The 111,903-nt window shown below is 45.8% G+C and overlaps 2 protein-coding genes and 1 pseudogene across 6 annotated transcripts; 1 reads left to right on the top strand and 2 right to left on the bottom strand.

Annotated features, from left to right (window-relative positions):
* Nucleotides 1-10,777: 10,777 nt before the first annotated feature.
* EDC3 (enhancer of mRNA decapping 3) lies at nucleotides 10,778-81,265 on the top strand. 4 transcript variants are annotated; one of them, XM_076004551.1, is made up of 8 exons: nucleotides 10,778-10,835; nucleotides 21,601-21,673; nucleotides 31,313-31,510; nucleotides 34,649-34,968; nucleotides 54,169-54,504; nucleotides 70,032-70,185; nucleotides 75,187-75,404; nucleotides 78,891-81,265. In XM_076004551.1, exons 3-8 carry the CDS (start codon nucleotides 31,347-31,349, stop codon nucleotides 79,223-79,225), a joined length of 1,527 nt encoding a protein of 508 aa, XP_075860666.1. In that variant the 5' UTR covers nucleotides 10,778-10,835; nucleotides 21,601-21,673; nucleotides 31,313-31,346; the 3' UTR covers nucleotides 79,226-81,265. The 4 variants fall into 4 exon arrangements, with proteins under 4 accessions (XP_075860666.1, XP_075860664.1, XP_075860665.1 ...); XM_076004549.1 differs by having other exon boundaries at nucleotides 10,784-10,928; XM_076004550.1 differs by lacking the exon at nucleotides 10,778-10,835 and adding an exon at nucleotides 10,935-11,435.
* LOC105854868 (small ribosomal subunit protein uS2-like) lies at nucleotides 41,837-42,739 on the bottom strand (annotated as a pseudogene).
* A 493-nt stretch (nucleotides 81,266-81,758) lies between the features above and the next one.
* On the bottom strand, nucleotides 81,759-96,856 carry CLK3 (CDC like kinase 3). Of its 2 annotated transcripts, none has more exons than XM_012735482.3 (13): nucleotides 96,398-96,856; nucleotides 92,271-92,422; nucleotides 91,449-91,665; nucleotides 89,435-89,531; nucleotides 89,091-89,157; nucleotides 86,598-86,714; nucleotides 85,674-85,840; nucleotides 84,391-84,485; nucleotides 84,170-84,299; nucleotides 83,798-83,880; nucleotides 83,207-83,286; nucleotides 82,833-82,923; nucleotides 81,759-82,170 (listed from the first exon to the last, which is right to left on the bottom strand). In XM_012735482.3, exons 1-13 carry the CDS (start codon nucleotides 96,839-96,841, stop codon nucleotides 81,994-81,996), a joined length of 1,917 nt encoding a protein of 638 aa, XP_012590936.2. In that variant the 5' UTR covers nucleotides 96,842-96,856; the 3' UTR covers nucleotides 81,759-81,993. The 2 variants fall into 2 exon arrangements, with proteins under 2 accessions (XP_012590936.2, XP_012590934.2); XM_012735480.3 differs by having other exon boundaries at nucleotides 96,362-96,465.
* Nucleotides 96,857-111,903: the final 15,047 nt, after the last annotated feature.

The raw sequence follows: 111,903 nt of genomic DNA, 5'->3' as shown, positions 1-111,903 counted from the left end.
CCAAAAGCTTGGTCTACTGGTCATCCGAATTCCCCAAAGAGCTTGTTAAAATGCAGATCCCTGGATCCTACCCCAGACATTGTGAATCAGAATTTCTGGCAGCAAGGCCTAGAATCTATATTTTTAACAATCTTTGCAGAATGCCACTAGTTTACGGTTTCTGAAAGAACTCAACTAGAGCCACTCAGGTTAGGATGAAAATTCCATTTCCAGTGGGAATTGTTGAGATTCTCAGAGTGATCAGCCCTAGTGAAAGACGAATGGAGACATAGTTAAAAGAAAAGAATCTTCCCCTTCTCAATTTTGAATATATTTGCCATATCCTGTAGGCCAAATGAAAAACTCAATAATGCTTAAAAGCATTAAAAGACTGGGTGATTTATCCTTACATGACATCAAAGTTCAAACACCAGCATACTAATAGCATAATCCTCTAAGCAGAGCAATTCTCTAGGACTGACCAGAGTGGAATCAAGGTGGCTATTGATCTCTTTCTCCAGGATTAATGGCTATGTGGGACTTGAGATCTGACTAGGTCTTCCCAGGAAAGTCTTTGCTGGAGGTCTTGGGACAATTCATTCAACAGACACTTATGTTAGCACCTCCTGTGTGGCAGGCACTGTGTGACATGATAGGGATGTGAGAGTGGGCATAATATCCAGCTGACTTCTATGGCTATAGTTGTGGTTCTCATGTGAATTCAAAAAACCATTTGGAATGTACTACTGAATCCTAACCAAAGGAAGGCACAAGAGAATTAACCACCTTTTTAGGGATATCAACCATGGTCATATGCACATTATCTTGTTTATTTTCACAGCCTCTTTGTTGGCTATTATTTCCAGTTTATCTCTAGAGTTGTACAGCTCCAGTTTTAAAAAAAATAGTACAGTCAGGATTCAACCCTGAATCTCATACACCAATGGTATTCAAACCTGTGGTGTGCACAGAAGTGGTTGGAAAGTATATTTTAAAATGTGTATGTGACTTTCAACATATGAATTCTGGGGACCCAAAAAGAAAGAAGGAAAATTTTTTTAAAAGATAAAATATTATATTATTAATTAAAAAAATATGTATGTGACGACCAGGCATAGTGGCTCACGCTTGTAATCCTAGCACTCTGGGAGGCTGAGGTGGGATGATTCCTCAAGGTCAGGAGTTCAAGACTAGCCTGAGCAAGAGTGAGACTCCATCTCTACTAAAAATAGAAAGAAATTAGCTGGACAACTAAAAATATATAGAAAAAATTAGCTGGGCATGGTGGCGCATGCCTGTAGTCCCAGTTACTTGGGAGGCTGAGGCAGTAGGATTGCTTGAGCCCAGGAGTTTGAAGTTGCTGTGAGCTAGGCTGACGCCACAGCACTCTAGTCTAGGCAACAGAGTGAGACTCTGTCTCAAAAAAATATATATACGTATGTGACTTCTGATTCCCAGTTCAACATGTAAGGAATCTCCACTCTGTCCTAGCAACAAGTAAAAAGCTGAACAATTTGAAAAATCTAAAACACTTCTTAGATTCATCAGAGAAGTGAGGTCACAGAGCAAATTGTCAAAACTGGATCATCTGACAGATACAGAAAATCACAACTTACTAGAGTAGAAACCCCAGTAGGAACCAGAGCCAGGGTAGGAAAACCTGAATTATAATTGCTGGAGGCTGAGTGCAGACAAGTCAGAGAGTTAAAGACTCCAGGGGACCCAGCAGGGGTTGGAGCCTCACACTTCTGTGAGTTTTACCTCAGAATCCTGACCTGATTTCTACAGTGAATATCCCCTCATGCTTCCCGCAGGGGGAGGAGAAAAGGAATCATTTTGAAATACATCAGAGCATTCTGTCTTCTTAACAAGATCTGCTCTCAGGAGAAACTATTTTACCAGATCCTAACTTGCTGGCGTTTCACTAGAGCCTAACCTAGCTGGGGGAAAGGAAACCCCCAACTCTAGCCCTCTGTAGACATCTTGTTCTACCTAAAGGGGGAACAACTGAGAAGCACTGGTGAAGTTCACATATATATTCATACATATATATTTATGCTTATGTATAAGTAAAATGAATACATGATAGAAGGGACAAGAGGGAGGAACTCAGGATATTTTGTTTCTAAAAGGTATTAGCACTACCCATGAAGTGGCACGGTGTTATCTGAAAGTGGAATTGGATTAGTTGAAATTATATATTGCAAATTCTTGTGTAACCACTAAAAAAGTAAAGAAAGAAGGATAATTGATATGCTAAGAAAGGAGAGAAAATGGAACCATATAAAATGCTCGATTAGGCTGGTGGCTAATCGATTAGGCTGGTGGCTCACACCTATAATTCCAGCACTTTGGGAGGACTAGGCATGGGGATTACCTGAGGCCAGGAGTTTAAGGCCAGCCTGGGCAACATTGCAAGACCCTGTCTCTATAAAAAACAAAAAAAATTAGCTGGGCATGGTGGCACATACCTGTAGTCCCCATTACTTAGGAAGCTGAGGCAGGATTGCTTGAGTTCAGGAATTCAAGGCTGCAGGGAGCTATGATCCAGCCACTGCACTCCAGCCTGGGTGACAGTGTGAGACTCTATCTCTAAAGTAATAAATAAACAAATAATAAAATAAAATGCTCAATTAAAACCAGAAAAGGCAGGAAAAGTGTGGAAGACAAAAATAGGGAAAGAATAAGGGCAAAAAATAAAAAAGTGACCAATATCATAGATATTAATCCAACTATATCAATAATCACTTTAAATGTCAATGGTCTAACCATATCTATTAAAAGACAGATTCACGCCTGTAATCCTAGCTCTCTGGGAGGCTGAGGCAGGTGTATCGTTTGAGCTCAGGAGTTCAAGACCAGCCTGAGCAAGAGTGAGACCCCGTCTCTGCTAAAAATATACAAAGAAATTAGTTGGACAACTAAAAATATATAGAGAAAAAATTAGCCAGGCATGGTAGCACATGCCTGCAGTCCTAGCTACTCTGGAGGCTGAGGCAGGAGGATTGCTTGAACCCAGGAGTTTGAGGTTGCAGTGAGCTAGGCTGATGCCATGGCACTCTACTCAGGGTGGCGGAGTGAGATTCTGTCTGGAAAAAAAAAAAAGGACAGAGATTGTCAGAGTGCATTAAAAAAATAAGACCTTGTCAGAAAGATTGAACACTATTTGATAGTACACCATTTGAACGCTATTTGATAGTATATTGTTGATATAATCAACAATAAGTTGCGGTATACTTTAAAATAACTAAAAGAGTGGGATTGGAATGTTTCTAACACAAAGAAATGATAAATACCAGAGGATATGGATATTGCAATTACCCTGATTTGATTAATTCACATCACATTGTATGCCTGTATCAAAATATCACATGTACTGTATAAATACATACAACTATTATGTACTCATAATAATTAAAAATAAAAAATTAAAAAAATCTAAAAAACAAAACCCAGCTACATGATATCTACAAGAAACCAATTTTAAATATAAAGACATATGTAGATTAAAAGTAAAGTGATACAGAAAGATATACCATGCTAACTTTTACAAAAGGCAGGAATAGCTATACTAATTTCAGAAAGAGTAGACATCAGATCAATGAAAGTTATCAGGGATAAAGAGGACATTACATAATGATAAATGAATCAATATTCCAAGAAGACAGAAAAATTTAACATGTATACCCAGAACAGTAGAGCATCAAAATATGTGAGATAAAAATGGATGGAACCTCAAAGACAAATAGATGAATCCACTATTACAGTTAGAGACTTTAATACCTCTTTATCAGAAATGGACAGATCCAGCAGGTAGAAAATCAGTACCTCAACAGCACCATGAATCAACAGAATATAATTTTATTTTTTTTTTTTGAGGCAGAGTCTCACTCTGTTGTCCACACTAGAGTGCCATGGCATCAGCTTAGCTCACAGCAACCTCAAACTCCTGGGCTCAAGTGATCCTTCTGCTTCAGCCTCCTGGGTGGCTGTCCAGCTAATTTTTTCTATATATTTTTAGTTGGCTAATTAATTTCTTTCTATTTGTAGTAGGGACAGGGTCTCGCTCTTGCTCAGGCTGGGTTTTTTTTGTTTTGTTTGTTTGTTTTTTTGAGACAGAGTCTCACTCTGTTGCCCCAGCTAGAGTGCTATGGCATCAGCCTAGCTCACAGCAACCTCAAACTCCTGGGCTCAAGTGATCCTTCTGCCTCAGCCTCCGAGTAACTGGGACTACAGGCATGTGCCACCATGCCCGGCTAATTTTTTTTCTATATGTTTTTAGTTGGGCAATTAATTTCTTTCTATTTTTAGTAGAGACAGGGTCTTGCTCTTGCTCAGGCTGATTTTGAACTCCTGACCTTGAGAGATCCTCCTGCCTCCGCCTCCCAGAGAACTAGGATTACAGGTGTGAGCCAGCACGTGAGGCCAACAGAATATAATTGACATCCATATGCTATTTCACTCAATAGCAGCAGATCACACATTCTTTTCAAGCTCTATGGAACATTCATTAAGATAGACCACATTCTGGGCATAAAACACACCTTAACAAATTTAAAAGGAATCATACAATGTCTGCTCTCAGACCACAATGGAATTAAACTAGAATTTGATAACAGAAAGATAGCCTGAAATCCCAAAATTGGCAATACATTTCTAAATAGTACATTGGTCAAAGACATACCTCAAGACAAATTTTAAATTATTTTGAACTAAAAGAAAATGAAAATGCAACTTATTTAAGTTTGTGGGATGCAGAAAAAGCAGTGGTTAGAGGGAAATTTATAGCATTGAATGCATATATTAGAAAAGAAAAAAGATTTAAAATCATTAATTTAAGTTTCCATCTTAGGAGACTAGAAAAAGAGCAAATTAAGTTCAGAGTAGGTGGAAGAAGATAAATTTAAAAAATTAGAGCAGAAATCAATGAAATTGAAAATAAGAAATCAATTGAGAAAATCAACAAAACCAAAATTAGTTCTTTTAAAAGATCAATAAAATAATATGCCTCTAGCCAGGGTAAGTAAAAAAAAGAGAAGACATAAATTACTAATATAAAAAATGAAAGAGTAGACATTACTACAGATATCACAGATATTAAAAAGATAATAAAGAAATACTATGAATAACCCCATGCCCTCAAATTTGATAACCTAGATGAAATGGATCAATTCCTTGAAAGATACAATCTGCCAAAACTCAACAAAGAAGGGACAGACAATCTAATAGAACTATTTCTATTAAAGAAATTAAATCAATAATTAATAGCCTTCCAAAACAGCACCAGACCTGAACATGTTCACTGGAGAATTCTATCAAACATTTGAGGAAGAAATCATAATAATTCTCTACTATCTTTTCCAGAAGTTAGAAGCTGAGGAAATATTTCAAAACTGATTTTATGAGGCCATCATTACTCTGATATACAAACCAGAGAAAGATATTACAAGAAAACTACAGACCAATATTGCTCATGAACATAGATGCAAGAAATTCTCAACAAAATATAAGCAAGTCAAATACAATAGTGTTTAAAAAGAATCATATACCATGACCAGGTAAGATTTATCCCAAGTGTGTATACCTAGTCCCACATTTGAAAATCAATTAATGTAATCCATCACATCAGCAGGCTAAAGAAGAAAAATCACATAATAATGTCAATAGATGCAAAAAAAAGCATTTGACAAAACCCAACATCCATTTATGATAAAAACTCTCAGCAGATTAGGAATAGAGGCGACTTTCCTCAGCTTGATAAAGAACAGATACAAATATCCTACAGCCTAATGATGAAAAACTTGAGGTTTTTCTCACTAAGATCAGGAACAAGGCAAGGATATCCCCTCTCACCACTTCTCAACATCATTCTGGAAGTCCTAGCTAATGTGATAAGACAAGAATAGAAAATAAAAAGTATTCAGACTGGGAAGGAAGAAATCAAACCATTTTTGTTTGCAGATGACATCTTGTTTATGCAGAAAATATAAAACAATTGACAAAAAACTCCTTTTTATAGGAGGTTACAGGATATATACCAGCTATGAACAATTTGAAATTAAATACCCAACAGCACAAGTTCCTGGATTCAATCCCCAGCACCTCCACCAAAAAAATTAAAAAAATAAAAATAAATACCCATCAACATTTAAATTAGCACCTTTCATAATGAAATATTTCGGTATAAATCTAACAAAATATGTACAAAATCTATACTATAGTTTGGTTTGTTTGACCCCTCCAAATCTCATGTTGAAATTTGATCCCCACTATTGGAGGTGGGGCCTAATGGAAGGTATTTGCTTCATAGGGGTGGATCTCTCATGAATAGATTAATCTCCTACTTGGGCAGGGGCTGGCAGTAGATAAGTTCTTGTTCTATTAGTTTCCACAAGAGTTCCCTAAACAACTTGTTGTTGGCCTGGCGTGGTGGCTCACGCCTGTAATCCTGGCACTCTGGGAGGCTGAGTCTGGAAGATCATTTGAGCTCAGGAGTTTGAGACCAGCCTGAGCAAGAGTGAGACCCTGTCTCTACTAAAAATAGAAACAAATTAGCTGGACAACTAAAAATATATAGAGAAAAAATCAGCCGGGCATGGTGGCACATGCCTGTAGTCCCAGCTACTCAGGAAGCTGAGGCAGTAGAATTGCTTCAGCCCAGGAGTTTGAGGTTTCTGTGAGCTAGGCTGATGCCATGGCACTCTAGCTGGGGCAACAGAATGAGACTCTGTCTCAAAAAAAAAAAAAAAAAAAAAGAACTGGTTGTTTAAAACAGACTGGCACCTCCCTCTTCCCTTGCTTCCTCTCTTTTCTTGTGATCTCTGCACAGGCCAGCTCAGCTTTGCCTTCTGCCATGAGTGGAAGCAGCTTGAAGCTTGCACTAGAATCAGATGCTTCTGTCACACTTCTTGTACAGACTGCAGAACTGGGAGCCAAATAAACTTCTTTTCTTTATAAATTACCCAGCTTCAGGTATTCCTTTATAACAACAGTAAATGGACTAATGTAATCTATATGAGGAAAACTATAAAACTCTGATCAAAGAAGAGCTAAATATATTGAGAGATATATTTCATGTTCATGTATTGGAAGACTCAATATTGTCAAAACATCAGTTCTTCCCAACTTTATCTGTAGATTCTACACAATCCCAATTGAAGTCCCTTCATGTTATTTTCGCAACTATCAACAAATTGATTCTAAAATTTATAAGGAGAGACAAAAGATGCATAATAGTCACCTCAATATTGAAGGAGAAGAACAAAGTTGGAGGACTGACTCTACCCAACTTCAAGACTTGCTATAAACTACAGTAATCAAGACGGTGTGGGCCGGGCACGGTGGCTCACACCTGTAATCCTAGCACTCTGGGAGGCCGAGGCGGGCGGATTGCTCGAGGTCAGGAGTTCGAAACCAGCCTGAGCAAGAGCGAGACCCCTGTCTCTACTATAAATAGAAAGAAATTAATTGGCCAACTAATATATATAGAAAAAATTAGCCGGGCATGGTGGTGCATGCTGGTAGTCCCAGCTACTTGAGAGGCTGAGGCAGCAGGATCGCTTGAGCCCAGGAGTTTGAGGTTGCTATGAGCTAGTCTGACGCCAAGGCACTCACTCTAGCCTGGGCAACAAAGCGAGACTTTGTCTCAAAAAAAAAAAAAAAAAAAAAAAGACAGTGTGGTATTGGTGAAAGAACAAATAGATCAATGGAACGGAATAGGCAATCTGGAAATAGACCCACATAAATATAGTCAACTGATCTTTGTCAAAGGAGTAAAAGCAATACAATGAGCCAAAGATCATTTTTTCAAAAATGGTATTGGAACAAGTGGACTTACACATGCAAAATAGTTCATCTAGACAAACACCTTACACCCTTCAAAAAATTAACTCAAAACAGATTGTAGACCGAAATCTAAAACTACAAAGACTATAAAACTCATAGAAGATAACATAGGAGAAAATCTAACTGACCTTGGGCACCACTGATTTTTTAGGTACAGCACCAAAGGCATGAACCAAGAAAAAAATAATTGATAATCTGGACTTCATTAAAATTGAAAACTTCTGCACTGTGAAAGATCATATTAAGAGAATAAGAAGACAAGCTACACATTGAGAGAAAATATTTGCAAAAGACATATCTAATAAAGAACCATTACCCAAAATATACCAAGAACTCTTAAAACTCAACAATAAGAAAACAAATAACAACAACAAAAAAAGAAAACAAATAACCTGATTAAAAAATAGGCAAAATACTTGAACAAGCACTTCACCAAAGAAGACATACCCATAGCAAGTAAACATATAAAAAGATATTCGACATCACATATAATTAGGGAATTACATATTAAAACAACAAAGAGCTACTACAACAACTGTAAGAATGGCTAAAATCCCTAACACTGACACCACAAAATGCTAATGAGAATGTTGAGCAACAGAAACTCTCATTCACTACTGGTGGAAATGCAAAATGATATAGCCACTTTCAGATGGGTGCGGTGGCTCACACCTGTAATCCTAGCAGTCTGGGAGGTTGAGGCGGGTGGATTGCTCGAGGTCAGGAGTTTGAAACCAGCCTGAGCAAGGGCGAGACCCCGTCTCTACTATAAATAGAAAGAAATTAATTGGCCAAGTAATATATATAGAAAAAATCAGCTGGGCATGGTGGTGCATGTCTGTAGTCCCAGGTACTCGGGAGGCTGAGGCAGTAGGATCACTTGAGTCCAGGAGTTTGAGGTTGCTGTGAACTAGGCTGACACCAAGGCACTCACTCTAGCCTGGGCAACAAAGCGAGACTCTGTCTCAAAGAAAAAAAAAAAAAAGAAAAAAGAAAATGATATAGCCACTTTCAAAGACAGTTTGGCAGTTTCTTATAAAACTAAACATACCATATGATCTAAAAACTGCACTCGTTGTTATTTACCCAGATGAATTGGAAACTTAAGTACACACAAAAATCTGCACATGGATGTAAACAGCAGCTTTACTTATAATTACCAAAACTTGGAAGCAACCGAGATGTCCTTCAGTAGGTGAATGGATAAATAAACTGTGGTACATATAGACAATGGAATATTATTCAGCACTAAAAAGAAATGAGCTATCAGGCCAGCAGGGTGGCTCACGCCTGTAATACTAGCAGTCTGGGAGGCCGAGGCGGGCGGATAATTTGAGCTCAGGAGTTCGAGCCCAGCCTGAGCAAGAGTGAGTCCCCATCTCTACTAAAAAATATAGAAAGAAATTAGCTGGACAACTAAAAATATATATAGAAAAAATTAGCTGGGCATGGTGGCATACGCCTGTTGTCCCAGGTATTTGGGAGGCTGAGGCAGAAGAATAGCTTGAGCCCAGGAGTTTGAGGTTGCCATGAGATAGGCTGATGCCACGGCACTCTGTCCTGGACAACAGAGTGAGATTCTGTCTCAAAAAAAAAAAAAAAAAAAAAAAAAAAAAAAAATCAGCTATCAAGCCATGAAATGACATGTAAGAATCTTAAATGCATATTACTAACTAAAAGAAGCCAATCTGAAAAGGCTAGATACTGTATGGTTCCAACTATATGACATTCTGGAAAAGGTAAAACTATGAAGACAGTAACAGGAATAGTGGTTGCCAGGGATTGGCAGAGGGAAGGATGAATAGGCGGAGCATAGAGTGTTTTTAGGACAGTGCAAGTATTCTGCATGGTATTGTAATGGTGGATACATGTCATTATAGGCTTGTCAAAACCCATAGAAAGCGTGAACACCAATGTAAACTATGGACTCTGGTTTATAATGATGGTTCATCAATTGTTAACAAATATATCACTGTGGCTGAGGGTGTCCGTAGGGAGAGAGGTTTTGTGTGTGTGTATGTACAGGGGATATATGGAAGCTCTCTGTACTTTCTTCTCAATTTTGCCCTGAACCTAAAGCTGCTCTAAAAAATAAAGTTTATTATAATAATAATATAAAGACTAGGGTCCTCTGCAACCACAACCTAGGGAATCTCTGGTGTTGGGGGAGTGGGGGAAGGAGTGAAGTAGATCCCTAGAAAGTAGAAATTTAGTAAAATTCCTTAACTAATTTTGTAGAGCCAGATTTGGAACTACTACCCTACTGTATGCTGCCTGCCCAAGCAGGGGTTACCAAATGAGGTGTCAGGCTGGTTCCAGTAAGGCCGTGCAAATTTTAAACTCTAAAATTCCTTATTATATCCGGTCTTGGCTCTAAATGTATGCTTTCCCCGCCCTCCAAAATCAAGACTCTAAAATGCCATGGGGAAGAGGTGGCCTTTTCCCATGTGCTGAGTACTAGGGAGAGGGGAGCAGTCAAGCACAGACTGGCTGATTCTAACCTCCAACACGGGCTGAAGCTGACAAACTTCGAAGATCAAACACGGAGGACGTTTCTGGTTTCCTCCAATCCGTCAAGGGGTTGGCCTACTTATTGAGTCCCCCTGCTGCAATTTAGCAAGGACGAGGTCCCGCATCACCAGGCCCCCGCTAGGAGTCCGCTCGCTCTAGTTTAGCGATTGGCGCTGGGGTACAAGAGGGAAAGTGGCTGCTTTTCATCGAGCCTGAAAGCTGGTGGAGGCAAGCAGCTAGGCTGGGGAGTTAGGGGTGGGACCCTGATTACAGTCAAAACTCCATCGGATGTATTAATAAGTAAACGGGGCGCGCAAAATGGCGGCCCAAGCGCTTTTCTGAAAGACCGGCCTTCGCGGGTTTCTCCCAGTCCTTCAAATTTCCCGGGCGCCCCGCCCCTCAACCTCCTGCCTTCAGGATTGCAAAGCGTCGCGCCGGAAGTGACCTCACCACGGTGGCGTGGAGACGTGGGGGCGCTTCCAGCGGCCGCGGTTGTTGGGGTGGGTGTGGAGGAGGCCCTCCGTGGGTCCCCTGCTGTTGCGTGGTCGGCTTGGTGTGGTGTGCGGCGGAGGCGCAGGCCAGACGGCGCGGAGGTGGGAGCGAGGGGAGGTGGCTCGTTTGTGCGCACTCGTGGGAGGGGGCTTCCGGGGTTGGCAACGGGCATTGCTTTTAGGCTCTGGAGTTCCAGGCCTTGTGCACTTGTTTAGAGGCGGGCTGGAGCTGGGGCTGCTTCGGGTGCGCTGGGGCCAGGTAGTAGTGGTGCCGCCAGGAGTTTGGTTTGAGGTGGGAGGCTGAGGACAGCGGGATTCTAATTAGTCCGGATTGTGTGGGGTGAGGAGCATTAGCGGCCTGGGCTCTTAGTCCAGCCGTGTTGGGGACTGCTGCAGTTCACTCACTCATTGCTTCATGCCTCAGTTTCCTTTTCCACAGTGAGGTAGGGTGGCAGGGAAGAACGCGAGTGCCACATCTATGACTGACAGCTTGAGGACAGAAGTGAATTGGGGTGTAGGAGAAGAGGATGCCTGAGAAATTGGTACCTATCAGGGCACACTTTTCCTGAATCCCAGGAACTTCTCCCTTGATTTATTTCTGCCCTTGGTGTAAGTCTGTGGTTCTTATTATCAGTACCCTTTGTGTTATATTGAATGTATTTATCAACAGTTGACTTGTTGAATAGTTGAACTGTTTCGGTGTCTGTGTGGGGGGCATAGTTCTTGTCGGCTGGATCAGTTAATTTTCAATTAATCTCTTAATTGCAGAGCTAAGAGGAGTCTTAACAGTCCTCTCCTGTGGTTACAGATGAGGAACTCGCAACCCAGAATGGTTTTTCTTCTCTAGTTACAGACCAAATTGATTTCGGACTGCTGTCTGTCAAATAGAGGTTTTATTTCCACACAAAAAGAAATGACTGTCCCCAAGCAGTTTAGTATTTAACTGGAAACCTCAGATGCATTCTGATCTTTTTAAAAATGAATGGCATATTAGGTGTATTGAGCACAAAATCCTATTCATTTCTCTGTATGAAGTGAAAGTGGTTGCAAAGAATGTGATTTTTTGATTACTAAGAATTTTTTGGTGGAGTCTTGTCATTTGTTTTTGTAGGGCTGTGGGACTAGAAAAGTGTCTCAAATTGTTTTTGACATTTTACAACATGACTCAATATGCCTCTGCCTACTGTGTGTAGACACATGCACACACACACAGCTTATCCTTTACAGATGATGCCCTCTGACATTTTTCCATTTCATTAAAGGCAAAAAATAAGTTGGTTGAAACTCACTAAACTGGACCTATAGTTTGAAAAATATTAGACTAGAAACGTTTTAAGGTCTTTGCCAGGCCGGGCACAGTGGCTCACGCCTGTAATCCTAGTGGGAGGCAGAGGCAGGAGGATGGCTCAAGGTCACGAGTTCAAAACCAGCCTGAGCAAGAGCGAGACCCTGTCTCTATTAAAAATAGAAAGATTAACCACAGTAGCCTAGAAAAAAAGAAAAAAAAAAAAGAAACAAAAATAGAAAGAAATTAATTGGTCAACTAAAAATATATAGAAAAAATTAGCCTGGCATGGTGGTGCATGCCTGTAGTCCCAGCTACTTGGAAGGCTGAGGAAGGAGGATCACTTGAGCCCAGGAGTTTGAGGTTGCTGTGAGCTAGGCTGATGCCACGGCACTCTAGCCCAGGCAAGAGAGTTGTCTCAAAAAAAAAAAAAAAAAAAATTCTTTGCCAGGCCAGGCCCAGTGGCTCACGCCTTTAATCTTAACACTCTGGAAGGCAGAGGCGGGAGGATCACTTGAGGTCAGGGGTTGGAGACCAGCCTGAGCAAGAGCGGACACCCTGTCTCTACTGAAAATAGAAAAATTAGCCAGGCATCATAACACATGCCTGTAGTTCCAGCTACTTGGGAGGCTAAGGCAGGAAGATCGCTTGAGCCTAGGAGTTTGAGGTCGCAGTGATCTATAATGACACCCTGACACTGTGGCCCAGGTTGACAGAGCGAGACTCTGTCTCCAGAAAAAAAAAAATCTTTGCCATTCCTGAGATTCTGTAACTAATACAAAATGGAACATGTGTCATTTTTCTGGTCTTATCAGCCAGAGAAAAAGGGTTACTGTAGTTTTTCTAAATTCAGACAGACAACCCGGTGCGGTGGCTCACACCTGTAATCCCAGCACTCTGAGAGGGTCAGTTGGTAGGATTGTTTGAGACCAGGAATTGGAGACCATCCTGACTGTCTCTACAAAAAATAGAAAAATTAGGCTGGGCATGTTGGCTCACGCCTGTAATCCTAGCACTCCGAGGTGGGCGGATCGCTCAAGGTCAGGAGTTCAAAACCAGCTTGAACAAGAGTGAGACCCCAGCTCTACTGAAAAAATAGAAATTAGCTGGACAACTTAAAAAAAAAAATATATATATATATATATTAGCCGGGCATGGTGGCACATGCCTGTAGTCCCAGCTATTTGGGAGGCTGAGGCGGAAGGATTGCTTGAGCCCAGGAGTTTGAGGTTGCTGTGAGCTAGGCTGATGCACTCTAGCCTGAGGAACAGAGTGAGACTCAGTCTCAAAAAAAAAAAAAAAATTAGCTGGGCATGGTGGCTCAAGCGTCTGTTCCAGCTGCTTGGGAAGCTGAGGCAGGAATTTGAGGTTGCAGTGAGCAATCATGACACCATTGCACTCTAGCCTGGGGAATGAATGAGAGACCCTGTCTTGCAAAAAAGAAAAAAATTCAGGCAAAACTACAGGACATCCAAATTGGTATCTCAGAGGCGTACAGTAACCATAGTGGTAAGTGTCAAAATTTTAGCAAGGCATTTTTTAAATCCTTTATGATAACCTAGTGAGTGAGTTGGTGGAATGTGCCAGATTGTGATAGAATTAGATGGAATCATGAGTTTGAGCGTCTGTCTGGAGAAATTTAATTTGTGGACACTACTTACAGCTGGAATTCTGGTGATCTGAGCTGGAAATTTCTTTGTACACAGTATATGTTTGAAATGTATCCAGAAGGTGTGCTTATCAAATTTATTGCCTTTATGAAGAGAACAGAGAAAGTGTCATCTTTTTGATGACTGCAAGAATGCTAAAAGGTCTCAAGATTTGCCCAGTACTATTTAATAAAATGGAGAAACATAAGAGTGAGAAATTTCACTTGGGTCCAAGAAAAATCAACTGTACCAGTTATGAGAGTGGAGATGTGACCTTGCAGGAATTCCTGCAATAAAAATATGTGGACTTTCAATCACTGTCTCAATCAGTGGTGTGGTTAGGCTGTGAAAAAAACTTATGTGATCTGCATTAGATTGTATTAGGAAAATACAAAATCTGGAATGAGAAAGTTTGCATCACTTCACCCTAGCATTGCTAGGCTCACACCTGGAATGTTGGGTTTAGGTCTGAGTGTGCTGAGAGTAAATTTATGGGTAGAAGTCTAAAGGAGTTGGAATTTGTTAATTTTTAAAAAGTTTTGTTTTATTGGCTGCCTGATGATACAGTGGAGTTGGTTTGGTGTGAATGATTCTTTTTCTCCTTGTCATTTCAGGCGTTCAGGTATAGACTAGGTCATTGACCTTAAAACATTTTTGAGAGGCCAAGCATGGTGGCTCACACCTATAATCCTAGTACTATGGGAGGCTGAGATGGGAGGATTGCTTGAGGTCAGGAATTCAAGACCAACCTGAACAAGAGCAAGACCCCATCTCTACCAGAAGTAGATAAAATTTAGACAGGTGTGGTGGTGCAAGCCTGTAGTCCCTGCTACTGGGGAGGCTGAGGCAGGAGATTGCTTAAGCCCAGGAGTTGGAGGTTGCGGTGAGCTAGGCTGATGCCGTGACACTCTAGCCTGGGCAACAGAGCAAGATTCTGTCTCCAAAAAAATTTTTTTTTGCTCGAGTGTTCTAAAAGACTGAGAACTATGTGTATCTTATGTATTTCATAAATGTTTAAGTTGACATCTGAAACTTTTCATCATAGATTTAATGAGTTTAAATGTTTAATTTCAAGTAGTTCAGGTGTAATTTCTGACATGTATTACAAATATTGACTTTAAAAAAATAGGCCGGGCGCTGTGGCTCACGCCTGTAATCCTAGCTCTTGGGAGGCCGAGGCGGGCGGATTGCTCAAGGTCAGGAGTTCAAAACCAGCCTGAGCAAGAGCGAGACCCCGTCTCTACTATAAACAGAAAGAAATTAATTGGCCAACTGATATATATATAAAAAATTAGCCGGGCATAGTGGCACATGCCTGTAGTCCCAGCTACTTGGGAGGCTGAGGCAGAAGGATCACTCGAGCCCAGGAGTTTGAGGTTGCTGTGAGCTAGGCTGACGCCACGGCACTCACTCTAGCCTGGACAACAAAGTGAGACTCTGTCTCAAAAAAAAAAAAAAAAATAGAAATTATCTAAATACAATAGCAATTTGATGGTTTAAAAATATACAAATAACCTTTTTTTAAAAGACTATAAAATATATATAACAGTATATTACATTACTTGATTTGTAGATGTTAAGCCAATCTTGCATTCCTGGTATGAACCCCACTTAGTTATGTGTATAAATTTTTTTTTTTTTGAGACAGAGTCTCTCTCTGTTCTCCAGGCTAGAGTGTCATGGCATCAGCCTAGCTCACAGCAACCTCAAACTCCTGGGCTCAAGCAGTCCTTATGCCTCAGCCTCCCGAGTAGCTGGGACTACAGGCATGCGCCACCATGCCCGGCTAATTTTTTCTATATATATTAGTTGGCCAATTAATTTCTTTCTATTTATAGTAGAGACAGGGTCTTGCTCTTGCTCAGGCTGGTTTCGAACTCCTGACCTTGAGCAATCCGCCCGCTTCGGCTTCCCAGAGTACAAGGATTACAGGCGTGAGCCACCGCGCCCGGCCTTATGATTAAATATTTTTTTGATTGCCCAATTAAGATCAAATTTATGAAAGAGTAGTGTGGAAGTTGATTCCCTTGCTTGCATATCTTTATCCCCTGGATATGTGTTTTGCAGTTTGAAGAGCAGGACTGCGTTTCTAAGATGTTATAGAGGGAATTCATGCATTTTTGTAGTTTTGTTTGGGTGAGAAGGGAGGTGCCCCTCAAGGTATAATTTTCCAAGGCCATAATTTAAGTCTCCTATGTGACCAGTATTCTTTCTGCCAAAAGGAGATATTTGAACTAAAATTTGTTATATGGTAGACACTATGTAGATTATGTAATTTAATCTTAACGGTGATTCTGTGAGATAGTGGTATAATTGGTATAATTCGCATTTTGTAGATGAGGCAGTTGAGACTTAGATCAGGTAATTTGCCCAGGTCATAATGCTGGTAAGGACAGAAGTACAGATGTGAACCAGGGGCTGTGATGTCTCAGAATTTTATTTTCTTTCCACCATGCTGTCTTTTGTAGAAGGTATGGATTTAGTACTAGGATTATATTGGATGTTTTCTTTTAAGGTCTCTGCTATTTCTAGAATTTTTTTTTTTTAATTTTTTTTTTTTTTTTTGAGACAGAGTCTCGCTTTGTTGTCCAGGCTAGAGTGAGTGCCGTGGCGTCAGCCTAGCTCACAGCAACCTCAAACTCCTGGGCTAGAGTGATCCTTCTGCCTCAGCCTCCCGAGTAGCTGGGACTACAGGCATGCACCACTATGCCCGGCTAATTTTATATATATATATCAGTTGGCCAATTAATTTCTTTCTATTTATAGTAGAGACGGGGTCTCGCTCTTGCTCAGGCTGGTTTTGAACTCCTGACCTTGAGCAATCCGCCCGCCTCGGCCTCCCAAGAGCTAGGATTACAGGCGTGAGCCACAGCGCCCGGCCTATTTCTATAATTTTGATTCATTAAATACTTTACTAGTGTGTGGAAAAAATACGTAGTTTTCCAGAAAATTTGTAACTAACCACTCACTCATCCACAGCTGTTAATTATAATTATCCAGGCCAAGGCCTGGTAGGATCTGAATGCTGTGAGTTCTAATGTGGCAGATGAGATGGAATTAGCTAGTTCTGTAATTGGCAAGTTGTTTATTTGTAATTTATGTATCATTTGGACAACTGCCTCAGTTTCGTAATAGATGGAAGACCATTTAGGGGTACCTGACCTTGTTATCTAAAGGCTTCTTATGAGAGAAATGATACAGTAAAGTCCTGTGCTTAGTTTGGCATTCAGTAGTCTGGAAATCTTGATAGTTCAAGATTTGAGCAAAATAGCCGCATAATTAAAAGTAATCTGGAATGTCCTGATGATTTGACATCTGGGGCTCCCTTACTGATTCCACAAACAGATTGTTAACATAGATTTTAATAGCAAATTGACAAAATAAGTGTTGGCTAGCTAGTTGCACCAAATTTGCATTTTTTGGAAGCATCTTGTTAGTTAACGCTGTTGAATCCTATACAAAAGAATTAGTTCTTTTTGGAAATGAAATTGTTTGAAGGATTCACTATCATGAATAGGCTTTTCAAGGAAAATATACATGTTTTTTTCTACATGCACATCAAATCCTGTCACCAAACTTATGTAAGTATATAACTTATATAAGCATTGAGGTGAAGGATATTACAATGGTATTAGGACAAAATGATAAATGAACCAAAGTGTCCTTACTTGGAGATGCTTAAGAAATGGAAGCAGAAGGAAAACAACTAAGAGAAAGTGGACTTTATAGCAAGTTATTGACTAAATAATACTTCACAGTGTTTCTGAGTTTAACAGTCACTACAGTGCTTTAGAAATGATGGAATAATTAGGAGAAAACAGTATCAGTGAAGCAAGAGTATATGTAAGAAAGTATATGAAGCAAAAGTATATGAAGCAAGAGTATGTGTAAGAAAATATCAAAACCATTGCACCCCCACCTGAATGAGTCAAGTTAAAGATAATGACAATACCAAGTGATGAAGATTCGAAGCAACAGGAATGTGCATGTGGTGGGTTGTCTGAATGCAGGTGGGAGTGTGAAATGGTACAACCATTTTGAAAAACTATTTGGCAACCACTGATTTGTACACTTAAAAATTATATATGCATATTTTACCTCAAAAATTTTAACATGGGGAGAAAAGAGAACTATATGGCAGTCCTAAGAAAGCCAAATGTAATGTGACTTCCTGTGTAATATGCCTAGCAGAAGTGGGTACACTTGTCCACCACAAACATTTACTGTATAGAGTATAAGAATCTTAATTATTCATAATAGCCCAGAACTGGAAATAACTCAACTGTATCAACAGTCGAATGGATAACTACCTTGAGGCATACTTATGTAATAGAATATAGCAGCCCTGAGAAAGAATGAACTTCTGATACCTGCAGCAGTGGGGATGAATCTCATGGATGTACTCTTGAGCAAAAGAAGCTGAACACTCTAAACGAGAACCTTTATGATTTCATTTATAGGATGTTCAAATACAAGCTAAACTAATCTTTTATGATGAATGTCAGAATAATGACTATCTTTGGGGGATACATTGCAGCCTTTTGGGGTATTGGAAATATTCTGTATCTTGATTGGAAATGCTGGTCACATGGGTGAATTAATATGTAAAATTTCATGGAGCTGTATACGTAGAATATATAGACTTACTAGATATGTCATCCTGTGGTAGCTAATGCAGGTCTTGTATCTCCTGCCTCAGCTATAGGTCTTTTGACTTGGCAATATTAGCCCTATAATTGATGAAGCCCCTTAGTGTAGTCATCCGATTAGCAAGCCAATTGATACTCTACTTCTTTTAGATTCTGTAAATAACAGAATTTTTTTTTTTTTTTTTTTGAGACAGAATCTCACTCTGTTGCCTGGGCTAGAGTGCTGTGGCATCAGCCTAGTTCACAGCAACCTCAACTTCCTGAGCCCAAGCAATCCTACTGCCTCAGCCTTCCGGGTACCTGGGACTATAGGCATGTGCCACCATGCCCAGCTAATTTTTCCTATATATTTTTAGTTGGCCAATTAATTTCTTTCTATTTTTAGTAGAGACTGGGTCTCACTCTTGCTCAGGCTAGTTTTGAACTCCTGACCTTGAGCGATCCACGCGCTTGGCCTCCCAGAGAGCTAGGATTACAGGCATGAGCAACCACCCCCGGCCAGCAGAATTTTAAAAATAGAATAAACCTCTTTGATGAGTTTTGAACAATGCATTAATGTGTTTTACAGAGAGAAGTTTCTGATAAAATGGAAGGGCTGTTTGTTACACTTTTAGTGATTTTTAAAAAGTTTTTGTTGATAGAGAATTAAATAGAAAATACATACTTGTCAACTATCATTCACATTTTCAAACTATTAAAAATTCTATTCAGGCCTGGTGTGGTGGCTCACATCTGTAATCCTAGCACTCTGGGAGGCCAAGGCGGGAGGATTGTTTGAGCTAAGGAGTTTGAGACCAGCCTGAGCAAGAGTCAGACCCCATCTGTACCAAAAAATAGAAAGAATAGCTGGACAACTAAAACTACATAGAAAAAATTAGCCAGGCGTGTGCCACTATGTCCCAGCTACTCGGGAGGCTGAGGCAGAAGGCTTGCTTGAGCCCAAGACTGAGGTTGCTGTGAGCTAGGCTGACACCGCAGCACTCTAGCCCAGGCAACAGAGCGAAACTCTGTCTCAAAAAAAAAAAAAATTCTATTCAGTTTGAGACCAGCTTCAGCAAGAGTGAAACCCCATCTCTACTAAAAACAGAAAGAAATTAGCTGGACAACTAAAAATATATATATAGGCCGGGCGCGGAGGCTCACACCTGTAATCCTAGCACTCTGGGAGGCCGAGGCAGGCGGATTGCTCGAGGTCAGGAGTTCGAAACCAGCCTGAGCAAGAGCGAGACCAGTCTCTACTATAAATAGAAAGAAATTAATTGGCCAATTAATATACATAGAAAAAATTAGCCAGGCATGGTGGCACATGCCTGTAGTCCCAGCTACTCAGGAGGCTGAGGTAGGAGGATCACTTGAGCCCAGGAGTTCGAGGTTGCTGTGAGCTAGGCTGCTGCCACAGCACTCACTCTAGCCTAGGCAACAAAGCGAGACTCTGTCTCAAAAAAAAAAAAAAAATGTGTGTGTATATATATATATATATATATATATATATATATATATATATATAAATAAAAATTAGCCGGGCATGGTGGCTCATGCCTGTAGTCCCAGCTACTCAGGAGGTTGAGGCAGAAGGATTGCTTAAGCCCAGGAGTTTGAGGTTGCTGTGAGCTAGGCTGATGCCATGGCTCTCTAGCCCAGGCAATAAAGTGAGGAAGGTCTCAAGGAAAAAAAAAATTCTCTTCAGTTATTAACATCATATAAACTTGATACAGCATGGGTGTCTTAAAGATATATGTTGAATGGAGAAGTAAAAGGCTTTTCATATCTGGTTAATTTCTGGTATTTCAAAATTCTGTTATTATAGCTTTTTACTCTGCATCTAAAACAAGCATCAGAGTAGAATTATGATGGAATATAAATGATAAAAAAGGAAAATTGTACTTTTGTGACATTAAGTAGGCAAAACTGCTTAGGAAGGAGATATAAACCTAAAGTATGTATATTTTATGCCTTTTTACTGTCATCATTATTGAAATTGTGTTGCATTGGAAATTGATCTGATCTCTTAAATTCTTATAGATATGTTGATAATTGTTGCAACTTAGTGATGATATGTGGGGGTTCATTGTGCTTTTCTCTCTACATTTGTATATGTTTGAAATTTTTTATAATAAGACATTTAAAAAGGCCTTATGAATGAGCCCGCTAATGCATTATTTATTTTCTGTTCCATCAGTATGGTTTTGTGATACTTTCTTAGTTAAATCACTGGAGAACTGTCTAGAGTTTGATTAATCCCTAGAGCTAGACTCTTTCATGCTTTGTATCTGATGGGACATACTCTTTTTATCAGGAGAGTGCTTATTTATATGCTTTTTTCCCCTTTTTCTTCCTTTAGACTCTACATTTTATGTAGGTATATACCTGAAATTAATATTTGAAAACAGTGTGAAATGCTTTCTTTTTTTTCTGTGAGAAAATACTGAGCCAGTGTTTCACTTTGTGCTTAACATGTTTGTTATGTTTATATTTATCTGCTAGCTATTTCCCGACTTCCTTCTGTGAGTAGGAAAATGTTAGATTTTATATCTTGTATAGGATTTGGCATAGAGTATGCTTTAAAGATACTGTATTTTTAGAACCATTTTCAAGAAGAGCCAACACATTTAGATATAAATATTTAGATACTCTATCAGGGTGGCGAACCTGCAGTCTTAAGGCCACATGTGGCCTTCTAGATCCTTAAGTGTGGCCTTTTGACTGAATCCAAATTTTACAGAATTGCTCTCTAGATCTTGCATAATTGTTTTTCGTTTTTTTTTGAGACAGAGTCTCACTTTGTTGCCCAGGCTAGAGTGAGTGCCATGGTGTCAGCCTAGCTCACAGCAACCTCAAACTCCTGGGCTCAAGCAATCCTGCTGCCTCAGCCTCCTGAGTCGCTGGGACTACAGGCATGCACCACCATGCCCGACTAATTTTTTCTATATATATTAGGTGGCCAATTAATTTCTTTCTATTTATTGTAGAGACGGGGTCTTGCTCTTTCTCAGGCTGGTTTCGAACTCCTGACCTCCTGCAATCTGCCTGCCTCAAGCAATCCGCCTGCCTCGGCCTCCCAGAGTGCTAGAATTACAGGCGTGAGCCACCGCTCCCGGCTAATCTTGCATAATTGACTTCTGTCATATCTGTTGTGTCTAATTCATTCATTGATTGAATCAATACTTAATTGAATTTTTCTTCTATTCTAGGTACTCTTACTGGCTGAACAAGACAAAGTCCTTTGCCCTATTCTAGTGGGTTGACACAATACAAACAAATAAGGTAATTCATATGGTGATCCATTTTGAGATCATAATAGAAAGTGAGGTATAAGAGAGTAATGAGTAGCCACGTTAGAATGGGTAGCCAGGGAAGGCCTATCTGATGTGTTGATATTTTTACCAGATACCAGAAAGACAAAATGGAACAGGCCATCCATAGAGCTGGGGAAAGAGTGTTCTAGGAATACCTGGTGCAGATTTCTTGGGGAACAAGCTTGATGTGTTTAAGGAACAGTAATAAGGCCATTGTGTGTGGAAAATAGTGGGAGGGAAGTGTCTTGATTTCTTTGAAACATGATAGTGTAAAAAATCTTTGTTTTTCTTTTTCACAGTTGTATTGGCTATTATAAGTACTGTGCATTTCCATATATATTTTGGAATCAGTTTTTCAGTTTCTCCAAAAAGGGCCAGCTGGAGTTTGTGGTTTTTTTTTTTTTTGAGACAGAGTCTCACTCTTGTTGCTCAGGCTAGAGTGAGTGCCATGGCATCAGCCTAGTTCACAGCAACCTCAAACTCCTGGGCTCAAGCAATCCTACTGCCTCAGCCTCCCGGGTAGCTGGGATTACAGGCATGCGCCACCATGCCCGGCTAATTTTTTCTATATATTTTTAGTTGGCCAATTAATTTCTTTCTGTTTTTAGTAGAGACGGGGTCTCACTCTTTTCTCAGGCTGGTTTCAAACTCCTGACCTTGAGCGATCAGCCTTATTGGCCTCCCAGAGAGTTAGGCTTACAGGCATGAGCCACCATGCCTGGCCTAGCTGGATTTTCGATTGATATGTGTATTTGACCCATAAATCAATTTGGGAGAATTGACCATATTAAATTCTTCAATCTGTAAACATAATACATCTTTCTATTTATTGAGATCTTTAATTTTTCTCAGCAGTCTTTCATAGTTTTCATTGTACAGTGCCTGTGACTTTTTCATTGTATTTATTCCTAAGTATTTTGTTTTTTAATACTATTATAAATGGTATTTTTAAATTTTATTTTAAGATATTTATTGCTACTATATAGAATGTGGTTGGTTTTTCTACATGAGTGTATATCCTGTGACCTTGCTAAACGTTTATTAGTTCTAGGACTTTTATTGTGTGCGTTCTTTAGGATATTATACATGCACAATCATGTCATTGCAAATAAAGACAGTTTTATTTCTTCCTTTCCAATATTTATGCTTTTTATTTCTTTTTCTTGTTTTATTGCACTGGTTAGGACTTGCTGTATAATGTTGAATGGAAGTACAAGTGGTAACAGTAGATATCTTTGCCTTGTCCTCAGTCTTAGGGGAAAAGCATTCATCATTTTACCATTAAGTATAATGTTAGCTGTAGTTGTTTTCTAGATGCCAGCTCCCCCACCTTTTTTATTTCTTTTTTTTTTTCCTCTTTCAGGGAATACACAGAGGTACCTACCTTTTTTTTTTTTGAGACAAGAGTCTTGCTTTGTTGCCCAGGCTAGAGTGAGTGCCGTGGCGTCAGCCTAGCTCACAGCAACCTCAAACTCCTGGGCTCAAGCGATCCCCCTGCCTCAACTTCCTGAGTAGCTGGGACTACAGGCATGTGCCACCACGCCCGGTTAATTTATATATATATATATATATTAGTTGGCCAATTAATTTCTTTCTATTTATAGTATAGATGGGGTCTCGCTCTTGCTCAGGTTGATTTCGAACTCCTGAGCTCAAACGATCCGCCCGCCACGGCCTCCCAGAGAGCTAGGATTACAGGCGTGAGTCACCGCGCCCGGCCCTACCTTTTTTAAATATCATTAATGGGTGTTGAATTTTGTCAAATTATCTTTCTGCATTTATTCATGTGATATACATGATTTTGTCATTGATATTGTTAATGTCATGGAAGATACTGATTTTTTTTAATTAAACTTTTTATTTTGAGATAGTTGTAGATTCACGTGCAATTGTAAGAAATAATATGGAGAGATTCCCTATACCCTACCTAGTTTCCCTCTTTGGTAACATCTTGCAAAACTATAATACAGTATCACTATTAGGATATCGACACTGATGTAGTGAATATGCAGAACATTTCCATTACCACAAGGATCCATCATGTCGTCCTTTAAAGCCATGTCTGCTTGTCTCCTGTCCCTACCCTTTCCTTAACCCCTGGAGGTGCTAATCCGTTCTCCATTGCTATAGCTTGTCATTTCAAGAATGTTACATAAATTGAATCATGCAGAATATAACCTTTTGCAGTTTGCTTTTTTCACTTTTTTATCTGTTGCATGGATGTACCACAAGTTTAACTATTCACCCATTGAAGATCATCTGGGTTGTTTCTAGCTTGCAGCTATTATGAGTAAACCTGATAAAAACATCTGTGTACAGGTTTTTGTGGGAATTTAGGTCTTTCTTTCTGTGGGATAAATGACCAGGAGTGCAATTGCTGGATCATACAGTAGTTGCATTTTTATAGATTTTTTATAAACTGCCACATTTTTTTCCAGAATAACTATACCATTTAATAGTCCCACTAGCAATGTATGACTGATCCAGTTTTCCCACATCCTTGCTGGCAGTTTGTTGTCACTATTTTTTATTTTAACCATTTTAAAAGGTATGTAGTCACATCTCACTGTGGTTTCAATTTGCATTTCCCTAATTGTTAATGATGTTGAACATCTTTTTATGTGCTTATTTGCCATCTGCATATTCCTTTTGGTGAAATATCTTTTCATGTCTTTTGTCCATTTTCTGTTAAATTTTGAGAGTTCATTCTGTATTTTAGATATTAGTTCTTTGTCAGATATGTGGTTTGCAGATGTTTTCTCCTAGTCTGTATCCTTTTTGTCCTTTTAACAAGTCTTTTGGAGAATAAACATTTTTAATTTTGGGGAAGTCTAATCAGTTTCTTTTTATAGGTTGTGCTTTTGTTGTCAAGTCTAGGAACTCTTTGCCTAGCCCTAGATCCTCAAGGTTTTTCTCTTGTGCTTTTTCTAAAAGTTTTAGAGTTTGATGTTTTGCATTTAAAGTCATGATCCATTTTGAGTAAATTTTTGTATAAGATAGACTTAGGTTGAGATTCATTTTTTTGCTGATGGATGTCTATTTGCTCCAGCACCATTTGTTGTAAAAGCTATATAGCCCCCATTGAATTGTTTTTGCATTTTGTCAAAAATCTGTTGGTCTTATCTGTATGAATCTGTTTCTGGGTTCTCTATTTTATTGATTTTTATGTCTATCTCATCACCAATGCCATATAGTCTTGATTACCATAGCTATATATTAAGTCTTGAAATCAAGTAGACTGATTGCCTCCACTTTCTTGTAAAAGTTGATTTAGCTATTTTACTTCCTTTGCCTTTCCTATAAATTTTAGAATAATCTTGTCTATATCTACAAATCCTGCTGGGACTTTGATGGGAATTTCATTAATCCTTTATATCAGTTTGGGGAGACTTGACATACTATGTTGAGTCTTTTAACCTATGAAATATGTTATGTCTTCTTTAGCATTTTGATTTTTCCCCTCAATATTGCATAGTTTTCAGCATGCAAATCCTGTACATGTATGTTTATTTATTTATTTATTTATTTTTAAAATTAATTTATTTTAAGACAGGGTCTTGCTCTGTTTCCCAGGCGACAGGACAGTGGCATCTTCATAGGTCATTGCAACCTCATACTCTGGGGCTTAAGGGATCCTTCTGCCTCAGCCTCCAGTGTAGCTAGGCATGAGCCACCATGCCTGGCCCTGTACATATTTCTTTAGACTGACACCTAGTATTTCATTGTTTTTGAGCAATTGTAAATGGTTTTATATTTTTAATTTTGGTGTCCATGTGTTCATTGCTAGTATCTTGAAATAACGTTGACTTTTGTACGTTTATATATCCTGTGATCTTGCTGAACTGATGTATTGAGTTCTAAGACTTTTTGTGTAGGTCTTTGGGATTTTCTATATAGACAGTCATGGCATCCGAAATGTGAACAGTTTTGTTTTTTCCTTTCCAATTTATGCATGCCTTTTATTTCTTTTTCTTGCCTTATTGCCAGAACTTCTAGTGCTATGTTGAATAAAAGTGGTGAGAGTGGATATCCTTGCCTTGTTCCTGATCTTGGGGGAAAGCATTTAGTCTTTCACCATTAATTATAATATTAACTGTAGGGGTGTTTTGGATGCTTTTTATCAAATTGAGAGAGTTCTTCTGTGTTGCCATTTTTCTGAGATTTATGTGTGTGTGTGTTTTGGTTGTTGTTTGGTCTCTTTCTTTATTTAGAGATGAGGTTTTGCTTGGTCACTGATAGGCTGGAGTGCAATGGCATGATCATAGTTCATTGCAGTCTCAAACTCCTGGGCTCAAGGGATCCTCCTGCCTCAGCCTCCCAAGTAGCCAGGACTACAGGTGTGCATCACCATGCCCAACTAATTTTTTAAAAAGTTTTTTGTAGAGACAAGATCTGGCTTTGTTGCCCAGACTGGTCTCAAACTCCTGGGCTCAAGCAGTCCTCCAACCTCAGGCTCTCAAAGTACTGGGATTACAAGCATGAGCCACTTTGCCCCACCTGACTTTTTTTTAAAGTCATAAATGGGTGTTGAATTTTGTCAGATACCTTTTCTGCATCAGTTATTATGATCATGTGTTTTTTTCTTCTTTAACCTGTTAATATGGTAGATTACCTTGATTAGCTTTCTAATGCTGAGCCAACATTGCATCCTTGGAATCAGTTCTACCTGGTCATAGTGTATAATTCTTTTTATTTATCATTGAATTCTGTTGGGTTATATTTTGATAAAGAATTTTATGTCTATATTTATGAGTAATACTGTTCTGTGGTTTTGTTTATGTACTATCTTTGTCAGGTTTTGTCATCAAGATAATTTTCCTACATTTATTGATGTGAAAAAATTATATAATTTTCTCATTTATTCTGTTAAAATAAAATGATTTTAAAATTGATTGATTTTTAAAATCTCAAACCAACTTTGCATTCCAGGAGTAAATACCTAAATCATCGTGATGTATATAGACTTTTACAATTTATTGCTGGTTTTATTTGTTAACATCTTGTGGAGGGTTTGAGGTCTATATTTGTGCAGGATGTTTATTTTTTCTTCCTGTAATTCCTTTGTGGAGAGGCTCTCCCATTAGGGTTGTGCTGGCCTTGTTGAACAGGTTTGGAAGTATTTCATTCTCCTGTATTTTCTGAAAGTTTATTTTCTTCCCTCTTTTTAACATTTAATAAACAACCACAAAAATTTAACTTTGTTTTTTTTTTTTTTTTGGAGACAGAGTCTCACACTTGTCCTGGCTAGAGTGCCGTGGCGTTAGCCTAGCTTACAGCAACCTCAAACTCCTGAGCTCAAGCAATCCTTCTGCCTCAGCCTCCTAAGTAGTTGGTACTACAGGCATGTGCCACCATGCCCGGCTGATTTTTTTCCATATATTTTTAGTTGGCCAATTAATTTCTTTCTATTTTTAGTAGAGACAGGGTCTCACTCTTGCTCAGGCTGGTCTTGAACTCCTGAGCTCAAATGATCTACCCACCTTGGCCTCCCAGAGTGCTAGGATTATAGGCGTGAGCCACCATGCCTGGCCTAACATTATTAAATATAACATTTGGGGGGAAGATAATGCTTGCTAGCAGTCTACATTGATATAATTAAAAAAAACCAAACAGGCTAGGTGCGGTGGCTCATGTCTATAATCCTAGCACTTTGGGAGGCCAAGATGGGAGGATTGCTTGAGGACAGAAGTGCAAGATCAGCATGAGCAACATGAGACACGGTTTCTACAAAAATAGGAAAAAAATCATCCAGGTGCGGTGGTGGCTGCCTATAGTTCCAGCTACTTGGGAGAAGGATGAGGCAGGAGGATCAATTGAGCCTAGGAGTTTGAGGTTGCTGTGAGCTAGACTGACACCATGACACTCTAGCCAGGGCAACAGAGTGAGACTCTGTCTCAAAAAAGTAAAGAAAAGAAATAGCCATGTTCTTCTTAAAATTAACTTACGTGAAATGAAATTCCTATTCATATTCCGTCTTATTCTTAATATATGTCTGATTATTTTTGTTTGGGCTAATCTACATCAAGATTTTAGCTGCCCCTTCCTCAAGGATGAGTACTGAATCCTTTTAATCTGCTTGGGTAAGGCCTCTATCCCTATGAAAATTGAGAAATGTTTTTTGGTTGTACTTGAAGCATTATTAAAGTATTTGGGTGAAAACAAAATCTAATAAGTTATCAATTATAATCCACATAATAAATTATAACCTACATAGTATGTGTGTTGACTGTTCCCAGCCTTCTTTGCCCCATGTCTTTATGGGGGACCAAGAACAGGAAGTAGAAGTGACGAAATCGTTGAGTATGTCAAGGAATCAAAGCCAAGAGAATTTTCAAGAATAGAGTGCAAGAAACATCCAGCCATGATTCAAGGATAGAAGTTAAGTTTAAATACAAAAAGGACCTTGCCTCACAGATCAAGTGTCAAATTGGCTGTCAGCATCTACACGATTCCAGCCTGGATATAGTGGATACTCTTTTCTAAAAGTTTTTATAAAATTGTCATTATTTCTGCCTAAAATGTTTTATAAAATTAATTAGTAAAGCCATCTGGGCCTGAAGTTTTCTTTGTTGGAAGGTGTTAAGCTATGTGATCAACATGTTTTTCTTCTAAATAGGCCTTGTTTCCTAGAGCAGTTTTACATTCAGGTTAAAATTGAGGCTGGGTGTGGTGGTTCACTTCTGTAATCCTAGCACTCTGGGAGGCCAAGGTGGGAGGATTGCTTGAGCCCAGGAATCCAAGACCAGCCTGAGCAAGAGCAAGACCCCATCTGTACTAAAAATAGAAAAATTAACCGGGTGTCATGGTGCATGCCTATATTCCCAGCTACTCAGGAGGCTGAGGCAGGAGGATCACTTGAGCCCAGGAGTTCGAGGCTGCAGTGAGCTACGATAATGCCACTGCACTCTACCCGGGTGACAAAGCAAGACTCTGTCTCAAAAAAAAAAAAAAGAAAAGAAAAGAAAATTGAACAGAAAGTACAGAAAATTTCTATATATCTCCCCCCACAGCCCCTTAAAATACGTGTTTCTACAGGGCTCCTCCATTCTTAACATCCCACACCAGACTGGTACGTTGTTATAAGTGATGAACCTATGTTGACACGTCATATCACCCAGAGTCCATAGTTTACATCAGGGTTCACTCTTGGTATTTGTACATTCTGTAGGTTTTGAAGTGACATGTATACACCATTGTATTAATAGTATCGTACAGAATAGTTTCACTGCCCTGAAATCCTGTGTTTTTCCTGTTCATCCGTCCCTTCCCCCAACCGCTGACTCCTTTTACCGTCTTCATAGTTTTACCTTTTCCAGAATGTCATATAGTTGGAATCATACAGTATCAAACCTTTTCAGATTGGTTTGTTTCACTTAGTAATTATACATTTAACGTTTCTCCATGTCTTTTCATGGCTTGATAGCTCTTTTCAGGGCTGAATAGCATTCCATTGTCTAGATGTAGCACAATTTATCCATCCACCTACTGAAGGACATCTCAGTTGCTTCGAAGTTTTGGCAGTCATGAATAAGCTGCTATAAACATTTGTATGCAGATTTTTGTGTAGACTTAAGTTTTCAGTTTATTTGGGAGAATATCAAAGAGTGTGATTGCTGGATCATGTAGTATGTTTAGTTTTGTAAGAAACTGCCAAACTGTCTTTCAGAGTAGCTGGGCCATTTTGCATTTCCACCAGCAGTGAATGGGGGGTTCCTGTTGTTCTGTGTCCTTTGGTCGTGTCAGTGTTTTGGATTTTGGCCATTCTAATAGGTGTGTAATTGCATCTCATTGTTTTAATTTGCATTTCCCTAATGAGATATGATGTGGAGCATCTTTTCAAATGCTTCCTTTCTGCATGGTGAAGTGTCTGTTGCCCATTTTTTAAGCAGGTTATTTTCTTATTGATGAGTTTTAAGACTTCTTGGTATATTTTGGATAACAGTCATTAATCAGATATGTCTTTAGCAAATATTTCCTTTTGATCTGTGGCTTGTCTCATGTTGACAAATTCAGTTTTTAAAATAGATATAAAGCTATTCAGATTTTCTATTTCTTGTATGAGTTTTGTAAATTTTGTCTTTCAAGGAATTTCCTCATTTTACCTAAGTTGTCAAATTTACTGGCATAAAATTATCTTTTTAGATTGGGTGCGGTGGCTCACGCCTATAATCCTAGCACTCTGAGAGGCCGAGGTGGGTGAATCGTCCAAGGTCAGGAGTTCAAAACCAGCCTGAGCAAGAGCGAGACCCCATCTCTACTAAAAAAAATAGAAATAAATTAATTGGTCAACTAAAAATATATAGAAAAAATTAGTCGGGCGTGGTGGTCCCTGCTACTCGGGAGGCTGAGGGAGGAGGAGTTTGAGGTTGCTGTGAGCTAGGCTGACAACACGGCACTCTAGCCCAGGCAACAAAGTGAGACTCTGTCTCAAAAAAAAAAAAAAAAAATTATCTTTTTAATGTCTGTGATGTTTACTTGTTCATTCTTGATATTGGTAATATGTGTTTCATCTTTTTTTTAATATTATTCTTATTCATGGACAAGGTTCTGGGGCCCCAAGAGAGGGGAGCCCCAGAAGTCACCCTATCTTTTTTTTCTTGATCAGTCTAGTGAGGGGTTTATCAACTTTGTTAATATTTTCAAAGCTAATTTTTGTTGTATTTTTCTTGTTTATTTTATTGATTTCTGCTTGATTTCGTTTCTGTTAACTTCAGATTAATTTGCTCCTTTTTTTCCCTACTAATTCTTAAGATGGAAGCTTCGAGTATTGGTTTTAAACCTTTCTTTTCTAATATGAACTTTTAAACCTATAAATTTCCCCTTTGCATACTGTATTAAGCCTATGCTACTACAAATATTGATATGTTGTGTTTTCATGTTGTCATTGAGTTTGAACTATTTTCCAACTTCCCTTCTGATTTCTTCTTTTACTGATAAGTTATTTGGGAATGTCTTGCTTAATTTCCAAATATCTAAGAATATTATAAATATCTAATATCAATTTCAAATTTAATTCTATTTTGGGCAGAGAATTGACTCTGTGATTTTAGTCCTTTGAAATTTATTCATACTTCTTTAAGACCAAGTATATGTTGGTGAACATTCCATGTGGACTTGAATGTATATTCTGTAGTTGTTAGATGTGGTGTTCTGTGGTGCCTTCAGTTGGCTTTGTTAAAAAAAAATTGTCCAGAATTTATCATTATCATCAGCAAAAGAGTCTGGTATGAGCTACTCTGGTATTACCAGTATTTTTTGGTAATATATATTATTTCTTACCAATATATACTCTATGAAAGCATTTTGATGGCAGATTTATTAACATACAATATAAATGAGTTATAGTTTGTGTGATTTGATGTCTGGTAAATATTATCTTTATCCAGTGCATGTGTTTTAAAACAATTACCAAATCTTTATATGTATTAATAAAGTTGTTTATTCATTAGTATTCAAACTCTTACTGAAAAAGTTTTAGTTTGACTTCTTTTTGTAGTTTAGTACCTCAGGTAAAGATGTAGCAGAATATGTCTTGTTAACCAACACTTGGTACAGAGCATGACATAATATTTGCTGAATTTAATTAAAGATTTGTCCATTCCTCAAGGTACCTATCTTCACGGTGGTCTCACTTCTGAAATATGGCTACAGATTGGCTCGGCAGTATTGTGTCCATCAACTGTGGAGAAAGCTTGGGTGTCTATCAGGGAAGAGTGTCAGCAGTAGATCAGGTCAGCCAGACCATTTCTCTCACCCGGCCTTTCCACAATGGAGTGAAGTGTCTTGTTCCAGAAGTCACCTTCAGGTGAGTGTCCTGACTCATTCTTCCAAATCCATCCTGGTGGTCTGTGGAGCTTGATTGGAGGTCTGATTGCCAGTATTCTCTTTCATCGGGCTGCTTTTGAGTAGAGTCTTGCCAGGTGTGAGGTTTTGCAGTCTTAGGCCTTAACTGTCCAGCTACTGTTCTCAGCAGAGACTTTGTGTTGTAATTAGCTTTCAGCCAGAGATTAAGATCTGGGAAACTTTTTTCTTATCTCTGTCTTGCATGCAATATTATATTATTTAAGTAGGTCAAATCAGAATAACCTTTGTTTAGTGGTTTTAGATTTTCTTCCTCAGTTTTATTTGTGCTTTCTCACATCTAAGTTCCTTATTAATTTTTTCCCCTGCATAAATATGTCTCTCTTTTTAGATTTGTATTATGATTTATCCCCAGAAACACATTGTAGCCAGTAGCTAAAGTCCTTAGTTATAGGAAAGTTTTTTTCTTAGTATTTGCCAACAGATCTCAAGTTCACTTGTGTCTGCATACCGCTCTTTTCATGAGATTGGCAGATAGCCTTCCATTCTTAGCTACCAAAAAAAAAAAAAAAAAAAGGCTGTCAAGTAAGAGCTTCCTTGATTTTTGGAGCAATTCAGTTCTTATACATACCCACACAGGACCTTTTTTGTGGGTATACCCATTCATTCTTACTGCTTACCTACTCTACAGTCTCAAGAAAAGAAGTATCATCATTTGAGCTCAGGAGCTCGAGACCTCGTCTCTACCAAAAATAGAAAAAATTAGCTGGGCATGGTGGCGCGTGCCTGTAGTCCTAGCAACCCAGGAGGCTGAGGCAAGAGGATCACTTGAGCCCAGTAGTTTGAGGTTGCTGTGAGCTAGACTGACACCATGGCACTATAGCCCAGGCAACAGAGTGAGACTCTGTCTCAAAAAAAAAAAAAAAAGAAAAAGAAAAGAAGGATCTCTTGTGTTCAAGACTAACCTTATGGCGTAGGCTTTAGGTGTTATCCTTTTGTACTTCCTTTCAGACCTTACTTCATCTCTTTTGTGTTTGCAGTTTCAATCTTTATACTGCTTTTCTCTTTGCATTTTAACATTCCCAGGCCTCCCACATGTTAAAAATAACCCTCTCCACTCGACCTTGCATTTGCCACTAAGTATTGCCCTTTCGTTTCTCTTCCCTTTACACCTACAGTGCTTTTCAGAACAAAATAGTCTGCCTTCACTCCCTTTTGTAGCTTCATTCTCTAGTCCCTTTTTACCCCACCATTATCTTTTTTATCTTTTTCTAACTTTATCATCTTGCTGAATTAGCTCTTATCAGGGTTACAGATGACCTTGTTCCCAAATTCAATGTCAGTGTCTCAATTCTAATCTTACTTGAATGCTTCCTGACTCTTAAAGTACTCTCTTCTCTTAGTACTCTTAGTTTCTCTGTTACCTCTTTGGGTTTTCTTTGCATATATTCCACATATTTCTCCATTCTTTTTTTTTTTTTTTTCCTACTCACCTGTTAAGATTGAATTAGGGTTCTTAGTTTGTATTCTCTAGACAATCTCATATGTACCATCTTACACATTAATGATACCTAAAATTTTTATCTTTAATTTAGACCCATTGTCTGAGCTCCAGTCATTTTAGTTATCTACTGGTCATTTCCAGTTGGATACCCCACAGGATATCTTTTTTTTTTTTTTTTTTTTTAAGACACAGGATCTCACTCTGTTTCCCAGGCTCGAATACAAGAGTTTGATTATAACTCACTGTAGCCTCAAGTACCTGGGCTCAAGGGATCCTCCCACCTCAGCCTCCTGTGCCTATGGGCATGTGCCACCATGCCTGGCTAATTAAAAAAATTTTTTTTGTGGAGACAAGAGTCTTGCTATGTTGCCCAGGTTGGTCTTCAGTGCTTAGCCTCAAGTGATCCTCCTGCCATGGCCTCCCAAAGTGCTGGGATTACAGGTGTGAGCCACTGCACCCAGCTGCCCACAAGATATCTTAAATTCAAAATTTTTGGAGCTGATCTTATTATGTGTATCTGCAGATTTCTTTCTGCAAAGGTCTACCAATTATTGATGACTAATACACCTTTCCCCCTAAATTAGAAACTTAGGAATCATAATAAACTCTTCTTTTTCTTTAATCCTCCTATTCAGTTAGTCACCAAATCCTATGGATTCTAAATATCTTTTGGTCCATTCTCCCTTCTTCCTTTTTGTTGTTACTTGCCCAGTCAGCCCCTCTTATTTCTTGCTTGGTCTCTTAACTGGTAACCCTGCCTCTGGTTTCTCCACTTTTCTTACAGCCACCAGAAAAATCCATTGTGCTCACGATCTGGCTCCTAGTTACCTCTGTAGCCTTACTTTCTTTTTTTGTTATTTTTTAAAATTTTAATGTCTACATGCAGACAGGCTGAGGCCAAGATAGCATCATCTGCAGTCTTACTTTCTGATGGCCCTCCACAAGCATCCTTTCCTTTAGTAACATTGTAACATCTGCAATTCCTCACATGGGCCACATTTTCCACATTTTCTCAATCTGAACCTCTGCCTGAGATGCCTTTCTCCCTATTCTTCTCCGCTTGGCCGACTCTTAGCCCCCTACCCCTGGCCAGACTTAGCTTAAGTATTGTATCCACCTCCACCAAACTAACTTAAATATTTTGTTTTGTTCTTTCTGATCCCTTGTGTATACCTCTGTCATAGCATTTAACTCTTTTAGTTGATTGTGTACTTTTCCACTCACCAGACTGAATTCTTTGTGGGTACATGTTGGTTTTCATTTCTGTATTCCCTATCCTAGCATAGGGCTTACTATATAGTAAGTAAGTATTATATGTTTGCCTATTGAATGGATGAGTGAAAAAGTGAAAAAAAAGCCATTAAATGTTCTAGAAATCTAAGATGGCAATATATCCCACAATCTATCTTAAATTCAAGATATCTTTTGTTTTGTTGTTAACAATAGTCTCTTTTTAAAGGTATTGGTCAATTGGATATTGGTGGCCTAGCCTTGTCTTTAAGTGCACAGCTGCCTTTCCTAGTTTTTGCCTCTCATGAAATGCAGTCCTGCAAAGGAGTAGCTGTTTGCTATTGATCCCATTTGGTTGTTTCTATCACTATTATAATTTTGAGACTTGGACTCATTTGTGTATTTCAGGGCAGGTGACATTACAGAATTAAAAATTCTGGAGATACCAGGTCCTGGAGACAACCAACATTTTGGAGACCTTCATCAGACAGAATTAGGCCCCTCTGGTGTTGGATACCAAATGGGTATCAATCAGAACGGCACGGGCAAGTTGGTGAAGAAGCCAGCCTCTTCCAGCAGTGCCCCTCAGAACATTCCTAAGAGGACAGATGTGAAGAATCAAGATGTTGCCATTTCCCCCCAGCAACAACAGTGCTCAAAGAGCTATGTGGACAGACATGTGGAATCCTTGGGTCAGTCCAAAGGTTTCCGCCGTCGGCACAACTCCTGTAAGTAGGGTCCAGTTGATATTTCTTCTTAAGCTCATTTTTCGGGGCTGTAAGCTCTTATCTACTACTGTTCTTTAAACAGTTCCTTTATTACTCTAATAAAAAAGGATGCTGGCAGAGCTTCACAAAAATATGGCATGGTTCTCTTATTCTAGGGCTAGTCCTTCAAGATGTTAAGGGAAAGGAAATAAGTTATTAGAGGTGCACATGAGCCTCCTGCCCTCCGCCACCACTTCACATCTTTCAGGAAAAGTCTGCACAGTTTGTTGAGACCAATAGTGATGTTTTAAATTCAGTCACTGATGATAGTAGTGATGTCTGAGTTGAACCCGAATTTGGGCTGTTCCGGGAATTCTTGTGTAACTTTCTTCCTTATGATTTGACTCTCCTCCTCAGTTAGAGAGGAGGACACTGGCTTTGTGATCTTTTATTTTCTGACAGACCAACAATTTAAAATTTGCTGTATTTACTGTGCCTACTGGCACAACATATTCACTAGAATAATGTTATAGCTCTGTTGTGTTCCTTAAATGAATACAAATGTTCTTTTAAAAAATTGCTTCTAAATGACAGATTATTGACAAAAATTTTTACTTAGATGGTTTTATATTCAGATAATGGCAGAATATTAGGAATTTTAAGTGAGCATTCATTAAGTCATATTAACTTATCAGCTAGAGTAATGCTATGGCATTACCTTCTAAAAAGCAGCATTTAAAGTGAGCTAGGTCTCTCTAAAACCCACATTCAGGGAGTTTATTACAAAAATTCCAGATACTGATTGCTGCCATTGTTACATCTCAAACTGTAGTCCCGGTGACATTGTAGTGAGGTTTTTGTGTGCCTTGTGAATTCTAGTTTGTGGTGTAACATCTGTGTCAGGCACTAACATTTTAAGGTTTGCAAATGCCTGATTCAAGTGAATAAATAATTGAAATTAAAGGTTTCTTTAAAAACTATTTCAAGGCCATTTTTATCAGTGCATGAGAAGCCACTATCAGAATTGTTGGTGACTAAAAACTTGAGACTGAAATTCAGCTGTTACTTGTTTTATGTCCTTAGAAAAACTGATAGAATGCTTGAATATAGAAAATGACTCTTTCTGTTTATACTTTAACCTTATCTGTTTTGCTTTATTCTCTTTAAAAAAAGTCATTTTTCTTTGCCAAAAGTTAACTTGTTAGAAGTGCAAATATTTAAGCAGTTTATAATCTTGCGTGCATTTGAAGATGACCCTTATTATCAGTTTATATTTTATTTGTCTTGCATGTTTTTTTACCTATTATTAACATCTTATGTTGTCCTGGTACGTTTGTTATAATTAGTGAATCAACATTGATACGTTGTTATAAAATAAAGTTCATATTTTATTCAGATTGCCATACTCTTTACCTGATGTCCTTGTTCTAGGGTCCATCCAGCATACCATGTTACATTTAGTATCACATCTCTGGTTGGCTCCCACAGTTTCTCAGACTTTCTTTGGTTTTGATGACCTAGATAATTTTGATGGGTACTGTTATTTTATAGAATGCTCCTCAGTTGGTATTGTCTGATATTTTTCTCATGATTAGACTGGGGTCATGTGTTTTTGAAAGGAAGACCACAGAGGTAAAGTATCATTTTTATCACATTGTATCAAAGGTATGTGCCATCACCATGGTTTATTTTTTTATTTTTTGAGATAGTCTCACTGTAGCATGCCCGGCTAATTTTTTCTATATATTTTTAGTTGGCCAATTAATTTCTTTCTATTTATAGTAGAGACGGGGTCTCACTCTTGCTCAGGCTGGTTTCGAACTTCTGACCTTGAGCAATCCACCCGCCTCAGCCTCCCAGAGTGCTAGGATTACAGGTGTGAGCCACTGCGGCCCATCACCATGGTTTATGACCTTGATCACTTGGCTGAGGTAGCATCAGATATTTCCTCAATAAAGTGACTGTTTCTTCTTCCTTTACATACTGTACTGTTTGGAAGGATGTCACTGTGTGCAGCTCATATCCAAGGAGTGAGGAATTATGTTCCCTTTCTCCTTGAGGGCACAGCATCAACATAAATTATTTAGAATTCTCCTGCACCAGAAAGTTATCTCTTCTCCCCTGTTTATTTATTTATTCATTTGTTTATTTATATTGGTGTGGACTTAGGGTTTAGGGTATTTATTTTATACTTTGGCTTATAATTCAATATTACTTTATTTTGGTACCCAAATTTTCTCAGCTTTGGTCTTTCATTGGGAGCTCTTTCTTTTGGCTCCATGTGCCAGGCTAGAATGCAGTAGTGTCATCATAGCTCACTGCAACCTCAAACTCCTGGACTCAGTTGATCCTCCTGCCTCAGCCTCCCGAGTAGCTGGGGCTACAGGCATGCACCACTGTGCTTGGCTAATTTTTTAATTTTTTTGTAGAGATGAAGTCTTGCTATGTTACTCAGGCTGGTCTCAAACTCCTGGCCTCAAGCAGTATTCCTGCTTTGGCCTCCTGAGTAGTTGGGACTACAGGTTGTACTTGAGTCCTTTTTTTTTGAGGCAGAATCTGGCTCTGTTGCCTAGACTAGAGTGCTGTGGTGTTAGCCTAGCTCACAGCAACCTTAAACTCCCGGGCTCAAGTGATCCTTCTGCCTCAGCCTCCCAACTAGCTGGGACTACAGGTGCTCACTACCACATCCAGCTACTTTTTTGTTTCTATTTTTAGTTGCCCAGCTAATTTTTTCTAGTTTTTAGTAGAGATGAGGTCTTGCTCGTAGTCAGGCTGGTCTTGAATTCCTGACCTCAAGTGATCCTCCCACCTCAGCCTCCCAGAGTGCTAGGATTACAGGCTTGGGCCACTATGCCTGGCTTGTACTTGAGTCTTATCTTGTATATTTTCTGCCCTAGCCCTAAAATCAGCCATGTCTCCAAGGAGCCCTGTTTCCTTTTATTGGAGATTGGTATTAGAAACCCAGATCTGGGCACACTTGGTGTGCTGATTGCTACTGGGTGTCACCCTTATAGCTGACAGCAAGAAAATATATGTGTGTATCCTTTTTTTTTTTTTTTTTTGAGACAGAGTCTCCCTTTGTTGCCCAGGCTAGAGTGAGTGCCGTAGCATCAGCCTAGCTCACAGCAACCTCAGACTCAGACTCCTGGGCTCAAGTGCTGGGACTACAGGCAAGAGCCACCATGCTTGGCTTTTTTCTATATATATTAGTTGGCCAATTAATTTCTTTCTATTTATAGTAGAGATGGGGTCTCGCTCTTGCTCAGGCTGGTTTCGAACTCTTGACCTTGAGCAATCCACCCGCCTCAGCCTCCCAGAGTGCTAGGATTACAGGCGTGAGCCACCACACCCAGCCTATGTGTGTATACTTAACCAGTATATATACACATATCTGTAAATATTTCTGTATGTAACCATGTATACTGTACTATACTAAATATGAGTTCATACTAATATCTCGAACTTTAATCCATTACCACATGGATCATTTTAGCTTTCTCCTTTTGCTTATCTGTAACCTCCCACTCCAACAGTGAGAAACCTGTCTCCCACCATCTGTCATCCATTTTTTAAAAGTTTTTTTAAGAGACAGGTTCTTGCTCTGTCACCCAGACTGGAGTGCAATGGTATGATCATAGCTCACTTCAGCCTCAGACACCTGTGCTCAAGGGATCCTCCTATCTCAGTCTCCTGAGTAGCTGGGACCACAGGCATATACCACCATGCCTGGCTAATTATTTTATTGTTTATAGAGATGGGGTCTTACTGTGTTGCCCAGGCTGTCTCAAGCAATCATCCTACCTTGGCATCCCAAAGTGCTGGGATTCCAAGTGTGAGCCATCATGCCTGGCCTGTCATCCATTTATATAATTATTCAGTTCCAGTATACATATGTAGTGATATCAGAATTATTTACCTATATCCCCCACCCCCATGGTAGACTATCAAACAGCATACAATGCTTATGCACAGTTCCTTTGGCCTTTCATCTTATAGACTCCATTTCCAGAGTTACTTAGGTCTCCCACCCACTTCAGTGACTTGTTTCATATATTTGTAATACAGTTAAATTGTTTTGCCATATTCTGTATCCATCGTGCAATTCCCCTAACTTCCTAAATGATTTTTTAAAATTCACATACATTAAGGTTCACTCTTTGTGCTGTTAAGTTCAGTGAGTTTTGACAAATATGTAGTGTCATGTATCTGTCATTACAATATTATTCAGAACAGTTTCACTGTCCGAAATATCTTCTGTGCTTTACCTGTTCAACTCTCTCTCTCTGTCCCGGCCCGCGGGACCTTCTGTTACTCGCGGGGGCGAGGGGGACCGTGCCTGAAAGAGATGGGCGAGAGAAAGAAACGAGACCAAGCAAATGGTTGTCAAGGTCTACTTTACTTGGATTTTTAGTAGGTTTTATAAGCATACAGAAACAAGGAAGTAGAAACAAAAAAATAGAGTGGCGACGATGAGGCTTGGGTCTGGGTTAATCAGCCCCAATCATCGTCTTATCGGTATCCTGTTTTTGACTGGTTACTCATCTCCAACCTGGCAGGTGGTCGGGAACAATTGCAGTTAGCACTCCTTGGAGCATCCCGTGGTCAGCACGTCATGGACTGCATTCTTCTCGGAGCTATAGCTGGAATTTTCCAGGGCGAAGTCCGTGCGTAGGACGAGTCATAGGGGAGTTGAGGGTCTTTGAGGGTCCTTGCCTCTAACATCTCTCTCCTCGAGGACTCCCTACTCCCTCCTGGCAACTGCTGATCTTTTAATCATCTGTGTAGTTTTGCCCTTTCCTGAATGTCACATAATTAAAATCATACTATAGTATATATCCTTTTCAGACTGACTTCTTTCACTTAGATATATACGCTTAAGATTCTTTCATGTCTTTTGTGGCTTCATAGCTCCTTTCTTTTTATTGTTGGATAGTATTCCATTGTATGAGTGTATCAGTTTGTTTATTTATCTATTAAAGGATATCTTAGTTGCTTCTAGCTTTTGGTGATTATGAATAAAGCTGCTATAAACATTTGTGTGCAGGTTTTTGTGTAACATAATTTTCAGATCAGTTGTGAAAGTACCAAGGAGAGCAATTGCTGGATGTTTTGGTAAGACTATTAGTTTGTTTCTGTTTTTTTGTTCTCATTAACCAGTTATAGTAACTCTTTTGAAAGAAGGCAGGTAACTTCAAAATGAGTAATTTATTATACTTGACCTTTAACAAGTCATTCTGATATGTTAAAAAGTGGGTTTATTCTCATTCTGCAAAATACACCCTATGTGGTACTTACTCTGCTTTTGCTGTTTGGTCAATTTCCGTTTCCTAGATTGTTAACTGTACATAAATAAGGTAAAGGGATCATGGGGTAGTAAAATGTTATTCTCTTTTAGGGAATTTCTTTTGATTCCATGTCATTGTGGAAAATGTCTGTGACCTGGGAATTTGATGATGAGATGTGGCTTAGAATTGGTTTCTGATAGATGGTAGAATTACATTCATTTATCTGCTCAATGAGTCCTGTAAGATAAGTAGAAAGGTCTGCCTTAGAATTTTCTCTGATACATACACATTAATGTTAAGACTGGTAGATAGAGGGAACTGTAGGAATATAATCTCTTTTCAGTTCTGGCTGTTCAGTGTCCTTTCAAGATTGGCAGTGAGGAGTTGAGGGATTTGTTGGTTCTAGTTATTTAATCCAACATTGATGAGAGATTTAGCTCAAGCAGATTTTAATCTCTTCACTTGGCTTGGAGGTGGGAGTGGGTTTAAAGTATAGTTTGTATTACTACTCATTTGTCAAGTAGATGAATGGAACATCAGTCCCCGGGAGCAGATGGAAAGCAATTAAGTCTTGTTAAGAATACAGGTCTTTGTTTGGGTACAATTCATATTGGTGAAATCTCATGTCAGAGCTAAAAATGGTGACCATGAGGGGCAGATGAAATCTACCCTTCTCTGAAATTTCAGTGTATAAACTTGAGTGTAATCACTGGCTACAAGGAGTTAAATAAAAATTTAATGTTGAGTTAAGGCTCTTTTGCCTATAGATCATGAAAGTATATAGCTGGCCTTTAGCTCATTTATATATAGGTAGTGGTGGTCTCATAGGCAAGACATTGCTTCTGGTAGGTACTGATTTTCCTTTGTTTCTAGAGGTGGAGAGAAATGAGGAAGTGGAATTGAACTTTTTTAATTGAAAAATGTTGGGTATTATCTTGTTACAGTATGGTTGGGCTTTAATAGTCCAGTGTAACAATGATCCTACCATCTGAGGTCAAAAGTTATTTATAGGCCGGGCGCTGTGGCTCACGCCTGTAATCCTAGCTCTTGGGAGGCCGAGGCGGGCGGATTGCTCAAGGTCAGGAGTTCAAAACCAGCCTGAGCAAGAGTGAGACCCCGTCTCTACTATAAATAGAAAGAAATTAATTGGCCAACTAATATATATATATAAAAAAAAAATTAGCCGGGCATGGTGGCTCATGCCTGTAGTCCCAGCTACTCGGGAGGCTGAGGCAGAAGGATCACTCGAGCCCAGGAGTTTGAGGTTGCTGTGAGCTAGGCTGACGCCACGGCACTCACTCTAGCCTGGGCAACAAAGCGAGACTCTGTCTCAAAAAAAAAAAAAAAAAAAAAAAAAAAAAAGTTATTTATTTATTTAGAGACAGAGTCTTGCTCTATTGCCTGGGCTAGAGTGCTGTGGCGTCAGCCTAGCTCACAGCAACCTCAAACTCCTGGGCTCAAGCAATCCTACTGCCTCAGCCTCCCAAGTAGCTGGGACTACAGACGTGTGCCACCATGCCTCGCTAATTTTTTCTCTTTTTTAAAATTTTTTTATTTTTAGAAACTCATGTTTATTTTCCATCAACCTTATTTCCATTTTTAAGAATTTGTAGAAGAACTTAAGACCACTCAGGGGTTGTTCCCACCCATTCAGTGGCCTGAGCAGTGGGAGCTGCAGACCAGTCGTCCGTGGCAGGCTGAGCGCTCCAGTCTTCAGTGGGGAACTGCCGAATAGGCACAGAGGGCAGCTGCACACCTTCAGACCAGTATGCAGCCTCGGGCTGAGTAGCAGTAAACTCAGGAGCCGGAGCTGTCCATTCACCCTGAAATTCCTCTTTGGTCACAGCTTTCTCGGTGGCAGCTTGCTCTTCCTTTTCAATCTCTTCAGGATCTCTGTAGAAGTAGAGGTCAGACATGACCTCCTACGGGTATTCACGGGAGATGGTACCACGCATGCGGAGAACTTTCCAGGCCAGCATCCACCACATCAGACCCACAGAGTGAGCCCCGTTGTTGTTGCATGGGATGGCAATGTCCACGTAACGCAGAGGAGAATCTGTGTTACACAGAACAGTGGTGGGCAGGTTAACATAAGACGCCTCTGTGAGAGGCCGGTGGTCAGCCCTGGGGTCAGTAACCACCAGAAGACGCGGCTCCCGGAACGCTGCCTGGATCTGGCCAGTGAAGGTTCCAGGAGTGAAGCGGCCAGCAATAGGAGTGGCTCCAGTGGCAGCAGCAAACTTCAGCACAGCTCGCTGGCCAGTGTTCCTGGAGGATGTGGCACTGACATCAGCAGGGTTTTCAATGGCAACAGTGGCACGAGCTGCCAACAGAAGCTTCTCCCAGGTCCTCTTCAGATTTATGATGTAGATGCCATCAGTTTTCCTTTTGTAGATGTACTGTTCCATTTGGAAGTCAAGGTTGGTGCCACCTAAGTGGGTTCCTGCTGCAAGGAATTTGAGGACATCCTCCTTCTTCATTTGCAGGACATCAAGGGCTCTGGACATTGTGAAAGTTTCCGTTTAAGTTACGACGGGAATCCAGAACAATGCCATATGGGCCCCTTCCGTGGGTAGCGTGGAAAAAGCAATTTTTTCTCTTTTTTAGTTGTCTGGCTAGTTTCTTTTTATATTTAGTAGAGGCAGGGTTTCGCTTTTGTTCAGGCTGGTCTCAAACTCCTGAGCTCAGGCTATCCTCTTGCCTTGACCTCCCAGATTGCTAGGATTACAGGTGTGAGCCACCACTTCCAGCCCAGAAGTTATATTTTGGCAAGTTTTTTGGGAGCACTGAGGTCCTTTTGACTTCTTTTTTATTTTATTTTTTTATTTTTAGTAGAGACAGGGTCTCACTTTTGCTCAGGCTGGTTTCGAACTCCTGACCCTGAGTGATCCTCCCACTTTGGCCTCCCTTTTGACTTCTTAACCTCCTTGAATGTGCTTCATATATCTTAACAGACTTTAAAACCCAGGGCCTAGAATTTAGGAGTTGAAAAGAAGATCCCAGATATTCTCAGGCACCTTCTCATGAGGCCCATTGAATCTGTCACTAAAACATTTGCAATTTGACCTTCACGTACCCTTTAGCATGTTAAGTGCAGGACAAAGTTCCCCTTTACAGTCTGTGTGTGACAAAAACTAATAAATAGTGGCACTGAGGATTACACAATGGGTTTGTTACAAATTATCCTGGCCAAAGGGCCTTCGTGCTAAAGGCTGGCAAAAAAATGGCACAGGAAGGCGGCCAACCTCTAGTCTTAACACATACTTGGCCCCTGTAGTTGAAAGATAAAGAAATCTGGGAAAGACTGTTTATCTCTTCCTAGGGAAGTACTTTTCTCTCCCAGGGGCCAAAGGCCTATTTAATGCAGAGCTAAGGCCCTTTGGGCTAAGTAAGCCAAGTATTGCAACAGCTTATTCACCCAGAACTTACTAATATTTGTGTTAAAGTATGACAAAAGGGAAGAATAAGAGACAACTGAGCATATTAGCCTGCCTTTCATTTATTTTGTATTCTCTTGCTAATCTGTGGTGTCAGTACTTTGTCTTAGAAATGTTTCTCACTCTCTGCTTTCCTGAGTGTTTGGAACATAGCTAATCCTTAGTGTATATTTCTCAAATGAATGAATAGAAGATCCTGTGTTCAGAAGAACACCAGAAAATACCTGAGACCTTCTAAAAACACAGCTCTGTTTTTGGTTGCAAGTTATATTTGTAGAGTCATACAGCAGAGCCAACAGTGGCAATGACCAGTGCCCAGCATCATAAGGGCAGATTTAGAGCATCTCCCTCTGTGAATCCTGTTAGTCTTTATAGTGGGGTACTTTGTCAGAGTGCTGAGAAAGAGCTTTACAGTTCTTTTTCTTTGCTTTTTTACTTTGTTTTTCATTATCTGGCATAATATGAAATGGGTACCATTTATTAGCCATTTCTTTAAAAAATCTGAGCCGAAAGTTTTGTTTCCACACTGTACTCTATCCCCCCAAATACAGGTTGAGTATCCCTTATCCAGAATGCTTGGGACCAGGAGTGTCTTGATTTTGGAATTTTTCAGATTTTGGAATATTTGCAGAATACATACTGGTTTGAGCATCCCTAATCTGAAAATCTGAAATCCAAAATGCTCCAGTGAACATTTTTTTGAGCATCATGTCAGCACTCAAAAATTTTTGAATTTTAGAGCTTTTTGGATTAGGTATGCTGAACCTGTGCTTCTGAACACTTTCATAGTAATATTTTAATATTTTGATATGATATTTAATATTTTAATATGAAAGTATTCAGAAGCACAGGTTCAGCATGGTTTAGGTTTAGTGATAATAAACACTGGGCTAGTTGTTAGAGAAGCAACTGATGATTTTTGCATAAAGCAGACTTTAGCACTAGATTACTGGCCTTATACCAGTGTCTTTGGGATTTCTGAACTATCTATAGAGTTTTGGGATCTTTGAAGTCTTGGTTCTTTTCTATTTTCTTCTACAACTTTTTCTGTGCCTCTGCCTGTTCCTCTTTAACAATGTCTATATCCCTTTTCCTCTGAGCTTTATTGTTGGTCTGTTGTCTGGTTTCTGGAGCTCAGGGTTTCATCTGAACCGGAATGATTTCCCATTTTGTTTCTTTTACCCTGTCTTCTCTTTCAGTGATCAGTTGCTTATCTTCATCTGTCATCATGATAGTTCCCGGATAGTTCATTGTTGGTTTACATTGGACATGACTGAACTTTTTTCCTCTGAAGCCCTTGCCTCATACTCCCCCTCATTTTATTGTCAACAACTTCATCTTCCTGTTGTGTTTCAGTCACGCAACAAACTGGCATAATTTTTGATGACTCCCTTTCTGTCTTGTAGTTAATCTCAAATTGCCCTTTCTGTTACAACCTCTTTTTAAACTTTTAACTTTCATTTGTCTAGTGTTTATTTTTTGTTTTGTTTTGCTTATTTTATTTGGCTATTTTTATTTATTGAGAGATTTGTGTATTTATGCTTGCCAGGCATACTATTGGGTGACAGGTATGAATGATGTCATTCCTGCCCTCTGTTGTCTTATAAGCTCCTTGGGGAGTTAGAATGAGAACATAGATTAACTACAGAATGAAGTAGATAGCATAGCGTAAGTGCTACGTCATTGGTACTCACATTGTCATAAGTAGTCAGATGGGAGTGATTTTTCAGCAGCAGTAGGCAAAGAGTATGTTTCGGCTGAGTCTGTAACAGCAAAAATGAGAAATAGCTTAAAAGTTCATCAGTAGGGATAATCTTTTGTATGGTATAATTTATACAGCCATAAAAAAGTAAGATACAGTATTTGCAGAATTCTTTTATGAAATGGGAAGAATCTCCTAAACAAGAAAGTAGGATATAAAACTTCATAAGATGGATGCAAAATTTTTACCAAAAGGAAATACATAAAATGTCATGTGAATATTTGTACTTTTCTATATATTTTGTGCATTGTCTATTATGAACATCTTTTAAAAGTTATTTTTTAAAAGGAATACTTATTTTCTATTGCCTTTGAATTTCTTCTTTTACTGTTGTGCTATACTGAATGTCATTTGATTTTTGCCTTGTGTGCTCATTTTCTAGACATGATACTCTCTGTACTTTTAACTTTGCCTAGGTCTATCAGAGCTACATGGTTTTCCTACTCTTATTTCCATGTGTTTTTTTTTTTTTTTTTTTTTTGAGACAGAGTCTCGCTTTGTTGCCCAGGCTAGAGTGAGTGCCGTGGCGTCAGCCTAGCTCACAGCAACCTCAAACTCCTGGGCTCGAGTGATCCTTCTGCCTCAGCCTCCCGGGTAGCTGGGACTACAGGCATGCGCCACCATGCCCGGCTAATTTTTTTTTTATATATATATCAGTTGGCCAATTAATTTCTTTCTATTTATAGTAGAGACGGGGTCTCGCTCTTGCTCAGGCTGGTTTTGAACTCCTGACCTTGAGCAATCCGCCCGCCTCGGCCTCCCAAGAGCTAGGATTACAGGCGTGAGCCACAGCGCCCGGCCTATTTCCATGTTTTTATATGTGGAAACAGTATAGAATTTGGAAATTTACAGATTAAAGTTCAGATCCTAACTCGGTATAAATCTGGAGCAAGCTACTTCACCTTTCACTCTTAGTTTCCTCATTTGTAGAAGGGTAATTTTAATCAGGTTGTTCAGAAGAAAAATCGAAATAATATGTATATCAAAGCCTAAGATGGTGTTAGCTACATAGGTTCTGCAGGATTACAAATGATGGGAATCTTGACTATCTTTCTTCTTTTCTTCCTAAACTAGTAAATGACTCTAGACAATAATAACCATCTTAAAGTATCTTCATGCTTCCCTAATACCTTATAATACCACAAGGTATTATAAGAATTAAGTAATCTTTGTGGAAAAGCTCATGGTAATTATTAAAAGTACAATTGTATACTAGCTAGATTATATCAGGATGCTCTGGCTGTGAATTAATAGAAAATCCTACTCAGTGGCTTAAATAATAAAGAAATTACAGCACAGTAAGTCCAGAGGTTATCATTTGTAAATATAGTATAATCAGGCCTTTGACCTTATTTCTCTGAAACTCTCTTTTGTGTGTTGACTACATCCTCCGTTGATACTAGCTGGCTCTAGCAGTTCCATGTGTCTCATCTAGACATAACATTCTTCAGAAGGAGAAAAAAGATCATGTCTTTCAGTGTATCATCTTTAGCAGAGTTTCTCAAGCTCAGAACTATTAACGTTTGGGGCTGCGTAATTTTTTGTTGTGGGGGACTGCCCTGTGCATTATAGGATATTTAGCAGCATCCCTGTATTCTGGTTTTTTGTTTGTTTGTTTGTTTTGAGACAGAGTCTTGCACTGTTGCCTGGGCTAGAATGTAATGGCATTAGCCTAGCTCACAGCAACCTCAAGCTTCTGGGCTCAAGCGATCCTTCTGCCTCACCCTCTCAAGTAGTTGGGACTACAGGCATGTACCACCATATCCAGCTAATTTCTTTTCTTTCTATTTTTAGTCACCTGGCTAATTTTTTCTATTTTTAGTGGAGACAGGGTCTTGCTCTTGCTTGGGCTGGTCTTAAACTCCTGACCTCAAGCAATCCTCCTGCCTCGGCTTCCCAGAGTACTAGGATTACAGGTGTGAGCCACCCGCCCTGCCAGCATCCCTGTAGTCTACCTAATAGATGCCAGTAGCAGCACCCTCACCACTACCACCACCAATTGTAACAAACAAAAATGTCTCCAGACATTATCATATGTCCCACTGGGGGCAGAATTGTCCCCAATTGAGAATCAGGAGTTCTTCAGGATTGAGGAAACCTTTATCAGAAACTATTATAAGATATCCCTTCCCCAACCCCCGTCCCATCATGTCTTCTTGACTAATACTGCTTCACATGCCCATGCTTAAATAAGTTGTCACGAACACCACCATGATTGATTTAGGAATCAATCAGTTCCCTCACCTGAGAGGAAAGTATCTGAAAAAATAGAGTTTTGTTCTTAGGATAGAGGAGTCTGAATGTTGAGTAGGCAACAACAGGATCTGCTATAGGGAAAAAACATTTCACACTAAAATTGCTTACCTATGGCAAGGGGTGTTGAAAGAACTATGTTGGACACATGCAGGCAGTTTGACAATTAGGTCCACAGAAGTGATTTTCGAATGATGATGGGTGAGTGTAATCTTAAATAAGGACTGGGCTTATGTTTATACTGTTTACCATTGAATCTCTAGCACCTAGCACAGATCCCAGTACATAATAGATGCTTAATGACTATTTTTTGAATGGATGAATGAATATGAGAAAATGCTTATGATACACTCTCATGGGTGAAATGGTGTTTTAGACTCAGGACCAGTTTTGGTGTGGTTATTAATACAGTTAGTTGAAATGAGGAAACTCATTTAGACTATGCTCATTCTTTTCTTCCAAATAAACTATATTCAGCTTCAAAGGAATTATGCTTTGAACTAAATAATGCCTTAAAATAAGAATTAAATATTTGACTCATAATATTGATGCCATTTCATTAAGTTTCTCATACTGCCTCCTTTAGAATTAAACATTTCTATGTGATAAGAACTCTTGATTAGCCACTAATTTGTGGATTTCTGTTATACTTACATTTCATATATATTAGATAGGAGATATAAAAGTACAAATTAAAGGATTAAACAAAAATTTTTATAGTAATAAAATATAGTTAATGGTTCAAAATATTTTTTGCTTATTAAAAAGTAATAGAGGCCGGGCGTGGTGGCTCACGCCTGTAATCCTAGCACTCTGGGAGGCCAAGGCAGACAGATTGCTCGAGGTCAGGAGTTCAAAACCAGCCTGAGCAAGAGCGAGACCCCGTCTCTACTGTAAATAGAAAGAAAATTAATTGGCCAACTAATATATATAGAAAAAATTAGCCGGGCATGGTGGCACATGCCTGTAGTCCCAGCTACTCGGAGGCTGAGGCAGGAGTATTGCTTGAGCCCAGGAGTTTGAGGTTGCTGTGAGCTAGGCTGATGCCACGGCACTCACTCTAGCCTGGGCAACAAAGTGAGACTCTGTCTCAAAACAAACAAACAAACAAACAAACAAAAAAGAGTAATAGAGTGATTAACTATGAGTCATTGATTTCTAAAATGTTGGTATACCACTGAGGAAAATGGTAACCACATCAGTTATTTCAGAGAGAATTTAATGTAGGGAATTGGTTAAGTAGGTGCTATAAGACTGATACAACATAAAGGGACATTGAGGAAGGGGAAACAAAGGGAAGAGATTAGGATTCTTAGAACCTCGAAGTTTGCAGAGGAGCTTTACAGAGCTGGTGCCAGTACTTCTGAGGAGTTGCAATGAAAATGGTTGAAGACTGGAACCAACTGGGCAACGCTGGAGAGAATAGCAAGGAAAAAAAGAGAAAGTCTCTTCTCCTTCCTTCCTTCTAGTCTCTTCCAGTACCCACTACTGGTGATGGAACCTAATAGGAAGTCGCTAACTGAAGAGAAATATAATTTGTAGAGTTCCAGCCTCAGTACCACAAACAAAGGGTGAGCGAGGAGTTGAAAAGCAGTAGCTTAGTAAGTGACACACTTAACTCTGAATGAAAAAGACTCAGGCTGGGTGCAGTGGCTCAGCCTGTAATCCCAGCACTCTGGGAGACAGCAGAAGGATTGCTTGAGTTCAGGAGTTTGAGACCAGCCTGAGCAAGACCAACATTTCTATTCCTAAAAATAGTAAAAAATTTAGCCAGGCAACTGAAAATAGAAAAAATTAGCCGGGCATGGTGGCGCATGCCTGTAGTCCCAGCTACTTGGGAGGCTGAGGAAGGAGGATCACTTGAGCTCAGGAGTTTGAGGTTGCTGTGAGCTAGACTGACACCATGGCATTCTAGCCTGGGGAACAGAGTGAGACTCTGTCTTAAAAAAAAAAAGAAGAAAAAGACTCAGAGAACTGGTCCTGGATTCAGTTAATTTTGGTTGGTTAGTTTTTTTGGTTTTGTTTTTTTTTTTCTGTATTTTTTTTCCCGGCATATTATGGGGGTACAGATTTTAGGTTGGTTAGTTTTTTTTTGTTTTTTTTTGAGACAGAGTCTCACTTTGTTGCCCAGGCTAGAGTGAGTGCCATGGCGTCAGCCTAGCTCACAGCAACCTCAAACTCCTGGGCTCAAGTGATCCTTCTGCCTCAGCCTCCTGAGTAGCTGGGACTACAGGCATGCACCACCATGCCCGGCTAATATTTTTTTTATATATATATATTAGTTGGCCAATTAATTTCTTTCTATTTATAGTAGAGACGGGGTCTTGCTCTTGCTCAGGCTGGTTTCGAACTCCTGACCTCGAGCAATCCACCCGCCTTGGCCTCCCAGAGTGCTAGGATTACAGGCTTGAGCCACTGCGCCCGGCCAGGTTGGTTAGTTTTTAATGATAGTCATAGCTGGAAAGAATACTTCTGAAAGGCATGGTGTGGAACAGGGTCAGCAAACCTTTTCTGTAAAGGGTTAAGTGGCAAATGTTTTAGGCTTTGCAGGCCACAGGGCCTCCATCCCAAATACTTAACTTTGCCTTTGTAGCACAAAAACAAGCCTTAAACAATATGTAAACAAATAAGTGTGTGTTCTGATAAAATTTTATTTATAGAAACAGGGAGTGAGTTGGATTTGGCCTGTGGACTATAGTTTGCAGACTTTTAATGTAGAATATATACATTTAGTGTAAAGTTAATTAGCGATAGTCAGTGTGGATTCATGGCCGGGCGCGGTGGCTTACGCCTGTACTCCTAGCTCTCTGGGAGGCCAAGACGGGCGGATTGCTCCAGGTCAGGAGTTCGAAACCAGCCTGAGCAAGAGTGAGACCCCGTCTCTACTATAAATAGAAACAAATTAATTGGCCAACTAATATATATAGAAAATATTAGCTGGGCATGGCGGTGCATGCCTGTAGTCCCAGCTGCTTGGGAGGCTGAGGCAGGAAGATCGCTTGAGCCCAGGAGATTGAGGTTGCTGTGAGCTAGTCTGGCACTCACTCTAGCCTGGACAACAAAGTGAGACTCTGTCTCAAAAAAAAAAAAAAAATGTGGATTCATGTTTAGAATAACCTTCTTGATACTTTTTAAATCAGGGGAACCATCTTCATAAATCTGATTGATTTTTTAAAAATCTGGCTAAAGAATGCCTCTAAGGGGAATTCTTTATTTATTTTTTTTAATTTTTTTATTTTTTGAGACAGAGTCTCCCTTTGTTGCCCAGGCTAGAGTGCCGTGGCATCAGCCTAGCGCACAGCAACCTCAAACTCCTGGGCTCAAGCAATCCTTTTGCCTCAGCCTCCAAAGTAGCTGGGACTACAGGCATGCACCACCATGCCTAGCTAATTTTTTCTATATATTTTTAATTGTCCAATTAATTTCTCTTTATTTTTAGTAGAGACAGCATCTCGCTTTTGCTCAGGCTGGTTTCAAACTCCTGACCTTGAGTGATTCTCCCGCTTGGATTACAGGCGTGAGCCAGAGTGCTAGGATTACAGGTGTGAGCCACCGCTTTCAGCCTAAGCAGAATTCTTTATAAGAATTTTTTAAAGCCACATATTCAGTTTTGTTTGCTTTAGTTAAAAATTGGCACAGTTGTACAATGTGAAGTACTTAATGCCACTGAACTGTGTGCTTAAAAATGGTTAAGATGGTAAACTGTATGTTACATATATTTTACCACAGTTTAAAAAAAAATGTAAATCCACTTGCATGGATACACTTCTTGTTATGGAATGTCACATTTTCCTCAGATATCTTGAATACTAGCAACATTTGGCTGGCATGAAACTTTATAAGGGTGCCAGTTTCTATGAATACATTAAATTCATAAAGTTTTCTTTTTATTTTTGTATTTTTTTAATTTTTTTGAGACAGTTTCGCTTTGTTGCCCAGGCTAGAGTGAGTGCCGTGGCATCAGCCTAGCTCACAGCAACCTCAAACTCCTGGGCTCAAGCAGTTCTTCTGCCTCAGCCTCCCAAGTAGCTGGGACCACAGGCATGCGCCACCATGCCTGGCTAATTTTTTCTATATATATTAGTTGGCCAATTAATTTGTTTCTATTTATAGTAGAGACGGGGTCTCGCTCTTTCTTAGGCTGGTTTCGAACTCCTGACGTGGAGCAATCTTCCTGCCTCGGCCTCCCAGAGTGCTAGGATTACAGGCGTGAGCCACCGCCCCCGGCGATTTTTTATTATTTTTAGTTAAAGGAAAAAGTAAATAGAATATTCAATATCTTCTTCTTGCATTCCAGTGGATCATTCTGTATACCTCTGGGGTTGCACACATCCACTAAAGAGAGACCACTGGGCGAGAGACCTATTTCCTAATAGGATGGTTTGATTTAATAGTGGGATAGTACATTGATAATCCTTATTCTTTTGTTATTCCCTTGCCTATATTGCTAATGGTGTTATCCTGATCTTGTGTTTTCATACCCATTCTCCCTTCCTAATCTATCTCTGCTTTCTTATCCATATTTCTATGGCACTTTACATAAACTTCTTTTATAATGCTAATCATATTGTATTTTCATCATGTGTTCCTAGCACCTAGCTGTAGCATACAGTAGGTTCTCACTGAAATGGTTTTTCTCTGTTGCTGGGGTTAGAGTGCAGTGGTGTCATTATAGCTCACAGCAACCACAAACTCTAGGCTCAAACGATCCTCCTGCTTCAGCCTCCCAAGTAGCTAGGACTACAGGCATGCACCACCATGCCTGGCTAATTTTTTTTTTAAGAAACAGGCTCTCGGTTGTGTTCAGGCTGGTCTTGAACTCCTGTCCTCAAATGATCCTCACGCCTTGGCCTCCCAAGGTGCTAGTATTACAGGCCTGAGCCACCATCACACCTGGCCTTTCACTGAATATTTTATCAAATTATGAGAACTAGAACTTAACCTAAAGTCTGACTAGCTTCTTATTGGATCATAATCTGAGCTGTTTATGGTGTCTCAAGCACTCTTCCTCACCTTCATAATTTTGGTCAGCCTTGGTTTTTTTTTCAGAGTCTTAAATGGTATCTTCACTACCATTGCAGCCTTTTTCCATACCAGTACTTGGCATTAGGAAGACTTGGACATAAATTACATTTGCATAGTACACACATTTCAGAATAATTCATGTATTTGATCTTGCTGATATTACTTTGTTAAACAAATATTTATTGACTGTCTGCTATATGCTAGAAACTCTACTGGGGGTACCAGTATGTATGAACATTTTAGATACAAGGAAATTGAGAAGTTAGATGATGGATATGACATTATATAACGTTTTAATGATGGAACTGCAACTAGATCCTAGGTCTCCTGACTCTTGGTCCATTGGATTGTAGGGGTTGCTATGAGAAGAGTTAGAGCAGTATAGTTGGTATGGCATATGTGAGGGCATTTGCTTGTGGTATTCTTGTGCTACTTGAGTGTTTTCAGTAGTTGAGGGGCTCAGTCTTTCAAAAGGAAGTGCAGTACATTTATTTAGACTGTGATACAGGTTCAGTTTGGCATACCAGTTACCTTACCTAGTCCACCCTTTCAGGGTAGTCAGATGGGAATCAGCATATAAATTTAATTGAAGATTCTCTGGAAATGGATGGTTTGGAGAATTCTATGAGGCCTTCTGCCCTGGCTGCTAGAGTAGTTGTTGACTCATGTGTGGTAGCCAAGTAGGGTCTCAGAGGGTAGCTGGCTACTCTGGTGTTTACGTGCATCTTGGTGTGGCCTCTATAGGATCAGCTTAGTATGGACCTTATCATTATTTGATGGTTCAGAAACTGCTTACTCAGAAGAGATAAAATTTTGAGAAAAAGAGATCACATTAACCAAAAGGTCAAAGACGTGTTTGTAAGTCAGAAGAATACCAGTGGTAGCTATGTATCTGGCTGAAGATATGGAATCTCTTATATAAATCAAAGATTCTCTCCTACTAGAGTCTAGCCTGAGATCAAATTAAAAGTCAGAAGGTTGCTTGCTGAGTAAGCATAGAATTAAGAGCAAGTTAATTAATATCTTCCTTTAGGCTTCAGGTTGTGAGGCCTTGGCCTTGTACTTCAGGGGTATTTCTTTCTTCAATAACTGCTGGACTTTTAGACTCAAACCACCCTGGCCTGTGGGGAGAGAGACTGTCCCTCCACTTTTCTTGAGATTAAGTTGTCAGAAAAGCTTCAGTTATTACCAGTTTCCTTACAGAGGACAGAAGTGGTTAAGATTTCCAGGAGTGCTGCTTACTTCATATTCATTAACTAGTTGCTTGGATAATTAAAAGCTGTTATCCACATGAGATGTGTGGTTTGTGCTCTCTAATATGATTTAGAAATAGCTTGCCTTTACCATCTTCACTTTGGTTCCTGGAACATTCTCTGCAGACAACTCATGTACTATATTGTCCACTTCCACTGAGCACTTTCTGTGGGCACACTGACTTTAGTCCCTGTTTTTTCTCCAGGGTCATCTAGTAGCAGGCACCCAAATCAGGCAACTCCAAAGAAAAGTGGTTTAAAGAATGGTCAAATGAAGAATAAAGATGATGAGTGCTTCGGGGATGATATTGAGGAGATCCCAGACACAGATTTTGATTTTGAAGGGAACCTGGCCCTCTTTGACAAGGCAGCTGTGTTTGAGGAGATTGATACCTATGAGAGGAGAAGTGGGTCCCGTTCCCGGGGCATCCCAAGTGAAAGGCCTACTCGGTACCGCCACGATGAGAACATCCTGGAGTCGGAGCCCATTGTCTACCGACGGATCACAGTGCCCCACAACGTGAGCAAGGAGTTCTGCACAGGTGAGTTGCACCAGGTCCCACGTCCCCCTGGCTGCTCTTTGCTTTCTTTTTTTTTTTTGAAACAGAGTCTCACTTTGTTGCCCAGGCTAGAGTGAGTGCCATGGCGTCAGCCTCGCTCACAGCAACCTCAATCTCCTGGGCTCAAGCGATCCTCCTGCCTCAGCCTTCCGAGTAGCTGGCACTACAGGCATGTGCCACCATGCCGGGCCAATTTTTTGTATATATATTTTTAGTTGGTCAATTAATTTATTTCTATTTTTGGTAGAGACGGGGTCTCGCTCAGGCTGGTTTCGAACTCCTGACCTTGAGCAATCCACCCACCTCGGCCTCCCAAAGTGCTAGGATGCTCTTTGCTTTCTATTATGCTTGAAACAAAAAGACTCTGTTTCTGAGTCAGAATCATACATTAGGAATTAAGTGGCTTGATGGTTGGCCCAGTATTAGTGTCTCTTGGGAATTGTGGCCAATATAGCAGTCTGTCGCCGTAGGGGGGAATTTCTCTATGTGTCTGTTTATATCCTTTATCTGGCAGGGTGTGGTCTGCTTTATTTAGTACTAGTTTTATGAGAAGCAAATAAAGGCCTTTGGTACTATCTAGATTCAAATCATCAGATCCGTTTGCACTTTGGCTTCCCTGTTACTACTGCCTATACCTTTCATCAGAAGTTCAACTCTGTTATACTAACTATTTGCTGGTGCAAAACCAGCTGAAGATGGATAATTAAAATCATTGGCTAAAATTAGGGATTCATTAAATTACAATTGTTTACCATGCTGTCCTCATTTCTTGTTAACCTTGGTTATTTAATTTGGCTAGCTATAATTTTTATGTAATAAAGTAGTGCTTGGTAGTTACCTTACCTTACCTTAGTGATGTTTAAGTTTTCTTTTCTTTTCTTTTCTTTTCTTTCTTTTCTTTTCTTTTCTTTTCTTTTCTTTTCTTTTCTTTTCTTTTCTTTTCTTTTCTTTTCTCTTTCTTCTTTCTTTCCCTTTTCTTCAAATGTACAGCATATGAAGCAGATAAAAGCAGCTGTGGGAGAGGCAGTTCACCTCCTCCCTGTCCCCACCCTACCACCAAACCACATTATTAACTGGACTTCTTGGATCACAGTTTGAAAACCATTGTCATTGAATGATCCTAATAGCTAAAGGGGAAATCATAATAAATCATAATCATTTTATTAGCAAAGGAACTGAGTATAATATTTTCATTTTGATTTGAAGTTTGGAATATATGGAATATAAATATTGAATGCTGGTAGCTGTTATAGGAAAAATTATAGAGACAGCTTAATTGCATTTGGAGGAAAATCAAATGTGGCTCTTTTATAGACAACAGTAGGGCTCTGTTGTATTTGGTTTTGCCGAGTATAGCAGCTTGTGCTAAAAAAGGCTGTCAGGCTAAAAAAGACTGCTAAATGGTTTCCAGTCTTTCACTAGCAGACTCTGGTAGGTATGCTTCTTTATTAAGGTAGTTTCCGTAAGTGGCAGTAATGGTGTGACTTGACAAACTCCTTTGATTTTTACTACATGTGTAAAGGCAAACAGCCTAGCTCAGAATCAGGCTTAAAAATTGCTGGTTTTAGGCCTTTCAAAGGTAGTTATCATCTTTAGGTCTGGTGATATTCCCAGATCTGCTGACTATCCACCTCTCACAACTCCCTTTTTTATTGCTCTCATTTGTAAAATAAGCAAGTGCTACTGGTAGCTGTCCATATTATGGTCCGGATGATGCTGCTGAGGTTGTTGGATTTTGCAGTATGTACTGTCCCTGAAATTATTTACACTGCAGGAAAATTCCTAAATTGGTGAAGATTATGGTCTGCCTTGGAGTGAAGTGGCTAAAAGTATGAGAATAACAGTGAGAATAAGGAAGGATTCTCAAATCTAAAAGAACCTGAGAAAACATTTGCTAAAGTAGACAAAAGGAAGGTGGAAATTTCTTTCTTCTACACACTCCAACTTGACCTTCACACCTCTTTTGTTTTTAATGACAGAAGTGAAAAGTTCTCTACTTTCCTTTAAGTTACTATCAGCAAACATGCTACAAACCACACATGCTGGTCCTTGGCCAAGAACTCAGGTATGGCGGCTTATGTGTAGCAATAGTTGCACTCCACTGGTTCTTGACAGTGAGGGGACAAGAAGCCCAGCAGCTTCATGCCATCTGGTTTTTGTTCTTAACAGTGACAAGGAGTGGAAATGTAGTCCCTTTGCCAAGCAGGGCCTGAGCTAGCAAACAGTTGTCTTGCTGAGCAGCTTCTCCTGCAGGTGATTTTTATCTGTGTTCCAGCTCCAAGGCACAAGCCTCAAGCAGGTTTTTACTGAGTGGTAGTCAGATAGTGCAGAGCTGGGACACTTTTCCAATTGGATCTGCTATCCAAATGTTAGAATCAGAATAAGGCAAACTATCTAAAATATTTGGAGAAACAATCTAGGACCATAAAATGTTAGTGTTAGGTTGCTTGATCACCTAGCATAATTTTCTCATTTTATAGATGGACATGAGGCCCAGAGAGGTAGAGGCTCTTTTAAACCTTACCCCTCACATCTCCTTTTCTCTTCTGAATTTCAATAAAGAGGAGCAAGAATACAGTGTAAGAAGAGAATGGCAATTTAATGGCAAAATAGACTATAGATAGGTCTCTAATGTATGATGGTTTGACTTACAGTGTTTTGACTTCAGGTTGATGTGAAAGCAATTCTCATTCAGTAGAAACTGTAGTTCAAATTTTGAATTTTGACCTTTTCCCAGGCTGGCAATATGCTGTAGGATACTCTCTCTGTTGCTGGACACTCACAAGAGCTGCAGCTCTCAGTCAGCCACACAGTCACTAGAGTAAACAGCTAAAACTCTATAGTGGACTGTGTTGCCAGATGATTTTGTCCAACTGTGGGCTAATGTAAATGTTCTCAGCATGTTTAACATAGGGTAAACTATGATGTTTAGTAGGTTAGGTGTATTAAATACATTTTCACCTTATAAGATTTTCAGCTTACATTGGATTTATGGGGATGTAGCCCCATTTGTAAGTTGAGGAGTATCTCTATAGTCTTTTCTCTTTAGTACTGTACTCTGTCAGAAATGGACCAATTTAGATCAGCAGTTTACCGGAGTGGCCTGAATAGCTCCCCCAGTCTGGCCTTGTGCCATTTATATCCCAGAATACCAAATACCTTATTTTCTGCTGATTCCCAGAGTAGCAAAACGAGAACAACATGTTTATTACCCATTGGTTATGGCTTGGGATTTAGGATTCTGACAGCTTGCTGCTGGTGTCTACATACTGACTTCATGCTAGGTGGTGTCAATAGTATATAATAAGCCATTATTCACCAAGTACTCATATTCCTCCTGGCAGTACTCCTTGCCAGCTATGGTGGGCTGGAGGGCAGGCAGTATTATGATAGGTTTGTTGATTGGAAAACACATTCAGGAAGCAGCTAAATCTAGCTCTTTGTTTAACCCAAATCTTTTTTTTTTTTTTTTTTTTTTGAGACAGAGTCTCACTCTGTTACCTGGGCTAGAGTGCCATGGCGTCCCCTAGCTCACAGCAACGACAAACTCCTGGGCTCAAGCAATCATTCTGTCTCAGCCTCTAAAGTAGCTGGGACTACAGGCATGCGCCACCATGCCCGCCTAATTTTTTCTATATATTTTTAGTTGGCCAATTAATTTCTTTTATTTTTTAGTAGAGATGAGGTCTTGCTCTTGCTCAGGCTAGTCTCGAACTCCTGAGTTCAAACGATCTGCCTGCCTCGGCCTCCCAGAGTGCTAGGATTACAGGCGTGAGCCACCGTGCCTGGCCCCAAATCTTTTCTCTGTGGAGAGTCCTTTGAGTCCTTTGGCAGGGTTGCTGTGTCTCCAACAGCCATGGACTGTCAGACATTTCTCTAGCTTTGGCCCACCCTGCTAAATAATGGTGTCCAGTGGTCACCACCTGGATTGATCAAGATCTCTCTGGATCCAGACTTATAATTTGAAATTCTTTAAAGATTCCATATGTATATGCACATGCACATGTGTGCTCATTTTAAATATAAACTCCTTAGTGTGTGTGAGCACCCTTCTGTTCAGTGGAGAGAACTCACAAAAAACACTGCTTAGGAAAGTGGTAAGGTTTCAGAGAATATTTGCTCAACACTCATAATATTCTGAAAGAAAGGCCGGGCACAGTGGCTCACGCCTGTAATCCTAGCACTCTGGGAAGCTGAGGCGGGCAGATCGTTTGAGCTCAGGAGTTTGAGACCAGCCTGAGCAAGAGCGAGACCCTGTCTCTACTAAAAATAGAAAGAAATTAATTGGCCAACTAAAAATATATACAAAAAATTGTCCAGACATGATGGCGCATGCCTGTAGTCCCAGCTACTCGGGATGCCGAGGCAGGAGGATCGCTTGAGCCTAAGAGTTTGAGGTTGCTGTGAGCTAGGCTGATGCCATGGCACTCTAGCCCAGGCAACAGAGTGAGGCTCTGTCTCAAAAAAAAAAAAAAAAAAAAATTCTGAAAGAAATATTTAAGACAGTTTGAGTCAGTGTAAACACTGCTTCTTTGGTGTAAGTCACTATAAGTCCTTGCCTTCAAGTTATTAAGCTGTAATAGGAGGCCAGGCGCGGTGGTTCACGCCTGTAATCCTAGCACTCTGGGAGGCCGAGGCGGGCAAATCATTCGAGGTCGGGAGTTCGAAACCAGCCTGAGAAAGAGCGAGACCCCGTCTCTACTATAAATAGAAAGAAATTAATTGGCCAACTAATATATATGGAAAAAATTAGCCGGGCATGGTGGCACATGCCTGTAGTCCCAGCTACTTGGGAGGCTGAGGCAGGAGGATCGCTTGAGCCTAGGAGTCTGAGGTTGCTGTGAGCTAGGCTGACGCCACGGCACTCACTCTAGCCTGGGCAACAAAGCGAGACTCTGTCTCCAAAAAAAAAAAAAAAAAAGTGACTCAAATTCTTCGTTCCCTAGGTTCCAATAAATTCTTTTCTAATCATGAGGACTTCCTTTTGGGTAGACTTCCTATTTAACCTCCACCATTGGTTTTCTACCAGGTAGCCCTCTTCTGTCCTCTGTTATGTAGAAGCCCAGAAGAGAGGCAGTGGGGTGCTTATTATGCAGGCACTGAATCTCTCCACTTGTTCCATCAGATTTGTCACCTTCACACTGTGTCTACTGAGATTTAGGGAACAGCAAATGTGTGAAGATGACCCGAACTAGAGTTACTGTTTACTGTCTTGCAAAGGATCCAGTCAGAGCTTGGGTGAAGTCCTCTAGTCTGAGCTCCCGCACTACTTACCCATCTCTCTCTGTAAAAGCAGTTCTGGTTCCTACTCGGCAGGGGAGCAGCCAGTGAATACACAGTTGGTTTGTTCCTGCTGCTTCTTGGCTCTGCTCTTCCTACGGTGCTAGCTAAGTCTTTGAGCCTCAGTGGGGATGTATCTTGCTCTCAGGACAAGTTTGGCTTTTACCATTCCAGGCCGGCATTTGTCTTCCATGGCTGGCTTTTTTTTTTTTTTTTCCATAGCTGGCATTCTATCTGCCTCTGAGCCTTGGCTATCTTCTTCTGCTTCTTGTCACCAGGAGACCTTCTAGAAGCATTCTAAGGCTTTGAAAACCAGCAGTGTTATTTATGAATGAATGAATGAATAAATGAATGAATGATAGGATCTCACTCTGTTGCCGGGCTGAGTGCCATGATGTGACACAGCTCACTGCAACCTCAAACTCCTGGACTCAGGCAGAACTCCTGGGCTCAGTGAGGTCTCCTGCCTCAGCCTTCCAAGTACCTGGGACCACAGGCTTGTGCCACCACACCCAGCTAATTATTTTTTGTAGAGGCAGGATCTTGTTTTGTTGCTCAGGCTAGTCTCAAAGACCAGGCGCCAAGCGATCCTCATGCCTTGGTATCCCAGAGTGCTGGGATTACAGGCATGAGCCACCATGCTCAGCTGACCAGCAGTGTTTTTATCTCAAAACAGGTGGTCAGGAAATCTGTGTTGATTTTGTGTGTGTGTGTGTTTAAAAGGAATTCAGGAAGAAATAAATCTTGGAGTTTAGAAGTGCTACTGAAGAATTTTATCCTGAAGGTTGCGAGGTATCCTTCAGCAGCTGTTGTACTCCTGAAAAGAATTCTTCTCAGAGAATCTGCTGCAGTGATGCCTGGTCATCATCTCATTGCCTCCTCATACCGTAGACCCAACCCATACAGGTTCCTGCCTTAGTCTCCCACCCCCACCCATCCTATGTTTACAGGTTAGATCCAGTGCTACAGGGATGTCATTCTGAGAGAGATCTAGAGGGAGATACCAGGAAGCACATTCTAGGAGGTGTTCTGCTCTGATAAACCTGTGCTCCTGCACCAAGTGTCACAGTTTTTTATTTTTTATGTTTATTTTTGGGTGGGGACAGAGTCTTGCTTTGTTGCCCAGGTTAGAGTGAGTGCCGTGGTGTCAGCCTAGCTCACAGCAACCTCAAGCTCCTGGGCTCAAGCAATCCTGCTGCCTCAGCCTCCCGAGTAGCTGGGACTACAGGCATGCACCACCATGCCTGGCCAATTTTTTCTATATATTAGTTGGCCAATTAATTTCTTTCTATTTATAGTAGAGACGGGGTCTCGCTCTTGCTCAGGCTGGTTTCAAACTCCTGCCCTCGAGCAATCCACCTGCCTCGGCCTCCCAGAGTGCTAGGATTACAGGCGTGAGCCACAGTGCCTGGCCCACATTTTTTTATTGAGCAGAGCAAAGGAGCCTAGTTTCTGAAATTGTTTCTCAGCAGGCAGACGTCCTTGACGGTGACTTGGTTGATTTGGGGAACCTTGGGTTCTAGCAGATCCTCCAGTGCCAGGAGTGGAAGAAGTAATCAGTCTCTTTAACTTGGAATCCTTCAGAGTTCCTGGGCCTGAATAATCAGGTGGATGGTTGTCATAGATCTCAAGGGCTTGGTTGTGGTCATTGGTGATATGAGTTTTTTGAGCAGTACTATTAAGACAGGTGTCTTGGCTGGACTCTTACCCCACCAGAAAAGGCCTCTTGGCAACTTGTTGCCAGTATTTTAAGAGTATAAGCTCTAACTAAGGGCTGGAGGATTATGGCCTGACACCTGAGTTTTTGATGAAACTGCCAGTTGGTCATTCCAGAACTGCATTAGTTTGTGCTAATGTGACTCCTTTGCTATTATGTGCCTCTTGCCATTTCAGAGCCACAAGTATCTAGACAGAGTGAGAAGGTTTGATTTCAGTGTATCTATCATCCTCCTCAAATTGAACACACCAAAGCTTGGTTGTTCACACCCACCCATATCCTTGACTCCTTGGCATTCCCATTTGTTTCAGTGGACTCACAATTCTTTATGTGTCCAGCGTGAAACTCTGGGACTACCTTTCCCTATTCCTTTTCATGAAAATTCAAGTCTGGAAAGGACTTAGGAGGCCATTTTCTAAAATTTAATAGCAGACACTGGAGATTTGTTCTGTAGCAGCCCTGGCAGAAAATTTTCCTTTATCCTCAGTATTCATTCTGGTTCCAGATTCTCATCTTCCTTTGGATTTCCCCCTGAAATTCTCATGACCTTTTAGTTTCTTGTGCTACCCCATAGGTTCCCCATGCCCCCTGAAATCAATTCTTCCTGGTCTTTCTAGCCTCATTTTCTACACCTGTCAATTTCATATTGCTTAAGACAACTTGCATAAAACAACTCAGTTTTTAAAGCCTTGTGAAGTCTGGCACTGCCCCACTACTCTAAGCTGAGCTTTCACACCAGCCGCTGGGCTCTAGGTAGGGATGTTTTCATCTGCGTGTGTCACACCCTTTCTGGCCTCTGGAACTTTGTTCATGGTTCCTCCCAGCTCTACCTGGAGTCCCTCTTCTGTTCATTATGACTACAATCCTGCCTGACTTTCAAGACATAGTTCAAATTAAGAACTTAAAATCCACACTTTGCACTTGTGCTCAGGATAACACAGTTTAGGACTGTTGTGTATGCTCTGATGTTTGCACATACGCATTTTTTTCCCCCGGCTAGATGGTAAGACTCTGGGTACAGGGTCTGTTTTCATACTCTTTTTATCTTTTCTACCCCGTGACATTCTCCATTTCACCACTGGACTTGGTGTGTTGTTACTCTGCAAACATTGTTGATCATATGTGGAAGCACTTTGTGTTTCTCTTTTTTCTCTCCAACTTTTTATGCTAAAAAAAATTTTGGGCTGGGCGCAGTGGCTCATGCCTGTATTCGTAGCACTCTGGGAGGCCGAGGTGGGCAGATGGTTTGAGCTCAGGAGTTCGAGACCAGCCTGAGCAAGAGCAAGACCCTGTTTCTACTAAAAATAAGAAAGAGATTAGCTGGACAACTAAAAATATACGGAAAAATTTAGCCAGGCATAGTGGCGTGTGCTTGTAGTCCCAGCTACACGGGAGGCTGAGGCAGGAGGATCACTTGAGCCCTGGAGTTTAAGATTGCCGTGAGCTAGGCTGACGCCACGGCACTCTAGCCTGTGCAGTAGAGTGAGACTCTGTCTCAAAAAAAAAAATTTGGCCAGGCATGGTGGCTCACGCCTATAATCCTAGCATTCTGATAGGCCAAGGTGGGAGGATCTCTTGAGCTCAGGAGTTCAAGACCAGCCTGAGTGTAAGTGAGACCCTGTTTCTCCTGAAAATAGAAAAAATTAGCCAAGTATTTTAGCATGCACCTGTAGTCCCAGCTACTTGGGTGGCTGAGGCAGGAGGATTGCTTGACCCCAGGAGTTTGAGGTTGCTGTGAGGTAGGCTAATGCCACTGCACTCTACCCAGGGCTACAGAGCAAGACTCTATCTTTAAAAAAAAAAAAAGGAAATTGAACCTCTGTCTTCACTTACCTCCTTCATATTAAAAAATAAAAAAATCATACAGATAATAAAAGATTTCAAACTTTCAGAAAAGTTGCTAGGATAGTATAATAAAAATACCATATACTCTTCATTTAGCGTCATCCGTCAACATTTTGACACATTTGCTTTATATAAAATAAATACAGGCTGGGCATGGTGGCTCACGCCTGTAATCCTAGCACTCTGGGAGGCCGAAGTGAGAGGATCGCTCAAGGTCAGGCGTTCAAGACCAGACTGAGCAAGAGCGAGACCCTGTCTCTATTAAAAATAGAAATTAATTGGACAACTAAATATATGTAGAAAAAATTAGCCAGGAATGGTGGCGGATGCCTGTAATCCAAGGTACTCAGGAGGCTGAGGTAGAAGAATTGCTTGAGCTCAGGAGTTTGAGGTTGCTGTGAACTAGGCTGATGCCATGGCAACCTGGCAGGACCAGGTTGGGACCAGGATCAGTTCTAGTCCAGGCTACAGAGTGAGACTCTGTCTCAAAAATACATACATACATACATATGCACGCACAGACATATTTCTGACCCATTTGGTTTCACTCATCATTGCATTGCCCCCCTAAATAACTTCCACAGCACATATATTCAGTGGAATATTTATTACATGACAGGATTGCTCTCAAGAAATTTTAAAGTAATATAAAACTGTTATCTAATATATGCTCCATATGTAAAACTTTCCAGTTATTCCAATAATGTCCTTTATAGCTGCATTTTTAATCAGCCATTGCACATTACATTCAGTTGTCATATCATCTGTGTTGTTTCTTTTAATCTAGAACAGTTCCCACAACTTTTGTTATCTTTGTGAGATTGATATTTGTGAAGAGTCTAGGCCAGTTGATTTGCAGAATGTCCCTTAGTTTTGATTTACTGATTGTTTCCTTTTGATTTGATCCATGTTAAACATGTTTTCCAGGATTTTAGTGGGGTTTTGTCTTTCTCAATGTGTCACATCAGTTTGTCCCATCACTGGGGCTAAGTTCGATTACTTGGTAAGGTGTCATATGCCAGATTTCTTCATTGTAAAGATAATTTTTCCCTTCACAATTAGTAAGTTATCTTGTTGAGAAGTTCTTTACCTCTTGAGTCCACAGCTTGTTCCAGTGGAGTATTAGCCTGGAGGAATATAGTCCAGTGTGGATGGGGGGTTGGTCTAGTTGTTGTAAATGGGGGAGGGGAGTAGTAGGGAAATAGTGGCATGCTGGCCCTGAAGAATGAATGAAGCCAGCTGTGTGTAGGGGTGGTGTTGGAAGAGAGAAGCGAATGCCAGGAGAGGGAAAGCATGTGAAGGGACCTGTTTCTTGAGGCAAGAAAAGGAACCAAAAGGCAGCCAAAATGCACGTTGGGTGCCAGGTGAAGGTGGTAAGTAGACAGGCCCAGATGGTGAGAGGTCTTGGGGACATAATGAAGAGTATTGGGAGTATGTATGTAGGCTTCTCATAACAGATCCTTCCTTCAGACATACACTTGACGTCAAATTGCCTTGCCAGCAAACTGTGGTCACTTTAATGTAGATCTAGAGGGGTTGTATGTACATTGCTCTGACGGTATAAATTTACCAATGGCTTTATATCTCAAAAGGAATCAGTGTGACATCACCACCCAATTTTGTGACCACCACAGAATGGAGTCAGAATTCGTAGTCCTGGAGAAATCTCATGCCTGCTAATGAGCTGTGTTCCTCACTGATAAGACATGAGACACACGGCCTTTCCAGTTGAAGGGCCACGTCAGTGAGAGGATTGAGTTGATCTGAGATGGCACTTTGTTGGGGGCTGTTGGAAGGAGAGAGAAAGCTTGGACATGACATGGTGCTAAAGGGTGTCTGAGGGTGGGAAGTGTGATGGAAGGTGTAAGAGCATGCATATGTGTCCGTAAGGGAGAGAAAGCCCTAAAATAGGTGTGTGGAATGAGCAGCGCAAAAATGAGGACATGACAAGGGGCAGACTGCAGCAGGCACATGTGGCGCTAGGCAACTGGGTTCCATGGCCTGAAGAGACCACCACAGCCTCATGCGGTGGAGGCCAGTTTTGCAGGGAGGACTCTTCTTTCCTGGCCCGTGGTGAGTGTGCTTGAGTCATTTTCCTTGATACTCTAAGGTTAAGTCAGATCATAAGAAGTACTTGGGCCGGGCGTTGTGGCTCACGCCTGTAATCCTAGCACTTTGGGAGGCCGAGGAGGGCGGATTGCTCAAGGTCAGGAGTTCGAAACCAGCCTGAGCGAGACCCCATCTCTACCAAAAATAGAAATAAATTAATTGACCAACTAAAAATATATATACAAAAAATTAGCCGGGCATGGTGGCGCATGCCTGTAGTCCCAGCTACTCGGGAGGCTGAGGCAGTAGGATCGCTGAGCCCCGGAGATTGAGGTTGCTGTGAGCCAGGCTGACACCACGGCACGCACTCTAGCCTGGGCAACAAAGTGAGACTGTCTCAAAAAAAAAAAAAAAGAAGTACTCGGCATGTCACAAACTGGTTATAATTATGTCTCCCTTGTTTTACCAACAGCTGTAAAATACATATTAATATTCAAAGAAACCCTAACTGATTTTACTGTCTTGATTCTGAACAATAAAGATTCACCTTCCAACCCAAACATAATTAGGCTTGGCCCATGTTCAGGCTTTTGCAATGTTATTGTTTGTCATTTACACGCAATGTTCTTGGTTCCCTTCCTTTGGAGTTTATTTTATTCCCTCTGCCTGTTTCTGATAAGCCAGTCTAACTGGTTGGACTTTGTGTATAAATGTTTAAAAGGAATATTTTATGGTGCTTGCATGTTCCTTTCAGAGAAGCAATCAGGGTAGAGTACAGTGGAGTCCTAGACCCTGCAACTGCCAGACTCTGAGCAGACAGGGTCTTGGCCTTGTCTTTCACTAGACTACAGAAATATGCCAGTTGATCAATGGTGCCCTGTCCCCCAACACAGATCAGTGAGGGGATGGTAAGAGCCATACTATTTTCAGCTGAAGCATCTAGCCAGCCAGGACGGGGTGATCTCTCCTCTCCCTATACCATGAGTTTTGTACCCCTAAGGACTTTGAGGGGAAAGCTAGCAGAAAATGCTTCTGCCTGCTCCGAGAGAGCCCTCAGAACCAGAGGGAGCTGTCTGCCTGTATACATAGCACAAGAGTCAGACCCAAAAAGCAAACTTGATTTGTGGAGTAGCAGGCCCAAGACTCACTGCCCTGATGCATTTCAAATCCAACAGAAAGAATACTGATAAATAGGTGAAAAAATGCATAGACTTGAGTGAAAGCTTTCCCTTGCGTGACTTTGCAGGTAAAGAGGGTGTTTGAAATAAGCAGGTGCGTGACTTGTTTGACGGGTTTGGGGTTGTTAGTGGCATGGAACTCTTGAGAACTGTTCAGCTTAATTAGTTCTGATAATATGTGTGTCTGAAGCAGGCCATAAAAATGGCTGTTTTAATCAGCTGTTGACATGCAAGGTCAGGCAGTAGCCTACAGCATTGGCACCTGGGACATCAATGACTGGCATTTCAGAAAGAGGTGGAAGAGAGACTGAGTGCATCTAGTGGCTCTGTTTGTTGTCTCTGCCCAAGACAGGAATAGGACTTGGGCAAGTAAAGGGGCTCTGTTAACCCACAGGATACTGTTTATTTTGATATGTTAAACATTTTTTATCGTCATCAATCTTCCCTTGAGAGGATATAGACCTGTGTGCTATAGGTTCAGTCTTTTTACTTGATTTCCTATTGTTGAAACATAAAGCTGTAGCCATATTCTGTGTGGTTTTAAGAATCTATGCAGGCAAGACTGGATGCTTGATAGACTCTCAAGAGATTTCTCATGAATACCAGTGAGGAAGAAAGTTTTTTTCACTGTAGGACACTAGAATAATGGAATGATGATGAATTTACTGAAAACTTCTATCTTACAGTTAGGCCAGGCCAGAAATAGCACTAGATTTATACCATTTATATATTTGATTACCTGATGAGAACTCACCTGTGTTGATAATTGTAGCTGGAACAAGTTGAGCAAGCAAGAGCTAAAGAAATACAAGATGTGTGACCGGGCATGGTGGCTCATGCCTGTAATCCTAGCACTCTGGGAGGCCGAGGAGGAAGGATTGCTTGAGCTCAGGAGTTTGAGACCAGCCTGAGCAAGACGGAGACCCCATCTCTACTAAAAATAGAAAAAAATAGCTGGGTGTGGTGGTGTGAGCCTGTAGTCTCAGATACTTGGGAAGCTGAAGCAGAAGGATGGCTTGAGGCCAGGAGTTTGAGGTTGCTGTGAGCTAGGATGATGCCACGGCACTCTATGCAGGGCAGCAGTAAGACTCTGCCTCAAAAAAGAAAAAAAGAAATACAAGATGTATTTCCCTGTCTCAAGGAATTTATAGTCCAGTAGAGTTGAGGACACAGGATCTAAAAGGGCATCTGATCCAGCCAGACAGAACTAGTTACATGCAATCCCATAATGGCTTTGTGTTTGTTGGTCCATCACCCAGTGAAGCTAGATGGGGCTCTTTGACAAAGGGTATGCTCCCCTGTGGCCAGCCCAGTGGCCTGGGCATTTGTAAGGTGGCATTGGCATCTTGAAGGGAGGAAGACCTTGTCAAGGCAAGAGTAGTCCATTGCAGATCACAATTTTTGAGTTTGCTGTTTCTTTCTTGTCTTGTTTTTAAGTACAGTACAACAATCTACATTTATTCGAATGTAGTTAAGTCGTCTTCTCCTGGAACATCATCATAACTCTCCAAACCCCAAATTCCATCCTGAATTTCTTGCGACTCTATTTCCTTTAGAACCATTGGCCCCAATCTCTCATGTCGAGCAATAGAGCTTTCATTAAATGAGCAGGGCTGGCTTATTTATCAGAGATCCAGTGAGCACTGGGTCTAGTCTGCACAGAAGCAGATTGGTGGAGCAGAAATGATCTCTCTGGGCTCAGTAGGAGACTGCTTGCTGAAGCTTTTCCTCTATCCCCTGGTGTCTGTGGGGAGTGAGAGAGGCCCACGGCACTGAGTAAAATGGCAGCCACAGCTTTCCTCCTTCTCCCTGGGGACACACAGTACCTAAAGCGGAGCGTCCAGCTCCTCACTTCACTGAGGAGACTTTCCCCTCAAAGCCTCAGCTTGCGGCACGCACAGGATGGCCAGGACCTGACAGGGGGAGCTGACCTTGTTGGTGGGGCTGCCCGCACCTTTCTGGTCACTTCTGGGATAGTAGCTGTCACGATAAGGCAGATGAGAAGGGCTGCTTATCGTCTTTACTGCTCCACAATGAAATGCACGGGTTGTGCAGATGCGCTGCGTAGCCACGCCCATCACTAGGTCTTATTTTCGGGGTAGGGCTTATATTGCGCAAATGCTTAGAAATCCTGCTAGGGCTTATTTTATGGGTGGTCTTATTTTCGAGGAAGCACAGTACTATAGACTTCTTCAAGTATACCAGCCACAGCAGACTTTGGCTTTGAGTTTAAAAAACCAGGTACTTTCCATGGTGTACTTTTTTTGTTGTTTTGTCTTTCTTTTTTGTTGTTATTTTTGTTTTTCTTTGTTATTTTTTTCCACGATGTACTTTTTTTTTTTTGAGACAGAGTCTCACTTTGTTGCCCAGGCTAGAGTGAGTGCCATGGCATCAGCCTAGCTCACAGCAACCTCAAACTCCTGGGCTCAGGCGATCCTCCTGTCTCAGCCTCCCAAGTAGCTGGGACTACAGGCATGCGCCACCATGCCCGACTAATTTTTTGTATATATATTTTTAGTTGTCCAGTTAACTTCTTTTTATTTTTAGTAGAGACAGGGTCTTGCTCAGGCTGGTTTTGAACTACTGACCTCGAGCAATCTGCCCGTCTCGGCCTCCCAGAGAGCTAGGATTACAGGCGTGAGCCACCTCGCCCGCCTGATGTACTTTTAGTGACAGTAATTCTCCCCAGCCTTTATAGAGTTGTCTTTTTTTGTGGTGAATAAAAAATGTTCTAGATTCTGAGTAGTTTAAAGCCATAGGTTACTTTCCATATGCTCTTTCCCTGTGGTGTATTGGGTTATACCCACCTCAAATGGGGAGAAATTATTTGAGAAAACAAGTTGCTAGCTGAATTTCTCAAGCAAAGAGGAAGATATAAATAGAAGAGAGAAGGAAGAGAAAGTAGGGAGCAGATGCAACCAGCAAGTCATCCTGCCCTGAGTTTGACCAGAACAGCAGGGGCCAGGGGGTCAGAGGGTTAGCTGGTGTCTGTTCCGCTTTTCAGGAAGGATGAGGAGCCTGCTCATGAGGAAAGCCCACTGCCCAGATCTGCACTTCTCCACGTGGGGAAAGCACGCACTCTTCTAACATAGTGTATGAGTTGCTGTTATGTGCTGCGTGCAGGCCGTTTCTCCATAGTTCGTGATGGATGTATCATGGTGGATTTGGCCTTTATAGTCTAAAGCTAAACTGCTGAGGGAGCTTAAGTTCGTCTCTGCTCTGTGGTGACCTGGAACAAGTTGTTATTCAGTTCACCACTTACTACTTGAGCTCTGGAGGGCTGCAGAGCATGCCTTAGCCACACAAGACAAAGAGGATAGGCCAGGGGAGGATCAGTCTTAAAATGTGGGCATTCACACAATTCTGGATTGAGTACACTCATTTTTAACCTTGTTTCCCATAATCACTTTCCCTTTCTTTCTCCACCTTTTGAACCACAGACTCTGGCCTGGTTGTCCCAAGTGTTTCCTATGAGCTGCATAAAAAGCTGCTATCCGTGGCTGAGAAGCACGGACTGACCCTGGAGCGGAGACTGGAGATGACAGGTGTGTGTGCCAGTCAGATGGCACTGACCCTCCTTGGAGGACCCAACAGGTAAATGCCTTTAACTGGCAGGGGCTGAGTGTAGAGTGAGGATGCTCTGCCTAGGCGCTACCTCCATGCCTTGCATACACACGGGAGACTTCATTAGACAGTCGCTACTCGTCTAATTTTTTTTTTTTGAGACAGAGCCTCGCTTTGTTGCCCAGGCTAGAGTGAGTGCCGTGGCGTCAGCCTAGCTCACAGCAACCTCAAACTCCTGGGCTCAAGCAATCCTACTGCCTCAGCCTCCCAAGTAGTTGGGACTACAGGCATGCGCCACCATGCCCGGCTAATTTTTTCTTTATATATTAATTGGTCAATTAATTTCTTTCTATTTATAGTAGAGACGAGGTCTTGCTCATGCTTAGGCTGGTTTCAAACTCCTGACCTCGAGCCCTGGCCTCCCAGAGTGCTAGGGCTACTCATCTAATTTGAGGGTCTCTCTGAAGTCACTTTCCTGGACGTCTTTGTTTGCCCCTCCTTATTCATCTCCTGGAAGTCCTCATTCTTCTCCCAACAAGCCACCCTTTGACCCTTTCTTTCCTAACAGCAGCTGCCTGGCTTTGAGACTCTTGTTAACTATCAGAGGCCTTCCATCTAGGAGCCTTCAGAGACCTGGCCTTTGGCACTTGTCATTTACTTTAGGTGGCTAGGATGCAAATGAATCCTGAGCTTCATACCTAAGAACTTCTAGAACCACCCTGATAACTAGGTAGGGGAGCTGGGGTTTGGCACCTTCCCACCTGCCCCTTGGGCTCATACATCAGGAGTAGTGCTTTATTTTATTTGTAGACATTTATTGATACCTTGTACCAAACCGTATGTTAGACACTGAGGGTACAAAGAAGAATAAAATACTGTTCCTGCCTTTTAGCAGCCTCATGGGGGTCACCAGATAGCACACTGCTATTGCAGAGGAAACAGGAAATTCTCTAGGAAGCCATATGTCTACCCCAGTCCCCTTCCTAGAGCAGCAGTGGCATCCAATTAGAGTCCTGAAGAACACGGGGCAATTAACAGGGGCAGGGAAGAAAACGGAAAAGTATTCTGGGTATAGGGAGTGGCAGGTGCCCAGGGCAAAGAGAATGAAAGACCACGGAACTGCTGGGAATCTGTAAGTCATTCTTCATGGCTAGAAAGTAGGGCCTTGGTACAGCTGAGCAGCAGGGAGCTGCTGCAGGGATTTCTGTCAGGCTGCGACATGACTGGTCTTGTACTTAAAAAGATGACTTCAGCTAAAGTGTGGACAGTTGACTGAATGGAGGCAAGACTGAAGGCAGTGGGACTAGTTAGAAAACTGCAACAGTTAGAAAATCGAGCCAGGGCCCAGATGATGGTAGCCCACCCAGCTGAGTAGGGATCGGAAAAGTGGACATATGAGGGTTGTTTTGTTTTGTTTTGTTTTTTAAGGTAAATTCAGCAGGGCAAGGTAATCAAATGGGTGTTGGAGGTGATGGAAAGTGGAATGTCGGTGATCACTGACCTTCAAGCTTTCCAGCTTGGACACCTGGTTGGATGGTGATAACATTCACTGTGATAGGGAAGGTGGCAGTTTTGGATGCGTTGAGTTTAGAATCCCTGTGAGATATCCAAATAGACTGTTAGCTATATAGATTTGAAGTTCAGGAAAGGGTCTGAGCTAAAGCTAGGTATTTGGGCATTGTCTCCTTGTAGATGGTGTAAGAATAGATGAGATCTTCAAAGGAGAAAGATGTGAAAGGACCTAGGGTGCGCTTCTGGGGAACACCAGCATTTAAGGCACAGTTATGAGGATGAGGAAGAGAGCTAGAGAGATGAGAAAAGCAAGAGAGTAGTGTGTAGGAACCAAGGAAATAGTATTCACAGAAAAAAGGAATGATTAGCAGTGGTACTTCAGAGAGATTGAGATAAAGCAAAATTAGAATTGACAGGTATCTGTTGGATTTGTGAATAAAAAGGAAGAGGACATGGGTAACCTTAGGGGAGAGTGGTGTCTTGAGGGATGAGGTGGCTACCAAGGAGCAGGGTGGACCTCGGTTTAGCATAGCAAGGAAAGCTTCATTTCCCTGAGCAGCACTTACAGATCTGGAGCCTCACACGACAGGATGTTGCTTCCTACAGAGCCCTTTTCCTTTTTGGGAAATGGAAGCCTATCCTTGGCTTGTGTTTCCAGCCATGGCATTTGGGGGTCCTTGCCAGAATACTGATATTGTGGATAAGCCTCACAGCTCCTCACTCTAGTCTCTTTCCATTCTTGGGGCCTGGGGATGCTGTGTTTGCATGGGAGGCAGCGCCTGATTCCGAAGTGATATTGATTAAAGCATGTTTGATCCAAGCTGGGTGTGAGATCTCCCCTCCCTGCTCCTCTACCTCCCTTTCCCATTTGAGCTGGGGGGTGTTGTTCACTCGCCCTTGGCCCTTGATTTAAGCCTGCTTCCCAGCTGTGTGGGATCCCTGGCCTCTGCCATGCCAGGGAAGAGCCAGTGGAGATGCCTAAAGGAGGGAGTGGGGTGAGGTGCCCTCTGAAGGGGCATCAGGCCCTTGGGGATGGCATCTGCTGCCCTCCTCCTGGAGCAGCTGTGGGAGCAGCTCCTGGAATGAGCCCCTCTGTGGGTATTAGAGCCATTAAGTGGCTCTCCGAAACAGTAATTTTGGGGCAAGGGGGCTGAATGTTCTCACCAAGTCACTTTCCCCTCTAGCCAGCTCCTTGGTTTTGGCCGTACATGTGACTGTCTTTTCTCTTAGCATCTGATCTCCTGTCCTTTGCAGCAGTAGCTAGTTTTGCTTTGAGAAATCAAACCTATAGTTAGTAACCTTGAAGTTTAACGTATGTCAAGTGGCATGCCATTTTTCACATGGCTTTCACAAACAGAATTTAATGTGATCCTCAAAGCTTCACCTCAAAGATAAACAGGGCCGGGCGTGGTGGCTCATGCCTGTAATCCTAGCACCCTGGGAGGCCGAGGCGGGAGGATCGCTCAAGGTCAGGAGTTTGAAACCAGCCTGAGCAAGAGCAAGACCCCGTCTCTACTAAAAATAGAAAGAAATTAATTGGCCAACTAATATATATAGAAAAAATTAGCCGGGCATGGTGGTGCATGCCTGTAGTCCCAGCTACAAGGGAGGCTGAGGCAGAAGGATTGCTTGAGCCCAGGAGTTTGAGGTTGCTGTGAGCTAGGCTGATGCCATGGCACTCACTCTAGCCTGGGCAACAAAGCGAGACTCTGTCTCAAAAATAAATACATACATACATACATACATACATACAGATAAATAACAGCTCCATGTTTTAAGATGAGCATTGGAGCCTGTTGTCCTAGCACTCTGGGAGGCCGAGGCAGGAGGATCGCTTGAGGTGAGACCCTGTCTCTACTATAAATAGAAAGAAATTAGCCAAACAACTAAAAATATATAGAAAAAATTAGCCGGATGTGGTGGCTTGCACCTGTAGTCCCAGCTGCTCAGGAGGCTGAGGCAGGAGGATCACTTGAGCCCAGGAGTTTGAGGTTGCTGTGAGCTAGGCTGATGCCACAGCACTCGCTGTAGCCTGTGTAACAAAGCGAGACTCTGTCTCGAAGAAAAAAAAGAAAAGATGAGCATTTGATGCTGCTTTCCCATTTGACACTGCTAGAACATGGTAAAGCTGGGTCTCTACTCTGGAGAGGTCTGTTTCCTGTACTCTGCCTGTTGCTGCTGGGGTGTGCATGCTGTGCTCTGCTTTGATTGTTCTGATGGAGTGGGTGGTGTTCCTCCGTGAGAGGGAGAGCCCACTTAGGAAACAGGGTAAGTCAGATGCCAGAACCACAGCATCTGTTGAAGGGCGAAGTACCTACCATATTTCTTTTAGATGTAAAAGTAGTGGGGAAAATGAATGGTTTGGTGTCTGTGTGTAGAGTACATTGCTAATTCCCCAAAATTTGTTTGGGAAGGAGGCAGTTATGAAGCTCCTCTTTGGCTTGACAGTATCTGTCTTCTTTGTTTCTTTGTGAAATCAGTGACTGTCATTGCTCTGCCCCTAAGCAGGGACCTACAGCCTTGCTGTCTGTCTCTTCTCTATACTGCTGCCTTGTGAGCCAACTGTGTTGCCTGTGAGTTGGGCAGAGCTCCAGGGCTAATCCTCCACACCACCGTACTTTGTGGCTTCTCTGAGGCCATAAGAGTCTCAGCTTTGAAAACTGGAAATGACTTCATCTAAGGCAGTTGCCAGCCTAGGAGAGTGGGTAGCCCCTAGCCTCTGCTTCCTCGATGTTTGGGATCGATTGAACGCTTCCTACATGGTGGGCACTACTGTCTCTCCAGTAATTCACATGGCATCCTATGAAATAGGTACTATTAATATCTATAACACTGCTTATTAGTATTAGTAAGCCAATAAGCTCAGTAAAGAGTTGGCAACTGATTGAGGAAAATTGAGAATGAGCCTGAACTGGTACTTGCTGTGAGTTTATTAGGAGTTGAGAAAAGGTAAGAATGGGAGCTAGAGTAATCGCAGAAGACGGAAGCCTGAAACTGGACCTCCAAGAAAAGGCAAGTCAGAGTTTGGAAAATGAAGGGCTTCTGGGCAGGGGCCCTAGTCTGAGCATAAGCAGGGAAAAAGCCTTACAAGTACAGGAGAGGATGAGGCCAGCCTTGCTGGGTAGAGCAGACGTGTTGGGGAAGAAGAGCCAAAAAGGCTGCAGAGGTGGCAAAACCTCTTTGCCAAACAGAATTTGGACCTAATAGGTCACACAGGGAGGAACCATTATATGTTTATGGGTCAGGAAACAGTGTTCTGGCAAGTGTTGTATGGAACAAGATCTGGCTTGTTCTGAACTGCCTAGCGAGAGGACCCGGCAATGAAGTGATGCAGACAGTGGGCATGCCACTCTGCAGACCTGGCCTGCAGTGTATTTTGGCCCCTTCTGGAGCCTGGGACCTGGTGAGCAGGGGAAGAGAGCTCTGAGAGCAGCAGGTACCTACAGGCAGTTGTCTGGTAGGGGGTGCCAGGGATTGAAAAGTCTGTAGCTGATAATGCTGCTTTACCTTCTGCTCTAGGTTGAATCCCAAAAATGTTCACCAGAGACCTACAGTAGCCCTACTATGTGGGCCCCATGTGAAGGGAGCTCAGGGCATCAGCTGTGGAAGGCACCTAGCCAACCATGATGTCCAGGTCATCCTCTTCCTGCCCAACTTTGTCAAGATGCTGGAGTCCATCACCAATGAGCTGTCACTCTTCAGCAAGACCCAAGGCCAACAAGTGTCTAGCCTCAAAGGTGAGCATTTAACAAAGAGGGAGGCTGAAGGTTTCTTCCCTTCTTGGTAGTTTGATGGTTTGGTGGTGCCACCCAATGGTGACATGTGGAAAGGCACCACGTGTATAAGGATAATAATCTGCCTCTTGTGATATACTTGGTGTTGATGTGCCTACTTCCCATCTCCTTCCCCTTCTCCCTCTCCCATTACTCAGATGAAGAGCTGGAGACCCGTTTATTCATTTTACAAACATTTATGGAACAAGCACTGTTCCTGATGCTTGGGATATGGCAATGGATTTTTTTTCAAATCCATTCTTCCATAGAGTGTATATTCTGGTTAGGAGAGATGAACACACAAATAAGGAACTTATTACATCAGACGGTAGTAAGTGTTATGAAGAAAAATAAAGCAGAGAAGGGAGATAGAAGGGGGTTGGGCAGGAAGGAGGAGACCTGGACATCTCAGGGCTGGGTCGTGAAGGGCTGTGTGGATCGCTTAAAGGGTTTGGGCTTTCATTGTGGATAAGATGGAGAGTCATTGGAGGAATAAGTAGAGGATTGATATCATCCAGCTTAGGTTCCCAACAATCATTCTGGATCTGTTTGAGAGTGAACTCTAAGAGAACAAAGAGGTGTTAAGATGCTGTTCTGTTCATTGGAGAGAAAGATGATGGTAGCTAAGACACAGTGATAGTGGCAGAGGTGCTAAAAATGGTTAGTTTCTGAATGAATTTGAAAGATGGAATCCACAGATTGGATGTAGAGGGTAAAGGAGAAGAGATAAGAATGGGCCAGGTGTGGTGGCTCACGCCTGTAATCCTAGCACTCTGGGTGGCCGAGGTGGGCGGATTGCTCAAGGTCAGGAGTTTGAGACCAGCCTGAGCAAGAGCGAGACCCCGTCTCTACTATAAATAGAAAGAAATTAATTGGCCAACTAATATATATAGAAAAAACTAGCTGGGCATGGTGGCATATGCCTGTAGTCCCAGCTTATCGGGAGGCTGAGGCAGCAGGATTGCTTGAGCCCAGGAGTTTAAGGTTGCTGTGAACTAGGCTGATGCCATGGCACTCTAGCCTGGGCAACAAAGCGAGACTCTGTCTCAAAAAAAAAAGAGTTAAGAATGGCTGGCCAGGCACGGTGGCTCATACCTGTAATCCTAGTGCTTTGGGACACTCAAATCTCTACTGAAAAAATAGAAATTAGCTGGATAACTACCAATATATATACAAAAAATTAGCCGGACATGGTGGCGCATGGTTATAGTCCCAGCTACTTGGGAGGCTGAGGCAGTAGGATTGCTTGAGCCCAGGAGTTTGAGGTTGCTGTGAGCTAGACTGATACCACGGCACACTAGCCCAGGCAACAGAGTGAGACTCTGTTTCTAAAAAAGAGAAAACATTACAAACTGAGCATGGTGGTGGTGCGTGCCTAAAGTCACAGCTACTTGGGAGGCTGAAGTGGTCAGATCACTTGAGCCCTGGAGTTTGAGGTTACAGTGAGCTGTGATCACATCACTGTTCCAGCCTGGGCAACAGAGTGAGACCGAGTCTCCCCCTCCCCTTCCCCACCAAAAAAAAAACAAAAACAAAACAAGAAAAGAATGATTCCAAGGGTTTTGGCCTAAGGAACTGAGGTGCAGTCACCGAGACAGGGAGACTTAGTAGAGGAGAAGGTTTGGGGAGGGAGAGCAGAAATGCAATTTGGGACGTCTATTGGGTATACAGGGGGAGAAGCTGATTGGGCAGGAGTGATACGCACCTGGAGTTAAGTGAAGGGCTCTTACCTGGAGTTACAATTGTAGGTAATATTTAAGCCATGATAAGCCTGGATATATCACCTAGGAAGAGAGAGAAGTTGGGAGCTGGGCATGGTGGCATGTGCCTATAGTCCCAGCTACTGGAGAAACTGAGATGGTAAGATTGCTTGAGCACAGGAGTTTGACTCCAGCCTGGGCAACATAACAAGAAACTGTCCATTAAAAAAAACAAAACAACAACTGTTACATTGGTTGTTTAACAAAAGAAAAAGAGAAGTTGGAAGACTGAGCTCTTTGGGCTCTTTGTTTAGAAGTAAAGGAGGGGAGAAACCAGCCTAGGAGACACAGGGCAGGAATGGTCAGTGAGGGAGAAGGAAAACCAGGAGAGCACGGTAGTTGAAAGCCAAGTGAAGAGAGGAGCGCCACCTGCGTCTCAAGCCCCACTCTAGGTTAAGCCCAAAGGAAGACTGGCAGTCGACCACTGCATTAGCCTTTTGGAGGCCCCTGGTGAGCTCGGCAAGAGCAGTTCCAAGTGAAGTGGTGGGGGCAAAGTCTGACTACAGTGGGTTTAAGTGAGAAAGTGGGGAGAAGAATTGGAGAGAGCAAATATGGCCCAGAGAGAGGGCCTTGCCAGAGGTCAGATGGCAAGTCAGGGACAGAGCCTAGATCAGTTTCCTAAGTCTTGGGCCAAGCTCCTGTAGGCACCCAGAAGATAAGATAGGACACCAGTCTCATTCTTGACTTGTGCCCAAGTCTCTCCTCATGGCCCACAGGGACTCCCATAGTGACATGTTCTAAGTAGGGAAGACATGGGTCTTTAGTTGAGAAATGACATTGCTCTAGGCCTAGAGCTGGGAGGGGGCCTGGTGTGGGTTCCCCATCGTGAAATCTTGAACATGATGTCCCATTCCAGGCAGTTCTTCCCCTGGCTGCCCAGAAAGCTTCCTATCCCAATCCCTCCAGGAGACAGGTCTGAGAATGGCAACCCTTGAGTTGATTTCTGCTATCACTTCAAGAGGTCAGTTTAACCTCTTAGGCCAGTCCAAGATATACATACTGGTTGAGGCATCCTGTTCTTATACTGTCCCAGAAGCCTGGTTAGGGCAGAGGAGCCTTTTTAAATATCTGGGAGAACAGTGATAGCTTTCCTCCTCATTCTTAAGGTAGGGCTGAGTGGAGGACCTATTCCTATGACAGAATGAAAAAGGCCAGAGAGGAGGGCAGGCAGGCTAGAGTAGAATGAGTAAGCTAGTCTGGAGTAGAATAAGCAGGTTTGTTCTCACTTGCTCACCCTTCTTGGGTCAGTCAACAAATAGCAGTCAGCTCCCATTTTTGCTGAGCCCTTAGCACGACTTCCCTGTGAGGGTGACTTGGCAGTGGACTCTCTCTTCCCAGAGCTCGTAATGTATTTGGGGCACTAGTCAAATATACAAAGACTTGCCTAGAGAGGCAGAAGAGGTGAGGGCTTTGTGCCCAGAGAAGCTCTGCACACTTAGCAGGACAGTGCTTCGGCCTGGGAGCTCCCAGAAGGCAGTGGTTTGTCAGGCTGACGTGGCCTTGGTCTTTAACACCCAGCCTAACCAGGCCTTGGAACTCTCAGGGCCTCTGTCCTCACCCAGCCTTGAGAAGACCAGCGTTTGGAGTGTTTTCTAGAAAACAGCATTCTTGGGGCCACCTGGGCTCTAGTCCCAGCCTGGGCTGCTTTCTGCTTATAGGGATGTTCAGATGGCACTCTTTCCACCTGCAGATCTGCCCACTAGCCCTGTGGACCTGGTCATCAACTGCCTGGATTGCCCCGAGAACGCCTTCCTGCGGGATCAGCCCTGGTACAAGGCAGCTGTGGCCTGGGCCAACCAGAACCGGGCTCCAGTACTCAGCATAGATCCTCCTGTGCATGAAGTTGAACAGGGCATTGATGCCAAATGGTCACTGGCACTGGGCCTGCCTCTGCCACTGGGGGAGCACGCAGGCCGCATCTATTTGTGCGACATTGGCATTCCCCAGCAGGTCTTCCAGGAGGTGGGCATCAACTACCACTCACCCTTTGGCTGCAAGTTTGTCATCCCACTGCACTCTGCCTAGTGGGCCCTGGGCAGGCTGGATCCTGCAGTCCCTGCTGCTCCTGACACTGAACCTGATGACGAACGCCTTAAGGATGTGAAGTTTCATGGACCTTGTTAAACTTTTTCTCTTTTGGGTTTGTTTCTTCTGTGATAGAACAGAACTTACTTACCTAAAACTGACCTGTCACCTGCCCTTAGCCAGGGAAGGCTTTCCCATAGTGTGTGCAGGGCAGGGTGGCAGCCAAGTGTGCAGTGTCTCCTCGGTCCCCTGTGCAGCCAGGTGGGCCTTTGTTTACAGACATAGGCAGCTCTCTGACCGTGTTTTAGGTTTACAGCCACTGGGCCTGGGCGAGCACCTTGGGGGTGGGCCAGGTCCCATCCCTCTATGTCAGAGCTTGTGGCTTGTGACTCCCCTGCTTACCTGCTGCTGCACAGCCCTTCCACTAATCATGTAGACCGGCTGCCTGGCCGCTGTCCACTAGAGGCCAGACCTGTGTGCTCCTTTCATTTTATGAGCTGTGACAGACTAGGGCCACCCTAACCCAAGTTGATTTGGAGGCTTTTAACCCTTTCTCCTGAGCTGATCCATGTTTTGCTGGGATTTTTCCAAGGGTCTGTCCCTTCTTTACTTTCCATCATTCAGAGGTAGTGAAGGGGGTGGCATCAGGATGGTGTTACTGTATCGGGGTTTTATATTCTCTTCTGTCATCTTCAGCACAGGTAGTATGTTAATGTTACTGTAGAACCACAGTGCCCATCTTGCCAGCAGTGCCCCCTAACCCCCAGCTGGGGCTGAGCCTTTGCCTAGTCTGGGCCAGACCCCTCAGAGTGCAGCTGTAATGTTCAATATTGGGGAGGCCCCTGGGGGAGCCTGGTGCTGAGCCAGAAGAGGCTCCCTGGTGCTTCGGTCCTAGGCCACCACTCCCCCATCTCCTTGCCTGCATAGACATACCCCACTTTTCTGCTCCCTCTGCCCTTACCCTGCAACAGCCTTCTGCAGCTGTCATCCCAGAGCAGGGTGCATGTCCCTCCCTTGCCCGGGCTCCATCCCAGTTCTTACAACATCTGGGCTTTGAAGCTTTTATGGGTGTCCACTCTAGTTGAGTCAGCTTGGGGCCAGTGCCCTGTCTCAAAAGATGCCAAAATGAGGCTAGTTCAGGATGAGCTAGCTAGCGGGTCTCCGCCATAGGAACATACTACTGCTCACGTCCTACGGTGCCAAGACCAGGACCTTCCCAGGCGTAAGCCCCAGAAGCTCATGGAGCAGGAGCCATGCCTGGAACCCTGGCAGGGACCCTTGCAAAGGATTTGTGCTTAAGCCTTTTCCAGGGCTTCAGGCTTCCTTCTGCTGTGCCCACCCACTGGTTGAGGGGGTGAGGAGTAGGGGGCGCACCAGGACTGTGGACACAGGGTAGGCCCTGGCGCCATAGGTTTCAGGCTGCTTATCACTTTTCTTGTAGGAGCATAGCCAGGAGCAGATGAGGCAGGGCAGAGAGGGCTGGCCCCACCCTTCCCCTCTCCAGTGTTAAATGTCTCCAGCAGTGGGGGGCGGCTGGGACTGTGAGCTTCATGCTGTGTCTCCTCCCTCTCAGGGCCAAGCAGCACCCAAGCTGGGGTCCCCTCTTCAGGGACAAGGCCACAACCTGAGGAGCAGCCTAACAGGCATTTTAGTAGGCAACAGGTTCTGGCTGCCTGAGAATGCAGTCTGGCCCCCTGATTAGGCACAATGGGAAATGATGGAAGAAGTCTGGCTGGTGGTTCCAGTGAGTTGTTGGGGCCCTGGGGGTGATGACTTTATTGAGGGGCCACTGGGACTTTGTGCCCAAGTCTCTCTCCATCCTCTCTCTCCCCAGGTGGCATTGGGGCCTCTCCTTGCCCTTAGCCTGGGTCTTCCCCACAGGCATTAAAAATAAGCATGATTCCTCTATCTGCAGCTCTTTTCGGAGGCATCCTGCCTAGAGTGCCCAGTCCCCAGGGAGCCCCAATCAGATAGCAAGCCTATCTCATGCAGCTCTTCGGGAAACCCAAAACCAGCACTAAAATAAAGCTGAACGACTGAGTTCTGTGCTCTGTGGTGAATTGCTCTGCAGGCTGATGAGGTCCTGCCTCCCCCAACTGTAGGAACCTGCCCCAGTCATCCACTTGCCCTCAGTTGGCTATAGCTGTTGGTTATGGATAGGCCCAGCCAGTGACAGGGCTGGCAGGGCAGGGAAAACCAGATTCTGCCTGGCTAGCTGCAGTGGGCTATTTCCCTTAGGTTCTTTGGGGCTGTGAAGTACAGGAGCCAGCAGGGCAGGGGTACAGGATAAGGCTCAGGTGTCATCTAGGACTGCTCAACAGCCTGCCATCTCAGCCCCACCTCGGGGCTGGACTGCTCTCCTTTTGGGCCGAGAGATGTCCCACTTCTGGTCTTCCCACTGGCTAGCTCTTCTGTGCCTGGCCCAGTTCACACTTAGCTCTCCACAAGCTGAACTGCTAAGAAAGACTTTATTAATGAGGTCAGGGAAGGGAGAAGGCAGGGAGCCTGGAGACGGACACACTGGTACCAGGGGTTACAAACAGTAAGAAACACTTTATTATAACTTTACAACATATAAATAGCTTGGGTCAAATCTGTGCTTTCTGGCAGCTGGGCACCAAGTCTCCTCCCCTGCAGGCTCCTGCCTTCCTTCACATTGCACTGTTCGTTGGGTGGCTCTGGCCCTGGGGCCGGTGGTAGAGGCTGGAGAAAAGGGGCTGGACAGCCCAGTCCCGCTCTCCATCTCCTTGCAGGGTGGCCTGCACCTGTCATCTGCTTGGGTTGCGGCTGCTGTGGAAGGACCGCTCCTCAGGGGTCAAGCCAGCAAAGAAGGGGTGCAGCAGGGCCTCGGCCAGTGTGATGCGCTGGGCAGGGTCAAATTCTAACATCCTCCTCATCAGGTCAAACAGCTGCACGTGCTCCAGAGTGTCCTGGAGCATGTAACTCTGCTCAGGGACACAAGGTGCCTCAGTGTGATGGCGGGGTCGTGGGGAAGCCACAGCAGGTCCCTTTGCCTCTGGGACGCCTTGCTGGACTGGGCTGAGGAGGCAGTGATGCCTCCTTGGAGGACTCTACTTCCGCCCTCCTGGACAGACAGTGAGCAGCTCCTTTCTTTTCATGCCCGTGTTTAACGTTTTGCTCGGAACTTGTCAGGCTACTAGGTGTCTTGCTGGGTTGGTGCCTCTGCCCCACATGCAAAGTCCTGACAGGTGGGTAGAGATCACCTCTGCGAAATTCACTTGTCTGAGCACCAAATGCAGTTGACAGAGGCTTCCTGGCCATCGCTAGGTCTTCCCTCCCCCTCACCTCAGTCCTGCCTAGTTCTTCCCAAAATTGAGAGAAGAGGGTGGGACAGGAAGCAGCAGGCTCTTCTGGTGTTCCCCAATTACATTCATAGCCACCCCATGGGGAAGGGGTAGGGCTAAGAGCCCCTCTGGGGCAGTTTGCAAGAAGCCCAACTGCCAGCCCCCAGTCTTGGGTGCTGCCTCCCACAGAGCTGGAACGAGGAGGCAGCCTTTAGCTGCCTGGCCTGTCTCTCTGCTGTGTGTCTGCCCAGTGCCTGGGGTCTCCTTGGCATGAGTTGAGCTGGGGGAAGCCAGAAACTGACCTTCAGAGGTTTGCAGTTCTCCTTCACATACCGGCCGTCAGAGCTGTTCTCATCCCAAACCAGGCCCCCTTTGTAGAAATATTTCTGCTTCCTGAAAATGTGGGGTGAGAGGAGTGGGAGTCAGGTTGTGGGAGTGGTAGGGAGACACAGCCTCTGGTGGGACGTGAGGAAGAGCAGCTCCAGCCAGATTCAAGACAGTGGCAGTCTAGGGACTGGCAGCAAAGCCAGGGTGTACAGGGAAGGCTGTTAGGAGCACGGGGGAGCCATGAATGTCTGGCAAGAACTTTCTATTCTGTATCCAGTACCCTGTTAACACCCAGCCGAGAAGGGAAAGTTTCCTATGTCAGCCCTGAAGGAGCTACCAGGGTCCTTACCTGGTGCGGTGGATCATGTGTGATGGGATGGGCCCTAGGATTTTCTCCATCATCACCAAATGCTCTCGGTTTTCATGGGTCTGTGGAAGATCAAGGGCAGAGCAAGTAAGGGACAGTGCCAGCCTCACCCCTCAGGGAGAATACGGGATGAAAGAGAGGGGCAAATGCCCTTGCTGCCCCAGGAGATGCAAACTACCAATGGAATAGCAGTCCCAGCCTCTCCAACCTGGTGGCAGCTTGCCAGCCTGTTCTCTCAGAAACAAGATCACACTCCTCAGCACTTCAGGTAGACTTGGCCTTGACTGCACACCTCTCTCTGGTTAGCTCCACTCTCCCCAGAAAATGTTCCAGCTATTCCCATGCCCTCACTCATGCTATATCCCCTGCCTAAAACGCTTCCTCCTGCACCTTCATCCTTGATGCCAGCTATGCAGACCTCTCTGCCTTCTTCCCGAGCATCTACAACCCTTGAGAGTCTGAATCTTACAACCTGACAAGTGACAAGGTAGAAGATACCTGTCTCTTCAGCCATGGGGCTTCCTACCCCAGAGTGGCAATGCTCAGGGCAGGGGAGCAGTGTGGGGACTGTACCTGGAAGAGTGTGAAGCCCCGGTAGTACTCGAAGAGAATGCAGCCGATACTCCAAACGTCGCAAGGCTGTGCCCAGCCCAGCTCTGAAAACCAAGACGGAGAGGCTGTGAGATCCAGTTCTGTGCACCTCGCCTGGAGATCACAGGGCAGCAGCCACGCTGGCTGGCAGGACTCTTGCCCCAGTACAAGGCCCTCTCTCAGTAAGGCTGACTGACAAAGCCAAGTCAGCACCCTTAGTGTCTCATGACACTGGCCCCTTCATCTGAGATGTTCTGACTGCCCTGGGTGGCAAACTGACGGGCACGCCGCTTCTGTTCATACCCCCCCAACAACTGTCTGGAGTAACAAGGCCAGGGACTATCAGAAGCTCACCAAGGATCACCTCAGGTGGGCGATAGTGACGAGTGGCCACAATGGTCGTGTGATGCTCATGGTCAAAGGTGGCACTACCGAAGTCAGCCACTCGGATGCTGGTGTTCTTAACTGACTTCTCCTCACAACTCTGAAGGGCAAGACAGGTAAGAGAGGTCAGGAGTCTGTCCCATCAGGTAACCCACCCCAGGAACAGGGCTTCACCCTCACCCCGTCAGTACCTTGTGCTCATTGTAGAGGGTTTCAAACTCGGAATTCACAAATAGGATGTTCTCTGGCTTTAAGTCTGTGTGGGTCAGCTGGTTCTCATGCAGAACTAGGGAGGCAGGGAAGGAGACACTGAAAACCTGCGCTTACTCGCCAGCTGCTGCCAGCTGTAGGCCAGACCCTGCCTCCAAAGCCAGCAACACCCCCCAATCTAAGCAGGGAGCTGGGCTTCGTCCTGCCTTTCTCCTGGCTTCCCTCTCAAGGGTTCCCATTCTTGAGGCCTTAGAGGGGGAAGACCTTTTCCATTCAAAAAACCTCCCTCTACCTCCTCTGCAGAAACCAGGCCTCCTCACCTGTCTCTCACCAAAGCTACAGCAACAGCCTTGGGGTGGCTCCCTCTCCCCAACACCAGTTATGGAAAACAAAGCCCATTGCAAAATGAAAAATGCACGTCCCCTGGTTTAAAAAATACTAAGAATGTTAAGGTGGTGGCAACAGCACAAAATCAAGCATAGGGTTCTATGTGACTGACTCTACAAGTCACACACCCAGGAAGCCAGAACTACCTGCCTCTTGTCACTAGCCCTGAGCAGCCCATCTTACCGACAGTAGCTTCCTGCTACTTGTCACTTTCAGGGTCAATGCTCCCATCTGGTATTCAAGAGCCTCACAAAGGTGTGGCCCACCACTTCCCAGTGTGAGCCCTCCCTCCACTAGAGTGAGTCTCAGCACATGCCAGGCTCTAGGCCTTCACTGAACTGTTCTTGCTTGGAATGCCTGCCCGGCTCCATCTGTCCAGATCCTACACATTCTGGCTCTAGGTATACTGACCTCTCTAAGGAGCCTTTCTGTACCACTCGAACCATCACAAACCCTACAGTGCTGAGCACTGGCACCACCAGGTATTCAAGGCTGGCAGGCAGACAGGGAGCAATGGGGAGACAGGGTCTCCATGCAGTGGAATCTGTCAGGTCAGGCTACCTTTTTATGCTATGTATGAAGTGGGGAGGCAGGGTTGGTAGCTGGGCCAATTCTACAGCAGCTTTTTCCTTTTTTCTTCCTGGTTACCTGGGGCAAAACTAGCCTTGGAAGTCCCTGGATGGGATTTTAGCCTTCCCATCCTCACACTGAGATTCCTACCTGAAGACAGAAGGCCTTTCAGCCAAAGGGGGTCAGGTACCTCTGAGGGCCAACAGAGTAGTTAGCAATATGCTAGAGTGAATGGAGAGCAAGACGACCAGATGACTGTGCTGCAGGGTGTGGCCACCCCGTGCTCCATGTGAGGGTAGACACTTACATCTAAGGGCGTGGCAGAGCTGGTAGGCCATGTGCCGCACGTGTGGTAGGGGGTAAGGCTGGAAATTATTCTCCTTCAGGAACTCAAAGGTGTTCTTGCCCAGAAGCTCAAAGGCGATGCACATGTGACCATGGAAGTTGAACCAGTCAGACATCAAGACGCACAGGCTGAGGGAGAAGGATGGGTAGGGCTCAGGCTCTGTGCTGGGGGCCTCTCTCACCCCCTTTCAGGTGAAGCCAGTCCCCATTCTCTCCTAGGCAACTGGGTCATAACACCAGGACACAGATACACATGAAGAAAGAGAATCAGAGCAAGGACACATCTCCCCACCAGCCATCACCCAGATGATCTCTAGGCAAGGAATGAACTTCCTGCACGGAGGTGGAGTGGATGGAGGACAGGGTTCTGGCCGAGTTCTCAAGGCCTCCTCCCTATTTAGGGTGTGGGGAGAAGCCTTGCCTCAGAGTTGCCGAGGAAGAGATGGACTAGTGTTGCTTTCTCAACGCACACGCTCTACTGAGCTTCACGAGGGTGCTGGATTCACCCATCTGCCCGTGCTCAGCACGGTCCTTGGGGGAAAGTGCTCAGTGTGTTTGCCAAAGAAAGGCCCCTCCTTTGGATGTCTTCTACTGTGTGAGAGTCCTGGACAGCCTCACGTGCCCACCACAACCCAGTGAGGTCCCCAATTCACAAATGTAGGGCTAGTAGGTGTGGCTCAGAACACAGCACCAGTTGGCGTAGAGCCTGGACTCAAGTCCAAAGGCTCCTTCCAGCAAGACTTGCTTGCCAGACCCCTGCCTGAGTGTAGAGAAGGCACAGTGCCGAGCAGGTGATGGGATACTGCTAAGCCACTGGGGGGCCAGTCGGGGCTGAAGGACTCTGTCTCCACAAAAGGCTTCCCTCCCACTCCTTGCAGACACTCACAACTTGTTCTCTTTGTCCTTCTCCTTGATTTTTTTGAGAACATTGATTTCTAGTCGGGCAGCCTCCCGGTACTTGCCCACATTGCGGATGATCTTCAGGGCAACCTGAGACTTCCCTCTGGTACCCAGGAAGGAAGCAAAGGTTCTCATCAGCAGAGGCCCAGCCCTTCTCCCACCCTCCTCCCCAACCCAGCAACTCCCAACAAGCACTGCTCCAGGAATGGCCTGCACTGGAGAGAGGAGATACTTTATGCCCAGCCTGCCCCATGCAACATCAGACCCCTTCCACCCAATAGCGAGCTCCCTGGCAAATGTGACTTAATGCTCTCAGCCTCCATGCCAGCCTTAGGCTTCTGTGTTCTCACCCACTGCCAGCTCCCAGGGATAGTGTGGGCAGAGCAGAGGCTAATTTTGCTGGCTGGCGCCAGCCCAGGAAATTACACAGTAACCTAACCTTTAGGCCAGTCAGCCCTGACCCTGGCAATGCTGCTACACTCAGAATCCTCCCGCAGCACCTCTTGACCTTCCCGAGCATGTCATCTTCAAGTCTGAGCAAACAGTTCCCCTTGGGGGTGGGGGGAGGGTTTCAGGATGGAGGGATGGTCTGGCAAGAGGTAAGGGTGCCAGCAATGGGGTGCTCTCACTGTAAGGCCCAGGGCCAATTTCTTTACCACACTCCTCTTCAGGCCCACCTACCTGCCACAGCATTTATCAGTGACCACAGAGTGCCAGGAACCTTTAAGTGTCCAATGAAGATTTTAACAGTCCCTACTCTGTACTTCACACCCCGAACCCCATCCCAGGAGGCCATCTGCAGGGTGTGAGCAGAGAAAGGAAACCTGCTGCTGAGGCTGCCAGGCTGTCAGGAAGGGACAGCTAGAATTGAGATGTTCAGTGTGGAACTAGTGTTCAGAGCCTTGGCCCACAAAGATACGTCCTCTGAGACCTCAGAGAGGATGGCCTTGGTGCCCAAGGAAAGACCCACAGGCTGCAGAGCAAAGGCCATCTTCTAGAGGATATTACTCCACAACCCATTTCCCCAGATTCTCAAAGCAGGAAAGAAGCTCAGAGGAAAAATTACATACTCCAGCCTCCTCCTAGAACAGGATCTCTCCGTGGCACTCCAATCGTCAACACAGGGAGCTCGCCACTTCCAAAGGCCACCCCTACAAGGACTATATGGCTCTGAGAGTAAGGCCCTTCCTTTTAGTGAGCTGAATTCTGCCTCTGCATAACCACCTCCCCCCACTAGCCCTGAGTCCCCTGAAAGTTCCCTGGACCTTGTGCCTGCCCCTTAGTGACTTCAGAGGCTCATTTTCCCTCTAGCTACTCAGAGTAGCACACCCCAGATGGTTCAATTCTGACCTCACGCATTATAGCTGTCAGATCTGCCATATCTCCATCTGGTCACAGCATAGTCTGTACGTGTCCTTCTACCCATTGGTCCCAGCCCTAACCTCTTGTGCCACACTGGGTCTGAGGGGTGTTTAAATGGGAACTAGGAGCAAAGAGAAGCTTCCTCTCAGTCACTGCTGCCGCCTTATCTTGTGGCCACAGGGATGGCTGGACTCCAGGTATGACTGTCCTTTCTGATCACTCTTCTCAATGTGGAAGCACTACAGTACAGTGGACCTCCAGGCCTTCTACCAGCTCCGCCATCAACAGTGGATTTAGGCAAACCCTGAGCAGATTTATTCATCTCTAAAATCGAGAGAGCCATACATGGGTGGCACCTGACTCAAAATGAAGACACAAGCACTTTGAAGCTAAAGTGCCAAGCCAGTTAGAGGGCCATTAAGGCAGAGAGACAGTTGGCTCCCAGGAGGCAGTCTCCCCAACCCAGAGCTACAGGAGGAAGCAGGGGTTGTAGTCGTGAGGAATGGTAAGGGGACAAAGTGTTACACTGTTAGGCCTGGGAGGGAGCAAGGTGCCCCCAGCAGCAGGACACACAGGCAAATACCCAGTCTTCCTAAGCACACTCAGCAGGGAAAACATGCTACCCTAGCCACACTGGAGAAACAGTGGCCTGCTTGGTGAGAAAGCCCAGGGTCTTATTTCTCTCAACTAGGACCTGCAAGGCCCCCCAGGGGGTGAGGGCTCATGCTTGGGCTGGACTTAGTGGCACTCCCAACCCCTTGCCAAGCCAAGAATCTAAAAGAGATCACAGGAAGCAACTCCAAGCACAGAGGAGCCAAGGCCTGGGCCCTGTTCTGATATCCACTATCGCAGCCTTAGAAAAGTGGAGAAATTGGGGCAGAACCATTCGCTGACCAGTTCTTGGGTAGGGATGCCACATGCCTTCAGAACCCCAAGATTTTCTCCCTTATTTTGGGGGATCAGCAAAACCCCGATGTGTGCAGGTCAGACCCCTACTTTGGTGCTACCCTTCAAAAAGAAGAAAGTTAAGCTCCGACAGCCATAGCCCTCGAGAACCACAGGCTACCCATCCCAGGAAGATCACATCCAGAGCCAGCTGTACTGCCCAGCCCCTCACCTGGCATGGTCCAAGCACTCAACCACCTTGCCAAAGGTGCCTTCACCCAGGTTCCCCACGATCTCATCTAGGAGAGAAAAGAAGTTGGGCATAAGAGTCTGGAGGGCAGGGGGGCGGCAGCTCCTGCAAGTTCACAGCATTCAAATTCTCAGAAACAAAAAAGGTTTCTCTCTCACTGCTACACTCTTAAAAACAGAAGTTGCTAGCGTCTGCGTCATTCAGGCAATTACTGGTGGCCCCACTAAGGCGCCACGCGCACTAGAGGCCCCTCCAGGCAGGAGAGGTCTTGTCTAACAAGGGGGGTAGAAAGTAGAGAGGTAAAGTTTTACGAAAGGTGGCTGTACATCGCTCTTGGAGCCAATCGCCGATCCGGCACACCAGGTGGCCCTCCTTGTCATCTTCCACACTTCGGCTGCTGCGCTTACTGCTCTGTTGGCTTCTCTGCATGCACCGCCCCCCGAAACGCCATCCGACCAATCGCATGGTAGGCGGTTCCGATTGACAGATTGAGGTGTCAGTCAAAGGCAGAGGTGGAGACGGTGAGGAGCCGGTGGGTTGGTTGGTTGGTTGGATTTTCCAGATCCCAGCATTTCATAAGGCACACAGCATATATAACGATAGGGATATTGCAAGGGACACGTCAAGACACAAACTGACTTCAAAAACAGAAAAGTAAAAACAGCTACAGGTACGTAAAGAAAACTCGGACATTATCTATAAGAGGAGCGCCGCAAATGCTCAGAAAGATGACCAGCCTCTGCTGCTGAGGGGCCGGGTGGTGAGAGAGCCACAGCCCTGACTCTCTCCTCCTCCAAGTCTCCCCCTCCCGAGCCCTCCCGTGGTGGCTTCGGCTGGAGCTGAAGATGCAGTGAGAACGGCGCAAGAAGACAGCTGGCTCAGCCCGGGTCCAACCATCCAGACTGGTCAGAGAGCTACGCTGGCTTCGGCTGCAGAACGCCCAGCCTGTGCTTGCCTGCCTCTGTTCACCACGCAGCCTTGCACATGCCCAACAGCTGCCACGCACAGCCAAGCAGCTACCTGCCCCCAGAAGGCAATCTTGGCCAGACTTAACCATCACTACCAGAAACGGCCTTCCGTCAGCAGCCCTCCTGCCACCAGCCTCCAGCAGGAAGGAGCCTGGGATCCTTTGGGCTGGTTGACCTCCAGGCCTTCTACCACAATGGCCCACACAGGCCACATGCCAGCTCCTGTCCTGGCCTTGGCGCCTGTGCTATTCACAACCTAGGCCCATCCTGAGCCTCACGATAGAGGGCACCAAAAAGAGAAGAAGCAGAGCCAGATTTGCAGTGCCATCCTGTGGCAGTGTGTGGCAGTATGCAGAGAGGCCACCAGGCCATGCTGGACAGGCTTGTACAGAGTCAACCTCAACCCATGGCCGCTCAAAGAAGTCGCAGAAGATAGCTGGGTAGAGAAGATGCCTGGGCCCTCCATGGCTCCGCAGGGGCCTCGTGGCTGGCAGGAGGGAAGCAGGGAGGCAGGAAGGAGGGATGAGGGGAAACGAGAAGACCGCACATAACCTCAGAAATACATAACTGGTTTGCCTTCCTCAGGGGACTGAGCGCAACAGGGGCTCCTGGGCTCAAGAGAGACCTGCACAACCCTCCATGCTAGAAACACTGGCCAGGCCCCACCCTTGGCATGTGTCCTGCAAGTGGACAAGGCAGGGGAAGCCTGGGGCTATGGGCCTTTCTGTCATTGCTGTCACTTCTTCATACACCCTCTTCTCCATGACTGTCTTTCACATAAAGAGGCTGAGCTAGAGAGGGCCTGGCTGGGGGTCACAAGGGGAGCTCCCCAGTCAGAGCTGAATGACAGGTTAATACTCCCCCCGCCCCCCCGTGGGGCATACCAGTGGGGCTTGACAGCCTCCGGGCCTTTGGGGAGGTGTGTGGAGATAAGCCTGCAGAGGTGGGTGCCGTCCACACCAGTCAGAGCATTCGGCTACACACAGGAGCAGCCTCTGGGTGGGAAGGACCAGGCCATTTTAGCTGCAGACCGCATACTGGCAACACTACTAGGATACCTAAGAAGTGACCCCGGCCACTTCACCATGTGGCCTGTGCCTGATGCAGTGTGTAGACACAGACAGGCCGGGGTCAGCCAGCGACGGAGCCAAAGCCCCTACAGCTGCCACTGGCAAGGGGCCAGAAGACAGAGGGGCCGGAACCCCCTGCTGAGCCCTATAACTTGACCAGACGACACATACACACACACACGCACGCACACCACGTGTGTGCGCAAGGCTGGCAGTACTCACCCAGACCAGCCAGCCTGAGAGAAGACTAGAAAGAGATGAGGCCTTTAAGCCCCAGCCAGCACACTCTGGCCACCACTCACCGAGGAGGCGCTGCTACAAGACCTGGTGCGGCGTTTGTGGCAGTGGTGGGCGTGCTTGCGGGTCCGGTACGGCCCCCTCTCTCGTGACCTCCGGCGATGACGAGAACGTGAAGATCCATAGCAGTCCTCTCCAAAGGAGGGGCTTCGTTCTTCACACCGGTATGCATCACTGTCACGACGCTCCCGGTATCTCCTCTGGTAGGGCAGGCGGTCATGGCTGCCAAAAGGGAGATGGGGACACTGGTCAGCTAGGTCCCTGCTAGAGGGCTCACAGAGAGTATCTCATGGGCCCAAGCATTCAGACCGGTGGCAAGTGGGCAGGAGAGGGGAAGGTGCAAAGGTACGAGGCCTGCTCTTCGGGAGATGTGGCTCATGATGGCATCCCTCCAATGCCATAGGAGGAAGGGCGCAGGGGGACATAAGAATGGGGCCTGCTGCGACTATAACTTTGGCCTGGGGGCTGAGATAGGACCCAAGAAGCAACCTTTCCAGGGCTGAGGTTATGTTCCTAATCCTCACTGAGGAAGGCTCAGAAGGACCGCAGAAGAGATGCTGACCTAGAAAATGGGGGCATATGTAGGTAGAAGAAGAATGAAAACTCCAGGACAGAGAAAAAGGGGCAGCAAGGATGGTAGCTACTGCTGAGGCCAGGGCATGCAGGTGAGATCAGAGGATGAGCCCAAGGGGACAAGGCAGGGATCCAAAGGCAGCTGGGCAGGGGTGGAATCATCTCAAGGAGTTTGGGGCTGCCACAGCTTCCGGGCAGTCTCGCTAGCCCAGCAGAGGGAAGGAGCCCTTCCTTCTCACCTAGTTCCCTCTCACCTTCTGGACCGAGATCTCCGGGGGGGAGGCTCCCTTCGGGACGGGTATCGTAGTCTCCCTTCATGTTCCCGACTATAAGATCTCCTCCTTTTCCATCGGTAGCTCAGGTACGGGTCTGGCTCAGGGGAGCGGTATCGCTTACAGTGATGCATCTAGGCCACAAGAAATGGAAAGCCCTGCTAAATACACAGTCAGCCACCTCCAGCCACAGGGCTTTGTGGGACAGCCCAGTTTCTCCTGAAGAAGAGGCCCATTGTTCTGTTTGGGGGCAGCCCCTCCCAGGGGTTTATGAAGTGAAGAACTCTGAGGTCACACTGGTCAAACAGCAGACAATGGGTAACACCCTTCTCTGCCAGTGAACAAACAAACAGCTGCCTCCTAGGAAAGCACAACTGGCCTAGTAGCCTGAGCATTCAGGGAAATAAGTGAGCCAGGGCCTAGGTGCTGAGGCAGGGACACAGGGTGCAGAGGGTGGGCACTGTCACAAGGAGACTAAAAACAGAGAAAGGGAAGCCTCCTGTGCTCAATTCCCTCCTGCTTAGGGGAGGTCCCATGAAGCATATGCTCTGTAAAGCCAGGGGCCAAAGGGCTGCTGGCATGGAGCCGACACATGGGAGCAAGGGGTCAAAGCCCTCAAGTTTGAGAAGCTGAAAGCTGCCCAGCTGAGGCCCTGAAGTGGACTCCACTCAAGGGAGTAAGGACCACAGTCAGTATGAGGAGCCACAGCAGAAACGAGAAGACCAGCTCTTGGAGAAAGAGGTATGCAGGGTCTCATAAACATTTCCTAGCCCACCGGACGGTCTACCCAAGTAGACATGGGCCCAGGGGCCCTGCTGGTTCACACTTGGTCTCAGCACCAGTGAGGACTCCAGGGTCCTTGGAGTACCCAAGTTTCTTGTCCAAGGCCTACTGAGCACTCTGCAGTGCTATGCCAGGTGCCTCACCTTTATCCAACAGAACCATGCTGTCCCCTCTTCTAGCTTCCCTACTCTAGTACCCTCTCCTACACCTCCCTCAGAACTAGCCTAGCAGGCCAAAAGAGCCCCACTTCACTGTCCCTATACAGTGGGGACTTAGAGCCGCCACAGGAAATTACTGGGCTGGATTTGCCACTAGCTGAGAAAGCTAGCTATGTGAAGACCCAAACTTCTGACACTGCCTCCACAGGAAGGCTGAACCATTCCACAGCAGCTTTCTTCCCAACCCTTCACTTGACCATAGCCAGCCTCCAGTCATGGTCAGTCCTGGGCTTGCCTGACCAAACACATTTTGAACAAACCCCATCAAGGCTCCCTCATCTCATCAGCAGGGTCTGTCAGAAGAAGTCCAGCATGGAATGGCTCCCCATGGATGAGCAGGACACAGGCATATCTGAACAAACCCCTGGGCACTTCTCTGTGATCCTAAGAAAGGTCACTGCCCTCAATCTCACTACCAGATGTCTTCCCCTGTCTACCTGTGAAGTCCTTGGAGATAAACACTATATAAAAGCACCAACACCTTCCCAAGAGCTTAGATTTGTTGTTTTGATGATCAGCTGACTAATGTTTCACTGTTTTCCTATAATTACCCTGGGTCAGGTGCCCAAGCTATGGGTTAAAAGCCGTATCTCCCATCTCACTAATTGACCCAGAAGACGCTCAATTGGCCAGGGCATGTACCCTCCCACAAGGCAAGTGTGGTCCTGCCCATCCTTACTAAACAGACAAAACACTAGAGCTGGAGGACATGGTCTATCCCACCAGGCCAAAGACTCCCTCCTGGGACCCAGCAGATTCTTATGTCCATACGTGTTCACATGAGTGGAAAGAGCACAGCTTCAGAATCAGACAGCTGCCAATCCAAATTGTGGCAATGCCACTTCTAGCTGTGTGCCCTTGGGAAAATTATTAAATTACTCTTTCAGTTTCCTCTTGCAACAAGGGAATAGTAGTGTCTTACAAGATTCTGTGAGGATTAAATATGTCTCTCCTGGCCGGGTACAGTGGCTCATGCCTATAATCCTAGCACTTTGGGAGACCGTGGCTCATGCCTGTAATCCTAGCACTCTGGGAGGCCGGGGCAGGCGGATTGCTCAAGGTCAGAGGTTCGAAACCAGCCTGAGCAAGAACAAGACCCCATCTCTACTATAAATAGAAAGAAATTAATTGGCCAACTAATATATATAGAAAAAATTAGCCAGGCATGGTGGCGCATGCCTGTAGTCCCAGCTACTCAGGAGGCTGATGCAGCAGGATTGCTTGAGCCTAGGAGTTTGAGATTACTGTGAGCTAGGCTGACGCCATGGCACTCACTCTAGCCTGGGGAACAAAGCGAGATTCTGTCTAAAAAAAAAAAAAAAATAGAAATTAATTGGCCAACTAAAAATATATAGAAAAAATTAGCCAGGCATGGTGGTGCATGCCTGTAGTCCCAGCTACTTGGGAGGCTGAGGCAGGAGGATCGCTTAAGCCCAGGAGTTTGAGGTTGCTGTGAGCGAGGCTGACACCACGGCACCCTACCCCAGGCAACAGAGTGAGACTGTCTCAAAAAAAAAAAATACACATATATGTATGTCTCTCCTCTAAGTCAAATGCCCGGCACAGATTTGTGCCCAGAGATAATAAAGGCAGCTTTCCATTGACATTAAAAAGTTCCAGGTAACACCTCAGGGCTGTATTAAATGCCTTAAGGATATTTTATAAGTCCCTTCCAAGAGACCTGGGAGGAGAGGGCTCTGGCAGAAAACCCTAAACTAAATCCCAGTGCTGCCACTTACTAACCTCATAACCTTAGACAAGTCACGCTAGGCCTTGGTTACCAAGTCTGGAAAATGGAGATAATGTTTCCCAGCCTGGCAAAGGAGATGACGAGTATGACAGCTATAAAGTACCACACACAAAGCAATATTAGAGAAGATCATCCCTCCTTTTTAACACATTCTAGGCAGGTAAAATATTGGAAATACTACCAGATGTCATCCTCCCAGCCAGGGCTCTAGAGCCCATTTCTCATCAACAGTCTCTGATTCTCTGAAACCTCAGCAAACAGCTTGTTTAAAGAAGCTAAGGGCCACAATTATGCTTTGGGAAGCTCTGCTCTGCACAATGAAGAAAAAAGCAGTGTGAAAGAAACCAAGGCAAGGATGCCAACTTTTCTTTGAGCACAGACCTTGTCGGCTTCTCATTTGCTGTTCCTGGCCGAAGAACTGGGCTGACAAGAAGAGCAGCCAGCCAGGGCAGCGGCTGCCCTCCTGGATCCCAGCCACCCCAGCGCCCCATGGTTATTTTTGGCTGGCAGTGCCCCACGACTGCAACCTCAAACCTGCCACCTCGCAAAGCGCCACCACCAACGGTGAAACACTCCTCCTTTTCAAGGGCATGGAGGAGGGAAGCTGGAAGGCTGCCAACTCCGCCTAGATGGGGGCCTGGCTCAAGCAATTCCCACCCAAGCTCTACACCAGCGGAACCCACACCCGGAACTAAAGCACAGAGACTCCAGGGCCGAACTAAGGAGCAGCCTAGGTATCAGTACTGTCAGTTTGGCCTGGCCCATACCCCCCGGCTGGAGCGGCTCCATCATCAAAACGAAACATGCAAGGGAGCCTGCCGCCTTCATTCGCGTCCTTTCCTGCCGCCCCGGGTCCCAGGGATTTTAAGAGTCCAATCCCCCGTAACCGCCACCAGTGGCACCGAGGGGAAACTCAGGGTCAGACCCCAGGGCAGGGTTGGAAAGCCAGCCTGGTTCAGAATCAAACTCCAGGTCGCGAGACGAAGAGGAGTCTGCAGACCAAGCCTCGAGCCGAGAACAGGGAGGAGTCTGAAGGCCCTTTCTGGCTATCCCACTTCGGATCACAGCCCCATTCCGCGAGTAGATGCAGGGCCGAAATTGAACACTTGAGGGGGCCTCAGAGGCCGCTCAGGCTTCGCCTTCAACACCGCGGAGCCAAGAGGTCGGGGTCTGTAGTGACCGCCTTCAAAGGGAGAAGCGGCGGGTCAGGGGTGAGAGGTCGGGGCCGCGGCCTGAGGTGTGCCGGAGAAAGAAAGGGAATTAGGCTAAGACCGAACCGGGAACCTGGGGACGGCACCAGCGCGCAAGCCCCGCCAACTCACCCCCAGCCGCTGCCGCGGGTCCCGGTCCACACTCACCGTCTCCCAGGCTCCGGCGGCTGCTAGGCCCCACTCCCCGCTCCAAGAGCCTCTTCCGCTTCCGGCTCCGACCTCCGCCCGTGGCGGTCCCGCCCCCTCGCGTGACGCAGCCGTAGCCAGCCCCGGGTCAACCCGTCTCGGAGGCCTGACCGCTCTAGCCCGCGACTCGAAGGCTCTGGGGCAACCGCCGTCTCCGCTCCGGTCAGTGCCGAAGCTGTGTAGACTAGTTCCGGGAGTGCAGAAGGGACGTCCCCGGCCGGGCCAACCGCCTGCCGTGTCGCGACGCACACAGGCTCCCTGACCGGGCAGGTTCCTGTCCCTGGCCAGCGGGACGCTCGGAGCCGAAAAGTGGAGCCCCCACCCGGCTGCGGGGCTCGGCCCGCTCTGTCGCCCCGACCCCGCCATGTCCGCCAACTCCTTCCTGCGCGCGGAGAGGATGGGCATTGTTCCTGGGGGCCCCGAGGGCGCTAGAGGCATTGGAGGTCCGTGCGCCGGGGCTCGGGAAGGCGGGCGTGACTCCGCTTGCGTGAAAGAAGCAAACGGCACATTATTCGCTCTGTGTGTGCGGGTTTTTTGAAAGCCGTGGCGACACGCCCCGGCTCGCCGGTGCACGCAGGGCAGTTTTTGGAAAAAGGGCCACGTCAGTGGGTCCTGGAGGGGCCGAGGTCTGGGGGAAGAGGAGATCCCCCTTTCCTTGAGCACCCTTGGTGCGACTTACTGCGGGCCAGCATAGTTTCTCAGTTACGAAACCCGTGCCGGCCGGGCGCGGTGGCTCACGCCTATAATCCTAGCACTCTGGCAGGCCGAGGCGGGCGGATCGCTTGAGGCCAGGAGTCCAAGGCCAGCCTGAGTAACTTAGCAAGACCCCCATCTCTACAACAGAGAAAAATTAGCCGGGCATGGTGGCGCATGCCTGTAGTCCCAGCTACTTGGGAGGCTGAGGCAGGAGGATCGCTTGAGTCCAGGAGTTTGAGGTTGCTGTGAGCTAGGCTGACGCCACGGCACTCACTCTAGCCCGGGCAACAGAGCGAGACTGTCTCCAAAAAAAAGGAAACCCCCGCCGAACAAAAGCCCCACGCCTGCTGCGGTCAGGCCCCGCGGGCCTCTTCGAGTCATTTGACGACCCCCTTTTGCAGAGGCCTCGAACGTGAGGCCACCAAAACTCCTTGCACCTTTTGTCCCGCGCTTGCGCGGACTGTGAAGCTCCACTTTCCAAAGGAAAAACCGAGGTCGGGGCTCTTTGCGACACCTCACTTTGTGAGCGTGCACAGCCCGCCAGGTCCCGGGGTGGCGTCCCCGCCCCAGGCTACTGGGCAAGCCCCAGCGAAGCGGGCGGCACGGCCCCTAATTGCCCCTACGCCACGCGAGGGCTCGAAACTCGCCGCCTGGGCGGAGCTTCCGTCCAAGCGCCGCCCCTCCTCGGCGCGGCTCCGCGCGGTGGCAGGGCTCCCCCAGACGGCCTCTGCGGCCCGGGCACGCGCCTCCCGCGGGACGCCGTCCGCACGCCGGCAGGCGCTGCCCCCTCTAGAGCTGTGGCTGTTCCGCTAGTCTTTTGCCTCTGGCTCCCCCGAAAGTAGGATCTGACGGCGTGGCTTGAGGGGGTGCTTAATACCCCCAAAGCTCCGTCAGCTCTACAACCCCCATCCTAAGTAAGCAACAGAAGCTAATTAAAAACCAGGCCCTTGCTAGCTATGCAGCCTCAAGACCGACCGGCTCCTGATCCCCTTACCCCAAATGCAGCTGGCCCCCAATATAGAAATTCAGGAGCCTTTTCAGTGTACGATGGGTGACCCGAGGTCTGCTGTCCCTGTGCCTCCATCCTGCCCCCTAAGGTCCTGCTTCAGGAGTTCAAAATTCTGACAAATCTCAGGCATCCTGAGATGCCATTCCGGCCAGGTCCCCATGGCTGTGGTCATGCCAGCCAGGTTCCATCTTGGAGGCCTCATCCGCACAGATGCGGTGGGAGGTTTCAGTGGTGTCTCCTCCTGAAGTCCTCAGAGAAGTTCCCATACCCAGCCCTGCCCTGGGCCCCAGGCTCTGCTGAGGTAAGTTAAGCCTCTTCCCACCTTGGAGAAACCAGGAATCCCTGCCTCCCAGTAATGCAGCAACTCTCTCTTTTTTTGAAATACAGTAGGAGCCATCTCCCAGCACTCTCCCTCTCCATAATTTGCAGCCTGGAGGCCATCCTGCCTGAGATTCTACCATTAGAGAGTCACTCTTTTGTCTCTTTCTTCATAAAGAAACTCACATCTATCAGATAGGCTCTTGGAAAAAGATCAACCTTGAGGTGAGGGTTGGGTAAGGCCCCCACTCCACCCCAGAGGAGGCTTGGTCCATCCCCACGGCCCCTCAGGCCCAAGGTCTTTTTGCAGCCCTCAGCCTCTGTGCCCACTAAGCCTTTTCTGTGTGACTGAGGTCTGCGACATCATTCCAGGGTGCCAGGGAGATGCCTCTGCCCTGCATCCACCCGAACCCCACAGCTCCTCGGCCCTCTTGTTCTCTCTTTTGTCCCCCATCCCCACCTGGCTCCTTCTCAGCTCACTGCCCACTCCAGGCTCCAGCAGCTGTGATGGCCTCCTTGTCCTGCTGTCTTCATTCTCCACTGCATGCCTTCTCTGGGGGCAGTTAATTCACCTTGAGCCTTGGCTCCAGGGTCACCTCCCTGGAAAGCCTTCCTGGGAGCCCCCAAGGAGAGTCAGGCCCCTTTCCTGTGCACCCACAACTTGGTACTGCTCCTCTGTGCAGCGCGGGAGCTGCACTTTCCTCTGCACCTGCTCCCCACGCTTGACAGTCTGGCCTGCGCACACTCTGCGCCCCACAGGCCATGAGCCTCTGCACAACCAAGCCAGGCCTAGCTCAGGTTCTCCGTAAGGGCAGGGGCTGCCTGTGGAAAGCCCCTCACTTCTTTTTTTTCAAACAGAGTCTCACTCTGTTGCCTGGGCCAGAGTGTGGTGGCATGCGCCACAATGCCTGGCTAATTTTTTCTATTTTTAGTAGAGACAGAGTCTTGCTCTTGTTCAGGCTGGTCTCGAACTCCTGAGTTCAAGTGAACTCCCAGAGTGCTAGGATTACAGGCGTGAGCCACCGTGCCCGGCCTGGCCCTCACCTCTAACTGGGAAAACAGAGCATCGTTGTGGGCGCTGTGCTGGCCGAGGGAGGTGGGAGCAGGGCCAGTCGCCGGCCGTTTTAGAGAGGCCTTGCCTGGTGGTGATGGGGGAGACAGCTCTGGAGGGCTCCGCGAACCTGGGCTTGAAATCGGGAGAGGAGAGTCATGCCGTCCGGAAGGAGGAAGGGCTGGTGGACGGTGCTGCCGTCCTGAGTGGGGAAGGTCTGGGAATGTGAGGTGTGGGCAAGTCAGGGTGGGGGTAGCAGAGGTGCTGAGTGCACCCTCCTGTGCTCCTACAGAGCTGGGGTGGGGCGCCCGTCGCCCAGGAGTGCGAATGGGGGTGGGGGTGGGCAGGCAGTGGTAGATTCAGGCTTGGACCCTGGAGGTGAGGAGGGTGATGATGGGGAGGAGTGGGGAGTGGCAACACCCCAGGAGCCCCTTGCCAAGGTTCTTACAGCTGAAGATGTGGAAGCCAGAGAGGTGCCATAGCAGTGACGTGATTTGAGGGCTTCTGACCCCCAAGGTCAGAAGGTTTGTACAGAATAGCTTCTCAGCTTGTTTTTGTCATTTCTCAAACCAGACCCTTGGGGATCAGAGGACATATCCTCAGGGCTTATAAGTCTCTATTCTCTAGTTGAGTTGGAGAACCTGCAGTGGACAATGTCAGCGAGAAGGCAGGGCACAGGGTGGCTGAGGCCTGGGCCCCCGGTCAGATTTGGCTCCTGGCAGGAAGTGGCAATGGGTGAGCTGTCTGCTTTGCATGCAACTGACATAAAGCCAGTGCCAACTGGGCCCCAAGCGAAGGGCCTTCTTCCAGCCTCTCAGGGACTGCCCAGGCCATTTCTACGCTCTGCCTAGACCTGGAAGACCTGGAAGGCTGGCCCAGGACTCCCTCTCTGGGAGCAGGCGAGTTCTCTGGGCTCTGGGCCTGCCCAGGGAGGGTGTCCTAAAATGTAGGCCTTGAGCCGTGGGCAGGGGTCCTTGTGCAAAGTGGCTGATGGACCAAACTCACAGCAGTGCTCTTCCAGCAGGACAAGGCGCTCAGAGATGGGGCAACAGCTGGATAGAGTTGGGAGGAAGCCTATACTGCCTCAACATCCAGCTGGCCAGGAGGTGTGAGAGCTTGACCTTGGGGCTCCCAGGGCCTGTGTCACACTCTACCTCCTGTCCCATTCCCAGCCTCAAGCTCCTTCCACCCTGCCCTCTCTGGGCCTTACCTCAATCTATCTTTCTCTTCAATTCCAGGATCCAGTGCCTTCACTGTCCACAGATTAGTATTTGAGATTGTGGGCTTAGGAGCCTGAATGCTGGGTTTAAATCTTGATTCCACAATATACCAGCTGGGTGACTCTGGGCACATCTCTGCACGTCATCTGTAAAAACTAGAATACTGTTCTCCTCCCTTAGCAGGTGCCTGTGAGGGTCACACCAAGCAAGCATGGAAACCCAGTGGGCACAGTCGGGAAATGTTTGCTGCTATCACTGTACACTCCTGTGCTACAGGTGTGGCAGTTTTGAGAAGAAAGTTCCCCTAGAAATCAGGGTCCTTTGGGTTTTACCCCATGTGCCCTCTGTATTAGTCTGCTAGGGCTGTGAAAACAAACTGCCACAGACTGGGTAGCTCAAACAACAGGCATTATTGTCCCTCAGTTCCGGGGACTGGAAGTTCTGATCAAGGTGTCAGCAGGGTTGGTCCCTTCTGCAGGCTGTGAGGGAGGGTCTGTCCCAGGCCTGTCCCCTGACTTCTGGTGGTTTGCCAGCTACTTTGACACTCCCACCTGGTGCTCTGCCTGCATCTGTGCACAGTGTTCTCCCTGTGCGTCTGTGTCCAAATTCCCCTTTTTATAAGGACATCTGTCACATTGGGGCAAGGCGCAGTCTAATGATTTCATTTTAACCTGAGTACCTCTGTAAAGAGCCTATCTCCAAAAAACGTCTCATTCCGAGGTACCAAGGACTTCAGTATATCTTTTATTTGAGTGTGTGTGTGGGGTGATACAACCAACCCATAATGTCCCCAGTTTGCTTCCTGCTCCCTTCCCTGGTTGTAGTTTGGGTTTGACTTGGGACCTCAAGGGCCCAGCTACTCCCTGTCTTGTTTTTCCCCTCATGTAACCCCAGGCCCCTCCCCCAGCTGCAGCAAGGCCAGAGTGTGCTCAAGGAACTGCCATGAATGGGGGGGAGGGTGCTCCCTGATCCCTGGGTGCCTCATCTGCATCCTGGGCATGGGGAGGGCAGGCTGGGGCAGGCTGGACATCAGGCTCCAGCGTGGGGGATTCTGCATGAGAAGGTGGGAGCACAAGCCCCTCAGATGGGGTGCACTCTGCCCCACCCCAGCTAGCAGCAGGGGCGGGACTCTGGAGAAGGAAAACACCTCTGGCTGTTGGAGCCAGAGGCGGAAGGTGGGGAGGAGCTGGGGTCTGCCTGGGGTGGGCTGACGTGGGACCTATCTGGGCTCAGGGCCCCCAAGGAATCACTCCTGAGAACCCTAGAGTCCTCCCCAAATCCAAAATCAGGGGCCTAGTGCAAAAAAGTGTGAGGCCTGGGCTCTGCCACAATTACAGCCCCTTCTCCTCATGGGGCCTCAGCTTCTCTGTCTATATAATGTGTCCCAAACTCTCTGCCCTGGCCCTAGAGTGTATCTTGGGGCATGGGAGAGTTGACCTGGGGCAGCCCTGATTGCCCTCTCAAGACCAAGCGGGGCGCAGGTGCTGGAGGTGGGACCTCTCAGGCAGAGGACCCTGCTCTGGTCTCCCCTTGCCATGTAGACTGGGCCCTCTAAGGCCAGCATTTGTGTCCAGGAAGTGAAGGAGCTGAGACCGAGGCCATGTGAAGAAGAGAAGGTGGGGGCTGTGCCCGGAGGCAGGGGGACAGGTGGGGTGCCCAGCTTGTTGGAACCAATGAGTCAGGATGGGGGCGTCTCCACTGAGGGCCAAGGGCTCAGCCTAGACTCAACCCCCTGGCTGCCCTGGCCTCCCACAGTTTCAGCGTGGTCCCGTCACGGGACTAGGCAGTCACTCCTTGGTAGGGTGGACTCACCAACCGATATGAAACGCGTGTGTTGGGGGGCCCGGCTCTGTGGGCCCAGCCCTGCACACAGCAGCCCCGTGCAGGCGGATGGAGCGCAGGGGCTGGGGACGGAGTGCGATGTGAAGACCTGGGCCTGCCCGCGAGGCTCTCGGGCTGGGCAGTACCAGACATGCAGGGAGCACTGAGAGACTATCATGCATCCATATTTTTGGACTCAGAGAAAATAAAGAGGTAAGTACAGGATGGTGGGTTCAGGCTAAATGTTCTGGATTTTAGTTACCTATACAGCTTGGAGGGGCAGGATGAGCCATCTTGCTCCCTCCCCCAGTGCTGTCCTCTCAGCACTGCCTCTGACACCCCCATCATGCCCCCTTCTTTGGGTCAAGGCACAGTCCTAGGAAAGTCCCTGTAGGATGGAACTCTGAATGCAAGGGGGGCGATGTCCTTGGCGAAGCACCAGATCAAAACAAGAGCCAACCTGCCCACTCTGTCCGGACTTCCTGCGGGAAGTGGGCTCAGTGCTGGCGCAGGTGTGGGCTGAGCTGGGCTGGGTCTGGGATGTGCCGGAAGCTCGAGACTCAGAACTGGAGGCTCAGCAGCAGATGCTGCAGGCTGCCCCGAACCAGGTGCTCGGCAGCACCCCCAGCACTGTGCCTGTGCCAGGCTGTCCCTACAGCCTTCCCCAGCCCAGTCCCTGGGGCCCACAGTGGCCATCGACCCTCCCTTCCCCGTGCTTGGTCAGTAAAGTCCCTCCCAAGCCCTTGCTGCCCCCAGGGCCAGGCCCTGGAACGTGCTCACCGCCTCTCCCCCTTTCTCCCAAGCTGGCAGAGCCTTGTCGAGAAGCTGAGGACTCTCAAGCAGAACTGTGGGAAAGCAAGGACCGTGGGATGAGAGGTGTCTGCGTCTGAGGGGCTCTGGCGGGGGAACGCTGCCGTCCCTTGCAGAGCTACTCCCTAGGCCTCACGGCTCTTCCTCTTCCCTGAGGACCGAGGGACGCCGTGGAGGACACCCTTTCATCCCTTCGGGGGCTAGGATAGGGTGGGCCAGCAGGCCGGGGCCTGACATGTGTCCTCGTCTGCCTTCTCCTGGAGAGGGGACCCCGGGGCCAGGGGCAGGATGGGGCATGGCTAGGTGGGCTCCAGGGGCACAGGGAACCGGGACATCCGGGTTCCCAGGGCTGGAGTGATGGATGGAAGGAGTGGCCGTCAGAGTGGAGAATGCAGTGCTTCACTGTGCACTGGTCAGCTCGGGCAGCACCAGCGTGTCTCCTTGCTAGGCCTCAGTGGCCTCATCTGTAAAACTGGAACACTGACAGTACTGCCACATGGGTTGATGTGAGGGTGGCATGGTACATGACACACCTGGTTTGGTGCCTGTTTTTCCCGTCCTCCTCAGCTTCCCTTGTGTCTGGGGCCCACTTAGGCTAATCAGTACCAAAGGCAAAAGGCCATGCATGTGTGCCAAGGACCAGCTGCATGTGGGCTTTAGTCATAAAATCTGTTGATCCAATGTTCAATCAACAAGGCTTTATTTGCACTTCTCATGAAACAATTTATTATACTGTGGAGCCACCAATGAAAAACCAGCACAACCTACCAACCAAGCCAGCTCCTCATCTTTGACCTACTGCACCAAGGAGCCCGATGGGGTGGGCGCTCCTGTCCTTTGCCTCAGCTGTTCTTTGGGGACCCTAACACAGAGGGCCAGAGCTGCCAGTAGGGCCTGGGAGACTGGAAGAGTTCTGACCCTCAGGCTGAGAACTGTGTCCTCAGGGAGTAGGAGCTTCTGCAGCTCCTGGCAAGGACAGGAGCCTCCAGCCACCTCTCAGCCCCTGAAGGTAGCACATGGGGTCCCTGTAGAAAGGGGGGAAGAGTGATCCCTGCCTCCTGGTGGGACCCACACCCCGTTCCTCTCTGTGCCTTGGTCTTCCCATCTGTATGTTGGAAAGGGAGACAAAAGGCTCAAAAAGTACTTCCAGCCCGGGCTTTTGCGGGTTTTACATGGATTCCTGAGTTAGCACCCCCTCCCTGGACATAGCGGGAACTGCCCCATGCCTGGGTACCTGGCCTGCCTCTCTGCCCACCATGGTGTCATCCTCTGCTTCATCTGCCCCCAGATCCCAGCCACAGTCCTGGAACCCAGAGGAGAGGAGCATCTGACAAAAGTTGGAAGCCAGGGGCAGTGGCCAGGTAGTATGGAGACTGTGGCTCAGAGCTATCAGTGGCCAGACTCACAGCCTCGCTCGGCAGCACGAGAGGTTGGGGTCAGCCATCCCCCAGTGAGCTGGGTGGCCCCTGGTATAGAGGGGCTGGGTGGTGAGGCCTCAGGGAACCAAGGCTGGGCAAGAACTTCCTGGGGAAAGGGGAGGCCCCTATGGCTATGCCATCAGCCCCCCAGGCCAGGGTGTCCGCCAGGCCTGAGGCGTGGGGCCCGTCCTAAGCAGCTGTAGTCAGAGGCCTCCTTGGCAGAAACTTCTCCTCATCCTCTGCCTGCCACAGGGCCTGAAATGCCCATGTTAGCCCAGGGGTTGCCACTAAGGTTCCTACCTCTCCGTGGATGAGGCCGCCTGGCACCTTCCCAGGGGACCCTGTGGCTAGGAGCTGGAAGTAAAGCTGGGCAGGAGTGGAAATGGGATGGAGAGATGCTAACTCAGCCCAGGGGGCCCTCAGGCATGTCATGAGAACACATCAAGCTGAGTTTTGGGGTGGTCAGGAACACCTTCGTGGGCAGAGCTTCCCAAGTTCCAGGCACTTCCTGAAGACAGCACCAGGTCCAGCTGCCCTTGGGCTCCTCCACACACCTTGGGGTCCAAGAATAAACCCCTCTCCTCTCTTGCTGCCACTGGCCTGAGTGCTGACGGCTCACAAAGAACCGCTGCCTGGCACAAGTGGCCAGTGTTGCTGGCGGGGAAGCGCCTGTCCCGCTGGAAGGCGCCCCTTAATGCTGGGGCATTAATCCCCCATCTGCTGCTCCTCAGTGCCCGCCCTAGTCCCAGCACACCGCACTCCAGTGAAGGGATTGCCACTGGCTTGTCAAAGGCGCCCACCCCACCAGCCCCCGGCTTCCGGTCTGTCCTTGTACCTGCAGGCGTTTGTACCCCCGTCCCCAAGCTCGACTTCCTACCCCTAGTCCCTTCCTGTTCCCGCTATTCCTGCTTGGTTCCTTCTCCCCTTCTCTCCAGCGCTGATTCCAAACCTTGCTTCACAAGCCCCTCGGCCACCACCTCCCTCTCTTTGTCTGTAGTGACCTCCACTCCGCTTCACGGTCGCTCGGGTGCCCCAGCTCTGCCCGCCCCGCGCCTTCCCCCCCCCCGCGCCTCCCCCCCCCGCACCTCCCCCCCCCGCGCCGCGCCGTCCCCCCCCAGCGCCGCGCCGTCCCCCTGCGCGCCCTGCGCTGTCCCCCCGCGCCGTCCCCCCCCCGCGCGCCCCGCGCCGTCCCCCCCCCCGCGCTTCCCGCGCCGTCCCCCCCGCGCTTCCCGCGCCGTCCCCCCCGCGCTTCCCGCGCCGTCCCCCCGCGCCGTCCCCCCCCCCGCCGTCCCCCGCGCGCCCCGCGCCGTCCCCCCCGCGCGCCCCGCGCCGTCCCCCCCGCGCGCCCCGCGCCGTCCCCCCCGCGCGCCCCGCGCCGTCCCCCCGCGCCGTCCCCCCCGCGCCGTCCCCCCCCGCGCCCCGCGCCGTCCCCCCCCCGCGCCCCGCGCCGTCCCCCCGCGCGCCCCGCGCCATCCCCCCGCGCCGTCCCCCCCGCGCGCCCCGCGCCGTCCCCCCCGCGCGCCCCGCGCCGTCCCCCCCGCGCCGTCCCCCCCGCGCCGTCCCCCCCCGCGCCCCGCGCCGTCCCCCCCGCGCGCCCCGCGCCGTCCCCCCCGCGCGCCCCGCGCCGTCCCCCCCGCGCGCCCCGCGCCGTCCCCCCGCGCGCCCCGCGCCATCCCCCCGCGCCGTCCCCCCCGCGCCGTCCCCCCCCCGCGCCCCGCGCCGTCCCCCCGCGCGCCCCGCGCCGTCCCCCGCGCCGTCCCCCCCCCGCGCGCCCCGCGCCGTCCCCCCCCGCGCGCCCCGCGCCGTCCCCCCGTGCCGTCCCCCCCCCCCGCCGCGCCGCGGGGCGCTCCCAGGCGTCCCGCCCCCTCACTCCCATTGGCTCTGGGGAGGCCACGTGGCCGAACTCTGGCCAATGGGAGGCGGCCTGCTGCGTGCCGCCTGAGACCAGGCCGGGAGTGGCGGACGGAGCGGAGACCTGGGGTAGCCGCCTTCCGTCTTCCTCCTGGTCGCCCAGCTGGCGGGCCCTCTCCCCTCCCTGAGGGCGGCACATGGGAGAGAGGCGCAGGTCAGCCACTTTGGAGTGCAGTCCCCGCCCTGCCGTTCTAGATGCCTTGAGCATATTTCCCTTCTTCGGTCTCTTCGTTTGTAAAATGAACGAAATGACCGCCTCGCGGGCGGCGGGTGGAGGGCGCCACGAGGTGATGCGTGCGGAGTGCTTAGCACTTTGCGGTCGGCAGACCCCGGGCTCCTCTGCACACTAGTGCTGGGGCCTCAGGCTGGTGGCTCAAGCTCTGTACCGTTCTCATCTGTAAATGGGGATTACGGTCCCATCTCACAAGTGTGTAGCGGATTGCACGAGTTAATTCCTGCAGAGAACTGAGAACAGCACTTGGCTCACACCGGGTTCAATAACTGGCAGTTTCACAGCCAAGTTATCACCATCAGTGCTGCTGAACCTTCCTGTCCACCTCCTGGACACAAGCCTAGGAGTGAAATTACAGGGCCCCACGGCGAGCGTGTGATCAGCTGTACTGTTAGGTAGAAGGGTCTCCTAGGGACAGAAGTGGGTGCTTTGCCTTGGTGCAATTGCCCCACCTGGGAAGAAGGGTAAGGGTGGGCCCAGGCCCTCATCTTGGTCCTGCCTCACCTTTCCCAAGAGACTGCCAGACCTGGTGTAGGAGGGAATACCCTATGAATCTGCCAGTCAGAACTTACTGAGCCAACTGCAAAAGAATGCAGAGGGCGCTAGCCCATGGGCCAAGCAGCATGACAGAATCCAGAAAGTAACCTAGAACCCACATGCATAGTAAGACGTCATGTAACTCCCAACTGTCCAAAGTGGTTCCATGGGGACATCTGAGCCATGAGGGAGGTCCCCATCCACGCACCATAAAACAAGACACTAACCATAACCTGGCCTGCTTTTTTCCTTCCTTCTGCTCTCCCTTGGCTGCAACAATGGGTCTAGTCGTCATCTGTCATGTTTGTAAACCTGTAGCTTGCTCTTATTCTATTATCCTATCTTTCTCTCCTCAATAGACCTCATTACCGTGCTTGCCTTTCGCATGTCTGGTCATTCTTCGGCCATGAACGCCCTTTGAATCAACATTTCAGACTGAAACCTGACACTAGGTAAGGTCAAAGTGGTTTCCAGATTGGTTAGACTGATTTACACTGCCCCTCTCCTCAATTCTTCTTTTTGCATTTGTTTTAAGAATTAATAAGCACAGTGACTCACACCTATTACTCCTAGCACTCTGGGAGGCTGATCTGGGAAGATCACTTGAGGTCAGAAGTCTAAGACCAGCGGGGGCGAGACCCATCTCTACTAAAAATAGGAAAATTAGCCAGGTGTGTGTCTCTGCTACTCTGGAGGCTGAGGTGGGAGGATTGCTTGAGCCCAGGAGTTTGAGACTATAGTGAGGTATGACAACACCACTGCACTCTACCCTGGGTGATAGAGTGCAACCCTGTCTCAAAAAAACAAAAAAGAACAAGCATTTAAAAAAAATTCTGACTACTACTTTGTTAGTTATGTGTTGCAAGTATCTTCTCCTTGTCTTTTTTACTTTATGGTATCATTCAATGAACTCTTTTGGGAGGTGGGTCTGGCTTGAAAAATTCTTTCTTTTCTGAAGGTCAAGATATTCTCCTTGGCCGGGCGCGGTGGCTCACGCCTGTAATCCTAGCACTCTGGGAGGCCGAGGCGAGTGGATTGCTCGAGGTCAGGAGTTCGAAACTAGCCTGAGCAAGAGCAAGACCCCATCTGTACCATAAATAGAAAGAAATTAATTGGCCAACTAATATATATAGAAAAAATTAGCTGGGCATAGTGGCGCATGCCTGTAGTCCCAGCTACTCGGGAGGCTGAGGCAGTAGAATTGCTTGAGCCCAGGAGTTTGAGGTTGCTGTGAGCTAGGCTGACTGACACCATGGCACTCACTCTAGCCTGGGCAACAAAGCAAGACTCTGTCTCAAAAAAAAAAAAAAAAGATATTCTCCTTTATTTTCTTCTCTGTTAGTTTGAGACAGCATGGAATTGCAGTGGCCAGGGACTTGTCCTCCCTAGCTTCTCCGTCTGTCTCAGGTGCCACTCCTCCAAGTAGCCCCATTCCCCCACCAGTCACTGTGTGCTGTCTCCACCTCCAATGTCTCTGGGCCCTGGTCCTGCTCTTCACCTCTCAGCTCCCTTCTAGACAGGCCCATTGCATTTCCATGTGGCACAGGAAGTTGTCAGTATGATACCGAGTGGTTACCAGTAATTAAAGTACCAAAGTATCAGTCATTTTTTTCAAAAGATTTTAAAAATCAGCAAGAGCTCAAGACTTCAAAAGGCCAGAGAAAGGGAATCCTACTACGTTGCCTCAAAGGGTGCACAGATGGGTAGTGTTGTCATGACGGAGGCGGCAGGCTTTGCAACCCACCCAAGGCTTTGCTTCTGCACGTGTCTTCAGGTTGTGCCCATGGGAGTGCACATCACAGCAGAGAAAGGGTGAGCACTTTGGGTCTAGGCCCAAGCTCCACTGGCAAGTGACCCAGGTTGTCCACTCCCAGCCTCACATCACCCTTCTGGAAAAGCATTCCTCTAAGCCCATGCCCTTGTTAAAACACATCCTCTATGCTTAGAGGATGGCACCCAGATCCATTAGCCGGAGACCCATCCTGGCCCCAGCTGCACTTTGTCCCAATTCCCCTCCCCTCTACCCCAATGACCCCAGGCACTGGCCACACTCCTCCAATGCCAGGTCCTCTGCCACTGTGTTTCCATGTGTATCCAAATGTATGTACTTACTTTTCTGCTAGGAATGCTCTTCTATTCACATTTCTAGTTGTCAATCTCTGAACCAGCTTTAATGTCACTGCCTCTGCAAAGCCTTCCAGATGTTCAGGAGCTGCTCTAGCTTCTACCTGCCCACCAGTGGTAGTGTACTGTTTAGAGTCCCAGCCATGCTGTTCTCTAAAGAACTGGTCTCTGGGCCGGGCGCGGTGGCTCACGCCTGTAATCCTAGCTCTTGGGAGGCCGAGGCAGGCAGATTGCTCGAGGTCAGGAGTTCAAAACCAGCCTGAGCAAGAGTGAGACCCCCGTCTCTACTATAAATAGAAAGAAATTAATTGGCCAACTAATATATATAGAAAAAATTAGCCGGGCATGGTGGTGCATGCCTGTAGTCCCAGCTACTCGGGAGGCTGAGGCAGAAGGATCACTTGAGCCCAGGAGTTTGAGGTTGCTGTGAGCTAGGCTGACACCACGGCACTCACTCTAGCTTGGCCAACAAAGCGAGACTCTGTCTCAAAAAAAGAACTGGTCTCTGTCCAGACAACTTTGTGTCTCCTCCCTTAGTGTCAATCCAGTAGGAGCTCCACAAGGGCTTGTTACACCAAGGAGGCAATTCCTTGGCCCTGTGCCTGCCAGGACCCTGATGTGACACCATTGGAGTCAGTTTTGGTGATCGCACAATGCCAGAATACCTTACTAATACAGAAGATAACCTGAGAGTAAACGCTTTGGAGAAAGGATGGGTAAGCAGTGAAGAGGGAAGGTTCAGGAAAAATCAGGATATCAGGAGGTCACTCAGTCTCTTTTTACTGTGAAGGACCTTGCCCCTCCTCTGTTACTGTCCAATGGAAGGGTCAGTCAAAGCAACCAAGAGAGACCTACTTGTGTGAAGAGGTAGAGGTTTATTGAAATATAAACATTCGAGAACATGTAAGATAGAAAATAACCACAACATATACAGACACTTGCTGCAAAAGGACATCTGAGGTATTTATTCTCTGCCTAGGCTACCCATGTGCTATCACATTTTTCCTGGTTAGAATACATATAAGATGGGAAGAGGGAGGGGACAGAGCTGCCCTGGCTGACTGCCTACCACATGGCCTTCAGGACTGCATTTGCAGGGAAAGCTCTGCTTGGGCCAGGGCCCCACTCCTGGGGGCACCTGCTGGGACCCCCAATCTTGAGCTTTTTGGCTGAGACCCTGCTGTTGTCCTCAAGGGCAGTGAGAGTTTACTCAGAGGGTGAGGTCGGAAAGCTGCCTGGGGAAAGGGAGAGGACCCAATGACCAGAAAGACAGTGTGCTGTGCCTGCATCCTCTGGGTGGGAAGAGTCCATCCTTCGTGACCAAACCCTGAGAAAAGACACACTGGCCAAATGTCTGAGACACCTTCAAGTACGCCCAGTGCCAGCCAACTGGGATCCTTACTGGCACCTGATCCTGGTGCCTTTCTCCGCCATGCCTTGCACGTGCCTGGTGGGCAAAGCTTCTGAGGCCCGACGAGGGTCAGCCCCCAGGGACAGGCGGTGCGTGAGCGTGGAGGGCCGGAGAGGGGAGACGCAGCCCAGCAGAGCTGTAGCTTACCAGGCTGAGGCATCTGTTTTGTGCTCAAGCTTTTAATTTCCCTTTCCTTTCCTAGACAGGACCGAATGCTAGCTGTGTGGCCTCACACGGCTCATGTCACACGTGGTGTCTCCCCCCACCACAGCCCGACGACAGTGGTGGTGTTGCACTGAACTCTTCAGGGCTTACTCGGATGAAGCGAGCCTTGAGCAAGAATCACCTTTTCATTACAACACAGGAGCACCTGTCCTACCCCAGGGCCACGGAGGAGAGACAGCTTTCTCTGCACCTCCACGTTCCCTGGGGCAGCTCAAGCTGTGGCTGGCAGGACGAGCAAAGCCCACAGGCTCCACATGTCCTGAGCGGGGAAGGCTGGCCAAAGGGGAGATGTCCTGCGCCCACCCTTGTCACCTGTGGGGGTGGGGGTTGTGTGGCAGGAAATAGGTCAAGGACCCTCCTCAGAACTGGTGCGGGTTCAGGCCCCGACTGGCGCGAGAGCGGTCTCCTCATTCCACCTCCCCGTCCCTGAGATCCCTGAGTCATTGCCCTGCCTGCCTCCCCCGCTCCACGCTGGGGTTCTAGGGAAGGCCAGTGGGGTTACCAAATCACTTGCTTGGCTTTGGGGGTCATCTGTTTTCATTTCTTTGGTGCTACAACAACAACAATAAAAATTTTAAAATAAAAAACAAAAGTCAGCAAAACACATATAAAAAAGATTCAGAGATGCAAATACTTCCTGAAGAATTAAACAACAATTACAAATCTGAGGTATTTCAATGAACC

Source organism: Microcebus murinus, chromosome 6 (genome assembly GCF_040939455.1).
Source record: "Microcebus murinus isolate Inina chromosome 6, M.murinus_Inina_mat1.0, whole genome shotgun sequence".
NCBI classification, from domain to species: Eukaryota; Metazoa; Chordata; class Mammalia; order Primates; family Cheirogaleidae; genus Microcebus; species Microcebus murinus.
The sequence above is the reverse complement of the archived record's forward strand: the minus strand, read 5'-3'. Positions and strand labels throughout refer to the sequence as shown.

Excerpts from the sequence above, each read along its gene's own strand:
- EDC3 (XM_076004551.1), top strand. The coding sequence starts at position 31,347 with ATGGCTACAGATTGGCTCGGCAGTATTGTGTCCATCAACTGTGGAGAA. Across the intron at positions 34,969-54,168 it reads CCGCCGTCGGCACAACTCCT|GGTCATCTAGTAGCAGGCAC; the intron begins GTAAGTAGGGTC and ends TTTTTTCTCCAG. Across the intron at positions 75,405-78,890 it reads ACAAGTGTCTAGCCTCAAAG|ATCTGCCCACTAGCCCTGTG; the intron begins GTGAGCATTTAA and ends TTCCACCTGCAG.
- CLK3 (XM_012735482.3), bottom strand. The coding sequence starts at position 96,841 with ATGCCCATCCTCTCCGCGCGCAGGAAGGAGTTGGCGGACATGGCGGGG. Across the intron at positions 83,881-84,169 it reads CCCACCTGAGGTGATCCTTG|AGCTGGGCTGGGCACAGCCT; the intron begins GTGAGCTTCTGA and ends CTTGGTTTTCAG. Across the intron at positions 82,924-83,206 it reads CACATGATCCACCGCACCAG|GAAGCAGAAATATTTCTACA; the intron begins GTAAGGACCCTG and ends CCACATTTTCAG.